The 144,179-nt window shown below is 38.4% G+C and overlaps 1 long non-coding RNA gene across 1 annotated transcript, besides 7 other annotated features; it reads right to left on the reverse strand.

Annotated features, from left to right (window-relative positions):
• Nucleotides 2,012–2,404: a transcriptional cis regulatory region, noted in NCBI's record as "candidate enhancer chr21.79 targeted for multiplex CRISPR interference". NCBI's record gives its function as "positively regulates NRIP1 gene expression in K562 cells {active_cell/tissue: K562}" and the evidence as "EXISTENCE:mutant phenotype evidence [ECO:0000015][PMID:30612741]".
• Nucleotides 13,740–14,329: an enhancer, noted in NCBI's record as "OCT4-NANOG hESC enhancer chr21:16594333-16594922 (GRCh37/hg19 assembly coordinates)". NCBI's record gives its function as "activates a minimal SCP1, AML or CMV promoter by ChIP-STARR-seq in naive H9 embryonic stem cells {active_cell/tissue: H9 hESC(naive)}" and the evidence as "EXISTENCE:reporter gene assay evidence [ECO:0000049][PMID:30033119]".
• Nucleotides 33,521–34,136: an enhancer, noted in NCBI's record as "OCT4-NANOG hESC enhancer chr21:16614113-16614728 (GRCh37/hg19 assembly coordinates)". NCBI's record gives its function as "activates a minimal SCP1, AML or CMV promoter by ChIP-STARR-seq in naive and primed H9 embryonic stem cells {active_cell/tissue: H9 hESC(naive and primed)}" and the evidence as "EXISTENCE:reporter gene assay evidence [ECO:0000049][PMID:30033119]".
• Nucleotides 34,137–34,751: an enhancer, noted in NCBI's record as "OCT4-NANOG hESC enhancer chr21:16614729-16615343 (GRCh37/hg19 assembly coordinates)". NCBI's record gives its function as "activates a minimal SCP1, AML or CMV promoter by ChIP-STARR-seq in naive and primed H9 embryonic stem cells {active_cell/tissue: H9 hESC(naive and primed)}" and the evidence as "EXISTENCE:reporter gene assay evidence [ECO:0000049][PMID:30033119]".
• Nucleotides 55,148–75,454, reverse strand: LOC105369292 (uncharacterized). The gene is made up of 4 exons (XR_937592.2): nucleotides 75,080–75,454; nucleotides 72,222–72,474; nucleotides 67,447–67,606; nucleotides 55,148–55,393 (listed from the first exon to the last, which is right to left on the reverse strand). It is a non-coding gene; the product is annotated as an uncharacterized LOC105369292 (long non-coding RNA).
• Nucleotides 82,185–82,714: an enhancer, noted in NCBI's record as "H3K4me1 hESC enhancer chr21:16662777-16663306 (GRCh37/hg19 assembly coordinates)". NCBI's record gives its function as "activates a minimal SCP1, AML or CMV promoter by ChIP-STARR-seq in primed H9 embryonic stem cells {active_cell/tissue: H9 hESC(primed)}" and the evidence as "EXISTENCE:reporter gene assay evidence [ECO:0000049][PMID:30033119]".
• Nucleotides 84,861–85,483: an enhancer, noted in NCBI's record as "NANOG-H3K27ac hESC enhancer chr21:16665453-16666075 (GRCh37/hg19 assembly coordinates)". NCBI's record gives its function as "activates a minimal SCP1, AML or CMV promoter by ChIP-STARR-seq in primed H9 embryonic stem cells {active_cell/tissue: H9 hESC(primed)}" and the evidence as "EXISTENCE:reporter gene assay evidence [ECO:0000049][PMID:30033119]".
• Nucleotides 118,253–119,063: an enhancer, noted in NCBI's record as "H3K27ac-H3K4me1 hESC enhancer chr21:16698845-16699655 (GRCh37/hg19 assembly coordinates)". NCBI's record gives its function as "activates a minimal SCP1, AML or CMV promoter by ChIP-STARR-seq in naive H9 embryonic stem cells {active_cell/tissue: H9 hESC(naive)}" and the evidence as "EXISTENCE:reporter gene assay evidence [ECO:0000049][PMID:30033119]".

Raw genomic sequence — 144,179 nt, forward strand, 5'->3', positions numbered from 1 at the left:
TCTTCTCTGAGTTCCAAATTCCCCAATAGGTAGTTGCTCCCTTCTTCCTTCCCATGGCACGTTATTGAGACCTGTACTCTGACACCGGGTAGGGCTGCAGTAAAGCACCAAGTTGCCCGGGGCACCACAGTTATAGAAGCACTCGTTCTTAGAGTCAAGGGGCAGAATAATTCATGGCGATATTAACTTGTATTTTCTCCTTGCAAGTATGATCTTCGGTTGGGCTGGGGTAGAGGAAATATAGAAGAGGGAGAGGGAGGTGATTACCTCCAGGCAGAGAAGAGGATGAAGCTGACCGGGAGCTTTGGGCAGCAGGACTCAGGCGGGCCCTACTTCTTGGCAGAGCCCTGCGAGGAAGCAAGGCCATAGAAAGGGAATAGCTGCCTGTGTATCTGGGAAGATGGCCCTGCGCACCAGAATCCCAGATCCTCAAGGATCCAATGGTCCACCTGTGTCATGGAAGTAGTGGGGTTTCCAGACCTCAAGTAACCAGCCAGGCACGGACCACAGGCACCCAGAAATAGCCCGTGGGGAGCCAAAACTGAAGGGGATCTCCTCCATGCTCTGGGTTGTGAAAGACCTTGAGACCTTTGCATGAGAGAGAGACAAAGCCAGGAGAAACCCTCAATACTGACAGATTGCATTTCCCATAAGCCCAGCAGGTTGAGAGCTCAGAGTTGCATTGAATCTCCTTTAAAGATAAAATCAAGACACGTGCCATTTACTGCACACACACCTCCATTTGTGAGCCATGATTCATACCCAAAACATGTGTTTCCATGTCTGTCTCCACTACTGGACCATGCACTTTTTTAGGGCAAAAACTGACATTTTTTGTCTTCACATTCTCAACCTTTGGGAGGCACCTACTGCAAAGCGGGCCCTGAACGAAAGCCTGCTAAATGGATGAAGAGAAAATGAACCAGTCAGCCAGGTAGCTGATCAATCTCTAAGGGTTCTGTAGCTCTTGGAGTCTATGAAAGAAAAATTAAAAGTACTAGACCCTCCAATTCAATCTCTATCTGGGAAGGTAACTAACTAAGGTCAAGTCTTCCTCACCAAAACAGCCAAAAGGAAGAAGAAGGGAAGGGAGTTGCTAACTCACAAAGGCTTCTTTATTCCTTAGCCTTTGATTCAAGAGGATGAGTAAGTGAATTTCTTTTCTTTTTTATTTGTTGTAGTGCTGGCTTCCTTCAGGCAGTATGAAAAATCAAAGAATTAGGCTGGTACCTATATCAGATAACTTGACCAAGGACTGTTGGAAGTCAATGAAAAGTGACCCTTTGGGAAATGCTGTTAGGAAAACAGTGTTTCCCTCTCTACTGTTTTTTATAACTACTGGAAACTTTGTGCTTCACTAGCTGGTTCTTCTAGGTGTTTATATTCTGAAAGGCCATGACCCGGATAATTTGGTTGAGAGAATTTCTGCTCATGATTGTGTAGTTACCTGGCTTCTGGGCATCAAGGATACCAGGACACACAAAAACACTCTATGATAGCCCAGATTCACAAGGTTTCATGCAATTTCTTTTATGTGCAATTGCTGGGTCCCCTCCCCAGAAGAAAATACAATGCTGTAAGGGTCAAATACCTGGAAAATATCCTAGGTGACATTTAGAAAAAAAAATTTTTTTCACGTAAGTTAATAAGTCAGCAGACTGCTCTCCTCTCTATTCTCAATACCTTGAGAGACTGGCCTGTGTCAGTGGGAAAAGACGGCAATTTGATAAAAGCAGGGTCTATATCACAGGAGATCTGGCCTCCAAATATTCCATTGTACAAATAAACAGAAGAATTTCAATCTTCTTTCCATTCTTAGGGCTCCTAAGAGATCCCCTTCCCTCTCCTATTCAGGGTGGTTTAGCTCTAATTAAATTATTTTCTCTTGTACAAACTAACAGGCTCGTCATTAGCTTCCAGTTAGAAAGATCCTATCATCCTCTTAACCATCTCTATAAGAGCTGGAATGCCTTGACTTTCCCAAGAGAGGAGACAGGGAGAACAGGAACCTCCATCACCCTAGGGCTATTTGGCAATCTTCCCTCTTCTTCCTTCAACACCCCTTTTTGAGGTTAGAGTCATCCTATTCCTTCCTTCTAGGTTCCACTGGAGTCAGAGGGATTAGGCAATGGGGCATGGACTGCAATGCTCCAGCCCCACCCAGGGGTCAGGGCTCACAGCCAGGTTACTCAAACAGAGGTCACTGTGGCTCTCTCCTGCTGCTCAACCCAGGCTGGAGCCGCTAGCCACAGATCTTAGACACACACCACGGGCAAGGACACAGGGGTCTGGCTTTATTGGCTGTAGGGCCAGTTTGGCTGGGCGACTAGGTGGACATTCTAATGACTAAGCACCTTTCCTTAGCCACTCCCAGGGTCAGTTAAGAGACATAGATTTTAAAACCAAGAGAAACAAAACCTAGCAAACAAGAGAGATCCAGAGAGAAAAATACTGTAAAATTTACAGATTAGAATAGACAGTTTTACCTGTACAAGAATCTGTTTTTGATTTCTGCTAAAAATATTGCATATTCATTATATTACCAAACCAAATATTAACCTGACCATGGCTTTCAATAATGGTGTTAGGATAAACCTGTAATTCCTATATCAAGGAATAAAGTCAAATGAAATTAAATATAAATGAAACCAGCATCTTGGACCTTAAGGTCTTCCTAGATGTTTAGGGTTCACTTTAGAATTTCAAGAGTAGCCTATCTCCTTATCCTCCTCTCAATAGAGCCTGCTTTATTTCCCTCAAGTGTTAGTAATCATAATGCGATCCTAATGTATTAGATTTGGTTCCCTACTTTATTTCTAGGCTTTTCAGTTTTGTCTAGTTGATCATATTTTTTGTTTTGTTTTGTTTTTGTTTTTTTAGCTAAAAATGGCCTGTGGATCTATCCTGTGTGATATTTGACATACCCTATTTATATTTAAATAGATGCTTTGAGAAATGTAAGGTTTCCTTTACAATATTCTAAGTTTGGGCAAAGTTCACCATTGCATTAGGGTTGAAGTATAACTGATTATCTAACTTCCATCGCTTCTTCACTTCCTTAAAATTCTTTGATTCAGTATGTGGGGGGAGGGCGAGAAGTTGTTTCTGATCAAAACACTTTTTCTGAAGAATATTCTTTGGTACTGATATACTTCGTCAATATGATTTATAGCAAGATGTGCGCTACACCAGTATTGTGTTAAATGTGCTTCCAGATGACCTAGCCTCTGATCATTTTATTCTTTTTTGATTTTTCAATTGCTCATATAATTCATTTCAAACAAAAGGAAGAAAGTGATCATAGAAATAGGCTAGGTAGCGGGAAAGGAAGACAGAAATGCTTAACAAGTTGCAAACAGGAAAAAGAAATTAGGACAAACGGGCTTCAGAAAAGCCGCAAGCACGCTGGTAAACAAACTTAGGCTGCCCTGGAGCAACCCCCTGTTTGTCTTTGCTTTATGGTGCAATGTAGTCTAGTGGTCTGATCAACTGGGAATCTCAGTTTTGCCTCAGACTCCCTGTTCTGTACTGAATGGCCTTGGACAGGGATCTCTGATGTGAGATAGGCAGGTTTTCAAACTGTGAGGGTCAATGTTTATAAGTGGAAATGTTGCAAAGGGGTGAAGGGCATTATTACAACTAAAGGAAGCACTATTATATAGAAACAATCAAATCAAGGATTTTTTTTTCTGCACATTTAGAGCCAAACACTCAATTTTCCTGCCCTGACAATTTGTTTATTTGTTCGTGTTTGGATTTTATTGAGGTCCCTGATAACACAGGCATTTTGGAAATGGGTGGGAGTATGTGTGAATAGCAAAAGAAATCATCTACTGGCAGGTATTGATAGTTTCTTCTGTTTTGTGCATCCTCTCTTCCTATCCCTAGAACTGATCTCTTTTTTTAAATAAGAATATATATTGTAATGTATATTTTAGATTTTATAATAAGCATGCTTAGTTATTTGCATTTTTCTCAAAATAATATTATATGTACATATTAGTAATCAAGATATTCAAACACATCTTTAGATGAAACCATGTTTAAAGAAAGCTCTACTTCTATTAAAATCCTGCGATACTTAGAGCAGTGCAGTTTAGCCGAGTTTGCTGATGAGTGAAATCCATAAATAGTTAAGAGCCTCCAGCCATGGTAAAGAGGAAGTAAAATAGACTGATCTCATGACCTAAAAACAAAAGCTGCAAAATAATTAACATTTTACTTAGTATTTAAACAAAATATTGTAGAGTGAGAATTTGGTTATATCTGAATTGGATTTTCATCTCAATGTTGGAGTCCAACAGACTTGGAACTATTATGCTTTCTTTTATTTCAAAGTTCAGGCTTTAATAAGAAAATTGTTTCTATTGTTCATTAAATTATATAATCACTTAAGAGGAACTGTATCCAAGTTTTTACCTTTAAGCCTTATGTACAAATTACAAAATGTAAAAGTTAATTCTTTAAAATTTATATTCTGTGTTTAGTAGATTATTTTTTAATGTTGAGTACTGTTTTCCATTTAGAATTCATAGATCTAAATAGTAACAGGCCCTGCTTATCTAGGAGTAAAGGAAGAAAGAAACCTATTCTTGCCTCCAGCTTACCCCAAACATAGAGACTGAAGAAATTAAATTTATTCTAGGCTCTGCTGTACAAAGCCTAGAAAAATAATCTAGCCCAATAGTAATTAGTTTCCCTTTTTCATCTCTCTTCTCTTCGCCTGGCTTCCTTTTTGTCTTTTTTTCTCCTTTTTTTTTCCTTTTTGTTCCAATATATTTGGGTACCTACTGTGTACCCAGCACTGTGATGCTGAGTGCCTTGGAATTAAAAATGAAAAAGATCCAGGGTCAGAGAGCAGACCAGAAAGATGGCAAATGAGAAACCATCTACATATTCCACAAGGTACTGAGAGAGAGCATTAGCAAGACACAGAGATGAGGTTGAGGCGAGCGGATCACCTGAGGTTAGGAGTTCAAGACCAGCCTAGCCAATATGGTGAAAGCCTGTCTCTACTAAAAAATACAAAAAATTAGCCAGGTGTGGTGGCAGGCACCTGTAATCCCAGCTACTTGGGAGGCTGAGGCAGGAGAATCGTTTGAACCTGGGAGACAGAGGTTGCAGTGAGCTGAGATCACGCCATTTGCACTCCAGCCTGGGCAACAGTACTGAAACTCCGTCTCGGGAAAAAAAAAAAAAAGAGAAAAGAAAAAAAGACACATAGATGCAACAGGCTGCAGGACTTAAGGTTTTAAGGAGAGCTTCTTGGAGGAATTGAGCTTTGGAACTAGTTGGTACTAAAAGACAGGTAGCAACTGACCGAGTACATGAAAAGAAATAAGGCAGGGGACAGCATACACAAAGCTTAGAAAGAACATGCAAGTCAATGTGTCTATTTCATTTAGGGGCAGGGGGGAGATGAGTGGGAGCAAGAGATGAAGCTGGAGTCTGACATGGGGTAAAAGCCTTCCATGCCATGCTGTGGAATTTGGATTTATTTCCGTGGGGAATAGGAGCCACAGAAGGTGATTAGATAGAAGAATGACATGACCAGATTTGCATTTTAGAAAAATCACCCTGGCATCTTCTATAAGTCTTATGGGGTTGAAATTGAGTGTTTCTGGGAGATACCATGTCATACGAATGTGAATTTCTTTAAACCTGGGCCTATGCATTCATTCACGCAGCAAACCTTTGTTGAGCACCTATTTAACACAAAGCACCATACTCAGCACTGTGGTAAATACAAAATGGGACAAGATACAGCCAACAGCAAGATTTTCAACATCATACCTAACTACTATCTTTTTTTAAGTGTCTAATGAAAACTTATGGTAGCACAGCCATGCTTATTCATTTACATATTATCTATAGCTGCTTTCCTGCTGCAATGGCAGAGCTGAGCAGTTGTAACAGATGTGGTCTGACCTGCGAAGCCAAAAACATTTGCTCTCTGAACTATTAAAGAATTCTCTTTTTAAGACAGGCTTGCTACTGTCCAAACCTCACCAGTGAACCCCCATGCATTGTCTATAATATCCAATTGGTGTAGAGCTTAATTCCACCATTAAAAAATTTTCTTTGGTTTTGAAATGCAAGAACTCCAATAAGATTAGTAGACTCTATTCTTCCATTTCTTGAAATAATATTTTCCGTGTCAATTACATCTCCCTTGCCATTAACAATTAACAAAAACTGAAAAATAGTAGAGAGTAAAACTTCAGCCTTGTAAGTCTGCATAATTCCCTGGTCTAGATAAATGAATTTCTTTCATGTCTAAGAACATTCAAAGTGCTGAGTTTAATTTAAAAGAAAAATAAAGCTGGTTGAACATTCTCACTCTAATTCTACTTGTAGGAAATAAAGAAGGATAGAAATTAGCACCTATCTCAGTGGAGTGTTTTGAGAAATCACTGCGTGAAAAGATGGACTGTGATCTCAATCAGAAGCCACTGCAATGAGATTTTGGAACCAAATATAGCCCCTAGAGACCAACTTGGCTCTTAAGTAGAAACAATCAATCCTACATTTAAATTTCTGGGGTTTTTATTATAGATAAAAGAAAATCCAAATAACCTTCATTCATGTCTTACGCCAATTTCTTTAGACTTTAGGAATTATGGCACTTGTCTATTATGCAACCTCTTCTAAGGGAACTTACACAAAAATTCCATTTTTCAAAACTTAAGAAAACCTTTTATAATAAAATAGTTTGAAGAAAAACGAAAAACTAATTGGAAACTCACTGGAAATAAGACCACTAGCTGAACCAAATGATTCACATAGAAACAACAATAGAAAGCTAAATGCACAACTTGTGGCTTGTATATTAATAATGCAAGAGCCATATACATTTATTCATAATAATGGACTGAAGATAATTTGCTGTAGAAGAATTGAACCATAACTAATTGTTGCTCTACACATTTTATGTTAGTGTTATAATCTGACGTTATGAAGATTTTCATACTAAAATTTAATGTCAAAATTTCATTCAGTATTAGTGTCTGATTTTTATCTATATGTACAATATACATATCATGGATACTATAACAAATATTGAACATAAACTCTTTTTAGGACACCTTTTAACTTCCTTTTTTATCTTTGATTAAAGTACAGACCCACCATTAACCTAACAAATAGTTCAAATCATTCTGGATCTCCAATTATTAGTCGAGGTTTACTCTATGGGAGAAATAGAATTCTGTTAATTTCTTTGAAGAAATCATCAAAAATAATTATGGAGCCTGGAGAATCTATAAAAATAATATGAAGAGGAGGTTTTCATCTCTAGTGAGTGCTTCAAATTGCTTGAACATTATTTACTCTGCCCAACCACAAGGACAGGGAACCTTCATTGCCTTAAAGCTTCTTCTTCTTTTTTTTTTATTATACTTTAAGTTCTAGGGTACATGTTCACAATGTGCAGGTTTGTTACATATGTATACATGTGCCATGTTGCTGTGCTGCACCCATTAACTTGTCATTTACATATGGATGAAGCTGGAAACCATCATTCTGAGCAAACTATCGCAAGGACAGAAACCAACACTGCATGTTCTCACTCATAGGTGGGAACTGAACAAAGCTTCTTCTATACAGGAAAGTTGGTGCTACAAAACAAAGAGAATACAAGAAAATGCCAACAATGAAAACGGAAATCAAGGAAACAGTAAGAAACAAAACCACCGGTGTTTTTCCTGGTATCCAGATTCTTGACCTGAGAACTTGATTATATCAGTTGCTTAACTTGGGCCTCAGTTTCTTCTCCCTTAAATGTAGATAACAATGGTTGCCTGTACACTTCACTGGTCATTGTGAGTAACAATGAGAAACAATAGAATAAAGGCATAAGTGCATCTCAAGTTGTCAGGTGCTAAATCTTTGTAAGGGTGGTGAGTATTATTCTTCCTGGATGGAGTTCTTTCTCCTCCACTGGTTTATTTTCTTAGTTTCTGAGAATGCATATATTTGTTAATAACTCACCCAGAATGTTGAAGTAAATATTTTTTTAGTCCTTTAATCATCAGAGGAGACATGTTAGCCTGATTAAAATATCTATCCTTGATATCAATCTACTTGCGTATTAGTCTGTTCCCACAGTCAAATGAAAGTATGGCCCTTTTCCGAATTCCAGAAGCTCAAAGCCTTTCATTTCAGCAAATCTATAAACTAGAGAATTTCTTGTCTACAAAGTACTAGTTCATGGTTTGTGGTCCTTTTGACACCTGTGACATTGACTCTCTACAAGATCCTTGAGGGCACAGACTTTTTGTTAGGACAAGTTTTCCAATATCCACCCAGTTGCCACTAGAGTTGTGTTAAAACAGAGTACTGTTGAGATGCCACCCTACTTAAAATCTGTCACTCAACTCATCGAAACTGATTGTTTCGATGCAATTCAGGAAACAGATATTTTGGGTTATATCAGGGCTAGGCTCTGTGCTAGGTACAAAGCAATTCAACAAGGACTTAGATATGATAGGAGCCCTCCAGGAGCCCCTCCTGCTTATGTGATGTTACTCAACTCCACGGGATGGCAGCTGGGCTTTAAAAAATCTTTCTCTAACTTAAAACACAAACCATGTTAAAGGCAGTTTTCAGAAAAATGGAAAAATTTAATATGAGCCTCTATTAGATGATATCTGACCATCTAATAAATTATCATTGATTTTATTTGTGATAATGGCATTGTGATATATAAGAAAATATCCACCTTTTTAGAGATACACATCAAAATCAGAAGATGTAAACTAATAGATGTCTGCAGTATACTTTAAAAAAAAATTAAGCGAAAAAAAGAAAAAACAAAACAAAACAAAACAGGTTGATGAACAAATGGGCCAAAATTTTTTTGAGACCGTGTCTTACTGTGTCACCCAGAGGCTGGAATGCGTTGGTGTGATTATGGCTCACGGCAGCCTTGACCCCCCCGGGCTCAGACAATCCTCCTACCTCAGCCTCCAGTGTAGCTGGAACCACAGGTACACACCACCATGCCTGACTTTTTTTTTTTCATGTTTCATAGAGACCAGGTCTCACTGTGCTGCCTAGGCTGGTCTCAGACTCCTGGGCTCAACCAATCCACACACCTCAGCCTTCCAAAGTGGCAGGATTACAGATGTGAGCCACCATACCTGGCGCCAAATTTTGATAATTGTTAAATGTAAGTAATAGGCCTTTGAGGAATCATTTTATTATTCTCTTTCCTTTTGTGAATTCTTGGAATCTTTCATAATAAACACATTTAAAGAATTGGTTTCCCAAACTTCTAGACTTTTATTCACTTAGGATTAGCCTTAGCACCCATAGCAGTGTGTCCGGAATTGGTGGGTTCTTGGTCTCACTGACTTCAAGAACGAAGCCGCGGACCCTCGCGGTGAGTATTACAGCCCTTAAGGTGGCGCGTCTGGAGTTTGTCCCTTCTGATGTTCAGATGTGTTCGGAGTTTCCTTTTTCTGGTGGGTTCGTGGCCTCGCTGGCTCAGGAGTGAAGCTGCAGACCTTCGCAGTGAGTGTTACAGCTCTTAAGGCAGCGCGTCTGGAGTTGTTCGTTCCTCCCGGTGGGCTCGTGGTCTCGCCGGGCTCAGAACTGAAGCTGCAGATCTTCGCGGTGAGTGTTACAGCTCATAAATGCAGCGTGGACCCAAAGAGTGAGCAATAGCAAGATTTATTGCAAAGAGCGAAAGAACAAAGCTTCCACAGTGTGGAAGGGGACCCGAGCGGGTTGCCAATGCTGGCTCGGGCAGCCTGCGTTTATTCTCTTATTTGGCCCCACCCATATCCTGCTGATTGGTAGAGCCGAGTGGCCTGTTTTGTCGGGGCGCTGATTGGTGCGTTTACAATCCCTGAGCTAGATACAAAGGTTCTCCACGTCCCCATCAGATTAGTTAGATACAGAGTTTGGACACACAGGTTCTCCAAGGCCCCACCAGAGCAGCTAGATACAGAGTGTCGATTGGTGCACTCACAAACCTTGAGCTAAACACAGGGTGCTGATTGGTGTGTTTACAAACCCTGAGCCAGACACAGAGTGCCGATTGGTGTATTTACAAACCTTGAGCTAGACATAAAGGTTCTCCACGTCCTCACCAGAGCAGCTAGATACAGAGTGTCGATTGGTGCACTCACAAACCTTGAGCTAAACACAGGGTGCTGATTGGTGTGTTTACAATCCCTGAGCTAGATATAAAGACTCCCCACATCCCCACCAGACTCAGGAGTCCAGCTGGCTTCACCTAGTGGATCCCGCACCGGGACTGCAGGTGGAGCTGCCTGCCAGTCCTGCGCCGTGCGCTCGCATTCCTCAGCCCTTGGGTGGTCGATGGGACTGGGCGCAGTGGAGTAGGGGGTGGTGCTCCTAGGGGAGGCTCGGGCCGCACAGGAGCCCATGGAGTGGGTGGGAGGCTCAGGCATGGCGGGCTGCAGGTCCCGAGCCCTGCCCCGCGGGAAGGCAGCCAAGGCCCAGCGAGAAATCGAGCACAGTGCCGGTGGGCCGGCACTGCTGGGGGACTCAGTACACCCTCCGCAGCCACTGGCCCGGGTGCTAAGTCCCCCATTGCCCGGGGCCAGCAGGGCTTGCTGGCTGCTCCGAGTGCGGGGCCCACCAAGCCCACGCCCACCCGGAACTCCAGCTGGCCCGCAAGCGCCGCACGCAGCCCCGGTTCCCGCTCGTGCCTCTCCCTCCACACCTCCCTGCAAGCTGAGGGAGTGGGCTCCAGCCTTGGCCAGCCCAGAAAGGGGCTCCCACAGTGCATTGGGGGGGTGGGTGGCTGAAGGGCTCCTCAAATGCCACCGAAGTGGGAGCCCAGGCAGGGGAGGTGCCGAGAGCAAGCGAGGGCTCTGAGGACTGCCAGCATGCTGTCACCTCTCAGCAGGAGCTATGCTCAAGAGTTGTGTCCTCCCACAGTTTCCTCTCCTGACTTGCAATGTCTCCAGGATCCTATTTAATGTAGTCTTTGAAGGCCTCAACATCAGCTCTGCTGGGAAGTCCTTGCTTAATCGCTCAAATAAAACAGACTTTGCCCATCTTTAAGTACTCAGAAGTTGGCTAATTCCTCTATTATGACATTAGTATATTTTCTTATATAAAATATTACTTGTCTTCTTCTCCTGCTGCAGTGGAAACTTTTTAAGATTAGGCAATGTGGCCGGTAGTGGTGGCTCACGTCTGTAATCCCAGCACTTTGGGAGGCTGAGGCGGGTGGATCACCTGAGGTCAGGAGTTCAAGACCAGCCTGGCCAAGATGGTGAAACCCCGTCTCTACTAAAAATACAAAAATTAGCCGGGCGTGGTGGCAGGCACCTGTAATCCCAGCTACTCAGGAGGCTGAGGCAGAGAATTGCTTGAACCTGGAAGGCAGAGGTTGCAGTAAGCCGAGATCGTGCCACTGCATTCCAGCCTGGACGACAGAGCGAGACTCCATCTCTAAAAAAAAAAAAAAACACAAAAAACAAAAAAAACAAAAACAAACAAACAAAAAAGACTGGGCAATGTATTATTTTCATTGTCTTTCTTTCCCCTGACTTTTCACAGGGTCTGACACAGAATCATAAAACCCCTGAAAATGTCTGTGAAATCGTAGAGTTATCACAGTATTCACAGCACAGAGCACATAGCAGGAATGTCATTTCGTGACCTCAAGAAGGATAGCGCCACAAGTATATTTGGGCAGCTAAGCTGTGAAAATTTTATTTTGATTGGAGGAATACAGAACTATGCAAAACTTGGGTGTATTTGTTTAACTTAACCTAGTTACTACAGCAGTTTCTCAAACTTCCTCATTCATTTAGGGGTTTAGGTATTTGATTGACTGGCGCCAGCAAGAACTCATTTTGGAGAGCACCACATACATAACTAGGTCTCATTCAGGCACGGTCCACACTATTCCTATCCACAAAGTGCTTTTGATTTACCGGGAAATCTTTTGACAAAGCTCTTCTCCCTTCAGGGAAGTGTGGGTGGTGGTGGTGGTGCAGGACCTAGAAGCAAAAAAGGGACACTTCTAACAAAGCCGTGAAGTTCTTCTGTGCTGTTATAACGCGATCTACCTAGGTAAAGATTTGCTCTCTACATTTGTTTACAGAAATTGATTCCACAAATCTTTGTAAAGAGGAGTGTTTTAGGGGCAAAACAAATGTGACACTTTCTAAGAGCAAACTCTGTATACGAATTTAGACTTAGTTAAAATAACTAGTTATCATGTGATCTGATCTTAACTGGCTTTTTAAAAGCAGCAAAGGAAATATATTTTGTTAGTTTAGCGTGCTTGTCAGAACTGATCCTGAGACATGGTTTCCTTGGGCACGTGGCGTGTGTTTTGAAAAATCAGCCTCCTTTGGGAATTGTACTCTTAAGATATTTGTTCAGAGATGTTCAAGCTCTCAGTTACAAGATGCTTGAGCCAGAAACAGAAAAGTCTGAGTACAGTGCCATTGTTACATTGTCATGTGCGTCTGTGCGTGTGTATGTGTGTGTGTGTGTGTGTGTGTGTGAGAGAGAGAGAGAGAGAGATAGCTATGATAAAATATGAAAGTGTCATCTTCCTCAAGTAATTCTGACCATCTGTCGTCTCAGCTCATCTTAGGGTCATAGCTGTGTTGTTTCTCTTAGGGCTAAGTTGAGAGTATAATATTAAACAATATAGAATTGATAGCAGGCCCTTTCTTTCCCCACCTCCCCATTGTCCAACTGTATGTACCTGTTCAAAGAACAAAAAACACTATAAATGATAGTATTTGACCACAGATTATGATTTCCAACCTTGCTTGTTTCCTTAGGCCACATTGAAACTGCATCTTTTTTTTTGTCCCTTTAACCCAAAAAGTAATGATGGTGGCTGATGGCACTTGGTAAGGAATTCACCTTTTATAGAGCAATTATTTAATAAGGGTTTAAAATTATTATTATTACAATCACTAAGCAAATTACAGTATATAAAATTTTTTCCAGGCAAAATCCATTAGTCATGATCAAAGATTCCTCAGTACTAAAGACTGTGCATGCATAATAAATATACTTGGGGGTAAATTTGCTTTAGGGGAAAAATGAAGCCTGTAGTTGCTGGATGGAATTATGCGTATTTGAGTTAAAGCACTTTAGCGTCACTATGAGTTGAAGCCAACTGAATCTTATTGTTACAGATAAGTCCCATTTCCTTGAAAATATAAACTATGTATTTGTTATGGGACTTACTTATAGGTGTGCAGAGTCTACCATAGGTTAATCTTTATTGTACAAATCACTTTTGCTTTTATGGGAAGTGCTGTTGTGCTGTACTCTACATGGTTATATAAATTATGCAGTTTAAGGCACAATTAGCATGCATTCTCTCAGCTTATGAATAATAACATTCTTTTAATAACAATATATTTAGACACACATAGAATGAAAGGAGCTTAATGTATCGTTCAAGGTTCTTTCATTGCACAGAATAAGGATGAAATGCTGTTTAGGAACTCAATGAAAATGTTACAAAATATCCTCTTAATCTATAATGTACACATTGTGTATATGACATCCTTGGGACTATGCAATGGAAATAGTGACAAGTAAACAATGAAACAAAAGGAAATCAATTTACCAAACCCAGAAAGGTGAAAGCATTTGGTGAAACACAACTCCACAAAGAAATGTGAAGTGCTGACAGAACTGTTACATAACCTTCAATTTATTTTAATAACACTGGAAGGGCAGATGTCATAGTGGTTCCTGGAAATCTTTTTGAGGTTTCCAGGATGTGTTCCCATTAATTTTTTTTAAAGCACCTACTACATTGTGCAACCTATAACCAGCATTGACTAATTTATATCATGTTCCCTCTTGAGGCTGACTCAGGTCTAGTTCTCCTAAAAGAGAACTGAGCAGGATGTAGGAGTCATATGCAAAGAGGCTTCTCCATGCAGGACAGAACACAGCCTCAGGAAGGTCACAGGGGTCAAGCTGATTACCTCCTCCAGCTCTGGCAAGCAGAGGGCTCAGCTGGGTTACCCAAGTTCACAAGAGCTATTGACATTCAGCTGTAGCTCCCACTCATTATGGGATCAGCAGGGGACTGTCTGGGCCTCCTGTTAACTCTTCTGTGCCCTGTTTTAAGATTGCAGTGAGGTCAAAAAGGAAGCCATCAGGTAGCTTTGCCTCAACTTCTTAATAGTTATGATTCAAGAAATGAATCTTTTAAACCAGTGTCTAATAAACCTTTTACAAGTGGATGCCTGCAACCAATCATTTCAAAAGCTCTGGATAAAACGCAAGTAAATATGTTTGTTCATGATGCAGTAAATGTTTATTTCCTAGACTGAAATGGAAATGGGGAGGATATGTTTTCTCTTCCCACCAAGAATAATTCCCACTTTGTCTTTAATAAGGAAGGCCACACATGATTTTTAAAGAGATAATAGCAGCACTATTGTCACTTAAAAGTGCATGTTTTCCCTGAGTTGCTCGTGTAAAACTAACCTCAGAGAGAACTTTAACAACTCATCATCTAAGAAGTGAAGTCACAGTTTTACAGAAGTTCAGAAGCTCTCTATTAGGTTACAGACATGGAGCTCTAAGTGGTAAGCCTGTTCCTTCAGGCTTTGATCTCCTGCTGACACATTATGATCTTCTAGAAGTGACTTAACCTCTTTGCCTCTATGAACTCATTTGTAAATGGAGAATAATAGTTAATTAATCCACGAAGCATGTCTCTGTGGTAGCAATGGGAAGACTGACTCTCTGTTACACCCAAGGGCCTCTAAGTCATCTATCTTTCCTAGTTCTTCCTTTTTTAGCGTTATACTGGCCCTAGAACACACATTATGCTGAATCCTTGGTTCTCCTCTTTTATTCCTAATTGCTCCCGCAAATGGTTGAGTATCTGTACACAGTTGGGGTTAGTTTTCATTCAACTACTATATTTAAAAAGTATTAAGCTTCTTTTAAGGGCCAAGAGCTTGTAAGACAAAAGCTGTACCCTAAAGGAGGTTAGAGTTTAGCCAGAAGACATGGAATTATAAGCAATGTGGTCAATTCCAGGAATCCACCTAAATAATTCAGAGTCCAGGTGGATTTGGGGAGTTAGGAGTTATCTAGTTTGATTTCTGGCTTTGTCAGATGATCTAGCTGACTGCCAAATCTACACTTGACCCAAAGACACAAAAGACTATCTACATAGACTCGTTCAATCTTGACTTTAATCACAAATGCAAACAGAAATTCCTTGATCTACCTCTTTCTGTAACATTTGACACTGTTGGCCATTCTCTCTATTATGAGTGTTCTAGAAGCTGTCTCGGTAAATTGGGCAATGCTAGCTCTGCATGATTCTTAGCTCTCCACCTTTCTCTTGCCATACTCTTTCACTTGATGATTTCTATCGCCCTCGCCCCCAACTCCCACTTTATGGATTTAGCCATTTCCCAAATCTTTAGCACTAACTCCCAGCCCTCTTCGAAGCAAGAGGTCCATTTTTGTACTTGCCTGCTCTGCATTTCCACTGGTTTATCCCACTGGCATTTTTAACTCGAGTCTATAGTGACATCTTTCCCCAGATGAGCTCCGTCCTCCGACTTCCCTTTTGCGTGTGAGGATTCATTATCCACCCAGTTAATCAGGCTCTCAACTCCAGAGTCATCTTTGATTTCCTCCTCTGCTTTGACCCACCTAACTTGTCTCCCATCAATAACCCATCAATTCTATTTTCACCCTTTCCTTTATTTATTTTGTACACAGCCTTCATCTTCTTAAGGCAAAACTGTTAATTTTCTCATTTCTCCGTCATACCCTAATACATCACAGGCTAAGTTCCAAAATATTGGATGTACCGTTTAAACTTCTATAACCTGGCATCAACTTACATTTTGTCAGCCTTCTGATTGATGATATATTGTTTCATATTGCTTTACAGCCACCCCAAAAGTTATACACCCTTCCTGAATATGCTGCATATGATTCTGCCTCCTTGTGTCTGCATTTGCCGTCCCTGCAGTCAATATCCTACAGTTCTTCACAAACTAGTTCAGACATCCATGAATCCCTCACTGATTTATCTTACAGTCAGTCTTCTGATGTGTAGCTTTTAAGTCCTACTTTTCCTAAGGAACTCAACATTGACTATCAGTGTCATGGGCATTTATGGCTTTACCTGACTTCTCAGTGCTCTGAAGATGGAGAGGCTGCGTCATGTGGGTGTGGATCCCTCTGCATCACTAAGCACAATTCTTGGCAGAGAGTAGAGGGTTAGTAATATATATTGCAAAACCGATGTATTAGTCAGGGTTCTCTAGAGGGACAGACCTAATAGGATAGTTGTATATATAAAGGAGACTTTATTAAGGAGTACTGACTCACAAGATCACAAGGTGAAGTCCCACAATAGGCTGTCTGCAAGCTGATGAGCAAGGAAACCAGTCTGAGTCCCAAAACCTCAATAACAGGGAAGCCCACAGTACAGCCTTCAGTCTGTGGTGGAAGGCCTGAGAGCCCCTGGTAAACCATTGGTGTAAGTCCAATAGTCCAAAAGCTGAAGAACTTCGAGTCCCATATTCAAGGGCAGAAAGCAACCAGCACAGGAGAAAGACGTAGGCTGGAAGCCTCAATCAGTCTAGCCCGTCCACGTACCTCTGCCTGCTTTTATCCTAGCTGCCCTGGCAGCTGATTAGATGGTGCCCACCCAGATTGAGGGGTGGGTCTTCTTCTCCCAGTTCACAGACTGAAATGTTATTCTCCTTTGGCAACACCCTCAAAGACACACCCAGAAACAATACTTTGCATCCTTCAATCCAATCAGGTTGACACTCAATATGAATCACAACCAACATAAATGAAATCAAATAAAGGATACCTTTTTTCTGAATAGGCTGAAATATTTAAAATTTTAGAACATCAAAACTTTAATGAAATTCATTTTAGTTTATTATTTCTTCTATTACAATTTCCTCAAAACGAGAGAGAAAATTCAGATTATTTTTTGACATGTAAAGGACAACAGACGGCTACTAAATGAGGATTAAAATTTAAATATGAAGAGTTAACGACATCAAGAGTGAAAATCCCACTGGATTGCAAATAGAATGGAAAAACCAAATAGTGTCATCAAACCATTCCATTAGACTTTCAGTTAATAACTGGCAGTAACAAAGTTCTCCTCAGGAAAATTAACAGTGATATTTAAGCAGGGCCATTTCTGTGATCAGAGCTATGTAAAAAATCAAGAGAAGAAAATGAGATTTAAAAAAAGTAGTTCCTGGAAAACATGGATAATTTATTATCATTTTATTGTGAGACAATTAACAAATTAAATTATAGAAGTCAAATCCTAAAAGAGAAATACGTTTTATAGCATTTTTTTTCTTTGTTTTTTTGAGATGGAGTCTTGCTCTTGTTACCCAGGCTGGAGTGCAATGGCACGGTCTCGGCTCACTGCAACCTCCACCTCCCGGGTTCCAGCAATTCTCCTGCGTCAGCCTCCCGAGTAGCTAGGATTACAGGCACCCGCCACCATACCTGGCTAATTTTTTTTTAATTTTTAGTAGAGATGGGGTTTCACCATGTTGGCCAGGCTGGTCTTGAACTCCTAACCTGAAGTGATTTGCCTGCCTCAGCCTCCCAAAGTGCTGGGATTACAGGTATGAGCCACCATGCCTGGCCCATTTAATATCTTTAAATATAAAAATAAAGACTAGTTTCTGTGACTTGTTATAGAAGATATTGAGAAGAATGTAAAGTTGTTCAAGATGATGCAAAACTACCTTTTAAAAAAGGGAAAAGTGAAAATATGGTAATATTGCTATTGTGAAAACTACTGTAGAAGTAACCACTACATAGATTTGCATTTTTCATATCTAAAAAAAGAAAAGAAGAAAATTGAATTTTGTCTGATTGCTGCCTTTAACATCCAGGGTTGAGTCTGTCACTACTACATGGATAGAAATGCGTCTGTTTTTTTCTCCAATATTCTTGTTAGAAAATCGTGGGATTCCTAATGGGTATTTTCCCTCCTCTGGCAGATCACTTTTTATTATTGCTTCTATTTAGAAATGAAGAACTGGTAGAGATGGGCATACAGGTGTAAGATTGTGGCACAAATCCTGAATGCCATAATTTGTGATTTCCCCACAATCTCACTGATCCACTGCTTGCAGTGTCTGGTTATGGTTTCTCTCCTGGAATCTGACCCATGCTTTTACTCAACAGAGGTCACCTCAAAGGAGGCTGGTCTGTCTGCCCCCTAGTTTTCCAGATGCTAATCATGCTGCCATTAAAATTGTGCTTCAAGGTAACTTTAATTCATTACTTTCCGCATTGCTTTTAGTCATGTCGGTTCAGATAAGCGCACCATTGTGCTATGTCTTGGAAATCTGGCATCACCAATTCTTCCCACATCTTCATCTCAGTGCAGCCGAGGTGCAATAAGCATTTCTTGCTTTAATGCTGGTATGTCAGGTACTTAACATTGAATCACCTGTGAGCAATCTGTGTTTTAAGGAGCTTTCCTGGTGATTTTAGATATGCTAAGGTTTGAGAACCACTGGTTTAGGTAATTAATAAAAACTGATGTAACAGACAAATCTCAATAGCCTAATACGACAAAGTCTTCTTTCTTGCTTGCATCACCATCTAACATGGGTCAGATAGGCTCCCTCTATCTTGTAGTTAAGATAACTTGTTTTCTTTTCCTATGGAGAAAATTACTTTAGTAATTATAAAAGTAGTACATGCTTATTATAAAAAATTTGAAAGACATGAAGTTGTAAATAATAAAATAAAATCACCTATGATTTCAATGTTTAGATTAATAATGTCTATTAATATCTTGGTGCCTTTGCTTTCTTCTCTCGAACACTTGGCTTTCAAGTTGCTAAGGAAGGGAAACAAATCCAAGGGATTGTTTGGGAAGAGGTTATGGGGCAGGCTCGGGAATGGCTTACATCCTTTCTGCTAGAATTCAGTAACATCAGTGACATCACTGCACCATACTGCAAGGAAGGCTGGGAAATGTAGAGCATCACATGGTTATTTTTGAGAGTTAATATCTGCCACAAACAGGATCAGAGAAACATTAGGTTACTTCCACCAGGCAGACAGGTTGTTTTGATTTTTCATTTTATTATTATTATTTATTTATTTATTTTTAACTTTTTTGAGTTTTGCTCTTGTCGCCCAGGCTGGAGTACAGTGGCACAATCTCACTCACTGCGACATCTGCCTCCCAGGTTCACACAATTCTTGTGTCTCAGCCTCCTGAGTAGCTGGGACTACAGACATGCTCCACTACGGCTGGCTAATTTTTGTTTTTTGGGTATTCTTAGTACAGATGGGGTTTCACCATGTTGGCCAGGCTGGTCTCAAACTCCTGACCTCAAGTGATCCCCCCACCTCAGCCTCCCAAAGTGCTGGGATTACAGGCATGAGCCACTGCACCCCGCTTCGATTTATATTTTTATAGCATCCATGGACCCTTGGTGCTGAATCATCTTGAAAGCCTTCTTCCTGCTCATATTTGACTGACTAGCATAGGGTCTCTATTTGTCTTTGAGATTTTTTCTGAATCTATTTGTGTCCAGGCTAGGGCCACACAAGACACAGACATAGACATACATACACAGCTATGCATGTATAAATATAAAAATAAAAGGGCTAGCTCAAGATGTTCTGAAGTGTAGAAATTATACTGAAGGGTAGTATCACTCAAGCTATCCTCTTCCCACTCTTGATTACATTCCCCCAGAGGTACCAACTTTGAACCACATGTAAAGCTGGTATTTAACTCCGTAACTCTCAATGAAGTCATAAATTCCAATCTCGTAGAGGCTGGGCAGGTAATGTAAGCAGAGAAAGCAGAGTAGGAGATACATAGCTATGAGATTGAGGATTTATGGTCAATGGAATAGCATAGTCTCCACCCAAAGGAAACGGTATGCTAGCTCTGGCCAATTGCTCCCATGTATGAAGGCAACCTCAGTGTTGCTAGATTTTTCTTTCAATTATTTTTCTTTAGGAAAACTAGAAATCTAGATGTTTTGGTTAAGTTTCTTAATTTTTTTTTACAACCATTGCCTAAGAAATAAAAGACAAATGAAAAGGATCTCTTTTGCAGAATTGGCCTGTACATGCAAGCCCTGTGCTAAACCACACACTCACACATCTATTATATATGTGTGTGTGTGTGTGTGTGTGTGTGTGTGTGTGTGTGTGTGTTTGAGACAGGGTCTCACTCTGTCATCCAGGCTGAAGTGCAGTGGTACAATCATGGCTCACTGCAGCCTCAATCTGCTGGGTTCATGTGATCTTCACATCTCAGCCTCCTGAGTAGCTGAGACTACAGATGTGTACCACCATGCCCAGTTAATATTTCAAATTTATATTATGTAGAGACAGGGTCTTACTATGTTGCCCTGGCTGGTCTCAAACTCTTGGGATCAAGTGATCCTTCCGTCTCAGCCTCCCAAAGTGCTGGGATTACAGGCATGAGACACTGTGCCAGCCCACACCTCTATTTGGCATTTAACAACTTAAAATTGCTTAACAATTTAAACCCCAGAATTTACAACTTAAAATACCTTATTTTTCCATATAGAAATTGATGAATTTGCTGACCTATACTCTCTCCTTATTTCTACTTTATTTTTCCCACTGAATTTTTTATTAATCATATTATTATTACTATTATTATTATTTTGAGATGGAGTCTCGCTCTGTCGCCCAGGCTGGAGTGCAATGGTGTGATCTCGGCTCACTGCAACCTCTGCCTCCCGGGTTCAAGCAATTCTCCTGCCTCAGCCTGCCAAGCAGCTAGGACTACAGGTGCACGCCACCACACCCAGCTAATTTTTGTATTTTTAGTGGAGACCGGGTTTCGCCATGTTGGCCAGGGTGGTCTCGATCTCCTGACCTCATGATCTGCCCGCCTTGGCCTCCCAAAGTGCTGGGATTACAGGTGTGAGCCACTGAGCCCGGCCATTAATCATATTATTATTATTAAACGTTATTTTTTGTTTATCAAAGTTGACATTAACTCCTTATGTCCATTTTTAGGATAAGAAAATTAGCACTCCTCCACATTTTTCTCCTCCTTCTGCTCCATACCTTTATGGATCTATTAGGTATGGCATTATTTGAACTTGATTAAGTTTACACTCTTTAAATTTCAGACTAACACGGCTAATTAAATATTTAATAATTTACATTCTAAAATTCAGAACCAATAAATATTTTCAATATTACAGTTACAGTAATTTAGAATCATCATGGAGCTGAGTGGAATGATGTAATGCTACTTCACTAACCTTGGTCCACTTGACAAACGATGTTCTAAGAGTGAAGGTCAAGTGGGCCTTTTTCTTTACACTCCACAAGTAGCTCAAAACATTCCACACTGCAGTCTTTGTCAGATTTGGTCCGTGGCTTCCTGATACAGGATTTTGCTCTTCTTTGAGTTTCCAGTTTTCTTTTTTAATTTCCCTATTGACAGAAGAAGCTTAAGCCTTTTATTCAGTGCCACAATAATCCCGTCTTTTAACTCTACTATATGTCAAAGTTAATCCATTTCTTCTAGAGAACATTGTAGTTAGTATCCTCTATACTCATGTTCCAGTTTTGACCATTTTTTTTTTTCTCACATGCCCCAGGTCCTACTTTGGAAAGATTACTTTTTTTTTTTTGAAATGGAGTCTTGCTCTTTTGCCCAGGCTGGAGTGGAGTGGCGCGATCTTGGCTCACTGCAACCTCTGCCTCCCTGGTTCAAGCGATTCTCCTGCCTCAGTCTCCTGAGTAGCAGGGCTTACAGGTGCCTACCAACATACGTGCCTAATTTTTGTATTTTTAGTAGAGACAGGGTTTCACCATGTTGACCAGGCTGGTCTTGAACTCCTGACCTCAGGCAATCTGCCCACCTCGGCCTCCCAAAGTGCTGGGATTACAGGCGTGAGCCACCGCGCCTGGCCTGGGAGGATTTCTTTTCATTGTACTTCTGGGTTGGTGCACTATGTCTTAGATCCCATGGCTTCTCTTTTTTTCTTGAATAATAAACACAATTCCTTTTTTTAAATTTTATTATTTTTTCATTTTATTTTATTTATTTATTTATTTTTCTTAGCAAAGGTAAGTGTGGATAACCCATTGTGTGTTTGAAAATGTCGTTATTTTACATTCACATTTTTCTTTGTCCTCAGGCTGAGAACTCAAAAGGATGTGTCTAGTTCTAGCTCTGTTTTTTATTTATTTATTTATTTTTATTTTTTTGAGATAGGGTCTCACTTTGTCGCCCAGGTTTGAGTGCAGTGGTGCAATCTCAGCTCACTGCAGCCTTGACCTCCTGAGCTCAAGTGATCTTCCCACCTCAGCCTCCCAAGCAACTGGGACTACAGTTGTGCACCACCACGCCTGGCTACTTTTTTGTGTGTTTTTTGTAGAGATGGGTTTTTCCATGTTGCCTAGGCTGGTCTCGAACTCCTTTTCTCAAGCTATCTGCCAGACTCAGCCTCCCAAAGTGCTGGGATTATAGGCATGAGCCACTTTGTCTGGCAGGATGTGTCTAGTTCTTCTTAATGCCTAGACATGGATCTTTCATCCTGTACTCCAGTTAGCATTTGGACATTTCTTTGGCTCTGGAGAATTTGGTCCTCTTTCTTCTCTGCTACCTCCATTTTCTTTAGCTTTATTTTTCTTCCTTCTATTTTGTTCTCTTCTCTTTTTCAGAAATTCCTCTTAGTTAGGGGTATTGGGCCTCCTGATCTGAGTCTCCATGTTTGTTCATTCTTCTTTCACACATATATATGTAATATATTTTAATCTTGGGGGCTTTGACTCTATGTTCTAAATTAAAATTTCTTGACTTATATCAAGTACTTTAGTTAATTTTAAGAAATTTGCCAGTTACATATTTAATTTCCAAAAGCTCTCATTTTTGAATTGCCCTATTTCCATAGTAGTCTCTCCTTGAGTGTGGGTATGTTTTGTGGGCAACATACTCCTGAATCTTTCTGAAGAGACTAATTATAATTCTGGCTAGTGAATTATTTATTTTCTCTGGGATCATTTGTTCTGTTTGTTTATTTTGGTTCTTTTTTGACCCTGACCCTCTGATTTTTCTCAAGTGAGTGTGGTTGGTTGTCCACTTAATATTATGAATGAGACTCAATTAATGAATATAAGTAGCAAGGATAGGTTTTCTGTGCTAGAAAATTATGTGTATAAAGAAGAGCAGATATATTTTATAGTGTGCAAGAGTGGGGTAAACAGGCAGGCCTTCTTCTTCTCTTTTTACCTGTAAAACTCTAGCTCAAGCTTGTCCAACCAGGCCACACGTGGCCCCAGACGGCTTTGAATGCAGCCAAACACAAATTCATAAACTTTCTTAAAAACATTCTGAGATTCTTTCTACAACTTTTTTTAAAGCTCACCAGCTATGGTTAGTGTTAATGTATTTTATGTGTGGCCCAAAACAATTCTTCTTCTTCCAATATGACTCAGGGAGCCAAAAGATTGAACACCCCTGCTCTAGCCTCTGAGTTCTCATTGAGATGGAGTTGAGAATTAACTCCAGTCCTTCTACTTGGCCAGCCCTGTGATTATTTAACTCTTTATTTGCTGAAAACACCTGCTTTCTCAGTACATTAACTTTTCTGGGCAGCAGGCAAGATGAACCCATCAGGCGATTGCACTATAGCTTCAGGACCTGGAAACCCTACCTTGTCCTTTAGTCCCTCTAGTCCCAGGAGTGGTAGAACCTTACTGCTAATGGTAACCTCTGCATTTGAATCACCAACTTCAGCTATTGGCAGTAGCCAGTTGCTTACATCTTTAGGATAATAAACCCTTTGTAGTGATTTATTTCAGTTTGGAATATCTATAAAGACATTTGTTTTCCTGATTAAACCCTGACTGACACAGTTTTATAGCCCATTCCTGTTCTCTAATCTGCTCGTTCTCAGGTTGGAGTTTCTACAGATCTTCACCAGCAGAAGGGGTCCTTTCTGAATTGCTGCATCTTTCAATGAATATTCTGTTAGGGCTATGGCTTCCTCCACCCTGAACATACATTTCATGTCTTCCCATCTTTTTACTTTTTCTTCTTATGCCCCTGCCTATTACCTCCTTTTACAATGCTGTTATAATTTATTCCCTTTTAAACATGCTTACTGTCACTTCAATGGCAGGACAGGAGGAAGAGATGGATGTGTGCACTCAGTTTATTGCCTAGCTCGAAAGTAGTGAGCTACTTTCAAGGGGTAGTTTTTTTTTTTAAGAAAACTGGATATGACAATCTGAGAATAATTTCATTTTTACTAATTTATTTACATTAAAAACAAGATTCAAAAATAATAAAATAAAAAACCCCAACAACAACAAGGTTCAATGTAATGATTATTTCTGTTGTTAAAGGCTGGAGGATTATTTTTGAACTAGGAAAAACTAAGAAAAAATTGGGGTGAATGATTTCTGTCCTACCCCTTCATCCATGGGGTAGGACAGAAGCTATGTCCTTAGATCAGAGGCTCTTCCTATGTGGCATTTCTGTGTATTGGAGCTGCCTCTCTTGAGGTTACGTGGTTTAATCTGTTATTCTGTGAACACACCAAAACTATTCAATTTGCTAATTTGGTCCTGTAGTGATTTGAGTATGTCCCTTTCATTTAGCCACTCTGTTATGACACAAACATGATTATAATATATTAAGAAAAAACATTTCTTCGGCAGATTTTCTTTAGTTCTAGTTACATTGAACTGAGAACGTCAATCTATCTGGGAAAGTGGAGAAAATTACATAATGACCAAATAAGGTGTTGATTCAATCATCCCTAATGATTTTATAGTGGCTGAAAAATAGTGGTCTAAGTTTTCAGGATTGAATCTACTACAGACTCATTCAGAAATTGACTCTGCTCAATATTGCATATTTTAAGTACCTAATAAAATGGTAACTTATAAATTTTTTAAATATGTTTTTTGTATAAGAACAATTTTGGAAAAGAACATGTATGGAATATAAAATTATTTAAGTATCTGCTCAATTGACACTCACCTCCTTTCTATGAGAAATTCACCCCTGAATGTCTCCATTTGTTCCTTTATTTATTTATTTTGTTGCAAGACCTTTGCCACTTTGACTACTATTGATTGGTCCAAGATGGACACTTGACCACTCTGAGTCAGTCAAATTCTCTCTCAAAGAACCGATACTCAGAGTCATCTAGTTTCTAAAAATGGCTGGAGATGAGCAACATGTAAAATGTCTGTGGATGCTGGACAAGCCACCCATCATCCATTATTTGGAAAGAGGCAGAGAAATGACAATGAAGAATGACAGAAACAAGAGAAGAGAAACAAAGAGACAAGAAATCATGGGGGTGGAGGGGAGGGGGAGAGAGAGACTGCAAGCCTGCTCTGGGTTCCTAACAGCTTTTATTACTGATTCCAGTTTCTTTAGAGGCATTGGATTTGTGAGGTTCACCTGAATTCTTATAATGAAATCTTTCTTTTGCTTAAGCTGAGTTGAGCTGTTCTGCTACTTGAAACCAAAAGAGCCTAAAATAAAACAGAGCACACAGCAGAACAGGGAGATTGTTACTCTCCATGTGCATGAATACAGAAATTCAGAGACTGCTGGGTTTACATCTGTGTAAAGAGAACAAATTGACTGCAATTCTAGGTTGGCCTCCAGTTATTTTTTTTCTTTATCGATACATAAGAAATACATCTTCAACAATTTGCATATTAAGTCTTCAGCAAGTATCCAATTCCTGAATATTTAGATGTACTGTATTTGGTTAAAGCCTCATAAATTTATGCTATATTTTATGTAATCTTAGGCAGTTTTGAAAAATCTCTTTCAATAATGCTGAATGAGCTTTGTAGAATGTAGCACAATATCTGGTAAATGTGTAAGTGCTCATTACTGTTGATAGTAGCAAAGACATGGAATCAAGCTACATGCCCATCCATGGTAGACTGGATATAGAAAATGTGGTACATATACACCATGGAATACTATGCAGCCATAAAAAGAATGAGAACATGTTCTTTGCAGCAACATATATGGAGCTAGAGGGCATTATCCTTAGTGAACTAACACAGGAACAGAAAACCGAATACCACATATTCTCACTTACGGGCACCTAGACATTGAGTACATATGGGCACAAAGAAGGGAACGACAGACACCAGGGGTCAACTTGAGGGTGGAACGAGAGAAGAGGGTGAGGACTGACAAACTCCCTGTTGAGTACTATGCTGATTACCTGGGTGGCAAAATATTCTATACACCAAACCCCCATGACACACAATTCACCTACATGACAAACCTGCACGTGTAGCTGTGATCCTAAAAGTTAAAAAATAGTGTAAGTGCTCATTAAATGGTTAGCTCATGTTCTCTTTCCTTCTTAAAGTAGTAGGTTTTTCATTGATTGATTGCTTCATTTGTTCAGAAAATATTTGAATACCAAGACCCATATCTAGTTCTGGGGCTATGGAGGTTTTAGTTAGACCTACAGCTAGAACTACAGAGGAGGTAGATACAGACAAATATATTCAATACTACTTGCTAAAGACTGCAATGGAGAGAAGATCAGAAATTTATAGGAGCACAGAGGAGGAGCAGCTGCTTGGCTGTGAGGGCAATGATGTCAAATTTGCCAGTTCTGCCTTTAAGCAAGTCCTTTAGGTTCTATGGCCCTCAACTTATTATATGTAAAATAAGGCTAATAAGGATTTTATCCTCAGTTTTTGTCACAGTTAAAGGTGGTAATAAAAAGGTATAGACATATATACATATATTTTTATATGGAGGGAAATGATTGGCTCATGGGGGAAGTTTCCCCCATGCTGTTCTCATGATAGCGAGTTATCATGAGATCTAATGGTTTTATAAATGGAAGTTTCCCCTGCCCTCTTCTCTTTTGCCTGCCGCCATGTACGACGTGCTTGCTTCCCCTTCAACTTCTGCCATGATTGTAAGTTTCCTGAGGCCTTCTAGCCATGCTTTCTGTTAATTCACTAATTCACTAATACTGCCTGGAGAAGTCAAAAAACAAACAAACAAAAAAACAAACAAACACACAACTAAGAGGCAGCATTTGAACTGGGTTATGCAGCATTTAGTTAGTGCTATGGGTTTTTGTAGGGAAAAATGTTCTAGAAAGAGCAAACAGCATACACAAGAGCATCTGTTTTATAGTAACATAAATTCATAGGAACACAGAGAAGAAGAAACTACTTGGTTGTGAAGGCAATGGATAAAGTGTCTTCACTTTATCTGCAGTAGGAAGAGCTTTGACAGCCCACTGCAGGCAGTGTTAGAAAGGAGTGGTTGAAGAAGCAGGTTGGGGCTGCAGAGGAGGACGATTCTCCTTAACCCTCACACAGACTCTGGAATTGTGTGAAAATAAACTGACAAAGACAGTGATATGGTTTGGCTCTGTGTCCCCACCCAAATCGCATCTGGAATTGTAATCCCCATGTGTTGAGGGAGGGAAATGACTGGATCATGGGGGCCGTTTCCCCCATGCTGTTCCCATCGTAGTGACTTATCATGAGATCTGATGGTTTTATAAATGACAGTTTCCCCTGCTGTCTTCTCTCTTGCCTGCTGCCGTGTAAGAAATGCTTGCTTCCCCTTCACCTTCCTAAAAGATTGTAAGTTTCCTGAGGCCTCCTAGCCAGGCTTCCTGTTAAGTCTGTGGATGTGTGAGTCAATTAAACCTCTTTCCTCTATAATTACCCAATCTCAGATAATATTCTTTATAGCAGTGTGAAAACAAACTAATATAGACAGATTAACAGAAGAAAAATATTCAAATATTTTTAGTATAAGGTTTCTGTGAAATAGGAGCCTTCATAAGGAAGTGAAGACCCAGAAAAACATTTAGAGTTGTATATTTTGCAAGGTTTGATGAAGAAGTGAATTGTTGTGGAGAAGTATGATGGGACAAATCAGGGTATGATGTGATGGTAATATGCTGGGGAGAACTTAGCAAAGTCTATTTGTTCAGATCCTTCTTTGTGTCCCTGTGTCTTCAGAGATGAGAACATTCCTTTCCTCAGGGAATAGGATGGGCACCTCTCACATGACGGTCTCATGATGGCTTTAGAGGAAGGTCAGAAAATCCTTTCTAGGTTTTGTGGCTTGTTTTAGGGGAGAAGGGTATAAAAACATCACAGAGAAACCTTCCTGCTTCTGCAGTTTTCTCAGATTATTTTGGGTTAAAATACTCAGTATGTCAAGACGACATATTCTGGGGCAGCCTTGATAGGGCTCAGATGGGAAGGGCCATCTCTGGAAATGGGATTTTATTCTACAGGTATTAAGAGGAAAACAGAGGTTTTCTTTTAATTAATTTTTTTATTATACTTTAAGTTCTAGGGTACATGTGCACAACGTGCAGCTTTGTTACATATGTATACATGTCCCATGTTGGTGTGCTGCAACCTTTAACTTTGATTGAGGCACTATTCGCAATAGCAAAGACTTGGAAAACAGAGGTTTTAAACAGAGGCACAACAATCAAATATGCATTTAGGAAGATAACTTGACTACTGGTGGAGAAAACACTGGAAGGAAAAAGGGAAGAAGAGCAGTTTAGAATTCTCTTAAGATAATAAGGCATCTATACCCTCTGTTTGTTTCTTAGGGATCATTAATTCTCTCAAGACTCAAAAGGCTAATAATGATTGCTGTGGAAAAATACTACTTTCCCAAAAGTGCCTATGGATTTACAGATCATCCTGAAGACAGAAGCAGAAATATGTGGGCTACAATATGAAGTAAGGAAATAAATCTTAAGTATTTTTGATTTTTTCAGAAAAATAAAAAGTACTAAAAAGTAATGTGACTTATTGAATGCAGCTATTTACAGCTGGTTGAATGGACTTATTGATCATTGCTTGATGGAGCCCAGGGCTTAAAGTTATGTAGCCAATTTGAGCAACCTATTTTATGACTACAACTGTTTGTATCCCCAAATTTCCTTCTTTTTTTTTTTTTTTGTTTTGTTTTGAGACAGGGTCTCACTCTCTCTCCCAGGCTGTAGTGCAGTGGTGTGACCTCAGCTCACCGCAACCTCCGCCTCCTGGGCTCAAGTGATTCTTCTGCCTCAGCCTCCCAAGTAGCGGAACCACAGGTGCCTGCCACCACACCAGGTTAATTTTTGTATTTTTAATAAATTTTAGTCATGTGCTTTACTTGGGTGATAGTTATAACTTCATGAGCGACGTGTCTAGTCTCAGAATGTACCACAGTTAAAGAAAAACTCAGAAACTAAAAACCTATTTCAAAATAATAAGAATGCTTTACTCTTTCTGTTTTTAGAATACCACAAAGAGAACTCAGACCCACAGCATTCATTACCTTTTAATTCCCTTTCTGCTCTTGTTTTGCACAAAGCAATTGTATCCATGCTTCTTACTTCCAAAACTCCCTTAGAGCTCCTTCCTCTGACCCAGTCTGAACTCTGTTTTTCCCCACTTCCTACCATTTTCCTACTGAACTTGCATGACAGAGGTTCAGAAGAACCTATCGGGTAAAGGAGGATTCCCATCAGATGGTAGGGGATGGGAAGAAACTAGGGTAACACTGGCAGGATCCTCTTTAGCAATAAAAGTGAGGAGGATGACTGGGACCATGAGCCATTGGACCATGGAGCACCAAGTGTGAGAAAGGGTGACCCTAGAGAAGAGGGACAAGGTGAAGTATGGAAAAAGTTGGCATACATAAGTGTGGTCTTTGGTCTGATAAACTATGTCCCACTCTAGTTTTTATATCGAGTTAATGGCAGTAAAGAGAGGGTCTGAGCTATCCATTAGATTGCACTGCATTGGAAAGGCTATGATTTTATTTTTCTTAAGTCCTTAGAAAGTGGAGATACAAAGAAGACCAAATTATAAATGAAGTAATCATAAAATAACAGCTAATATATTTACTGAGTGCTTATTAAGGGCCAGGTATTTTTTAAACATTATCTTATTTAATCCTCACACATAGCTCTGAGGTATATACATCTCCACTTTTTAGATAAGGGAACTGGGCTTTAGAAAGTTTAAATAATGGCCAGGTGCTGTGGCTCATGCCTGTAATCCCAGCACTTTGGGAGGCCAAGTAGGCCAGATCACCTGAGTTCAGGAGTTCGAGACCAGCCTGGCCAACATGGCGAAAACCCATCTCCACTAAAAGTACAAAAATTAGCCAGGCGTGGTGGCGGGCAATTGTAATCCCAGCTACTCAGGAGCCTGAGGCAGGAGAATCGCTTGAACCCAAGAGGCGAAGGTTGCAGTGAGCAGAGAGAGCGCTGAAGTTTAAATAACATGCTCAAATTGGTAGAGCGAGAATCTGAGCCTAGCATTTTTAGTCCAGAGTCCATAACTTAATAATTGGACTGAGAATTTACTGTAAACTTATCCTTCCATATTAAGTCCCAGAAATAATAGATAGAAGAGTGAAAGACTTTACAAAACACATTAATTAAAGTTATTGTGTTACTGCAAGATACTTTCTCTGAATTATTGGCATTTATAAAAATGAGACTAAAATTTTCATGAATGTGAAAATTGGCTAATCTTAGAAGGAAAGCGCTTTACTAATGGCTAACAGAATTAACTAGCAATAATAACGTCTATGGAAGAAAATGACTTTAAATACTGTTTTTCAAATGAGGAAGCATCTGTTGAACATCAACTGTACCCTGCATTTTGGAGGTCATACAAGACGTGTAAGATTTTGAACTTCAATACTAAATGATTGCTTAGGATAGTGTATATAAAGTCTCTAACATATTCCATTGCTTACAACACGTCAGTTAATATTGTTTTTTTTTTTTTTCCTTATTCTCTGTAATGAGCTTAAGATCCGGTTGGGGAAACGTGACTAACACATCTGAAATATACATAAACTAGTGAAATATAATTAGTATATGATGTAGTTTGGATATTTGTCCCTGCCCAAATCTCTTGTTGAAATGCAATCCCCAGTGTTGGAGGTGGGGCCTGGTAGGAGGTGTTTGGATCATGCGGGTGGATCCCTCATTAATGACTTAGGCCACCTCCTTGGTGATACGTGAGCTTGCTGTGTGAGTTCACAGGAGATCTGGCCATTTCAAGGTGGCACCCCTCCCATCTCTTGCTTCTACTTTGGCCGTGTGATGTGCCTACTCCCGCTTTGTCTTTCAGCATGATTATAAGCTTCCTGATGCGTCCCCAGAAGCCGAGCAGATGCTAGCCCCAAGATTCCTGTAAAGCCTGCAGAACCATGAGCCAATTAAACCTCTTTTCTTTATAAATTACCCAGTCTCAAGAATTTATTTATATAAATGCAATGCAATAATGGCCTAATACAGTGCAGTATAAGATACATGCAACATATTTATAATTATGTCCCACTCTAGTTTTCATATTGGGTTAATGGCAGTAAGAGAGGGTCTGAGCTAACTATTACATTGCATTGGAAAAGCTATGATTTTATTTTTCTTAAGTCCTTAGAAAGTGCAGATACAAAGAAGTGGAGATACTATATATATATATATATATATATATATATATATATATATATTTGAGACAGGGTCTCACTCTGTTGCAATCATGGCTCCCTGCAGCTTCAACCTCCTGGGCCCAAACAATCCTCCTGCCTCAGCCTTCCCAAGTAGCTGGAATTATGGGCATGCACCACTGCACTGGGCTAACATATATATATATATACACACATATATGTATATGTATATGGTAGAGTCAAGAGTTCTTGCAAAGTTGCCCAAACTTTAACCCCAGGGCTGAAACAACCCTCCTGCCTCAGCCTCCCAAAGGGCTGGGATTACAGGCGTGAGCCAACGTGCCCAGCCACATGCAATATTTTAAATAGAAGTGAATAGTTAGGTTAGATTTCCAAAAGGAATGGGTATTTTACAGGTTGTTAAGATTTGCTTAGGTGAAGAGTCAGGAATTTATTTTAGGAAGATGAAATAATTTGAATGTATACAAGATTAAATATGAGTTTAGGGGAATATTTAATGTATTGATACAATTGAGTTAGACTCTTTAAAACTGAAAAAAAAATTCATAAACTTCCAGCAAAATGATAAGATTTTAAATCTTTTGACTAATTTGGGTTAAGCAGTATAATCATGATGAATGTCTTGGTAGCATATTATCCCAAGTGAATTAAGCATTATGACTGGTGACATCTGACCCCAGGAGCTTTTGAGACAAAACAAGGGGACATATCAAATGTCTGGTTTTACTCCAAAAAAACTTCAGAGTCTGGCTAAAGGCAAGTATTTTAAACATGTTTCTTAGGATAACAGCCCAGGTTTTAGGACTCTTCCAAGTCATTTGGAGAAGAGACTGTTAAATTAGAAACATCAGCTTTAGGTCTATCTGATCAGGTATTAATTTGTCCTTACAAATGAAGGTTTTTCTCCTTGTGGTGAAAATATCAAGTTAATCATCTCATGCAACTCTCAGTACTCAATATATTACCCTTAAAGTCACATACACATTAGAATGTACAGTGAAGCAGTGATTAATGAAATATCATTTCCTAATAGGGCAAAAATTGTGTCTGGAGATACACATTTTTGCTTTTGTCTTTGTTTTTTACAGTCTTGGCATATCTTGTGTATTTTTAAGGGAATAATTTTATAAAATGAAAGTCTAAATCTTGGGAGTGACTTTTTATTTTAGAGGAGAAAATTGGATCTTGCTCAAGCTGAGATATATTGGCATTAGTCCTGCTGTGGTATATCTTGAAAAGACAACAGAAATACAACTCGACTATTATACTGCCATTCTGTTTATGCAAACTTGCAATATTCTGCATGCTGCCTGGTACATTCCAGAGACAGGAGGAGCCAAACAAAACACTTTAATAACATTAGCTCATATGAATTCATTTTTTATACAGTGCACATGGAATGAAATGTATAATCTTATCAGAATTAATTGAAATCACATGCCAAAAATGGAAATACGGTTCATTGTCTTTAATTTGGCCAAGTGCCATTTAATACCAAAAACATTTCACACAACTTCATTATTTATATAGTGTATCTAGTGGGCATCAAATGGGATAATATATATTAAAAAAGCTAAAAACCATCCTAAAATGTAAGGTTTTCATAATAATAGCTCCCTTTGACTCAGTGTATTTTAAAAGGAAAATGTGGTATTTGTGTAGTACTTTGTATTGTGAACTTCCATTTGGTTATTTCATCAATGAGTGATTCTAAACTGTCTTTGTGAAATCTATTGATATGCTAATGCTACTGCAACTTGCAATATATAAAATGACATAAAATCAAATATGTTTAACATTAGAATATTTTTTCTCCAAATAATTCTGAAAGAAAGGTAGAGGAAACTTAAAACTTAAGACAAAACTGATTTTAAATAAATTTTATGAATGTTTAAAGATAATATTGTAAGGTAATTAATTCCTCATTTTGGTCTCTGCAAATATTTGAAATACAATGCTAGGAAATTGTTGGCACTTGGATCCTAATGTCATCACTTTTCAGATCCAATTTCTAACAAATATAATCATTGCTAAGCACAATATGGGGAAAATGGCACTGGTGGGTTAGGTCATGACTATATGCAACAAACAATACAATTAACATGTTGGTACTTAGATGAAGAAAAGTACACTTTTCTTGCTCTGAAATATATCCAATTCTTACTAAGACAACTGAATTTAAAATTGTGTTTCCAAACACAATTTGGGTTCACCAGATTCCATGGTGCTGTTTCTTTAACCCTGGAAGATAAGCCTATTTATCATCTTGCTATACCTCACCATGGGTTCTTCCAATTCCACACTCTGCCTTGCAGTCTTACTGGCAGTATTCTGACACTTATTATGCAGTTCTGGGCACCCTAACCTTAGTGACCTGACCTCTTGGTGAGGGGACTTTTGACTTTGCATCCCAATCTTTCAGGATAACCATAAGGCACTTCACAATTGAATTCTGATACCTGCCCATTTACAACTACCAGGGAAAAGTCACTTGGGAGTCCAGGTGGGGGAGTAGTTTGATCAATTAATAACACTCCAGCTGCATCATTTTCCAACAGGAAGAGCAACTCTATTGGTCAACATCTGACTATTCAAAATTCTCCACTTACAAGAATATCTCCTGTCCTTAAATTCAAGGACTTAGTTAAAGCAGTAAGCAAACCCAGCAGGAAGTCCTCTTTGAAGTGCAGGAGCTCAGATATGCAAAAGTCTTGATCAGCACATGCTTGAAAAGTGCTTACTCTTCTCCCCTTTGGGATTGGCCATTAACTCAATTCTGGACATTCTCAAATAAAGCTGTTTTTCAGGTTGCTTCAACTTCAGAGTCAATAAGTGAGTGGCTTTCGTCAACAAGGGTTAATAAACACTTTCCTCTGCCTCCCGCCTCCTCACATTCCAAAGTGGACTCATTTAGCATGAATACATTAGCATTTGTAAGGGACAGCCTTACAGTTATCTACATGGAGTTCCTGGGATTACTGCAGTCTTTCTTATTTATTCTCCCTGCCTTCAAATCTCTTCCTGCTTCAAAAGATCCTACATATAACTGCATGAAAAATCTTCAACAGTCACCTCATTCTATGACTTGAGAGCTTCCCCAGGGGTCCATGTCCCATCTTATTGACTCTGCTCAACATCTCCCACCGTTCTCTCTCAACATCCCATTATTTTGACACCTCTTTCAACATGCTTCAGTGTTATTTGTCTACTCCTGGTGTCATTATTTCTGCTGTGTATATTTTTTGCCTCTGCTATAAGTTGCATTTGCATTACAATTTTTAAATTTTAAAATTGCCTTCCTCCAGAAATTCTGCTGTGGTTTACCTACCTCTGACTCATCCCCTTTCTATTCATTATATCCTCCACATAAATATATGAAATTTTACCCTATTATCTTTAAGCTGTTCTTTAACAATAGGACAATATTAATAACTACCATTTTCCAAGTCTTACTGCATTCCTTCACATATTATTTTTTATCATAGCAACAATCTTCTGAGGTAGATATTATATTTATTTTATAGAAGAGAAACTGAAGCTTAAGGAAGTTAAGTAAGTTTATTAAGGTCACCCACATAGGGATTACCAGGGCTGGGATGTGAACCCAGATTTGGAACATCATACATAATTACTCTACTGTGCTTCTGGCTACTCAAGACACTAACCTTTACTAAACACCTAGTAGATATCGGATTCCACAGCTAAGTGATGGAGACAATAAGAGCATAGTCTCTGCCTGTCCCCCGGTTTCTCACAGCCTGGTGGAAGAAAGGATGTGGATGTCATGAGAGCAATGTGATAAATGTTCAAACATGTGGAACTGCACGGGTAAATAAGGGTGACTTATGAGAGGAAGCGACAGCTGAATTTGAAGTGGGAAGAAGGAGCTTGCCAGATAACAAGGAGAGAGGAAGTGGCCTTCTAGGTGCAGGGAAGTACCAAAACAAAGGTGTAGGAGCAGGAAGGGTCTTTAAACGTTAGGTTAGGTAAGGGCTCTTCACCCAGAGTGGCCAGAATGCAGGACTCGGATTTAGAGTGGTTGGAGGAGGATTCAGAGGCCCTGGAGACTTATAGCCCGAAGGGCTCGTATGAAGACTAAGGGGGTAGGACTTTATCTTCTGACATGTAGTTGGCTCTGTAACATATTTCCTCTGAATTACTTTCCCTCCTGATTAAATCATAAAGGCTTTGAGGACATCTAAGCTCTTCTTATTCCCACCTGGATACTCTTCCATATAGAAAGGGAGTCATCTGTTTATTGGAGGCATTGGATGATCTGCTGTTTTTCTTGGTTGAGACTTGGTACCACCAAGAAGCAGTCAGTGCCCTCATTTTGGGAAGTATTAGATGCCTCCTGAAGATGTGGAGTCCTCATCCCAAAAGAAGTTAGATAGCTATTTTTCAAGTAGTGTGATACTTGTGGAATCTGTATTAAAAATCCTGATAAGGAGCAAAAAGAGAAAGAGGCCCAACAGTAGCTTTAAAATAGAGAATGATCCTAGAGAAGATAAAACAGAAAGATCCAGAAGGGGACAGGTGCGTCATAATCAACATGCATCAGTTTTGCGTTGGTGAAGGGCAGTATTTTTATTATCGTTAAAATGAGATCACTTTTTTGCACTAGGCCAGTGTGAAAAGAAAGACTTCAGGAAGGTGATGTAAGTTTAAAAGTGAGGGGAAAATCAGAAAAAAAAAAAAAGAAAAGAAAATCCAGGAGTTATATCAGTAATTCTGTGAAAGACAGCATAACATGGGTGTGTTCCTGCAGCTGTAATAGAGATATTATCCTTCTTGCTAATGAAAAGAATGGGTGGTCTTAAAGATATTTATAACCATGCAGTTTGAAGCTCATGCTGTTTTAAGTGTGAGAAGAGATTTCTTGGGGCTCTGTTTTGTAGGGAATTATTAAAATAACCTGGGAAAATGAAATTGCAGCACTCCAGAATGTACCCTGGCCATCTACCACCTTACATGGAATGAGGGTGTCTTTGGCCTAGAGGGCTCTATTGTAGAAAATGTGACAACTGTCCTCTTCTAGAGTTTCAAAACAGTGCTATTTAGTGATCCAACCTTGGCAGGTCAAAAAGGAGAGAATCAATGTCCTAATTCCAAGTTCATCCATCTAGAATGCGGCTTAAAATAATACAGAGAAATAAAATAGCTGTGTAGAATTCTTTTAACAGCAAAATCCTATGCCAAGGTTTAAAATTCAATAAATGAAGTGATGGAAAGCAAATGTTTAAAAAATGCGATATGGTTGACTATTAAGTTTCCAGGACAGGCTGCTTGAGTTCAGATACCTGTTCTGCAGCTCACTAGCAGTGTGACCTTGGGGACTTGATCAAAATCTGGCCTCTGTTTCTTCATCTGTAAAAGAAGGATAAACATGGCATCTGCCTCACAGCATTGTGAAAATTAAATGTGTTACTGTGCATTAAGCACTTGGGACAGTGTTGGCACACAGCAAGTCCTCACTAAATGTTAACGTTACCTTTTTTTGAGTCCGTAAATCTCTTTCAAGAGTATAAAGATTTGTAAAAGAGATGCATTTGAATTTGTAATATAATTGTTTTTAAAATGATTAAGATGATAGGTTGAACACATGAATGTATTTAATACTTTTAACAACTCTATCTATTGGTACCAGAGATTTGAATTTCTCCCTCTCTCTCTCTTTCTGTCTCTCTCATTCTATGTATTCTTTTTTCCCTTCTTAACCCTAGTTCACACTGTAGCATGTATAGGAGGGTAGGAGGGTAGGAGGGAACTGGCCACTACACTATGAGAATTTAATACACACATGTACACACAACTTAAAACTTTTCTCAATACATATCACCCTCCTCATCACCCATACTTTCTCTGCACATACTGAATCAGAAAAACTGGGGGTACCAAGGTACCTCCACTTATAACCTACTGCCTAGATTTTCATACACATTAAAGTTTATGGATAAATGTCCAAGATTCTTAAGTAAGGTTTAACTAATACTGAGTAACCAAAGTTTTATATGCCTTACTTTATAATACCTATTTGGCACCTAAACATGTTGACTCTGAATTTCAATTCTTTCATTAAATTAATTTTTTCTCTTCATAAATTGGACGCTTTTGGTGGCAGGTAGAACACACATGTCAAAATGAGCCATCACACATATTTATGGGTATCGTCTTTAAGACCCTTCCTCTACCAATCTCATCAGGGTTTAGGCAATAATGTTAATCTAAGGATATGGTCATTTTACTCTTAAAAACCAAAAGAAAATGTTTTCTTTTATACCACGGAAGTGGATCCCTGTGCTGAGTGTAATTTCTATGACTCTGATTTTTGCCTCTGGGTCATCTTTTCTTGAAATGCTCCCAAGATGAATATTTGCCTGCAAGGTCATCCTCCGACATGTCGTCCAGTTTGAATCTCAGCACTCTAAAACAGGGCCCTTTCCACAAAAGCCTTCAACTTCAGAAAGAGCTGCCTTTTATGTGGCTCATGAATATGGTCTAACTGCTTCAAGCTCTCCTCTCTGACCTTTGTCCTATTTAGTGGAGTTCAATTGTCTCCCACATTTATTTAAGCTAATGATAGAAGCATTAAGCAAAAGTTGAAAAAAGGGACAAATGGATTCATCATGAAAATGCACTGCGCCATAAAAAAGCCCATACACCAAGATGCTATTCACAGTGAGTAGTAAATTTATGAAACTCATTGCCTCAAGGTATTATATGGGCTATTATATATAAATAGGTTCAAGAAGGACTATAGCAGGTTATTAAACAAAATTGGGATGCCAGAGGTGGAAGTGGCGAGCTCATCCCTTACCTTTGCGAACATCGTGGAGCTGGGCGACATTGCTTAGTGCCTCAGTCAGAGAGTTGCTTGACTGGAGTGTATTACTTTCCTGTAGCCTGCTGGAACAAATTGCCACAGACTTGGTGGCTTAAAACAACAGAAATTTATTCTCTCACAGTTCTGAAGGCCTGAAGTCTGAAACCAAAATGTTGACAGGGCACATTCCCTCCAGGGGCTCTAAGAAAGAATCCCTTTCTGGACTCTTCCAGCTTCTGGTGCCTACCCCAGTATTCTAATCTCTGCCTCTGTCTTTACATCATCTTCTCTATGTGCCTGTCTTGTGAGGATATGTGATTATATTTAGGGCCCAGTTGAATAATCCAGGGTAAGCTCCTCCTCTAAGTTCTCTAACTTACTCATGTCTTTTGCCATGCAAGGTAGTATTCACTTTCACCATTCACGGTTGTATTCACAGAGTCCAGGGATTAGGACCTGGACATATCTTTTGGGGGGCCACCATTCAACCCACGATAGGGAGGGATCATCCTTCTAAGCATTCTATGGTTTGTTTTGTTCCTCATTCTTCTTTATAATTGGAGGGTTACTTCAGTCTAAACTTTCATTCCAATAACAATACCACAAACTTTAACTTTCTGTTAAAAAAAAAAACCTTTCTGTTTCTCTCCATTTCCTACATTAGTAATGAGCATTAGTTCTGCTGGATGTTAATAGTGGTTAAATGAATACAAGAGAAGCCACATGTTTCAGAATCCTGTTTAAAACAACATTTAATAGAATTTCTCAGAGGCTTGCTATGCCAGTGATCTTTGTGATGTTCTGAGAAGACAATATGGTGTGCTCACCAGACTCTTTCAACCACACACCCTCTAGCTAGTATTCCCTAGCATACATTTTGGGAAACTATGCTCTAAAACATAAGAATGACATAAATCAAACATCTCTACTTTTTTCCTTTTGGGACCAAATCTAAGCCTATGGCCCTCCTTGTTGCATTTGTAGCTAATAATTTCCTCACAATTATTTGAATTAATACAGCAAAAAGGAGGCTAGTTGTTCTTTGACTTAGCACGTTCCCTCTGGAATCAAGCAGATTCTTTTCTGTTGGGTTTTACATGATAGTCAATAGCTTTCCCTAGAGCCATCCAGCTACTATAATTGAAATATATACATAGTCTAAGAAAAACCCTATATGGGAGTCTGTGATTTTGCTGGCTCACTCTGGGTAGAGTGCCAATGAGCACGTGTATGCTCATCTTGACTGTTTCAAGTCAAGCTGCCAAGTTTACATTTTTTAGAGACTGAACAGCTCTTAAAAAGAATGCTATACCTGTTCCCCTAACATCTTTTTTCTCTTGGAGTTAGGTAAGAGAAGAAGAATATTATTTTACCAAATAGGTTCATATATATATATATATATATATATATATATATATTTTTTTTTTTTTTTTTTTTTGAAATGGTGTCTTGCCCTGTCGCCCAGGCTGGAGTGCAGTGACGCAATCTCTGCTCACTGCAAGCTCCGCCTTCCGGGTTCACGCCATTCTCCTTCCTCAGCCTCCCAAGTAGCTGGGACTACAGGTGCCAGCCACCAAGCCCAGCTAATTTTTTGTATTTTTAATAAAGACGAGGTTTCACCATGTTTAGCCAGGATGTTCTCTACCTCCTGACCTTGTGATCCGCCCCTCCTTCGCCTCCCAAAGTGCTGGGATTACAGGTGTAAGCCACCGCGTCTGGCCAGGTTCTTATATTTTTAAGTCTTTGAGTTCTCTTTTATTTTAAAATGTCCCCCTCCCCATCCCCCACCCAGACAGGATGTCACTCTGTTGCCCAGGCTGGAATGCAATGGTGTGATCATAGCTTGAACTCTTGAGCTCAAGCGATCCTCCCACCTCAATCTCTAGGACTGCAGGTTTATATCATCATGCCCTGCTAACTTTTTAATAAAAAAGTTTGTAGAGACAGGGTCTTTCTATAGTGCCTACGCTGGTCTCAAACTTCTGGGCTCAGTGATCCTCCCACCTCAGCCTCCCAAAGTGCTGGGATTACAGGCATGAGCTAATGCATCCAGCCTAAAATGTTCTTTATGAATGCTTTTTTATGTTCTTCATTTGGCCATCCAACAAATGCTCATTGAAATGTTCTAATGCACCAACCTCTGTGGTTGATTTAGGAGGGAAGGGTATGTGGCTCTGGATGAGACTCTGTGTGCCTTAAAGGCACTCTCAGTGGAGGATGCATGGCATGAAAAAAATGTATATACTGTGAAACACACCCCAATAGTGGTCTGAGAAATATGTTACAGCATGAAGGGAAAAGAAATATGAACTCTCTTTGGGAAACTAACATTTACTCTGGGTTGTGAAGAATGAAAAAGGTTCATTCGCTGTGATAAAGTACAATCTAGGATGGAAACCAAGGCATACGTAGGGAAGCAGTTATAGATGGGTATGTTGTATCTGAGGAATAATGAGAAGTTCAGAGTTACTCCCCAGAGGTAAAAGGGATGTGGTGCTGGAAGGAGGGGAGGTTAAGGTAGGCTGATTTCCAATAGGGAAGGATTCTGATTGCCCTGGCAGGAAGCTTAGATGGTATTTTGCAGGAAATTGGGAGCCTTGGGGAGGGTTTTGTATTAATACAAAGCAGTGACAAGATGAGATTTTGATTTTAGAAAGACAATTCTGGAAGTCAGGGCACATGGAAGCCCTCAAATCTACTCTTGTTAACCTAGCTAGAATAGTTTCAGTTTAAAATTATTAAAAAAAAAAAAGAAAAGAATTTGCTAGATTACTAGTAAAGAAACTTAGTAATAATCTATTTAAAAGGCGAACAGACTCTAAACAAAGGCAGTGGTATCTGAGATAGAATTCAGGGAAAGGCGGATGCTGACTCAAAGGCTTCCATGTAGTCAGTTGGGTGGATGGTGAAGATAATAAGGAAGAGAGGCAAGGAGTGGAGCTGCTTTGGGGTGGGTAGAGAAGTACTAGATTGTGAATAGGAAGGAATATAATCTAGTCTTTGGTGACAGAGACTATGGATTTTCCCTCAGCCTCCACTCCACTCCCTTTCAGCGTGCCTGGATGTACGATACCGCACTATGATGCAGTACTGCTAAAATCTGCATTTCCCAGGTTCATTTGCAGCTGCTTGTCAAATGTATGCCTCTCTGAGATTTGGAAGATGGAAGTGCACATCCTGTGGCCAATTCCATGCTTCTGTTGTTTCAGCTGTTTCCCCTGGCAAGCTTGTCTTTAGGGGTGTTTGTTTCTTCTGCAGTAGCTGTAGTAGAGTTTCCAATGTCCAGTGTTTAGCTTTATAGTGTGGAAAGGCAGTGTGGGAAGCATTCATTTTGCTGGCAGAGGTTGTGGACAAACTGGCATAGTGGTTGGGGAGCTAGCAGCCTCTTGCTTCTCCAGCCCCCTTATCGTGGTAAAAGCAGTGTCTTCCACGGAGGCTCACTCTAGACTGTTGTTTTGGAAGTTGTTCCTGGGCACTCTGCTTAGGGCTTATGCCCCCAGAGCTTCCACAAATCTTAAAGCCCCCAGATCTACCCTTGTTAACCTAGCCAGAATGGTTTCCGTGATCTGCAGCTGATCCTTAACTAATTCACCTTCAAATGAAAAAATTTTATAAGAAAATTAAGTATCGATTATGGAGGACATGACCTTGTCTTAAACACCTTCCGGTACCCAGTGCCTAGAACAGTGGTTTGCACTTGGTGTTTAATAAATTTGTTAGGTTTCATTGAATTAATTGAACTCCCTGAACAATTTGTGCTTCTCCAAATAGTGCCATAGAATATATTTGGCAAACTCCCTAACTCTGATAGTTGTTTTACATGATAAATTGCCGATATTGTTAGTATCTAAAATGCTTTGATCTGAAATTTTTTTGGAATTTTCAGATCCATGCCATCTGGCTTCACTGACTCATGGAAATTTAATGTCTTAAGTCGTAGTCACCACCTGTTGTTTCTTTTTCTGTATTTATGCTGGTGAATCATATTTGCTTTCAATGAAAAGTAATTCTTTAGTAAAAATTCCACATTTACTCTGTCAGTAATGATCACTGACTGAGTGATCAGAGGAACAATTCAGCCTTCACTGGTTCTTAAATACTCCTGTTCCCCCCACTAAGTATATGACTGCACTTTGAGTTCTTTATCTACAACCAGACAGGGTCACACTCAACCCTTAGACTATTCTTATAGAAGAATGATTCATAGATTTTACCTGAATTTTGTTTTTATAATCCTTCTTGCATTGTAGTAGCATTCATGTCTGGTGTTCTATGCCAATATTGCTATTTTTTCCATATATTTTATTTCTTATGAACATTTGTAATCTTAATACTTTCCACGGTATAGTGCCCCCAAAAGATTCCCTACACACTCCTGTGCAAGAGGCCAATTAGAGGACACATGAGAAGGAGACATAGATCCTTCTCTAGTACCTATCAAAATATGTTTTGTAGCAAGCAGCGGAAACTCAACTCAAGCTGGATAAAAGATAAGTAGCCTATGTTGGTTGACAGGACTGAGAAGTACTGAGATAGGAAGGCTTCAGGTGTAGTTCAAATAAAGTTCTTGTTCTATTTCTTTGTGATTTTTTGGCTCTGCTTCTTTTGCATATTAGCTTCACCCTAGGCAGGCTTCCCTGTAGTTGCAGGAGAGATATCTACAAAAACGTAACAGCTTGTGATGTCCATTGCACAAAATTTCTAAGCCTTGCTCTGATTAGGCTACCCTCTGATAAGGGGGATGATTACATTGAAACATCCTCTTAAGCTACCCAATGAGGGAGATGTTAATGGATGTGAGGATGGAAACCATGTTATCTCTTCTTCCTGTGATCCAGTTTTGTTGTGGTCAGACCTAGACCCCAGGAAGACAATTGGGCATGTTCTCCACTATCCTTAAGGGCAGACCAACTCTTAATATATATTGTTGTATCATTTTTACTGTATATACATTTTTCTGTTTCCTCTGTTAACAATGACAAGCTTGAAGGAAGGTTTCATCTTGTTTGTACTTTTATTATTGATGCACACCAGCTACTACTGGAGTCCCCTCACTGTACATGTGGAGCCTTTCTCTACATGTCATGATGCTTTAAAAGGTTCTGATTATGTGATGATGCTTTAAAAGGATCATCATAAAATACATTTAGATGTATTTTACATAACCCTGACTTGGCTCTTGAGACATATTGAGCCAGAACTAGGCAATTAGTCAATCAGTAAACACATATGAAGTACTCCTGTGTGTGTCAGGCATTTGGTGCAGGTCAGAGAACATGGCAAGGAGTAGTGTCTCATTAAAATATTTCAAGGCACATATAAATGGATGATGTCATCTCCCAGGTCTGTGTCCCTTCTCCTGTCACTGTTGGAATTCTCCTTCCTCTCCTGGGTTTTCTTCCCAGGTTCTCAGTGCTATCGTGTATATTGCCCCATGTCCGTGATCTTCTACCGCTGTGGCTTGCCAGTGCTAGGAGAGCTCCTTTTTCTGTTCACGCAACCGTGATTGAGTGCCGCTGAGGATCCCACAATGACTGAAGCACACGATTCGCCTTGGGACTTCACAGTCTAGTGAAAGGCTTCCACATAAATAGCAATGTGATGAATGCCAGGATAGAAATAAGAATCAGAGATCCAATTCAAGCACTCAGAACAGGGCAGTTAAGGAAGATTTCTCAGAGACAGCGATGCCTATGAATCTTAAACAAAAACAAAAGCAAAAATGGGAAAATGTCAGCCAGGTGAAATGGCATTGCATGCAGAGGGAGCAGCGTGGCCAGAGGCCATGTGAGAGAAGCTGGCTGCTAGGGAAGAGTAAGTCCCTCTCCACAGCTGGGTCATTTCATGCGTGTGAAAAGTTGCTGGGAACAGCCTCATTTTCCATATTCTGATTCAAGCAATGTGGCTACCGTTTTTGGTGACCCTTAAATCATTAGATGACACCAAGATGAACAGTTTTCTTCATGAACATAAGAGGAAACTGTAACCAGAAAAGGCCTGGGAGTATCTTTCTGCTCAGCAGGAAAAACAATTCTGTCTCAAGAGCCATCCCTGCAGAAGGGGAAGTGGGTTAAGGCAACTCCTTGCAGAGAGTGACTTGAGAGGATGAGTAAAACATCTTCCCAGTGGGGTCTCCCTCCCTTTCTATCTGGCCACAAATTCTCAATAGTTAACTCACTAACTGACGAGGTCAATAAAAGTGGGACATCCTCTTCTATAGAAAGCCTCGGTGATCATGGTGATCACATAGCCCTGTCTGAAGAGTACATTAACTGAGATTAGCTCATTATCTTTGTGATGAACTTCAGAAGAGTTTCCGTTCAGTGGAAAAAAGAGCAGGCAGGGTTGGGAGAGGAGCAGCGAGGCCTCTAGGAGGAGAAACTCATTGAAATGGTGTCAGTGCTGCTGTCTCTGTGGGGTTGGTTGGTGTACTAGTTAGGGTTCTCTAGAGGGACATCCAAAGGGTGGATTTATAAATAAAAGGGAGTTTATTAAGGAGTACTGACTCACATGACCACAAAGTCCCACAATAGGCCATCTGCAAGCTGAGGAGAAAGGAAGCCAGTCCGAGTCCCAAACCTGAGGAACTTGGAGTCCAATGTTCTAGGGCAGGAAGCGTCCGGCACTGGAGAAAGATGTAGGGTGGGAAGCTAAGTCAGTTTCATCTTTTCATGTTCTTCTGCCCACTTTTATTTCAGCCACTCTGGCAGTTAAATAGATTGTCCCCACCCAGATTGACGGTGGGTCTGCTTTTCCCAGTCCACTGACTCAAATGTTAATCTCCTTTGGCAACACCCTCACAGACACATCCAGGAACAATACTTTGCATCCTTCAATCCAATCAAGTTGACACTTAATATTAACCATCACAGTTGGGTTCTGGGGTCCTGACTTGTCTTTCTCCACTTTTAGTTCTTTGCCTTTTGTGTTGGCCAAATGATGCTCCACACTGCCCAGTGATGTTCTAGAACCTGCAAATGTGTTCTTTCACATGGCAAAGGGGACTTTGCAGAGATTTGAAGTTGAGGATCTTCAGATGGGGAGATGATCCTGGATTCTCTGGGTGAGCCCAATGTAATCACAGGAGTTCTTGTAAGTGAAAGAGGAGGTAGGAGAGTCAGAAGAGGAAATGTGATGACAGAAGCAGGGTTGTGATGCAGCCAGGACTCAAGGAATGTGGGCAGCCTCTAGAGGCTGGAAAAACTCCCTTAGAACCTCCAAAGAGGATACAATTCTGCCAACACCTTGACTTTAGCCCCATAAGACCCATTTCAGACTTCTTATCTCCAGAACTGTCATATAATAAGCATATGTACCATAAACCAGTAAGTTTGTGGCAATGTGCTACAGCTGCCATACACCTCTCTTTACCTGATGCCCATGACCCGTGAGGTCACCCTTCCCGCACCTACCACCATCCTCCACACCAAGTCTGTTTGGTGTATCTAATTCTGTTGGCTCATTTTGGAATTGTGTCAAGGTCAAACCCTTAGCAGAGTCACAGTGGAGTTCAAGCCACAGCTCAGGGAAAACAGAGGAAAGGAGGGCCTGCACCGGTCAAGTCTGAGGCCTGAGGTGCAGCTCCACCAGAGTGTCAGAACACAGAGCAGCACCAAGGAGCAGAAGGAACCAGCTACGAGCAGGAATGGAGGAACCAGGAAGCGGCATTAGACAGGCATAGCCAGGAATATTTTCAGGCATGACTGAGAGATGTGTGTTTTCGCTGGGTTCCACAACCTGTGGCATACAGTGACTCAGGTATAAAGATATGACAACCCTGAATACCATCATGTCACAAGAGCTTTAGATAAATGCTTTCAATCAACAGAAAATGCAAAGAATCAAGAAACTTTATGTCCACCAAGGATACTTGGAGAAAGTCCCTAAGGGACAAGCTTCAGTCCAGTGATTTTAGACTCTATTCTCTGAACACAAGAGTATTGGTGAATTATGTTCTCAGCTCTCCTCGCTGTTGTATGTGTGCACTCACTGCAAGTAACTTACATCATTTTATTTGAATGTATTTTAAAGCAGTAGGTAGAATAGCAAAGGAATATGAAAACCATGAAATGAATGGACATTTTATGTATTCAGAGAGAGGAGCACCCACCACTGCCAGAAATACCATGTAAAAATTGGCAATTCGGAGGGTGCAGTATTTAGTATAGTAAATAAATAAATGACCAACATTGTGTAAACATGACCAAAAAGTGTATTGTAATGAATCGAAAATCAACAAAATTTTATTCACTAATGAATATCAACAAAATAAGTTCAACTGATGGGAATAAAAGATGAGAGCTCTCAAGAAATGAGAGCTTAAAGAAACAACAATTATATTTTCATATTTACACTTTTATTTCATTTAAACAGTTGATGAAGGCTCACATTGTACCCAAAAATGTCCATTAAAATTAACCTTACAAACTTTATTTCCCATTTGAAAGTGACACAGAACTAACCTCTATGAAAGATTAGCTAACATGGCTTAAATTATTCCCATAAACACTATAAAGAAGGGGTTTCTTTGGCTTTAAAAAAATTTTTGATTTTTAAAAAATCTTGAAAGGCATACAATTATATTTAGTTTTTAAAGAACATTCATCTTCATAACTCCTCACTACCAATTTAAGAAGTAGCTCAGGGAAAACACTATTACCATGTTTTTCAGATGGGCCTAGAGAAGTTAAGTGACTTGCTTGAAGGCAAAAAATTGTAGGATAAATTTAAATTGTAACAGATATTATTACCTCATTAAATCCTCACAGCATGAGATGAAGCAAATCAACAGTATATATATATACTTGTTCATTTTAATATTCAGGAAATGAAAGCCAAATTGGTAAAGCAACCCGGCTAGCAAAATGCAGCAACATAGAAGATTTTATGACTCATTGCCTTTTTCATTCATAAGTACCTAAGATGTCAAGATTTTTCTTCCCTTTAAAGAAACAGTTTGTGGCTGGGCGCGGTGGCTTTCGCCTGTAATCCCAGCACTTTGGGAGGCCGAGGAGGGCGGATCACAAGGTCAAGAGTTCGAGACCAGCCTGGCCAACATAGGGAAACCCAATCTCTACTAAAAATACGAAAAATTAGCCAGATGTGGTGGCATGCACCTGTAATCCCAGCTGCTTAGGAGGCTGAGGCAGGAGAATTGCTTGAACCTGGGAGGCAGAGGTTGCAGTGAGCCAAGATCCTGCCACTGCACTCCAGCCCAGGTGACAGTGTGAGACTCTATCTCAAAAAAAAAAAAAAAAAAAAGCAGTTTGTAAGACATCTCCTCCCTTTCTATTTTTCTGGGACTGAATCCCAAGTAAAATGGCTGCCAGAAGATCCAGCAGGGGAGTGCTGCTGCAGCCTTTGCTCAGCTGGGAGGCCCTCAATCTCCAGGGAGACAGATTCTGGGATAATGCCTGGAAAAACCTTCTTCTGAATCAACTGCAGTGTCCCTTCTTCAAGCCTGGATTCAAAGTCTCTGCAGATGGCAGCAGTTCTGCTCCTGAATTCCTTCAGAACACAGTCAAGCAAGGAGGCAGGTCAGAGAAAGGCCTGAGGTGACCTGCAGGCCTGGGGCTTTGTGTCAAAAATCAGGAGCTGGAAGCCGAAGATCCCATTCTGTGATAGGGATCATTCCTTGGGTTTACACAGGTCACATTAACAAAAAATAATCCATTCAGGAAACCAAGTGTTCTTCAGGTCAGCCTACTATATATCCATGAGAGAAAATGGATGTGTCCTCTAGGGCTCCACCTCAGCAGTTTCCAAAGTGCATTCCTTGGAACACTAGTCCTCTCAGGTAGCCTATGAAAGAAAATCCTGTGATAAAATGAGTTACAAAATGCTTCCACTATTACCTCACCTTGGAGATTCTAAAATGTACATGAACATGTTAAACGCTTTGTTTACACAAAATCTCTACCAAGGGCGGGTTTCATTATGGAAACTTTCCTCCCCTATAAAACCAAATATAAATGTGGGACACTGCATGTTAATTCATTGTTAGGACAGTTTCCCCCTAAAACTTTGTAGTGGGACTTTAGAAGAAAGATGATAGAGCATAAAGAAGGAAAGGCAAGATTCTTGCCATTCTAACGCTGCCTAAGAGTGGAAATCATAACACATCTTCGGGTATTGCGTTGTCAATCTGTAATAGGTGTAATACCTGCCACAACTCACTGTTTTGAGGATTTGCAGTTATAATTAAGCTTTACTGAAGCGGTAGAAAACAAAACAAAAACAATCAAAACCTCCTGAGCCACTTAGATGGAGAGTGAGACAAGATTATTTTTCAGAAATGACTTTAGCAAATGGTGTCTAATACTTTGCACATTTAAAAGATCACGTTATAGTAGTATTCATGTTTTCTTCAAATCTTAGGTGGAGTTCAAGAGTTTTAATCCCTTATATTAGATTATATGAGATATTATGTTATTATTATTATTATATTAATCCCATACAATATTTAGAGAGACAACAAGCATTTTGTAATAGCTTAAAAAAAAAGACCACTGAAGGTTGAGTGATGTGGAAACCATGAGAATATAGAGAGTTTATTTTCTCACAGCCTACATACATTGAGTTACTTTTCAAAGGCTGGTCTCATGAGAGAGGTAAAAATGTATTTGCCTAACTGCTATATATAGGATAACATGGAAAATATATTTCTGAGGATACTGAGCTGCCTGCCAAAGATTGTCTTCACATGTCTACTGACAATTAATCAAATTAGCTAGCTTAAAAACAAGTAGTTTAGAATAGCAAGCAATTCAGTAAGAGTATACTGACAATTTATATCTTTTGATATTTTCCTTCCATCTCATTTGCTGATGGTTGAGGGAAGCAGGAAATGTGAAGAAAGCTTGTGCATGCTTTATTGTTTCTGAAATAACTACTTTATTCACTAGATATTTTAACATCCATTCTGAATTATCCTCCAAGTTATTATTAATACTTTGTGGAATTAATAGTAAGACCATCAGTATCTTGTATTGTGTTAAAGTACTTAAATCTGTTAAGACAGACCTAGAAAGTTTGAGGGTAGTAGATTTTCAGGCCTAAATAATTAAAAAAATATATAGAACATATGAATTAGAGCTGTTATGGTCAAATTCTAATGCCTCCCAATTGTTTACAGAATGAGATGAGAACTCTTTGCTTTTGTGTTTAAGACTCACCACAATCTGCTTTCTCTCTGATTCCAAGTTTAGTTTCCACGGCTATGCAGCATCTTGTCTTACAGCAGCCAGTATCCCTCAGGCATACTTACGTTCCTCCTGTCACCACTTCCGTGCCATGCCTCGTTTCTCCAAACTCACCTCTAACTCTCTGAAACCTGTGACTATTACTGGGGGGTAAAACATTTGCCCCAGGTCACCTAGCAAGGAATGGGGAAAGCCACAATTCACAACAAGGCACTTGGCTTCTGAAGCCTACAGTTTGAACCACTCCATTGAATTTATAGAACACCGAAAGCATGGTATTGACAGGGCTGGACTTGAATCCTGGCTCTGTGGTTCCCAGCCAGGTGACTATGAGCTATATATTTGACTTCTATAATCCATAAAATGTTTTTTTATCTGTAAAGTTAAAATAATAATAGATTTTCCTTCATAGATTTCTGTAAAGATTAAATAAGGTGATCCCTGTAAAGTACTTGGTTCAGTGCCTGCTCTATAATGAGGACCCAATAAATGTCAGATGCTATTTTCACAACTTTATACTGTAAGATAAATGTGCATGTATATACATGTATATATGTATATGTGTATGTATATTTATATTCCCCCCCCAGACTGAATTGGTTGAATTTTCAAAGTGGGGAAATAGCCTGACTTGTTTTGCTAAATCCTCTTAGAGCATCAAAACCATTTCTTGAAATTGATAGGTGCTAAATATATATTTTGATGATTAATTGGTATTTATCTTTTATTCTTTGCTTTAAAATTGTCCAGTTGCTTATTAAGAGCACGACTATTAATGATTTATGCAATATGATAGGCGCACATTCTGTTAGAATGATCACTTCTCAATAATTTAAACATTTTAAATGATCCTTTGATACTTTGTTAACATTCAGTAAATATTTGTAGATATTTCTTTCTTTGACAAATAGGATAGCTAACAGTATTTATGTTTTCAATCTTCAGTCTCTTTTTTTATGCCATAGGAAATGTTTTGCTAGTGTTTTATCATAGCTGGGTTAGTATGGGGAATGAATTTAGTATTCACATGGATAGATAACACATGTGCTTTTCTAGGTGTTTCACTATCATTTAGCTTTAGCTAATAAGCACTTAAAGTCTTGTTGATTTTTCCCCAAAGACCCTTAGTCATCTATAACATTCTTGAATAATTGAGCTTTAAGTGGATGTTAATAGGGTTGATTATTTCAGAAATATACAGAAATGTCTTTACAAGATTAAATTTGAAATTTGTATTACCCCTAAGATACCAAGTTTTGAAATTCCCTTCTCAAAAACTGAAAGTTAAATAATACATGAAATAGAATGACTTGGGTTTTTGTTATTAGAATTTATATAGATAAGTTCTATTTTGTAAAAATATTCACCCTCATTGTAGAGCCCCTCTTAAAACAACAACAAAGGCAACAGCACCTGGATCCTAAAAATCGCTGCCAGTATAAATAAAATGCATCCGTAAGACTTTTCAAGAAGGCTTATTTTTAGGATATTCTCATTTCAAAGTCAACTGTTACTCTATGCTCTAAAGCTGTTTCCCTTATTTTAGATTAGCATATACCTGTTGACATCAATTAGTCATCTAAGAATTGGCTGACAATCATTTGGAAAATATCATCGTTCACACATTCAACACTTACAGAACCTAAGTCCATATTTTTGGCAGTGGCAACTGGATTTGGATAGAGAGGGATTGGAGTCTTTCCCCACCATTATCCTCGCTGCTTTGGAGGTAGTTTCAATAGAACGTGAGTGAATAGTGGGGGCAAAAGAAGGCAGGATAACATTTACAACTATTTTCTACTCATTCATAAGAAATATCCTTTTCTTTTCTTTGTTTTAGAAGAAATGGCCCACCATGCTCCAAGAGCAAAATATCAATAACCTCATATTTGTCATCTCTTATATCATCTTTTCTAATACCCACAGCAACCCTGTGAATTTAGTAAGTTATTATTATCCTCATTTTACAGATAAGGAAACTACAATTAAAATAAGTTAATTAACTTATGAAGATGACACATGATTAAATGAAAGAACTGAGACTTCTTTAATAGAGGTCTTTGCCTTTAAGAGCGATGCATTTACTACTCTGCATATTGCCTGAGCTATTCCACAGAAAGTGGAAAATAAAATCATTGGCAAGTTAATGGATACATCTTTAATGGTATTCATAATTGTAATTGTGCTACATGATAATAATGGCATAGCAGACAAGCAGTGCACATAAATGGCTGAAATTAGCATGACTTTGAAGCATAGCCATACTTAGTATTTCTGACATCTGGGATGAAGAGGAAAAGAGGACAGGGCAGAGTAGGAAGCTGCTAAGAATTCTTTCTAGATCTGTCACTCACAGTCTGCTTTTGGGTAACTGAAAACTTCATTTTATTTCCCCCCCTTCCTATCAAACTAGTTGAGAATTAGGTCTATGTACTACAGTATAAGATGGGCTGTGGGCTCAGGTCAAATCTACTGTTCTCTTAGAACAGGTTAGTTTCATCAGAGAGCAGTTGCCTCCACCCAACACACAGATATTAGCTAGGGATGTTTCCTTTTTGTACTTTAGTGGTGTTTTTCTCTTAATCCTGAAAGAGAGAGGTGATATGCAGTTTGTAGAGAACAAAGCAACCACAGCAGTTACTAGGTACAATCTAGAAGCAGTTTGCTTTGACAACACTCATCTCAATATCTGTGCTTCCACCTCCCCACCCAAGTTCTTCTTGGTTATCCTTTTCTAGACCTCTTAGTGAGAACTAGAGTCCTCTTCTTGTTCTAAGCCCTAACCTGAAGCATTCCCAAATTCTTCTAATTCTCAAATTATTTTAACCTCAAAGAAAACTTTTAATCCTTTAATATAGACCAAGATTCAGCAAACTCTTTTGGTAAAGAGCCAGATAGTAAATATTTTTGCTCTGAGGGCCAGATGGTCTCATTCCCCACTACTGATCTATGCCATTTGTACTGTGAAAGCAGCCACAGCGATATATAAACAAATGAGCATAGCAGTGTTTCAATAAAACTTTATTTACAAAAATAGATAGAGTTCAGGCTGGATTTGGCCCAAAACTCATAGTTTGATGACCCCCGATGTAGACCATCTCTCTCATTATATACTATGCTCTGGCATTAAATTCGAAAAAGGAGAAAGGTAAAACTGGCATTGGTCCTGATTCGGTCAGTCAGTAGTGAAATATCAAAGCACTTACAATTGGCTAAGGTTTGTACTCCCTGCTGCAGATTTAGGGATTAACTTAGACTGGGATTTTTGATTCCTGCTACTTCCCCTTCTTCTCTCCAGCAGAAAAAGAGCAGGACTATATAGGCACAGGATAATCCAAATTAGTGTTTCACTTATTTTGCAACTGAATCCATACTCTACCAAGAAAGCCCTTAGTAAACTTTCAACCTGGGCAAAGTTTACCTATCTACCTTCTCTTCTGAATCTTGTCTTGTGCCTTATCTCTCATTCTCATGAAAATTGGTGCGCTCATTCTATTTGCTGGGGGTCTTCCTTCATCTCCTCCATATTCCACACTCTTCCTCTTCCACTCCTTATCCTCTTCACAGAATATCTTCTCACTCTATTCAACACCAACACAATACCCTCAGAGGCTTGAAATTTACAAATTACACTTCTTCTTTATTTTATTTTATTACTATTATACTTTAAGTTTTAGGGTACATGTGCACAATGTGCAGGTTAGTTACATATGTATACATGTGCCATGCTGGTGTGCTGTATGCATTAACTCGTCATTTAGCATTACGTATATCTCCTAATGCTATCCCTCCCCACTCCCCCCACCCCACAACAGACCCCAGAGGGTGATGTTCCCTTTCCTGTGTCCATGTGTTCTCATTGTTCAATTCCCACCTATGAGTGAGAATATGCGGTGTTTGGTTTTTTGTCCTTGTGATAGTTTACTGAGAATGATGATTTCCAATTTCATCCATGTCCCTACAAAGGACATGAACTCATCATTTTTTATGGCTGCATAGTATTCCATGGTGTATATGTGCCACCTTTTCTTAATCCAGTCTATCACTGTTGCACATTTGGGTTGGTTCCAAGTCTTTGCTATTGTGAATAATGCCGCAATAAACATACGTGTGCATGCGTCTTTATAGCAGCATGATTTATAGTCCTTTGGGTATATACCCAGTAATGGGATGGCTGGGTCAAATGGTATTTCCAGTTCTAGATCCCTGAGGAATCGCCACACTGACTTCCACAATGGTTGAACTAGTTTACAGTCCGACCAGCAGTGTAAAAGTGTTCCTATTTCTCCACATCCTCTCCAGCACCTGTTGTTTCCTGACTTTTTAATGATTGCCATTCTAACTGGTGTGAGATGGTATCTCATTGTGGTTTTGATTTGCATTTCTCTGATGGCCAGTGATGGTGAGCATTTTTTCATGTGTCTTTTGGCTGCATAAATGTCTTCTTTTGAGAAGTGTCTGTTCATGTCCTTTGCCCACTTTTTGATGGGGTTGTTTGTTTTTTTCTTGTAAATTTGTTGGAGTTCACTGTAGATTCTAGATATTAGCCCTTTGTCAGATGAGTAGGTTGCGAAAATTTTCTCCCATTTTGTAGGTTGCCTGTTCACTCTGATGGTAGTTTCTTTTGCTGGGCAGAAGCTCTTTGGTTTAATTAGATCTCATTTGTCAATTTTGGCTTTTGTTGCCATTGCTTTTGGTGTTTTAGACATGAAGGGCTTACCGATGCCTATGTCCTGAATGGTAATGCCTAGGTTTTCTTCTAGGGTTTTTCTGGTTTTAGGTCTAACGTTTAAGTCTTTAATCCATCTTGAATTGATTTTTGTATAAGGTGTAAGGAAGGGATCCAGTTTCAGCTTTCTACATATGACTAGCCAGTTTTCCCAGCACCATTTATTAAATAGGGAATCCTTTCCCCATTTCCTGTTTTTCTCAGGTTTGTCAAAGATCAGATAGTTGTAGATATGTGGCGTTATTTCTGAGGGCTCTGTTCTGTTCCATTGATCTATATCTCTGTTTTGGTACCAGTACCATGCTGTTTTGGTTACTGTAGCCTTGTAGTATAGTTTGAAGTCAGGTAGCGTGATGCCTCCAGCTTTGTTCTTTTGGCTTAGGATTGACTTGGTGATGCAGGCTTTTTTTTGGTTCCATATGAACTTTAAAGTAGTTTTTTCCAATTCTGTGAAGAAAGTCATTGGTAGCTTGATGGGGATGGCATTGAATCTATAAATTACCTTGGGCAGTATGGCCATTTTCATGATATTGATTCTTCCTACCCATGAGCATGGAATGTTTTTCCATTTCTTTGTATCCTCTTTTATTTCATTGAGCAGTGGTTTGTAGTTCTCCTTGAAGAGGTCCTTCACATCCCTTGTAAGTTGGATTCCTAGGTATTTTATTCTCTTTGAAGCAATTGTGAATGGGAGTTCACTCATGATTTGGCTCTCTGTTTGTCTGTTGTTGGTGTATAAGAATGCTTGTGATTTTTGTACATTGGTTTTGTATCCTGAGACTTTGCTGAAGTTGCTTATCAGCTTAAGGAGATTTTGGGCTGAGACAATGGGGTTTTCTAGATATACAATCATGCCATCTGCAAACAGGGACAATTTGACTTCCTCTTTTCCTAATTGAATACCCTTTATTTCCTTCTCCTGCCTAATTGCCCTGGCCGGAACACAAATTACACTTCTTAACATGATGGTATGAAGGATGCAGATTTTCTTGTGTAGAAGACAAGCTTGTGAACCCAAATGATACTGCAGCTGTGTATAGTCAAGTGTGCATCTCCATGCTTTGTGTAAGCCATCAGGGATCAAGCCCTTTTCCAGGCTCAACAGAAATTAAGCTGAATCCTGAATAAAGAGGGCCTCCCGTAGTTTTCTCAGTTTGCTGTAAGAAGAATGAAAAGAAAGCAGAGGTGTTTATTATGGGAGGTACTGGCAGCTCAAGGCGTACCTTGCTGTACCAGTTAAAACAGAACGTGTGTGACAGATGAATTTAGGCCAGTGCACACCATTCTGAGAAGTATGCCCCAATATTGGAAAGTAGAATTAAATATTTAAATATGTCAAAATGAAAATTTGCATTATCTCCACCCCCTTCTCATTGCTTCTCTCCTGATTTTCCAAGGATGGTTTTTGTTAGAATATCTAGGTAGTGAACTTTGACTCAATTGTAAATCCAAATGCCTACAAGACTAGAGTCTAGGTAGTAGGCAATTGATGACTGGGTATTTTAAATGAGAAATAAAAACTTGCGTGAGTATTTGTGAATAGAGAAGTATACCAAGCAGTTTTTGTTGGCAGAAAATGGGGATAAGATTCTATACTAATCTGAAGAGAGAATTCAATGGTTATGTTGTAAAAGGACAGAGGATAATGATGTATATAAAACAAGGAAGGAAGTCTATAAAATTCAATCAACTTCTATAAGCTAGTTTGGTACAAAAAAAAAAAAAACTGGGGAAGCTTGAACCAGCTCTGCATTCAGCAAACATAATGGATCTTGGCTGTCAGCCTACTCTGGTGCATTTATTTTCTCTAGGGAGTTGTTTTTATAGTGCAAGAAACTGGTCTAAAAGGAGTTGGGGTTACTTGAGAATTGATGATTTACTATTTAGTCCTGGAAAAGCTGTAATGGCTTGGAAGTCTAATCTGCACCTGGTTTCACATCAACGGATTCATCTCTCTTGCTTGATAAACATGTTCATTGGACAACAATGAAACAACTGGGGTAATTATGATGTGAGCTGACACTGCCGGTATAAAGGCAGCTTATGGTTGGACCCAGCCCAGCAAAAGCAAGATGAAGACTGCATTGAAAATTGAAAGTAGAAATTCATCAAAATTTCTCCAGAGATGAATGGGCTCTCATCTCTACTCCTTTCTAATAGCTTCCTCATCTTTCCTCTCTCCATGAACTAAGGGCTACTAACCATTTTTGTGCTATGACTGCCCTTGGCTTTTTGATGAAATCTATGAAACCCTTCTCAGAAAATGCTTTCAACGAACACAATACATTCTGTAGAATTATAAAAGGAAAACAAAATATATCAAAATACAATTATAAAATAAAAATTTTATGATGTGTTCATTTACATGCTCCTTTGCAACATAATAAATAAAAAGATCTCAGCGGTATGTCTAATAACCATTATAATTTCAAAGTGGGGATGGGTTTAAATAGTATTTTGAAGGTTGTTACAGAAAATATCTGTAATTTCTACTGGAAGTAAAATAATTGGTATTGACAGTAGTCCTGTAGTTTTATCTAGATTCATAATGTAGTAGGTGGTTGGCCAAAAGTAATTATTTTTCCCTCCCAAGTTCATGGGCCCTCTGAATTCTGTCCCAGATCAGGAATACCTGGGCTCAGCTTAAGAAGTGCTGCTATTTGCTATCTTCCATTTTTATCCTTGTACAAATTGGGAATCGGAGGTCCAGATTAACAGCTACACAGTCTCAGATCTAGAGCTCCCAGCTACATATCTAATTGTCCCAATGCCAAATCCCCAGGAGAGTCAATCCGATGGGCCAAGGGCCAGATATCCATTCCGATGCCAAAAAGCAATAGAAGGGTAGATAGAAAAGATCCTGTAAGACAAACATGTCTTCAACCCACTATCTTGGGAACATAAAGAGAGATTTTTCAAAGAAAGTGTACGTGTAAGGCAGATACCTCAAAAGGAGCCTTTTATAAGTACAGGTGTGGGACCCCTAACAGCAGCTGGAAAATTCCTTAGCAGAGCCTTACAGATACAATGAGGGAGTTCTTCTCATGGTGAAAAGCTATCACTATTCATTGGGAAGAAAAGTTATCTGTGCACAAATAAAAGTCTAGGCTGTTAGGTGTTTTACAAGTCCAATATGACACTGTCCAGTAGAACATTCTGTGGTGTTGGTAATATTCTATAGCTGCACTGTCTAATGCAGTAGCCACTAGTCACACATAGCTATTGATCACTTGAAATGTGGCTAGTGTGACTCAGAAGCTAAATTTTAAATTTGATTTATTTTTAATTAATTAATATTTAAATTTACATAGCCACATGTGGCTAGTAGCTACCACAGTGAATGACTCAGGTCTAACCTATCCCACACTGCATCTCCATCAGTTTCCTACAACAGCAGCACTCCAGTCAAACTAGTAAAGAAATCTTACCTTTTGGCTTCTGACTTTGTTGAGGTTCTTTGCCTAGCTCAGGCATACACTCATAGTTTTTGTCCATTTCTCTAGGTCATTCTACACTTTATATTCCTAACTCATATCCCACCTTCTGGAAGACTTCTGTTATCAGCCAAGTTCTCTGAAGTCTTAAGACACCTATTGCTATATCACCAATTGGGACAAATCACATGTCACTTGCTTCAGATGTGTGTGTGTGTGTGTTTTTTTCCAAAAGTTTTATAGTTTTTCTTCAAGTAGAGTGCATGCTTCTGAGGAGAAGAAAAATTTCTCATATCTTTTAAAAGACCTTGTTTTTTATATAGGTGTTCAGTACAATTTTGTTGAATTAGTTCACTGAATGCTTTGGAGATGTAGATGATGCAAATAAAGAGTGGAAAAATCCATCAAGGCAAAGATGCCTGAAGGTAGAGTCACTGTGTGCCAAAAGATCACTTAAATATCTTAAAGAGAGGTCAGAAATTAATTTGGTGCTATCTTTTGGCAAATAAAGTGTTCTCCTTTTATGAATGAAACAACCAAAGTCTAATGATAGTGAATGATTTGCCAAGATCATATACCAGTAAAAGATGGAGGAGAAACTGAGACCCAGGCCTTTGGCATTCAGCAGTATTCTATAGAGCAAGATGCTAGATAGATTGGGAACTCTTTAAGAAGCAAGAGAACAAGCCCAACAGAAAGAAGAAGAGGACAACAGAAAGGAAGCTCACAAAAAGAAATAGAAGAGAAGGTTTATGATGGATTTCCTTGATTTATTCAGATTGTGAAAACCTAACAGATAAATTTCCACAAAATTAAAGAAAATTCAAATATTAGATGGGTGAAGAAGTCCCTCCAATTTTAAATACCAGTAACTCATCATTTACCTGAGACTAGAAAATAACTAGATATGCTTAAGATGCTTCTCCATTCTTGTTGGTCTCCGGTCTACATTCTTTCTGATAGGTACCTAGTGTGTATATTACACTTCACATGTGCATGGCATACTGCAGTGAATCAAGCAATCTGGGAGGGAAACCTTGCCAGAGGAGAAATCACTGAGAACATTTCCTCTAAGACTCCATGTAAAAATTGAAGAAAGTGTTAGAAAAAAAAAAAAGATAGCCGTCTCTACTAAAAAAATACAAAAAACAGGCCCGGCGCGGTGGCTCATGCCTGTAATCCCAGCACTTTGGGAGGCCGAGGTGGGCGGATCACGAGGTCAGGAGATTGAGACCATCCTGGCTAACACGGTGAAACCCCACTTCTACTAAAAATACAAAAAATTAGCCGGGCGTGGTGGCGGGCGCCTGTAGTTCCAGCTACTCGGGAGGCGGAGGCAGGAGAATGGCGTGAACCCGGGAGGCGGAGCTTGCAGTGAGCCGAGATCGCGCCACTGCACTCCAGCCTGGGTGATAGAGCAAGACTCCATCTCAAAAAAAAGAAAAAAAAAAAGATGGCCATGAACGTTGGATGTGAAGAAGTGTCTGAAGGAAAAAATCGCCCATCTTTTTATTTTCTATCCAGTGGCAGCATCATAGAGGGATGATAAAATTCAACATTGCATAAGCGTCATATACCCCATATACCCACTGGACTCTTATACTGGTACCTCAAAGCTGTCCTATCAGATCTGGCCTATTTTTCTTCATAGGCTAGAGTTAGGTAGGAAACAGAAGAAAGAAACTCTAGGATAAATAGTTAGATCTTTGTTTAGAGAAAGGAGATCCAAAAGTCAAAGAATTAGACATCCAGGTTGTGACTTGCTAAGCATACCCACTGGCTAAACAAAGCACTGGCAAGAACATTTCGACTACGCTATTGTTACTATACTAAAATCATTCTCACCTTTAAATTGGGAGAAACATGCTCGATAATCTTTCAAAGTGTCCAGTGTTCTAACGTTCTTACTGAATGTGTACAGCATTGCACAAAGACCCTCAAATTAGTAAGACTACTTTACACAATGCCAAAGCCAGTGTGGTTTTCATGGGTTACAACCAACTTTTGCTCCTTAGTCATAAACTGGAACCTTTTCAAGTCATTCCATAAGTTCTTGGAAAAATGTCCGATCACCTTAATATGAATTTGTCTGAAAAACCAGATATCAAAACCAAAAGAGTGTCGAGACAAAATATATTTATATAGATAAGGAACACCTTCATCTTCAAGAGGAGCCACCGTTTAAGAGAACCAGCCTATCAGTGGAGTCAATGGAGAGTGACTTCCAATGGAGAGTGAACATGTCAGCTACGGAAAATATAAAAACAAAAATCTGACCCATTGAGTGACCATGCCTGTCTACTACAAATATGGTGCTGTGCTTTAAGGATAAATATAAGTATCTTTTTGATAATAATATTATTAATAATGTGCATCATGTGCTTATGATATTCCAAGATACTTTGTTAAATCCTTTTAAGGATTATTTTATTTAATCCTTACAATAATCTTAATGTACGTTATTTCTATTATTCTTATTTGATTGATGAGGGAACTGAGGAAAGACAATTAAGTTAATTGCCCACAACACATGGGAAGGGTCAGAGCTAGGATTCAAAAGTAGGTAGGCAGACTCAAAGTACTGATACTCTTAACTACTATGCTATAGTTCACACCTTGAAGTCCTCAACATAATTATCCAGTTTTCTCCAGCTTTTAAATAATAAACAATGGTATTAAGAGGAAAAAATTGTGTGAGAATCTCCATTTTGAAAAACTATGACTTCTTAAAGTGAATTCATAAATGAATGTTTATGCCCCCTGCAAAATTCCTATGTTGAAGCCTTAACCAAGCCTTAATCCACAGTGTGGCTGTATTTGGAGATGGGAGCCTCTAAGGAAGTAATTAAAGTGAAAAAGAGTGGGTCCCTGATCTAATAGAATTACTGTCCTTATAAGAAGAGATGCTAGAGGCTGGGCATGGTGGCTCACGCCTATAATTCCAGCACTTTGGGAGGCCAAGGTGGGCGGATCACCTGAGATCGGGATTTTGAGACCAGCATGACCAACATGGCGAAACCCCGTCTGTACCAAAAATACAAAAATTAGCTGGGCATGGTGGTGGGCACCTGTAATCGCAGCTACTCAGGAGACTGAGGCAGGAGAATCACTTGGACCCTGGAGGCAGAGGTTGCAGTGAGCTGAGATTGTGCCATGGCACTACAGCCTGGGCGACAAAGCGAGATTCCATCTCAAAAAAAAGAAAAAAAAAGAAAAGATGATAGCTCTCTTTCTCTCTGCCCTATGCACTCACTGAGGATAGGCCTTTTGATAACTCAATGAGAAGGCAGCTATCTGCAAGCTAGGAAAGGAGCCCTCATCAGAAATTGAATTGGCCAGAACTTTGATCTTGACTTCTAGCCTCGAGAACTATGAGAAAATAAATTTTGGTTGTTGAAGCCATCCGATCTATGGTGTTTTCTTAAGGCAGCCTGAGCTGACTGAGACAGAAGCTTTAAACTGTAAATTCTCTTGTCAAACAAGGTGTTGTATATTTATAACATGAAAAATGATTTTTAAAGATAGTCATTGAAGTGGAAATCTTAAACTAAAAACTTGTCACAGAACTCATATCTCTCCCCTCCTTAAAAAATATATTATGAATCCCCAGTGTTTGTGACTCTTCTGTAGGAGAAAACTTGAGTTAACTGTTACTAGAACTCTCATCAGTAAAAATGTCACATTATTATGCCTATATTCAAAGATGAACTTAGCCAAATTATTTGTAAGTGGTGAAGTAAAGAAGTGGACACCTAGACCACTCCCATTGTTTCCAAATGTTTGCAGCAGGGACCCTTTCCTCTCTTCAAACAAACAAAAATATTATAGTATGAAGTTCTTTCAAAGAATGGAGTGTCACATTTAGTTAAAATAGAGATGAATTCAGCATAACTCTTAAAATAATTTTTACAGTGTAAATTTTCCTTTCAGTTTCCATAGGCAGATTAATGTATAATTACTCTATAGACCACTAGAATATTCCATTTCTTCTTCTTCTCCTCCTTCTCCTCCTCCTCCTCCTTCTTCTCCTTCTTCTTCTTCTTTTATTTTTTTCTGAGACACGGTCTTACTCTGTTGCCCAGGCTGAAGTGCAGTGGTGTGATCACAGCTCACAGCAGCCTTGAACTCTCAGGCTCAAGCAATCCTTCCACCTCAGCCTCCTACATAGCTGGAACTACAGGCATATGCCACCATGCCTTGCTTATTTTTTAATCTTTTTTTAGAGACTGGGTCTCACTATGTTGCCTTCATAGTGTGCCATTTCACTACGTGGCTGGCAATTTTGTCTTTAAATGGAGATGATAGTGTTGTTTATGTTATAAGTGGTCGTTATGAACATCAAAGGAAGTCATCCTCCTGAAGCCTTGAAAACTGTCAAGTTCTACTGAAATGTCATAGATCATTATTACTGAGTTGTTTACTTTAAATGACCAATACCACATTTTGAATTTAAATCATGTGGTACTGTATTTTAAGGAGGTAGTAACCATGTAAGTTTAGAAGAAAAATTCAACATGCCCTGAATGTGTTTTTAAAAATAGATTACATTTTAAGTATATTTGGTGACAAAATATCTGTAATAAGTACAAGTTTTGTTAAGGCTATAATAAAATCATAAACCCTGCCTAATAAAGAACTTGTTCTGGCTGGGCACTGTGGCTCATGCCTGTAATCCCAGCATTTTGGGAAGCCAGTGCACGCCAGATCACCTGCAGTCAGGAGTTTGAGACCAGCCTGGCTAAGATGGTGAAACCCCGTCTCTACTAAAAAACACACACACACAAATTGTCCGGACATGATAGCGGGCACCTATAGTCCCAGCTACTCAGGAGGCTGAGGCAGAGAATCGCTTGAACCCAGGAGACAGAGGTTGCGGTGAGCTGAGATTGCACCACTGCACTCCGTCCTGGGTGACAGAGCAAGACTCCCTCTCAAACAAACAAACAAAAAAAGAACTTGTTCTATGGGTAAAGTGATGAAAATTAATATGGCAGATTTCTGCAGAAAAGGGATATTTAATTTCAATTCAACCTGCATATGGTGAGTACTTGTCACCTGTAAGGTGCTGTGTCAGCTTCTGGGACATAAACAGAAAATTATTGTGTATCTACTATTGGATTGTTTTATATGATATTTGGTGGTGATAGGGAAGGTAAGTGTTTTTAGGGACATTCAGGTAAATGGTGTTTGATATGCTTTGGCTGTGTCCCCACCCAAATCTCAGCCTGAATTGTATCTCCCACAATTCCAAGGTGTTGTGGGAGAGACCCAGGGAAATGTAATTAAATCACGGGGGCCGGTCTTTCCTGTGCTATTCTCATGATAGTGAGTAAGTCTCATGAGATCTGACAGGCTTATCAGGGGGTTCCCCTTTTGCTTCTCCATCATTTTTTTCTCTTGCCCCTGCCATGTAAGATGTGCCTTTCACCTCCCGCCATGATTCTGAGGCCTTCCCAGCCATGTGGAACTGTAGGTCCAATTAAACCTCTTTTCATTCCCAGTTTTGGGTGTGTTTTTATCAGGAGTGTGAAAATGGATTAATACAGTGTCCATTGATTGATCTGCAGCATAATATGAAAGGAATGAATTGGTAGAATAAGACAGCCTTATCAAAAAAACAGTGGAGTATTATCCTTATATACCTATTTCAAGGGCAATATTTGATTGCCAGGCACAGGCCTACTTTTCAAATATATGGTTCATGCAGCAAACAATAATTTTTGCTTTTTGGTTCTTGATACACAAAGCACCCAGTATCAATAATGATACACTAATAACCTAACAGAAAAGCCCTATACATAACTTTTTTTCCTTTTCTTCCATGATGTTGAATCAGAGGTGCATTAAATCTGGCTCTTGTGACACTATTCCAGTTTTTATGTAAAAAAGCAACAAAATTCTGCTCAACAGGCAGAGGAATGAAAAAAGAAAATACTAAAAATGATTTTTGCTTAGGTACATATAACTTCTATGTTGTCATCTTTATTTTCCATCTGTATCTCATTCTTTGTTTTCAGGCTGTAATTGTCAGCAACTGTTCTTCAGGTCTATAAAGCCTTCAAAGCTCTGACCACTGGTTGTTATTATTATTATTATTATTATTATTATTATTATTATTATTATTTGAGATGGAGTCTTACTCTGTCGCCCAGGCTGGAATGCAGTGGCACAATCTTGGCTCACTGCAACCTCTGCCTCCTGGGTTCAAGTGATTCTCATGCCTCAGCCTCCCGAGTAGCTGAGATTACATGCACCTACCACCATGTCTGGCTACTTTCTGTATTTTTAGTAGAGACAGGGTTTCACTGTGTTGGCCAGGCTCGTCTCAAACTCCTGACCTCAGGTGATCCACCAACCTCAGCATTCCAAAGTGCTGGGATTACAGGCGTGAGCCACCCAGCCTGGCCGGTTTTTGTGCATTTTTGACTTCCAGCTTAGGGAGAGAGCATGCCTGGGTGGGTCATTCCCTCCACTATTTCTATAGTTTTAAATGTGTTTGTTTTTTAATCAAAGTGCATTATTCTGCATTAGTCAGACCTAAGTGGGCAAATACATTCTCCAAATTCTGGAGGAAAAACCAACAAAACTCATAAGATGTGTTGATTTCAAAATATCAAGTGCCCTAAATTCATAGTTGCAGTGAAAACTATCACATTTGTTAAATGAAGGAGTTAATTATGTAAGATTCTTATGCCAGGAAGGGGAAAAAGAAAAATAAGTTTATTTTTTTTCCATATCTGTCAATTGAAAATATAAAGTGTTACAGCTGAAACATGAATATTTTAAAGTAAGAGCAAATGCTTGTAATTCTTCTTGGGCAGTGGTTTCAGGCATGTCCTTTACTGGCAATGAACCACATGCGGGGAGAATCTATCTCACTGTGCCAAGGAGTTATTTATGCTTGCCTTAGACGCCCAGGACTTGAGTTTATTACACATTTTTCTCCTCTTTTGCATAAAGTAGTCCAAATCTCTTTCCATTTACCTATCATATTTTTTCATTTTAATCAGGTGCAATTTTGATTTTTCTCTTTGGGTTCATGAGTAATGTTTGCAAAATCAAATCAATGAAAAAAGACACTGTAATTTATATTTTCATATTTTTTCCTGGGGTTCTTACAGAGAACACAGCCCCAAACCCAGGGGAAACTATTCCCAGAAGTGCAATGGAGTTGAGTATCATGATCTTCAAACTATCTTTAGTTTATACGGTTTATACATTGAAGAAAATAAATGCAATTGTGAATGCCTAATGGAACTCTCTGGCACATACTACTGGGTACTTATATATAGTCTGATAAAAAATTAAAACCAATTTATCAAAATGACAACACACTTGTTAATTTGGAACATTCTTAATGTCCATTTAAAGTGCAATACTCAGTAATTTATTCCATTTTGGAGATTTCAAGTTATCAGCATTTAGTACAATTTATAGCTCATGCTTAATTTTGCTATTATTTACTTTAGCAAATAAAAGGCATCTTACTCTGCAAAAAAAGTGCTGATTCTTATTTTATGGAGTACCTCAGTGTAATAGATTTAGTGTGGAAAACAAATTGAAAGCCTTCTACCACCAAATTAGAGTTTTAAACTTACGTTAGCTCTTAGGTGCGTGGCTCTCACACTTTAGTACCTTGAAGAAACAACCAGGAAGTTTGTTAAAAATGCAAATCCCTGACTTCTAGTCCCCAGGGACTCTTATCAGAAGGTGTGAAATGGAACCAAGTAATCTGCATTGATTTTTAATTATCACCCCTGAATAATTCTGTTTCTATGAAGCATTTTGAGATACTCATTTTGAGATAAAAGAATTTGTGTTTTTTGTACACAATGTCTTTTTTATATAAATTATTGATTAATAGCTTTAGTAATCCTAAAATTAATCAAGTGGATGATTATTTTTGAGAATTTATGTGATCTTTTAAAAATTTAATTTTTAGAAATTGTTCCATTTTGTATTAACATTACAAATTGTGTCATTAAGACTAAACAAAAATCACCAAATCAATAATTCACTTAATAGACTGTGATCTACATGGAAAGCTATACATATTTAAATTTGTCAGGTGTATCCTTTTCTTAAACAACATTATTCACAGGGAAATTCAGATAATGAAACATATCATCAGAAAAATAAATACAACAAGCAGCTAATATTTATATACACTGAAAAGAATAGGCTGATTTAGTAGAGTAATATTCTGTGGTGTTACAAAGACTTCCCAAAGAATATGGATTTTAGAAGTATGTTCAATGCTGAGATCTCATTCTGGCCATGTACTGCGATAATGTTCATTACTACGGAACCAAAATCCACCTTGCTGTGAATATTCAGGCTTCAGAAACAAGCATATTCTAAGTGACATCATTCTAACTGATAACCTCATTTTTTTCTGACAAGGAGCTAACAATGGTGTCATTATAAAAGAATGGTTTAAGAATTGAAGGAGATAATATATGCTGCTATTATGGGTAAGAGTGGAAGACCAGTGAGTCCCCTACAGAAAGTCACTCAATCCTGAAATATTTCCTCAAACAGAAAAGTCGGTTATAGAGGAATACTAGATGTCAACTGGTAGATAACACCTTAGACTTGAAATTACCATCTAAGAAGAAATAACAAAAAGACTTTTTCATGGTTCTTTATATCCCAGAGGCCATAGGAGAGAATCAACCTTATTAAAAACAAAAATGGAGATGCCACACATATCGTCAAGGATATGAATATGGAAATAGGCAAGTTATAGGTATACAAATAAATTCTAGGCTCTAGGAAAGGAAAGGCAGAAGGGAAGAGAGACTCAAGCACCATCAAAGTATAGAGCTTCAGAGCAACATTCCTTCTCTGGCTCTTGGGAGATCTTGACAGAAGAGGGCAGTTCTTAGGTGTTGAGTGACTAGTCGGAGAAAAGGAGAACGTTACAAGCAATTTCTAAGGAATTGGGAGCCCAGGGCATTCCTGCTCTTGAAGATACTATGGCAGGAACCTTAAAAGTTTCATTTTTTTCTGACATGCCATCTGAATTTGAAGAGCCTAAAGCAGAAGAACCAGAAAATTCAGTTACCTAGGTCTACATCCATTATCCAGGCAAAAGGCCATAGAATCAACTCTATTGGTACTGTTTATGTTTGCCAAATGAGCAATTTCAAATATTAAAACGACATCAATACAGGTTTCTGGAGAAGCTCACTGACATTAACAGCATTGCCAAAAATGTAACGCAAACTTCTTAACATTTGTCATATTTAGGGAGTTCTATTTTTCAGTTCATTTTCATAGAGCTGGAAAAAGGAAACATAAATTGCTGTGGCAGTAGGGGAAGGAAACCAAAGTTTAGCGAAGGCTTATCATGGGTCTCACATTGTGTTATGCAGTTTATATATGGTCACATTTGGTAAGTTTAGGATATATGTGAAGTGTACTAAAGAAGCAAGAGATAACATGTGGTTTACAGACATTTCAAGGTTTAATAATGAACCTGCTATCTCAAACTACTTTACCAGTTTAACTTATTAATTGTTGAAATTTTCAAACCAACCAACCCTGAGAAGAGTCTGCGAATCTATACATTTTCACATACACATCCATTTACATTCATTGGAACACCTTTTTGAAGGCTTCTACAACTATAGTTATCAGTCTTGGAAAAATAAAAATGATGTATTGAAATTTTCCTATAACTGTCATTGTGACGGTTGTGAGGAAGGTCAGGGCAAATTATACAACAACACGGAGCATGGGTTTTATTTGGGAAACTTACAAAATAAAATTACCTTGCAAAGGTTGGCAAGAAGCAATGCATATCTCCCTTTTCTCAGCATTCCATAGAGAAGTATGCCAGCTATGAGCAGTGCAGCTTGTGCCCTGGTAATTCCACTTCTTACAGTGTAAGCAGAGAATGGCCCAACGGTGACTGTGTTAGCCTTAGTTTTCCTGAAAGCAGAGATGTTTGAGCAGTGTATTTGGGAGTGTGATTTCACGGGGGCAAGAACAAGAGATGGGCAAAGAAATACACAGAAAGAGAGCAAATGACCCAGTATAAGTTATCCATTTAGTCACTGACAAGTTGGCTGACAAGTTGCTCAACACTGTGGAACAGCCTGAGTGGTATGACACATGTCTTGGGATCATCAGCTCAAAGGGAAAAAAAGGGGAAATATTCACCCATTGGCATCTGTCTCTCAATGGCCAAAAATTGTCCCAGGGGGCATTAATTTACTCTGCAATTTCTATCAGTCTTCTCTTTGTGTGAGAGGCGTCCTAGCACAGGATCGAGGGGTTCTTATCCAATGCCTGAGGGGAGGTATTGTCAGATTGCCTTTATAGAAAACTGATCAGAGTTCATGGCTGGAATAACAAACGATGTTTGAGTAAGTGTATGATATGCAAATTTCCCTTCAGGTGGAGGGCTTGATGTTTTGGACTCAGTTACTAATAGGTTAGGTGCCAGCTGTCACAGCTCAGCTCCTGGAGACCTAGTGAGCCCATGGGAGATTGCAACATCTTCTCCTGGGAGCCACCCATCCTGTGGGAATTTGGTTTTGAAATGCAGCTGGAGTAAATGCGGGATTCCAAGATAGCTTGTCCATCACCAGGCAATGAAGGAAGGGCACTGAGGCTCACCTTTGGACTTCCTGGTTGACATCCCATGGTCAGGTCTGGATATTCAGTGTGTAAATTCATTCTAATGATATTAATTTTAAGAATGTTTTACAATTTTTTTCTAATTAAGTATTTTATGCACATATTAGGAAAAAAAATTGATTTGGTAAACCTAATAAATTTGCATCGAACCTAATATTTTATGTTCATGAATTGTAAAGGAAAGCTTAGAGGGAAGATTCTCTGTGTCTTGCTTTTCAGAGAGAGACACAGGTATGGGTCAAAGGGCGCTTAGAACCTTCCCATCCTTAATACATTATGGAAAATATTGACTGCTCTTCATCTTTGATATCATAAATTAGAGTATTATGTTCATAATGACTATTTTCTATTTAAGGAGGTTTTTTGTGAAAAACATTATCTTTTTCTGAATAATAACTCCTTCAATGCTATCTATCTTCTCCCTCAACTGTGCCTTTGCAGCTGAATAACTGATTCACCATACTACTGAACAACTTTTTGATGACTTGAATTTATTTATTTATTTTTTAAAAGCCAATACATTCATTTGCCATTCTTGTACTTCCTGTCCTGCTTAAAGCACTTTTTGCTATTTTTTTGTGATGTAAAATCAGTCCAGTTTATCTCCATTCAAGACATCTTTATTGAAAATGACTTGTCTCCAGGCTTATTTTGGTTTCCCTTTCCAATCCTTATGGACAACTGGTTAGCTAATTGAGTCACTCCCAAGCCCCACTTCTGTTAATCAGTATATGTAATAAGTTGATGGAGTGTAAACATTTATTTAATAAAGAGAATGTCACATCGGTTGAATGTCACTTACAGAAGTTACAAAAAGGAGCCATCCATTTATTCTTTCAACAGATATTTGTTGAAGCATAAGATGCATAGCATGCTATTCTCTGTGTTATGGGATATTTTAGGATGTAAAAGACCTGGCTCACAAAAACATGCAAGCTAATGTTACTAACTTCATTTTGTCAAGCAATTTGGTATGGGAAATAACCAGTGGGAAAGCAAGTGGGGAAAGAAAAATAAGTAGAAAGACTCTGAACATATGTTCAACACAGCAGGAGACAGTGTTATAGACCTGGGATCCAACTTGTAAAAAGAAAGTGTGTAGTGGCTTGCATTTTGAAAAGAACCCCATATGGGGAAATATACTTTGTGGCAAAGACACAACAGGGAGACCTAGATGAGATCATGAGTATTTTCTCTGTGGAACCACAGAGAAGAATTTAGGGTTAGGAAGCCCATTAGCAGATGACATGCCCAGGAGCAACACTTAGCCACTGCCTGGGCATTCGTAGTGGCTTGTGTGTGTAGGAAGCTTATAAAGCTCTGAAGATTCCACTCATTTGCCTTTGCATTTAGCATCTTCTGTGCAGAAAATTAGTTATGCTGCAGCCTTAAAATGTTAGTTATCTAACATTTTAGAAAACTAGCTACCTATTAGGTTATAGTAATTGTATAAAAACATAAAATTAACCACTAGCTAGAATCATTTTTAGGATTTCTTCACTTTTAATTAAATCTAACATCAATGTTATAAAACCCAAAAGAATACAAAAAGATTTATTTTGCTAGTAAAATGAATTTTCAAATGCTTTCAAGTCCCTTGGGGACTAAAGTTCAATAATAATTAAAGTCTTTTCATACCGCATGTGGGAAAGGGCCAAACACCATGTTGAGATTTCGTGAGTCTTCTGTACCAGCAAAGAGAGGCAGTAGAAGAAAGAAACACTTCCCTGCTCTGCATTAAGAGAACTATTAGGCTGCCATTCATAGTGCAATTTTTTGCAGTCCTACAGAAACACATTTCTAGGTCTTTAGACAGTTGAGTTCCAAAAGGGTTTTGCAAGAATCAAATCACATGTGAGCTGAGTCAAAAATCAGGAGGTCGCTTTGTAGGTGAAGAATGTGGCAAACATAAGATCGGAATGAAAGCAAAATTGAGAGTCGGCAGTGCAGGCTTTTGGAGGCGAAAGCCCAAAAGACAGGCCAAGAAATGCTTTCGATGTTGGACCTTGGGGATAAAATGATGATTTGTCAAATTACTAACTAGGTGAAAAAAACAAAAGGACATTCTCCAGCCAGGATCATGGGACCAGAGGTGTTGCCAGGTCAAATGACATTACCGGGTGACTTATTGCTCTTGGTTTTTTCTTGATGCACTTCATTTAAGTTAACATTTTCATTCTCTGTGTTGTATTTTACGTATAGTGGTTTTCTCTACCTGAAGATTTTTGGAGTATTTACTCAATGACTTGTTTATAATTTGTTTCCTCCTCTTTCAAGGTGAGTTGGCTAAGAACAAGGACGTTTTCCTAGTCACCCACTGTCTCCAAGCTTGTGAACAGTTACTGATAGCACTCAACTGTTTTTTTATTTAAAAAAAAAATAAGGATGAGGTCTCAGTATGTTGCCTCAGGCTGGTCTTGAAATCCTGAGCTCAAGTGATCCTTCCTCCTCGGCCTCCCAAAGTGCTAAGATTACAGACATGAGCCACCATGCCTGGCGGCACTCAACTGTTAAATGAATGAATAAGTGAAATGAACATTTTTCAATAACAACCTCAGCACACCATCACTGCTGCGTAGTGTGCACCAATGAGTGGTAATGTAAGATTTTATTGTTGGTTAAAGCTCAGATGTTTTCAGCAGACAGAGAGCTTGGAAGCAGAGCAAGCTCTGATAATAGCTCTTGCTCTTTGTGGGTGTGTACAGTGAATTTTAATTCACCTTGTTTATATAAGAAGGGTATAATATTAAATATAATTTTGGCATAGGCTTTAAAAAACAACAGCCTTAATATATTGATAAATTAGTACTTTGGGCTGTTGTCTCTTTTCTCCCAAAAGAAAATTCAATTAGAGTTAGGGTCATGTTGTCCCATAATGTTCGACAGAAGAGTGTTTGAATTCCATAGCCGATTTTTAGAAACAGTAGCTTGAGTTATTTTCTTCCCTAGTGCAGTTACCATGGAATTGATATAAAAACTTGGATATTTCTATATTACTCATTTCAGAAATGTGTTCAACTTTAAGGAATTATTTGGGTCTTAAAAAGTATTTTGCAACCAACTCATCTATACCATCAACTCCTGACTCACCTTCAAGCAATGTTCTCTCTCTCTCTCTCTGCTTTTACCCCCTTAAATTGGAACTGATGTTTTATATCTAATCTGTTATAGACAAGATACAAATTGCATGAGGGCAAGGACATTTTCTGGTTCATTCCCTGCCTAGCCCTCAATGACATGGTGAATGCCTAACAACAACAACAATTCTAATAAATGAAGGAGAAGTTAGTGGGCTGTTTCAAGCAGTATTTCCTGTAACAGCTGTGTTTTGGTGGGGTTCGGAGTCTAGTTATTGACTGCATGTTTGGAAATTAGTTTTTATTAGATTTTGAAAACCAAGATCATAAACTTTTTAAAAAATTTAATGTTTTTATCATATTTGTTCAAAAGTAAACCACTGCTAAAAGGCTTATAACAGTGTTCCCCTTCCCCCTTACCTTCCAGCCCACAACTATCCTCCTCACCAATATGATCTTTCTTTGGAGATGAGAAATGTCATCTTTCTTAGCTTTTCTGGTACTTGCCTCCTTATTTTCAAGTCCTATATAGCATTGCTTTATTTTGGTTATTAATTTTAAACATTATCCAACCCTATCACAGTGTGGTGAAAAATCCATAGTCAGTATTATAATTATTATGACTAATGTAAATGCTATTCAAAGTGAACCCAGGTGGCACACTATATTTATAGTATATTATTATAGTATCTTTTCCTGGGTTAAGAACTGAAACTTTTTCTTCTAGTTTTCTTGGTTTGCTTTGAAATTATGGTTAAGTCATCATACACCTTCCAACAGCTGTATAAAATCTTGTTTCATTCAAATTCCGATACAGTGAAATCTACCTGGTAATCTCTCCATTTCTTCTTCATCTGTCTTTCCCCTGGAAGCATCCTTCCGGTGGTGGGGGCAGGGGGTGCTTTTGTCCAATCTGAAATGGCTCTCCTCTGTTTGAAAGCTTCTTCTCAACTATAATCTTGGACCCTCTGTACCTCCTGGTCATTTCTTTTGTCTCTCTCGATTTGGATTACCTGCTTTCTGATCTTTAGTCTTGCTCCTTCTTGGTTTATTCCATTATGGGTAGAGCATCCACTAGTTCTTGGAGAAATAGAGATCAAAGGTAATTTTTTTAAGACAACATTTCATAAAATATCCTTATTTCATTTTCATGTAAGGCTGATTGTGTCATTGGACGTGAACTACTAGAATGGATATCATTTACATCAAGAATCTGAAATGGATTGTGCTACTGTTGTAGGACTTCCTCCTTAGTTCAGCTAAAAGCTGGGATCTTGTCACATGACCATGAAAGATTAGGCTGGCAGATACTTTGAAGGGTGAGAAGAGCAGGTTTCATTGGGTGAAAGGTAAAAAAGGGAAATAGGGACCCTCAGCAAAGCAAGAGTCCTGAGTGTGGGTTTCTTGCCTCACAGATTGAAACCCTAGTTATCACCCTGGGACAGGAGAAGCCAGGCTCCTCCCCACTGGAAAGGGCACAAACTTCCCATGGCTCCACAGCATTCTCCCAGCGCACTGGCCAGTCGGAGGTTTTCCGGGGAGCCCTTTATACTTGGCTGTCTCACTACCGTCCTCTAGCTTTCTATGTTGCTATTAAAAAGCAAAAGCAATTTTTAGTCCTTATCTTTTAATGTATCCCCTTTTTCTCCCTGGAAGGTTTCCTCTTTATTCCTGCTTTTTCTTTTCTTTTTTTCCATTTATAGCTTTAGGCACTTGGTAGTAAGTCTTTACCATCTGGAGACTTACATCCTTCAGAGTGAGGAATTATCTGATTTTCTCTATGGAACTCCTGTTAGTCAGATGTTGGGCCTTTTTGCTTAATATTTTCTTTACTCTTTTCCCTCCTATTGGTTATCGCTTTATGTTTTTGATCTTCCGATTCTTTTGTTAAATTTTTATTTTCTAAATATCTATTTCTTGTTTCATGAGTGTTCCTTTTTATGCATTTTCATGTTGTTCTGTGGGTTCAATACCTCTCTTACCTCTCCAGGGATACAAATTACAGTGTTTTTTTGTTTTGTTTTTTGTTTGTTTGCTCCCTGAATTCACTATAGTTCTTTTCTCATTTTAATTTTAGATGTTTTCTATGATGTTTTTGTTCTTTACTAATTAATATCAATGCGTTCAGAAGTAAATGGAAAGTTCTATGGGTGTAGGCTGCAGTTTTGCACTGCTAAACCTCCTGAGGTTCCCACAACTGGCCAGTTAGCTTCTATGTTGTGAAATCTCCAAATGCCTGTATTCCCACAGGAGTTTTCTCGGAGGCAGTACATTCTCTCTTACACACACCTGGGGGTTATTAGCTTGGCTACCAGCATTCTAGAATTTGGTGGAAAAGAAAGGCTCAGGGTCCACAGTTCAGTTAGATTAATTCCTTTTTTTTTTTCAATATGCTACTTTGCTGTCTTTGATGCCTCATGCTCGCAGGTGTAGTAAAAGTGGGGCAGTCATCTGAAGGTGCTCAGAGTGGACAGGAACCAGGAATCTGAAGCTAACTGCTCCCTAGTGGGGCAGTCATCTGAAGGTGCTCAGAGTGGGTGGGAACCAGAAATTTGAGGCTAATTGCTCCCTAGCAGTTTCTCAAGTCCTCTCCCTAATTCCTTCAAATTATTCTGCGTAATTCCAATTCCTGAGTCTTTTATAACTTTTAGGGGCCAACTATGTATATCCATCTGCAAGAGCTTATTCTCCTCCACTCTTCTAAACTATTTATTATTCTTACATTGACTTTAGTCTTCAAATTCTGTGGCCTGGGACTATAGATATCTATTAATTTTTAATGAATATATTCAATTTTTTTGTTTATTTGTTTTTATTCTATTTTCCTGAATTTTAGGGGGTTGGATTTTGAGAGGAGAGGAGTGGAAATATCTTGATTCCATCAATTTAGAAATCACAGATCTCGTGATCAGATTTTGAGGGATAGATTCTCATTGTAACAACACCTGTCAGAAATTTATTTTTAAAAGAGAATTACAATGTATTAATTAATACTTGGAAATATTATCACTAAGTAAATTAGAATATTTCTTTTGATTGCCAAAGGCAGTTTTGTTCTTCTGAAAGAATCAGCTTCAGAAGCCAAATAAAGATCTAAACATTCATGACGGGTGTTGAGTTATAGCAGAGAAAGTTAAATGTTCTTTATGGTTAATGTTGCATTACCTAGCCTGTTGCCACAACCCTCATGTAAGTAGGTGCCTGCCAAAATAAATAGAATGATTAAATTGGGCAGCCAGGAATTACCACTGGACAGTTCTGATAATCCACAGGCAACTTTCCATTCTTCTTTCTTTATTCTTCACAAATCCTACTAATATTTGTTATAAAAATAGATTGTACAATTATTTGAGTGATAAAGAAATATTTATGAAGTGTCCACTCTGTACCATATACATGGTAATATGTATTATTTCATTATTCTTTGTCAGATATTAGTTACATTTTAAATTTATGTCTTTTTAATGAGATTCCAGGGAAGTACCTGGTTTCCTGATGAAATTTAAGGAATTCCCATTATTTGCTTTAATCATTTCCTGGGAAGGCTTTCACATGTGACCAAATACATTCATTTTATAGCTTTTATTTTAATTGTTGATTTTTTATGACTTTGTTCATAATTCTGTGCATACATTTTTTGTTTACCCATATTATACATTGACTACATACTCAATATTATACAAACCTTCATTGTTTATTTTTCCATAATAAACAAGGAACATGAAGTCTTTGCATTTGGAAGAGTCTTCAAAGGCAGATCAGAGTCCAAAACCTAGCACAAGCCCTCACTCCAGTTTGGTGAAAAGCAAATTAAAAAAAGAAAAAAGGAAAAAAAAGAGAGTAAACAAAACACATATGCAGAAATACACCAACAAAAATACACGTCGTCCATCACTGCACATTCTTCTCTTTCCTGGAAAGAATGGCAGCGACTATGAAGAGTTTTTCAGAGGCTAGATGCTCCCGTGAAATTTGCACCTGGTCCTGAGGTGAGCCAGATTGGCAGGAAGAGAAGGCAGAGCTGACTCCATACTGTTATTCCTTAGCCAATCACCAGAGTGACAAACCTTGAGTGAGCTTGAACCACAGATGCCCACTAGATGTTCATCCCTGTGTTAAAAAAAGATTTGGTGAAAATAGTGGCTGGTCCTGAGCCCAGCAAGGATGGAGATGAAGAATGATAAGTTATTCATTTCTAAAAATTTTATAAATATAGGACTTGCTTAACACTGACTGCTGACCTTGAATTCCCTTCTTCTGAGTATGTCTGCAATTCTAAAAGCAGCCCCAGAAGGCTGGAAAACGACTCACAAAGTGGCTATTAATAAACAGTGGTACATATAAAAGTGACAGAAGTCCAAAGTGTGTAGACAGGTGTTTTACTTCAATAGAGTAATGAAATGCTGAAGCAATGCAGGTGTTCAGCAGCCACAGCTTTGTCTGAACACTGCAGGGTATGTGTGTGTATGTGCCTGTGAGTACACACACACCCGTGTATGCATGCAACTTAAGCACACACACTTTGGGGAAGCACTTACTATGTGCACTCTGCAGTAACAAATCATGATTTGCTTCCAATCATTGCTATATTGATTTAAGAGAGAATGTGCTCTTAATAAGCATTATCCACCGCAGAATGCACATAGTAAGTGCTTTCCATTCCAATGTTCCTTGGTTTCAGCAATGTCAATGACTGTACTGTATTAGTCTGTTCTCACACTGCTAATAAAGACATACCAAAGAGTGGGTAATTTGTAAAGGAAAGAGGTTTAATTGATTCACAGTTCCATATGGTTGGGGAGGCCTCACAATCATGGTGGAAGGCGAATGAAAAGCAAAGTCATGTCTTACATGGTAGCAGGCAAGAGAAAGCTTGTGCAGAGGAGCTCTCCTTTATAAAACCATCAGATATCATGAGACTTATTTACTACCACAAGAAGAGTATGGAAGAAACTGCCCCCATGATTCAATTATCTCTACCTGGCCCCACCCTTGACATGTGGGGATTATTAAGTTCAAGGTGAGATTTGGGTGGGGACACAGCAAAACTGTATCACTTAACAAGAAACTTAACAAAGTAATGTTGGACCTAAATATTTTAGTTTTTTCCAGTATGATTTTATTTATTTATTTATTTATTTATTTATTTATTTATTTATTTTGAGACAGAGTCTTGCTCTGTCATCCAGGCTGGAGTGCAGTGGCAGTATCTCAGCTCACTGCAACCTCTGCCTCCCTGTTTCAAGCAATTCTCATGCCTCAGCCTCTAGAGTAGCTGGGATTACAGGCATTACCTTGGGATTACCACCACACCTTGCTAATTTTTGTATTTTTAGTAGTTTAGGGTTTCGTCATGTTGGCCAGGCTGGTCTCAAACTCCTGGCCCCAAGTGATCCCCCCGCCTCAGCCTCCCAAAGTGCTGGGATTACAGGTGTGAGCCACCATACCTAGCTACCAGTATGATTTTAATGAGATTAAGGCTGGTTGGTCTCATGGGAGAAGAAAACATTCAGGTCTCCTATTTAGATTGAGTGCATCTCAAAATACAGGAAAAATAATACAAACTCAGTCTATTTCCTAAGTCAAGTTGGTCAATAACATGTTCATACATAGAAAGTGATTTTTCAATATTTAAAAACCAGTTACCTGGATTTCACATGACCAGAAGTGAATAGAATTAGAACATCAAATACTTTGACATAATGCAAACACTACTAGTCGGGATGAACTCATGAGTTCTCTTTTTTTATCCCAGCTTCATTTCTGGATTTACCATCTTGCCTTCCATTTTATTTTTCATTTCTTTTATCTCCATCTTTATCCTCCCTTCTCCTGGCCACCACCTCCTCTCTTATTTTATGGAATAAATTGTAATGTGAAGAGCATCTTCAAGAAATTATATCTTATGGCCTTTCTTAAGGTAATTCAAACTTGTGCTTGGCCGAAAAAGAACTGTATGCTAAATTTATGTATGTTCGCAGAGACAGAGAGAAACTATTTTTTCTCTGTCCCCTTCATGAGACATTTAAACAAGTGAGTAACAGGTGCTGCATGCCTGGAACACACTGTACTCTGAATATTCTTGTAAGGAGTTGTGCACTCTGGGGAGAGCATTTCATATCCAAGTCCTCATGAACAACACCTGTGCTTGGTCAGTCACCGGAAGGATACACCCTTGGTGATAAAAAGGGATTTTATTGGGCTATGGATAGAATTGTTTCGTTAAATACTTGGGAAGGAAGCTGATAAATTAAGTCTACCAAGTTGGATAATAACTGCATGCCCTTTGGGATAAGCTATTTTATCTGTGCTTTGAATGGAAGAAATAATGCAAGATTGAACCACCAAACTAGTGTATTATTTTAATTTGAAAAAAAAAATTTACTTTTTCTAATAAGAAATATAAAACTTTATTGTGCCAAAGTGGCAATACTCAAGTAGGAAAAGAAAAAAAAGAGATATAAAGAAGGAACGATTGGTTAGTTGGATTGAGAGGCTAATCTCCATGTCTTTTGCATTAACCTCAGAATTAGCAGGTATAGCTCATGGACTCAGCTTAATAAAGACGATTTATACAGTGCTATGGATAAGAGAAGAGCTCTAGAAACAATATTTGTAAGCCATAAATTACTAATACATATGTACTTATGATGAATAATTATTTTTCAATATGATGAGCATGATCTGCCTTTGAAGAGAAAAATAAAGTCTAGGTTTCTGAAGGAGAATTAACTCCATTAGGCCCTTAGGGTATACGTACTTTAAGTCACTTCACTGCCTAGAGTTTTAAGTATCCTAATGGCTAGAAATTATGCATTTGTCCATACAGAGTATCCTGATAACTCCCCCAGGCAGACCTGAACTATAATTTAAGCCAATTCTTGATAACTTTTATAAGCATGGCAAGATGCTCTTCTTTTCTCCACTCCCATCCACTCCCACCTCAGTGTGTGTGAATCAATCACTATCCAGCTCCAACATCACCATACTGCTGCTTATCAATTACAAGTCAAGTTATTTTACAAAAGTGATAAGTATCCTGAATTCCATCTGTGATTTAGTGTTCTAGTTGAAATATTTTATGTTTGCCTTCCAGATGTTTTTTTTTCTTGAGACAGGGTCTCAATGACTCTTGTTTCCCAGGCTGGAGTGCAGTGGCACAATCATAGCTCACTGCAGCCTCAACCTCCTGTACTCAAATGATCCTCCTGCCCCAGGCTCCCAAGTAGCAAATGTCACCATGCCTAGCTAATTTTTAAATATTTTGTAGAAACAGGATCACACTGTGCTATATATCTTGGTCTAAAACTCCTAGCCTTAAGCAATCCTCCTGTCTCGGCCTCCCAAAGCATTAGGGTTACAGGCATGAGCCACTGCATTTGGCTTCTGCTAGGTTTTAATTATTCTGAATGTCCATAGTATACATTTTAAGTTGTTAATCATTGGAGAAAACAAGATGGTGTGGGGGAAGTTTGTCCTAGTGACAACAGGTCAATATACAAGGCCAGAAGTTGTTGAGATCTAAAAACAGAACACTCTAGGCCTGACCCCAAGAATATTTCAGTTCATATTTTCAGTGTATTTCCAGAAGTCTAGAGGAAATTTTCACTTGCCTGTTTCCTCACATCTTACACTAACTTACACTAACTTCATCTCCCTCTCAACTTGGAGCTGTTTCCCTGTTTATGACGTTCTGTTAGGGATATTCTTATCCTTCTAGTTTTCAGGGCAAGAAATTAGGAATATGGGTATCATCTTTGTCTTCACTTCTTACTGTCATTCTCTATGTCTCAGCTTCCATTAAGGTTTGCATTCTTTCCTTTCAAAGATCATCTGGGATTTGCCCCTTCTCTGTGTGTGTGGAGTTAGCTTACCAGCTCCACTGGGCTTTCAATGTCCACCAGCTGTCCACCTCCATCCCACAGCACATACTCTCTTCCTGTGTTGGGCCTCCCCTTACTATCATTACACTTTGTGAAGTCTTGTCCTGACTCTGAAGATTGCTTTATCCTCTCCTCCTTGCCTGATATGTCCTACCGGTTTGCCAGATTGGACAATTTCCTTTTGAAATCGATCTCTTTCCTACTCAACCTAGACATCGTGGTTCAATTACATGAATGCACTTCCATCAGCACCCTCAACTTCTCCTCTATTTCATCTTTCTTTAGCCATTATCTACTCCCAGCCATGACAATGGTAATATCCAATCAAAAACAAATACACCCATTCTTTTTATTTGTAACCATCCTTTTTCTTTACTATTTGTCCTTGGTGCAGAACGTTAGAATTCTGTAAAGGTGCTGAATGGTACCACCACAAGTCTATCCCAAACCAACTGGTCCCTCAATACCACTAGATAATTCTTTCTCCTGTGTATAATTTTGGCCCTTTTATATTTCCTGTGTTTACTGTTCAGATTTTTTTTTATTCTGCTCATTTTGCCTTCCTAACTCCATCTCTCTAAGCCCGACCAGTCAACTCTGCCTGATTCCTCAAACAAGGGAAGGACCACTGGGACCCTCTCTCCCTGGCATGCTGGCCTCTGCTTACGGAATCCATTCTTACCCATCTTCTCTCCTGTTTTAGAGCAAGGTATCCCTGGGGCTTCTCTCTAAGATGTCTGTGATGGTTAGTTTTGTGCATCAACTTGACTAGGTCAAGGGGTGCTCAAACGTTATTTCTGGGTGTGTCTGAAAGGGAATTTCCAGGTGATATTGGCATTTGAATCAGTGGCTTCAGTAAATATCACCCTTCCCAATATATGTGGGCATCATCCAATCCATTGAGGGCCTGAATAGCATAAAAGGGGAAAGAAGGGGCAATTTGTCGCTTTTTGCTTCTGGCCTGCCTGCTTGAGCTGGGACACCATGGACTGAGATTTACACCACCGGCTCCCCTGAATCTCAGGCCTTCAGACTCAGACGGAAATTAGCCACTGGCTTTCCCGGGGATTCAGCTTGCAGTTGGCAGATCATGGGACTTCTCAGCCTTCATAATTGAGTGAGCCAATTCCTCATAACAGATCTCTTCCTATACACATCCTTTTGGTTCTGCTTCTCTGAGGAACCCTGACTGATATAACATCCTTCCCCCATACTCTAGGACCTTGATCACCACTTAGGTCCCCTTTTTGTAAATATTCCACATTTCGTTTTTCTTCTGAAACCCTCCTCCAGAGTTATACTGATATGCCCGAGTCTTCCTCACCCTCAAAAATATGTTATTTTATCCCTACATCCTATTTAAGCAACTTATTAATTCCTCTGTCAGGGGGTGAGGGGAGGTTAAAAAAAAAGAAAAAAAGAACACACTTACTGGCTGTATATTCTCGAGTTTCAAACAGTCCTTCACTTATTACAATCTAGTGTTCTTTCTCTTCACCCTAAGAAGACTGTTCTCCCTTTAGCCACAAATGACATTCTCATCACCAAATCTTTTGCTTTTGGTCACATTGCTTAATTTCCCTACAGTATTTGATGCTTGATATTATTTCTTGTAGGAATTCTGTGGTACTAATGTCACGAGATTCTTGGGCATCACTTCACCAGCCGGGAACTTCTGTGGCCAGTGGCACCTTTGCCCAAGTTTTGCTTGGGCCTGCTGGGCTTGCTCCACCCACTTGGCCTGGCAGGCTGCACTCAGCTCACACTACCAGCCTGGATCCCATGCCTGCCAAGGATGAGCCAGGCACAGAGCGGTGAGGGGTGCATGAGCAAGCGTGGGGTCCGGGCACTGCGCACAAGTCAGGAATGCTGGCTGTGGCTGGGCACGCAGCTCCCGGTGCCAGCACGGGTGCCGGCTCCCTGCAAGGTTGCGGCTTGACCAGGTGTATTGCAAGCAGCTTCCATAGCTGGCACCGGGGACAGTGGTGGTACCCAGAAGCTTGGAGATGGCAGGAACCGCGGAGCCCCAAAGAGGGTGTCACAGCCCTGGCCTGGGGACGTCCTAGGTCTGGGCTCCCTGAAGGACTGCAAGTCTTCTCTCCTTCTCTCTTCTCTTCTTCTTGTCACCTGCTACATGATGAGCAAGGGACATGTTTCAGTCCTGTTTGTGTTACAGCTCTTTTAGCCCCTCTGTTCGGTGGTTCCTGAGTTCTCGTCCTGTGTCCAGGAAGAATGAGGTATGTAGACAAATGAAGGGTGAGCAAGGCAAAGAAGAGTTTTATTGAGCAACAGAATAGCTCAGAGGAGACCCACAGTGGGCAGCTCCTGTGGTGTTTAGCTCCTCTCCGCAGACAGGGTGTCCTGACAAGTGTCGAGCTCTCAGTAGATAGGAGACCTTAGGGTGGGTAATTCCTCTCTGCAGTTGGTGGTCCCATCAACTCTCCGAGTCTGGCTGAGTGGGTGGGTCGGGGTGGAGGCGGTTACGGGCTTCAGAGGGAGGAAGTGCATGCTGATCAGTCCATGGGCAGCCGTAGATGGGCCCAGACAAAGCACCATAGGTTACCACTTCCTCTGTGGGACAGGCAGTCCTGCCCCCAGGCTTCAGGCCTTCCTTGCTTGAAGGTGGGGTTTCACGGGGGACCTGCCCCTTTCTGCCCAGGAGCCTGTCTGCCTCCGGCTGCTGTTCATGGTGCCCAGGCTGTTCGTGCTGAGGGGAGCCTGCAGGCCAGTGACGAGCTACCCTCAGCATCACCTCAGCCTCCCTCCTGTGCTCATCGGGGCCCGAAGTCTGGGGGGGCCTGAGGCAGCAGGGGGCTGGCGTGTCAGCATTGCCTCTAAAGAGCACACACCCAGCCGGGTTGTGACAGTGCCCAGGGTTGGCCTCAACTTTGCTCTGAGATCGGAGTCGGCGCTGGGAGCAAGGAAAGGCCAGGCAGCGGGAGCACACACTTCCGAGCCTGCAGGAGCAGGGGACCTTCCCGGGCCTGAGAGTGCAGAGATGCCAAGGTCCACAGCCACAGCTTGGGCAGCTTCAGCTGCACCCTGTAGGGTGGGGCTCCTGCCTGCTCCCGGCCCCTAAGAGTACAGGGAGGCCTGGGTCTGCAGCTGCGCCCAAGGAGTGCGAAGCTTCCACCCTGTCAACTGAGAAGGGGGTGGGGCTTCTGTCCCGGCTCCCACCGGCTACACGCAGCACAGAGCCCTAGCCACGCCTCCCCGAGTGCAGCTGGAGTCATGGCAGCAGCTGCTCTAGACGGGCCACCGCTGCCATCACTAATCTCTTCTAGTTTCTATTTGCTTTTCCGCCTTTCAATGGGCTCACCTATTGCATTGTGTGGGTGTTCCCTCAGTATATAAAGGTACGATCCTTGATCTTCATTTCTTTTCTTTTACAGCAGCCGTACATGATCCCATTTTTATCAACAGCTTTATCTTATATTATGAGCTATATTTCCACGTGCAGATGACTTCTCAATCTGTATGTCCAGTCATCTCCCGTTGTCATTTCCTTCAGTCCATTCTGACCTTTATCTTTTATTAATAAAAAGAATGCACTGCTTCCTATCTCTACCTCATTTAAACACCCCTGATGTTTGTAGGATACAGGTCAAACTGTTTAGTGTGGTGTAAAGTCCACCAGCATCTGGATTCTCATCTTCTACTATTCATAGCTGCATGTACTCTCCTCCAATCATATTGGAATTCTTATGATAATCTTTTCTTCTGCAATATTTGTGTACCGTTAGCCTCTCCCCTCCACCCCAGCTCAAACTCTGAAAAAAGTTTCATGACCATGGATTGTATAATACAGATATTGAAAATACTAATATCAGTCTATTTTGTAATCACCTTGTTGGTGCCTTGAGGCAAAGCCACACTTTTCTCCCTGAAAAAGAAAAAAATGTGATCATTGTCAAACATCTTGGGAATTTTTTCAATATGGGACAAGCAATAAGGTATGTGTTTGATCTGGGGATTGGAGAAACATCTTACTTCCTCACGACCAGGGACTTCCAGGCATGGTATTAATCTAGAATTCTAGGTTGAGTGTCCACAATACAAATTCTGATGTGAGAGGATTTGCATGTAAGTGGTTTATGGAGAGGAAATAGGAAAGGGTACAGGAGAAGCAGGTTACATGAGGGGAAAAAAGCCAAGAAAGGGTGTAATTTCAGGTAAAGTCCCAGCCTGGCTCTACCCTCTGGGGAAGTCTAGAGTGTATATTCCACCTCAGACATTGCCCTGCCTTGAGGCAAATGGGCTTGAATTGCATCTGCTTGCAGCAGCAGTTAGTCATTGGCTACAGGCTGGGAAAGGTGGATAGGAATGAGGATTTGTAAACTCCAGATACTTCCAGCTTTGCTTCTGGCACTCAAGAGCAGGCCACTGAAAAACTGCAGGTGCAAGCAGTTAGTAGATCACAGAGCTGGGAATGGCATAAAAAACTGGCAACAGAGATGTGAAGGAACACCAATGGTATCCAATACACCTGGTTACGGAGAAGCGGGCTAGGAGGCAGTATAATCACAGACCTTGACCTTTTTACTGCCAGCTGCAGTCATAGCAAGAACAGTAGAACACAGAAGAGACAGCTTTTTGAGCAATCATCTCGGGGCAGTAATGGAGTCCTTTGTCCTCAAGTGGCCATGCCTAGCCCCGCTACCAAGTGATGAGACATACCAGGACTTGGACTTCTGGGCCCCAACTAGAGGAATCACCAGTGGTTATGGGCAGCCCACTGTGCTCAACAGAGAAGAGACTTTCTGAGGGTTATTAGTAGTAGAGCAAAAGCCTGGGGACAAAATAAGCAGGCCGGAGAGGGATGCCCAGACAGAGTAATTTCAAAATGCATGCAGAATTATATTGCAGAAAACTTAGAAGTAACTAGGAAGTGGAAGAGACTCTTACAGGGAGAGAAGTCAGTAGAATCTCTGAAATCAGTTAAAGTTTGGGCTACACTCCTTTTAAGTACTGGTGAGAGACTTGAATTATCAGTCTCTAAACCCCCAATGGCTGTGTATTATCCAAGCATGATCCAAGGAATGCAACAACAACACCTATCTTCTCCTTGGGCTTTCGGACCCACGAACAATGTCCCAACTTGAATGAACACTTTTCTAATTTTTCCTAGACTCAGTTTCTCCCTCCTCTGTCCTTAAAAAGCACTCAGCAACTTTTATTACAGAATTTGCTACATTGTACTACGGTGGTCAATTTAGATGTTTGTCTATCCCAAAAAACTCCTTCAGGAAAGAAGCTACTACTCACCTCTCTTTCTCAGTATTAAACATACTATTTGGATTATAATACAGTCTTCATAAACACTAGTTGAGTGAAGAAAGCACATGGAACCATGATTTTCATCCTTTTGGGAAGGAAAAGATATCTCAGAATGTGATGTGAACTATGAAACTTCTTCCAGAAAAATGCACAAACAGAATCTTATATACATTAATATGGAAGAATTTCTCAAAACAGTGAAAAAAGAAAGTGATCCAGGTGGCTACTAGCATAAAGCAAGTCTTTCAAACTCAAGACTAATGGTAGAGATCTTCCAAAATATTTGAAATCCTGGTATGTTCTAACTCTTACAGTATACTAATGAGAAACATTTTAGGAGCTCGCTTCCAGATTACATGCACCAGCTACTTTGGAGGAAGTTCATAAGAATTGCAATTAGTGAGAAGCGAAGCACTGATGGGAACCAAGCAAGAAAACAGAAGAGTAATGAAATGAAGAGAGCTTTAATGAACAAGAAAAACAGGCAGGAGCAGGCAAGTCAGGCCCTGAAAATGAATGGTGGGAGAGGCACTGTTTTCCCTCAGATTAATGTCACACTCAAGGCTGCCTTATTTGACTACTGAATGAGTCATGTCTAAGGTATTTCAGCCAGATAGAAGCAAAACCTCCTCCTTCATAGATTCTATCTTTTCCAAGAGTCCCAGGGAGCCTCACATTCCCATTCCATTCCTCTAGTCTTAAAACATTTTTACTTTCCAGCTGTTGGCTACTCAGCCAGTGATAATGACATCATTTATTTAAGTAAAGGAAACAACTTCCAGTGTTCATATTCAATGTGATAATATTACCATTTTAGAGATTTTAGTGTTTGGTTGTGTTTCCACCTTTGATGAAAGTGTAATGAAATACTTTGTATATGTTAAGTTTCAATGAGTAATTATTGATGAGCAGACTGTTGATTGAGACAGATTTAATGAAAGGGGAGTCAATTTATAAACTGTACTTATAATTTTGAAATATTTTCAAACTTATTATCTCTTTTACTTTTCTGAGCAAGGTACATACACAAAATATTTCACTATGCAATTTAAGATAGACCCTAAGCTAAACATGTGAGGAAGAATTAGGTAACATTCAGGTAGATTCAAATTTCTAGAAGCAATTATTTAAAAGTAAAATGAAAATAAATATAATCTACCTAATAATAATCACACTTCTCCTGGCTACAGAAACTCATTCCTTCTTTTGCACCATGGCCATACAATTTTTAAATGCGTAGAAAGAGCTGGAGGTAAATAAATTCAGGTGTAAAATCATATATATTTGAAAGTTTCCTTAAACTTATCTATAGAGATAAATTGCATTGAAGCTGATGTATTACTTTCAAGGTTCTCTTTTCATATACATATTTGTTTAAAGTATATTAAAATTTTAAACTTCTGATTATGGTTAAGTTTCCTTGATTCAAAGGCTCAAATGTTTCTGACATTGGGTTGCATCTTACAATCTAGGTGGACACTTAATGTAACAAGTTCTTAAACTGATGGTTCACTGTGTAACTGATGTACTTTTAGAATAAAGAAAATGTGCTAACATAAAATTCTATTTACTCTTCCAAAAACATTACTCAGAGATGAGGACTTTCCATTGTTATTCTACAGCTTCTAAGTTCTCTATCCATTTTCTTCATTTTTATCCTTCAGAAGTTAATTTATTTAGGGAACAATGAGGCAAAGTTTTTGAGAATGGTGAAAGAATAAGATAAATTTGGTTTTCCAATCCTGCTGGGGAGATCCATGTACTCTCAGTGAATTAATGACAGGAGATGTTTCCTTGTTACTAATTTAGAAGTCAGCCTTAGTAAACCTTCATACCTTGCAATGGTCATCCACAAAGTCTGGTTGAAGCATTCAAACATGGATGATATCAAGACAAGAGAGCTTCATTTTAGCACCTGGCTGCCCCTTTTCCCCAAATATAAATCTATTTGTGTTAGAATTGGCCAAAGGCTTTGTCTCATTAAATTGTATTCAACCAAAAGTATTTTATTAGTGATAAAAAATAAATGTTATGTCAAAGTTACTTAGAAGGTGATGGGGGAATGAAAGTCATTTCACAAAACAATATGAAAAATGAAAAAGCTCTCTTTGATCATAGTTCATAATTGAAGGTTATTTCCATTTCCTAGGTAGTTATTTTGGCAATTAAATCTACTCAAAAGTTTTATCTCTAAAAAATTAATTGTATGTTGAAAATGTGAATTGGGATAATGTACTTTACAAAGGTTAAAAGAGGTTATTCCAAACGTTATTTCAGTAACATTAGATTTGCTATCAGATGCTGAAAAGTTTAAGATATTAAAAAGTATAAGATGCTAAAACTGTTCTCTGTATGGAAAAAGTATGATTTAATTTTATTAGTCAGAATTGTTTAGCATGCATGTTACCTTAGTGTTTGTAAGGTGGTAACAGTCTATACTACCATGTAGCGTGTTGTTTATAAATCTTCCTTGATTTAATGACTAGACTATAAATTTCTTCAGCATACTATCAAATTTCTTATTTTTAAACAGCTTTATTGAAGTATAACTGACATACAATTGACTGAATATTTTTAAAATATACAATTTGCTTAAGTTACTCCCAAACTCACTGATGATCTGTTCATTTTTTCTTTTTTTCTGTATGTTTGTGTGTTGCATTTTGAATAGTTTCTATTGTGATATCTCCAAGTTTACTAGCCTTTTCTTCTGCAGGATCTGATCTACTATAAATCCTATCCAGTGTATTTTCATCTTACACATTGTAGTTTTCCAGTGTAGAGACGTGATTTTCAAATCGTAGAGGTGCAGGAACATCTCCAGACCAGCGGTCTCCAACCTTTTAAGCACCAGGCACTGGTTTTGTGGAAGACAATTTTTCCTCGGACGGGGGGTGGGGGAGATGGTTTCAGGATGGTTGAAGTGCATTATATTTATGGTGCTATTTATTTCTGTTATTATTACATTGTAATATATAACAAAATAATTATACAACTCATCATAATGTAGAATAAGCTCAGTGGGAGCCCTGAGCTTACTGTCCTGCAACTAGACAGTCCCATCTAGGGTTGGTGGGAGACAGTGATAGATCATCAGACATTAGAGTCTCAAAAGGAGCACGCAACCTAGATCCCTTGCATGTGCAGTTCACAATAGGGTTTGTGCTCCAGTGAGAATCTAATGGTACCGCTGGTGTGACAGGAAGTGGAGCTCAGGTGGTAATGTGAGCAGTGGGGAGTGGATGAAAATACAGATGAAGCTTCACTGGCTTGCCTACAGCTCACATCCTGCTGTGTGGCCTGGTTCCTAACAGGCCACTGTACCAAGTCTATGGCCCAGGAGTTGGGGACTCCTGCTCTAGACATTCAACTTAGATATTTTTAAATATCTTCTATGTCTCCACTTAGTATTTTGCACATATGGAACACAGTCACATATGTTTTAATACCCTTTTCTGCTAATTCTAATACCTGTATCAGTTCTGGGTCAGTTTCAATTGAGTGACTGAACTTCACTATTGGTTGTATTTTCCCATTTCTTGCATGTTGGTAATCTTTGGTTGTATGTCAGATACTGTGAATTTTACCTTGTTCCATGCTTGTTATGTGTAAGCATATATATATATATATATATATATATATATATATATATACACACACACACACATATATACATAATTTACATATTATGTATATATTTATCTTTTTTTGGAAAGACACTCCTGGACAGCATTTAGTGAGAGGCTACCATGTACAAATACTTTACATATATTGAGATTAACTTTATGTTTACAACAACCTCATCAAATAGGTATCATTATACTTACTTCAAGGATAAAGAAACAGAGCATCAAAGAGGCTAAGTAACTTGCCTGAGGTCACACAGCAGGTAAGTGGCAAAGATGGGATTTGAACCCAGGTGATTTGCACTCCTACAAATATTCTTGAATTTTGATCTGGGGGCATAGAAAATTTCTTGGAAGCAGTTTGTCATTTTCAGGTCTTGCTTTTAAGAATTGTTAGGAGGCACCAGAATAGTGCTTACTAGGACTGATCAAGATCCTTTTGAGTTTTCTACCTTGTTATGGTAGAATTATGCGATTTTCCCAGTTTGACAAGAAGAAGCACCATTCCAGGCCCTGTGTGAATTCCAGACACTGTTCCCTTAATCTTCTTAGATGGTTCTTTCTTACCCTTCAGTCATTTCCTTACATGTATGTGCTGATCAGTACTATGTTGAATGCTACTTGAGAGGAACTCTTGGCAGATTTTTGTTTTTTTAACTCTGGGCATCCCCCTCCTCTCCAATACTCTTTGTCTAGTGATCTCTGATTGCTTTGGTCTCCCCAGACTCTCAACTCTGTCTCTGCAACTCAGGGAGTTTGCTGGGCTCTTCTTGGGTACCCCCTGTCTATCCTACAGCCTGGAAACTCTTAATCACTTTAAAATCACTTCCTTCATTGCCCGATGTCCAGTTTCTTGAAAGCCATTGTTTAAATTGTTTTGTTTTGTTGTTTTAGGCAGGAGGGTGATTTCAGTCCTTGTGATTCCATCTTAGCCAGAAATGGAAATCTACACTTCAATATCATTCAAATGTTTGTGTATATGTATATGTGTGTGTCTGTGTGTATATATGTATATAAACCCTGTGTGTGTGTGTGTGTGTGTGTGTGTGTGTGTGTGTGTGTGTGTGTGGGGTGTTCTCACTGCTCACTCTCTGTACTAAGCCCCTATCCCAGCATGGTCCGTGAAAAAAAAAAATTGATGTATTGTTTTGATAAGAACAATTTTAGTAATTATGAAATTTATTCAGTTTCTTTCCTGTCTTCTTGATTCTCTTTTTGCTCAATTCTCTCTTACTTGAAGGTGCTGAGTCTCCTTTATAATAAACAGCAGAAGAATTTATTGAACCTTGCCCACTGTAGGACATGATTTTATGGGTTATCAATAGACGTTTTCTAAGAACATGAGGACTGCTACTAGAAGGAAAAAAAACATTATTGGAAATACATTGGGAAACATTTCAGTCATTTTAAAAACTGAGTCTTTATGCAAATCATTTCTCTGTGCCACATACAAAAGATACCCTTAATTTGGTGCTTGTTCTTGGAAATCACTGTTAAAGGATACAAAAAGTATTTTTTCTCAAGAGTGGTTAGGTGTGGCTTCTAGGGTTTGATAATGAAAGCAGAACTATTCATGCATAATAGAATCAGTGCATAAGAGAATCATGACTTTTTTTTTTAAGCCTGTCTTACTTTGCTATTCTGGACAGGTGTTTCCATAGTGCAATTTTAGCTACAAAAATGGTTCATAATTGCCAACACCTAATTTAACATTCTGAAGCTAATCATAAAACAACCTCCCCTTTCACAGGAGAGACAAAGTCTCAGCTGGGCTTTAAATCCTGATTATATGACAAGGTTCCAATTGAAATTTTAGCCATCAACCAAGTGACCTTCAATGACCACAAGCTGGGAAGCTTGGTAGCTAATCTAAACAGATCTCTAGGCAAAACCCCCAACCCAGTGTGGATTTCCAGACCCTTGCATTATTCACCTCATGAAAAAAGACAAGCAGAATATGAAAAGCAAATGATTGTAGCAACCTTCCACCCTCAATTCCTGAAAGGCCAACGGCAAGCTGTGAAAATATTCCCATGACCCTACTTCCTGTGTGAGGGCTTAGGACACTGATAAAATGTTTATATTGTCAGCCCGCATATAACAGTAATGCTGTCTGCCTTTAAGAAAGTGTTATTTTGAAGGAATGTTGCTCACACTAAAATAAAAGAAGTTGGCTGGGCGTGGTGGCTCACACCTGTTATCCCAGCGCATTGGGAGGCCAAGGAGGGTGGATCACCTGAGGTTGGAAGTTCAAGACCAGCCTGACCAACATGGAGAAACCCCATCTCTACTAAAAAAATACAAAATTAGCCGGGCGTGGTGGCATATGCTTGTAATCCCAGCTACTCGTGAGGCTGAGGCAGGAGAATCGCTTGAACCCGGAAGGCAGAGGTTCTGGTGAGCTGAGATCTCGCCATTGCACTCCAGCCTGGGCAACAAGAGTGAAACTCTGTCTCAAAAAAATGAAAAAATAAATAAATAAATAAATAAATAAATAAATAAATAAATAAATAAATTAAATAAATTCTACACGTCTAACTACTTGCAGATCGCAATAATATCATGCTTAGTATTTTTACTTCTCATAATTGTTTTTAGCAGATAACTCAATTTGAAGGAAGTTTAACTATTAATGTTTTTGTGTAAACTTTTTCTTTTCTTTGTAACAAAATTCTTCCAAACAAGATTTTCTTTTATCTTTACAAGACATTTTTTACAACTTCAATTTTTTAAAAAATATCCTGGCATAGTGGCTTAGGATGTTGGCAGACAGGAAATACTTCATTCCTGCTTTAAGCGAGATTGGTAAACACCTTGGCTCTTAATTGCTAAACCATAGATTCATCTTGGGTGATCCATTTTTAATCCATGTTTTTATTCTTCACAGTGATCAGCATACTGCTTTACACAAAGCTGGCACTATGAAACATTTGTTGAATGCTGGACTTTACTAAAATGATGAATGAAGGAATTGATTTTCACTATGGCTATTGTGGTTCTGCCTTAAGGATTTTTTTCCTTGATTTATAACTTTATGTCTAGAAAATTTTGCCAAAGACATATGATTACATCACATTGAATTATACATTTAACAAGATGTTTATCCTATATTAAATTCAATAATATTTTATGAAACAAAACTGAAAATATAATTTAAAAATCTATATTAAGTAGAGCAATATATTTTTATATTTGACTTGGGTGTACTCATCCTCTTTCCAATACAGATTTTAGCTGGCTTGCAGAAAAAGATCTACACACTAACAGTATCAGAATAAGTTAGAGGAAAGAAAGTGGAGAAGAAAGAAGAAGAATTAAGCATGCCAACTGCAGAGGCCAGTCCAGTGTGTATGATTGCACATTAAAACTGGCTGTATGTTTTGGCATTCAAAGTTAAGCGCGCGCACACACACACACACACACACACACACACACATACACAATGGGTTACATAACTAATAGAAAAGAAGAAAATGTACTGCTTTCTCAAGGCACATTATTTTCCTAGTAATAAACTCAGACCAAGTTCTCTTGTGGGTCTTAGGCGGGGAACATTGAGTAATGTAATGGGCAATGTCCTTATGCCCATTTCAGAGCAAATGAAGAAATGGGCCTCATGTGGCTCTTTCTTGTAAAGGCCTTCAATAAAAGTCAAAACCATAATATTAAAATATTAGGGAGAAAAACAGTTCTGGGAGGAGCCCAGAGAATTTGATGCCAGCATGTGTTCAATTCTGATCCAAGGGTAAACTTAGAATGCCTGGAGGTATGAAATGCTGAGACTGGTTCTTGGTTTATACTTCCTACTTGTTAGGAGCAGGATTACAGCAAATTGCTCAAGGCAACCCTCAGGTGACAACCTTGGCTGAGGTTTTATGTTTATGATGAAGACAGATTAGTAAGATTTAGAATCCACATGAATTGGTAAAAGGCCAATCTATAATTAGAAAATTCAGAACACTAACCAGTGTTGTGAGCTGAATTTTCTCATGCCACAGATGGTGGAATGAGAGGTTGCTATCTAATACGGCTAAGCTCCTCAAATATTTTCATCGAGTTTCTCCTAATGGCAAAGTCAAGTTAAACTTTTACTATCAGGATTTGGGGTCAATTCCCAAAGATCTGTTCCATAGATTGACAATTTCTTTAAATCTCCACTTGCGATTCCAAAATGTACACATCTCAATAAAATATATTTGTTTTAATATAGAGATAGTATTTTTAATAAACTCTAAGAAGATGAACCTTGTTTATTGATTAGCTTTGAATGCTGCTTAGCCCACTTCTCCCAAAGGTATGTCTAATCTATTTTAAGTAGAACAGTTATAAAACTGCCAGGGGTGATTTTAACCTGAAAAGTTGTCAACATTGTTACCACTACAGCTCTAAGCAAACCCAATTAATGTTCTCATGGAAAGCTGAATTCTGAGTCGTATGGTTGCCCAGTGTTTCCTAGGAATTATCAGTAAAGTGTCATTTAATTGATGTGCTATAGAAAGGTTAGGTTTTAACTGAGGTCCAAGGGGAGTTGGTGGGTTCGTGGGTAGCTGGAAAAACACTTGAGGAATCACAGACAGTTTCAACATGGCTTTACTCTTTCTCTGGGCCTGAGTGAGTCTGGGCATGAGCAAGTGTGAGCCTGGGCATGAGCAAGCTGTATGTATGGCATTAGCAGGTTATACCTTTTATAGACAATAATGGCTCCGAGTCAAGCACCAGCTCATGTGGGTGATCACCTAATGAGCCTCACATGACATGGTAACCTAATGTGCAGGGTTGTGCGCCTGTGCTCCAAACTTGCTGAGTCATGTTGGACTGGATGTCTGCCTCAGCCTATTCTTAACCACAGCACATCTATTTTCCTTTACACAAAACTTACGTGATGTTCACAGCTGAATAGCCATCAAGGGAAATAGCTTCACTATTTTCAGGCACAATACTGAATTCCTCTTCCTAATAATAGGTAAAATACTCAGACTTTGGTCTTTTGAGGTCAAAATAATATAAAACTCGCACCGTGAATTTTGACACTCAAAACTAATAAAACAATAATTAGCATTTACATAGCTTTGGGTAGATGTAGGTTTTACACATATCAACTGATTAATCCTCACATCCACCTATGAGGTGGTTACTATCTTTATACTCATTTTATAAAGGGGTAGAATTTGAGGCACAGAGAACATAAGTAACTTGCCCTTGGCACAGGCTAGAAAGTGAATGAGCGGGAATTTGAACCAGGCAGGTTGACTCCAGAATCTTTAACAACAGTGCTAAGCTTACTTGAGATTGTTCTCTTCAGAATCTTATGGTTCTGTATACTTGAGTTACTTCAAGTCTACATGTGGCCTAGATCTATCACTGGAAATGGATCCAGGCCAAAGAAGTCCCAGGTGTAGGCTATAGAGACGCAGCACCCTCATGCTCCCTCAGCATTCTGCTTTGCTCTCTATTTCATTGTCTTTCTCTGCTTATTTGCAGTTCCCATGACAACTTTACCTCAGACATTTCCCATTATGCCCTCTGATTCATCTCCTGTGTGTCCATTACACCCTTTGTGCTTTAACTCCCACTTTAACGGACTCAATCCATCACTGATTCTTAGTGCATATTCTGAGAAGAAATCTCTTGGTCCATCTTCTTTTTGTTTAACCTCAGGCCATACCATAACTTTCTAGCCAGCTTTGCGTTTGGTGCCCTGATCTGGTCTGATCAGCAGTGGCTGTGAGAACTAGTATCTAGTATGTGGAAAATAGGAGGTGGGTGAGGTGTTTTCCCTCAGAAAAGAATGTACATGTGTGAAAGGCTGTCTCAGACTTGGCCGTCTCAGACTTGGCCTGTCCAGTGCAGAGTTCAAGATGATGTTCTATTGTTCTTTTGCACTTCCTTGAAGAAATTTGCTTGTTCAATTACCATTTGTCTTTCCTTCATCAACTATATCTTGGCAAGCCGCTATTAATTTATTTGTATTATAAAGATTGATTAAATGGTTTCCATTGGGCATCCATGGCTTGTCCAGGACCCCAATGTTCGTAATCAGTATAAAAATGACCTCTGGATTGCAGTAAATGAACACTTCAATGTATTTTTAAATGTTTGGAATGCTAGCATTAGTCTGTGTGAGTTTTCATGATGGCACAGTTCCTGCATACTCAGTGTCTCCAATTTACAAAAAACAAAACAAAACAAAAACACAAACAAAACAAAACAAAAAACCTCAAACTCCCTTTCTTTGTTGTGCAAACTTTCCCCACTTCCCAGAAAGCTACAGTTTTGCATTCTTCCTCTCTGGTTACATTCTGAGTTCACAAGGAGCATCCCTATACTATTATTGTAGACTGTCTTTTATTTATGTTCTGTGTCACCCCATCACCCCATCACCAGCACATGGCTTCTCTGCCCACCTCCACTATTATTGTTCATTTCAAATGCCTGATGTCCTCTTAGAGTTTTGCTATCTGTTTCCTGTCCACTTTGGTATGTGCTAATTTGGTATAGAAATTACTTTATATTTGTAGATGGAGAAATTAGTTATAAGGATGAGATGAGTGATTTTGTGTAATATCTATCAGAAAAATCTTCTTTGCTTTGGAAGCAATGTATTTTTTACAGTTACTTTGCTTTCATTTTTGATGAAATTTTTGTTATAAACAATGAAAAAACAAGACTAAAGGTGCATGCTTAAATCTGAAACTGTTTTTCAGAGGATAATGTTCAATTCTACTTTTTATAAAATCAAAACCTCATGATAAGAGGATTATCTTTTATTTAAAAAATTCTTTTTGACTACTTAATTGAGAGGCAAATGCTGCTTCTTTTCTAAACTGATGGCAGATTTTCAGCAAGAGAAGTGTTTATCTAGCTAATATATAGAGAGTAAAATAATGTGTGGAAATATTGTATTTTTTTAGAAAAAGCTACTCATTTTCCTTGCAAAATTTCTTCAAGAGTGATCTTTGTCTTGTCATTTTAGACAACTTTTGATAATGTTAATAATTTTAAGTTATGCAATTTTGAATAAATAGCAAACTGTAAAAACAATAACTATAATGATACATTGGGGGTATTTTCTTTATTAATCACCTTATATTGCTGTCTTGCTGGAACATTTATAAACCATTTTTATATTCTCAAGATTTCAACAGCCTTAGTATTTTGTAAAGCATCACAGTTGTGCCTTTACATATATATAAAACTAGTTCCTTATATGACTACATATAATTATACAGCTACATATAATTTTTTATAACTAATTATGTTATAACTAATATCCACATCTTCCCTTTATTTGGTGCTAAAAGTTTTTTTGTTGTTTTATTTGCATGTTTTTAGTTTAGTATTTATGAGCTTATGTAACTTATCCACTATTTGCTAAAATTTTGCAACTTTGAAGGCCTGACTGATACTTTATGTAGGCATGGAAATATCTCATATTTAAAATCAAAACCATATTGGAAATTCTGGCATGTATAATAATTTTAACAGTGTATTAAAAATTAAGAGTTAAAAAATACATTTATTACCTTTGAAGTGAGATGCTATAAGTGAAACCACACACATCACAGCATTAGTTTATCCTAGGGTGACCTTATTTTAATTATTTTCGGAATATGAATTAAGTCATTATAGGTAATCTTTTAAAGAGTGAGGCTAGGAAAGATGGAAAACACTTTTATTGTCTTAGAGTAAAGGGCTGTGGTCATTTGGAAACACATCATTAAAGACTTAATCCCAGCACATATGGGAAAGGCAATTCCACAGACCTTTCCAGAAGAAATACAGAAGACATAAGGTTAGGAATGAGGAGAGAAAGAGGTTTAAAGCAAGGAACATCTGGGATTGCTAAGAACAATCAGAAGCCATAACATAAAGAAGACAAAAGGTGAATGCGCTTCCCTCCTCCTCATAGCCAACTGGCTCAACAGACTTTAAATATTGAGCACACATTGTTTCAAAGGCTGCTTTTTTCTCTCTCTGACCTCAGCCACTAGGAAGCTACAGTTTAACCTTTTTGGGAAATCCCTAATACTTCAGGGGTGGGATATATTTGAGAAATGTACAACGTAGGAGTCTTAACCTTTTACTTACTGGAATCTCAATATCTCAATGCCCAAGACAACTTATAGTTCACTAGAATTACACATATACTATCATACTATTTTTTTATTTAACTACAAAAATTTAGTGATTTCGCATTAAACAAAAGCATTAGTCACTTTGAACTACTGAATTAATGGTAAAAACAAACGCATACCTAAATGTTTTTCAATATTAAGAGTGAAAACTTTTTTTTTTTAACCTATAAAGAGAAAATACTTGTTTTCTTTGAGGGAAAAACCCCCATTCTTATTTTAACAAAAAGTCATGGGAACTAAACATATGAGAATAGCTTTTAAAATAATTCATAGGCTTATTTTTAATACGGTTTTAGATTTTCAAAATAATTGAGCAGATAGTACATAGGATTCCATATACTCTTCCCATCCACAAGAGTTTCCCCTATTATTAACATCTTGCATTAGTCTAGTACATTTGTTACAATTAATAAATGAATAGTGATACATTATTAACTGTAGTTCACAGTTTATATAAAGGTTCACACTTTTTATTGTACAGTTCTACGATTTTAATAAATGTATAATGATATGTATTAACCATTATCATTTTATATTGAATAATTTCACCACCTTAAAAATCCTCTGTGATCCACCTGTTCATCCCTTCCTTCCCTCCCTCCCCTTGAGCCCCTAACAACCACTAATCTTTCACTGTCTCTACAGTTTTGCCTTTTCCAGAATGTCATATCCTTGGAATCATATAGTACGTGGCCTTTTCGACTGGCTTCTTTCACTTAATGCCATGCATGTAACAGTACCCTATACCTTTTTGTGACTTAATTGTTCATTTGTTTTTGTCACTGGATGATTTTTTAAATAGAGAAAATTTTCATAACCTAATATAGCATTGAAAAATAAGGATATTTAAAAGCATATCTTTAAACAGAATAACAGACATCGGAGACTACAAAAGGTAGGAGGGTGGGAAAGAAGTGAAGTTTGAAAAATTACTTATTGGGTACAGTGTTCACTTCTTGGGTGAGGGATGCACTAAAAGCTCACACTTCACCACTATGCAATATACACATGTAAGAAATCTGCACTTTAGCCCCTAAATATATTTCCAAAAAAGTGTAAAAAAGTTGCTTATTTCAGATGGACAAATAGTTTTTGAAGATCACGAGGCTCAGCAAAATTCATTTTAGTCTACAAAATGTACTAGACTCATTTACATTTTCGCAGTACCCCTAACACCCCTCTAAGTCATACTCAATTCTTTTCATTACCCATCTGTAATATTTGGTCCATCTGCTAGTAGTATTCAATAGACTAGTGTACTACCATTAACCCGAGTTGACCGAAAATCAATATGCCATGTATCCCAAAGGTCATATGAGTAGATCCTCCTCTTTCCTGTCCCTCCAAGTTTCTCTCTCGTCTTCCCTGCACACCCCTGACCTAAATATGAATGATTTATTTGAGAAAATTTTTTTGGGGGGATAGATAACCCATGAAATTGTGGGATGTTTATACTGGCTATTTTCTCAGCATTTCATCTTACCTGAAGTTGATAATTCATTGTTTCTAGAGTTCTCCACAAATACAACTTTCCATTGACATGAAAAACACATGAAACCAACCAAAAGGAACTATAAAATGTGAATTTTTACTTTGGAAGTGATGTCTCCTGTTTATATCCTTTCCAGTATGTACTCAGACATGGTTACTCAAATGAGCATTGTTTTTTAAGATAAATGTACTTACAAAAAATGACTCTGACCTATAATAAAAATGTTTAAAAAATAATCTGTTTTCCATGTGCTTAGGATCGAAGCCACCTACAGTAATAGCTTTTGTTTTCATTAACAGGGGCGAGTTAGTTTTGCAAGTATTTCTTGAGCATGTGTTAGAGAACTCATTGGAATGACCTAAGCAAGACTGCCTTATAACTATAAAAAACTGAAATATATTTAGTATAGTAGAAAATAATTGAATAGCATAACTAAAAGGTCATCTTTCTTCTATATAATTTGCTTGAACAGAAAGACATCTTGTAAAATGGCTTACATCCAGTATTTTTGGTCTGCTTCCTTTTTCTAGGAACCATATTGATTGCAGTTTTAGAAATAAAGCTATTTAAACAAAATCAATTAAAATGATATTGGGAAGGTCATACACATATTTATAAATATCAAATGATCTGTTAATTAAAAATCACAAGACATTAGTAGCATTGAAGCTGAAATTTCCATGGCAATAGTAAAAACATTTAACAGTACACATTTCATTTACTTTGCAAAAGAGATGGATCCAGTGAAATAGACTGATGACCTAATATGAGGTGAATTTAAGTCATATGTTTGAGCCAACAAATCCAGAAGAGGTGTCAGTAAGATTGGCAGGGAAAATACAGACTTGAAATCACAGAATAATAGATATTACTGAGGAAAAATACAGGTAACACTAAATAATCTACTTCTATGCACTTTTTATAAGTTTGCAAATTTCCACCATGCTGCATAAGCAAGCATCTATTACTTTTACAAATATAAAATTGCTTCCATAGTATCACATTTTTACCATTTCTTTGGGTTGATTGCTAGGAATGTGGCATTGTCTTTCTCATCTTTGCCATTATTTTAGCAAGAAAATTCCCCTGGGCACCCCAAGGCATTTTAAAGTCTTTCTCACCCCCTTCCCTTTGTAATTCTTTCATATGCATTATAAGAAGTAAAATAATAGTTTTTGTCTGATTTATTCTTTTATGCTCACTTTTGATTATGCTGGACCTTAAAATTTTTATCTTTCCACTCCATACAATTGCCAACTCTGCTTGTATTCGGGTTTCATCTGACTGTAATTCATTGACAGCCATGTATACACATAATTCAATGTATGCGTGTCTATAACACATTTTCTGAATATTGTTTGTTATAATAGTAATAATAATGAATATCAACAAATTGCTGATGTTTTTGTTGTGGAAAAATTATAAATGCGAAGATACATAAGTTGTTTGGTACCATAGGCCCTTAGGAGTCATATGAGTTATTAATGGAGATGATATGACAATAAATAAAATTATAACAAACAACATGAGGCTATGAGTAATCAGTGCTTAGAAAGTGGTGCAGACCCGGGTGCAGTGGTTCACGCCTGTATTCCCAGCACTTTGGGAGGCCAAGGTGGGTGGATCACCTGGATTCAGGAGTTCGAGACCAGCCTGGCCAACATGGTGAAAACCTGTCTCTACTAAAAATAACAAAAATTTTCCGGGCGTGATGGCACATGCCTGTAGTCCCAGCTGTTTGGGAGGTTGAGGCAGGAGAATTGCTTTAACTTGGGAGGTGGAGATTGCACTGAGCTGAGATCACGCCACTGCACTCCAGACTGGGCAACAGAGTGAGACTTCGTCTCCAAAAAAGAAAGAGAGAAAGAAAGAAAGAAAGAGAGAGAGAGAAAGAAAGAAAGAAAGAGAGAGAGAGAAAGAAAGAAAGAAAGAAGGAAGGAAGGAAGGAAGGAAGGAAGGAAGGAAGGAAAGAAAGAAAGAAAGAAAGAAAGAAAGAAAGAAAGAAAGAAAGAAAGAAAGAAAGAAAGAGAAAAGCAAAGCAAAGCAAAGAAAAGAAAAGAAAAGAAAAGAGAAGAGGTGCAGGCCACAAAATTTGAGGAAGGCAGAGAAGGGGGTGGTCATTTTGTACTGGATGATCAGAATAAGTCCTGACAAAGGAGATGGGGTTTGTCTAGGCCCTGAAAAATAGGGAGAGATGAGATTTAAATATCAGGAAAGAATGAAGAAAGGGAGTTCCCAGCAATGAGAGCAGGATGAACTAAGGTAGAGAGAGGGTTTGAAAGTTCAAAATGTATTGGAAACTCTGAGGAGACAGAAGTAGAGAGTCCCTAAAACAGCAAGGAAAGGTAAGTTTGCAAGGACAGGATGAGACCAGATTTTGGCAGGTTCTGTATTTCAGGCTGAATAGTCCTAGTTATGAGCGCAAGATGATCATTTTGTGGGTTTTTAGCAGGCTAATGGTTGTTCTTTGGACAGATGAATCTGGCAGCAGTATGCTGGCTGCTTTTCCAGGGAAAGAATGAAGGCAGAGAGGCAACTTAGTGGAGCTAGGGAAGTTGGGGAGAAAATTGTTTGGATAGGAGATGAGACAGTGATGTCTAAAAATGATACATTTTAGTAACGTTGAATACCAAAGCAGTCGGTTGAAGGAGAAATATCCATTTGAAAATTGTTTGAGGGAGAATTTAGATGTAGAGATTATTCTAACAGTAAAGTTTGACTAAATTTCTAATGCTTTCTTAGAAGGCTTAAAATTAAGCCATTGAAGGTAATGGCCATTCAGATAACAGCTCTGAGAGGATAAAGTATGAGGGACACAAAGTGGAGAGACCACTGAAGATTGAATGTTGGAGAACGCTATCTCCTTTTGGGGAAGAGGAATCATAGAAGGAAATTAAGAAGCTGTTAGAGAAGCAGGACAACCCGAAGAGTGTAGCCTTGTTGAAGTCAAGAGAGAGTGAAGTTGATCAACCCAGTTGATACAAATGTCCACCTCTCAGTGACCAAGGTAGCACATTTGTTTAGTCATGATTTTCCACGACATATTTCACACATCACTAGGAAATGCTTCCTGTAACTGAATATTCTCCTTCTCTGCCAACAAGTATCAACATACTCCGTGAACTGTTGCAGAGTGATTTATAATGTGAATAAGACCTCGGAAACTTGTCAAGACATTCAAAACCATATCCACAATGGCATGAAAAACTCTAGAGCCACGTTTTCTTCTCTTTCCTTTGTGGTTAATTCCAGAAATTAGCTATTAGTCACAGAGAACACAATAAAACATGATCAGATCTTCTTAATCCCTAAATCCAAAATGACTAAAAATTTGCTGAGGCAACTTTCTTTTGGTCTGTGCCCAGGTGTAGAAGTTGCTCTTGCTAAGAGGGTAAGAAATCCATTCAGCACACACAAAGAGATTGCTTTTGGCACACTAGATTGGTGCACTTGTGCACACTAGCACAGAGGGAAAAGGTAGGAAAAGAAAGTAGATTTGGATTCTGCTGCATGGGAAACTACCATATGATTACTGGGTTCGAGCCCATTCATTGGGCCCAAATTAGCAACCACTTGTAATCAACCATCAGCCTTTAGAGTGTAATGTACAATACTAGCCATGGGGCAATTGCTTCTTGGAATAATGTATTCATCTCTTGAGTTAAAGGTAAGAAGGAAAAAATTGCTGAGGTTAAATTATTGCCACCTTGCCTTGGTGACTTAGAATACTAGATGAGGGTTGTTACTGGGCATCCCTCCTGCTAACATTGCTGAATCCAGATGAGAACTTGGGAGACTTGTTACATAATTGAAGCTGGCAGTGCAGTGATGCTGGGAGGATCTTGGGCCTGGTCCAGTCCTCCTTCTGCCTCTGGCTTAGCTGTGCGATCCTGAGCAAGTCACTGAACCTATTTTGTCTTTGGCTTTCTTCGAAAACGAAGAGATAATATCCCCTTTGTCTATTCTAAAATAAAACATAGGAAAGTTCTTTTAAAAAGTAGAAAGAACTGTGGGGATGGACAGTTTTAAAAAGAGTTCCTGAATTTAGGAAATACATATTACTTTCTTCTAGGTTTATTTCAGATTGGTAATTAAGAATATTTTAAAAAATTTTTGTAAGACCTCTTCAAGCAGAAATTTGCCATTTCTGGAAAATGAAAGTGCTTCCAAACTTGGAATCACATTTTTAGACACTGCAAGCTGGTTTTGCACCAAATTCCCTTAGCTTTCTACAGGGCCTTTCATACTCTTCATTTTTTTGTTGTCTTTTCTCCTTCTTTTTGCATTTTTTCCTCTCTCTTTATCTGCTGTAGAATAGTTTCTATTTTCAAACGGAAGAGCTTCTTTGTTTTTGTCAAATGATATAAAAAATAATCTTTGGGATAAATTCTGAAAAGAGAGGTCACTGTAATTTTATGAAAGGCAGGTCCAACAGAGACCAGTTGGGGTCCAGTGAATATCATACTGGAATTGCCTGAGATTTAGTTTGGGGTCTGAGAATAGGTAGAAGAGGAATAGCAATATCCAATGAGAAAGGATTTTTTTCATTAGGTGATAGTTACTCATAATGCTGCTAAGAGATGCTGGAAATGTTAGCTTGGAATTTAGTAAATAAAAGATATTATGAAAACTTCAAAAAATGTGTATAAACCTGCTAACTACAGAAGGCTCATCAGAACAGAAATTTGAGAACTTTGAAAAAAAGTATAGTTATTCCTAAGTAGTAGGAGCTACATTCATGCAGAAAAATATTGGTCAGAGAGAATTAAAATTCTGTAATGTATTGAATACTAAGCAAAAGCGAACTTGAGTATAAAATGATCCCCCATTTTCCCAAGAGAGGATTCTAAAAGGAGATTTTTTTATGTGTGTTTGTTTTGTTTTGTTGGCTAACTTGAATATACATAATTTTAGAGATGTGGCTTAAAGATCTTTTTATGAAATTTAATTACAGGCAGTCTGACTTATGATGATTCCACCTATGACATTCTGACTTCATGATGATGTGAAAGCTATAGGCATTCAAAAGAAATTTTACTTCAAATTTTGAAATTTCATCCGCCTCTACCTTGGCAAAGTACTGTGTACAAGAGAGATTCAACTGTTTATAATAAAATAGGCTTTGTGTCAGATGATTTCGCCCAATTGTAGGCTAATATAAGTGTTCTGAGCACATTTAATATAGGTTAGGCAAAGCTATGATGTTGAGTGGGTTAGGTGTGTTAAATTCATTTTTGACTTAATACTTTCAACTTACAATGGGTTTATCAGGATATAGCTCCATCATAGGGCAAGGAACATCTGTTTTGGCTGCACACAATTTAAAAATCACATATTATTTTAAATGATACATTAATGAACATTTGTTGCTATTTTTTTGCTTCCATTCTGGGAAGCAACTATATGAAACCTCATCACTTGCATAAATACTTTATAATGCCTGCATATAATAAAAGGTATTTTTTTAAGTATCCTTTAGACCTCAGCATCTTTGCTGTAACTGGAAGACTTTTTGAGTCTTCTAAACCAAAGAGCTTATGACCTTACCTTCCATATAAGTTGTTGGAGATACAGCTTTTTTACAATTTGCTGGAAAGGTGATCACTTTGAGTTTCACCCCAAGCCACAAATATTCACTGGGTAGTTATTATTTGGACAACTTAGTCATCACTACTTTACTTTTTAAAGTGATACATAAAAGGTATGTTTATATCCAAAACTTGTGATTATCATGGCATATTCCAGGAATAATTATTAAGTATAAATAAGTTTATTTACTTGCCTCTTTTAAAAAATTTAATCACATAAGTGTTTGAGGTTAATGGATCTTTCCCAAATATAAATTTATTGTTAAAATTCTAGGGTACTACTTAACATCAAAATTCTTTCAGATGACTTTCTTATTTCTAAGCCATAATTTAAAAAAATTAATCTTATATTTAAACATATATGGTATTTGTGTTTTCTTAATTTTTGGGCCTATGGAAAGTGATATGGTTTGGCTCTGTGTCCTCATCCAAATCTCATCTCGAGTTGTAATCCCCACGTATTAAGGGAAGAACCTGGTAAGAGGTGATTGGATCATGAGGGCAGTACCTCCCTGCTGTTCTCACGATAGTGAGGGACTGCTCATGAGATATTATGGTTTTAAAAGTGTCAGTTTCCCCTCCACGCTCTCTCTCTCCTGCTGCCTTGTAAAGAGGGTGCTTGCTTCTCCTTCACCTTCCACAATGATTGTAACTTTCCTGAGGCCTCCCCAGCCATGTGGAACTGTGAGTCAATTAAACCTCTTTTATTTATGAATTACCCAGTCTCAGGTAGTATCTTTATAGCAATGTGAATGGCCTAATACAGATAGTAACATAATAAGGATAACATTTTTGAAATACCTTCTGAAGTAATATTCTCCTCCTGGTAGCCACATTTATGCCCTGTGGCCCTTCAGCTATACTGCAATAGAGAAGGGAAGGATGAATACCCAGAAATGAAGAAGAATGAGCATGGAGAAACTCCTACCAGCTGGGAGAGGCAGTGGAAAGATCCCCTGGCTCCAGAAGATAAAGGGGAGGGTGAGAGCCAGAGAAAGGTAACTGCAGGAGTAAGACATGTGGGCTTTCTTGCTTCCTCCCTTTGGTTCAAATCCAAAGACCTGAGGGCATAGAAATACTCATATAGGCTTTGGGGAATCCTAGACATGTCGTGGAAAAAATGGCAATTCTCTTAGAGAAGCTGTCTTTTGAGGGCTACTTTCAACAAGACACCAAGCAGTAGGTTAGAAAAAGCCAAGAAAGATGACCTTCAAAAAAGCTTCCCTGAGCTCTGTGCACTTCAGGTGAGAGTGAGATAAAGCAACTGAGAATTCCACATGGAAGTAAGGAAGAGCTGAGTGAATCAGAGAACCTGGAGTCAGGACAAGAATACTGTGGCATATAGTGACCTTCACATAGTTCAACAGCAAGTGCCAGTATCATGCCCCAAGATCTAATGAACACAGCCATCTAGTCTCATTGTTGCCAGCTGCCCAGGGAAAAGAATACACAACACATGGCAACCATCTGAAGCAAAAACACTTGGGGAAGAGGACATATACCTACAGTCCCACCCCTCCCCTATAAACCTTAGGAATCCCCGTTCACTTAGATGCCAGCTTGGCAAGGAAGGGAAGTACACATCTGTTGACAGTAATGAAATATCCTTGATAAGGATTTAAATTTTGGATGTGCTGAATATTTCTTTACCCAACAAAAACACTTTTAATTTCTTTATTGAAAACAATAACAGAAAAAAGTTACTCATTATTGGCAAGTTTTAATATTTTCCCCCTATCTGTGGGAATGGGATCTTCTGATCAGCATGTCATTTTTTTAGAAATAGAAAAAGCATGTTTGTATTTTACATATCCAACTTACAGGATTTTAAAACTTCATCACAATTTATGTAATGAAGTATTAGTCAGGATAGTTTGGTTATGTTGCAGTAACAAATGCCCCCAAACCTTGTTCCCTTAAAACAACAAAAGTTAATTAATTTCTCACTCATGCTATGTGCATGAGAGTTGAGGGGCTACAATTCATCATAGTGACTTAGACAGAGATCTTGGTTGATGGAGTCTCACAAAGTTGCTGATAAATAACCATGACAGGAGAAAAAGAGAACATAGCAAGACTCACACTGGCTCTTAAACTTTTGCTTTGATGTGAGATGTATTCTTTCTGCTCAAATGTTACTTGCTAAAGCAAGTCACATGGTCATATCTAATATCAACCGGGTGTAGAAGTACAATATTGCCATAAGCCCATGAGTAGGAACAGAAATCACTGGTGAACAGTGCTAATGGCTACCATCACTTGTAAACCCTTTGTCACTTTATGGATTATTGTTTCAATGTGAAAATTTTATGACATAACTAGATATGAGAAATAGAAAAGATATCAGCGACTTCGATTTCAATGTAATTAATGTGTTGTTTATAATTTGTGCCTTTGTGTTCTTACATGCCTTAATACAGTGGCATCTATAGTAATCAGCGTTCAGTTGAATCGAGAGTGTTCATTCTATATCAAGAGCTGACAAACTTTTTGTGTAAAAGGTCAGATAATAAATATTTTAGGCTTTGTGGGCATATAGTCTCTGTTGTAGCTTGTCAATTCTGTTGTTTTAGTGCGAAAGCATGGATAGCTAATGTGCAAATGTATCAAAGTGATGTCTTCCAATACAACTTTATTTATGGACACTGAAATGTGAATCTCATGTAATTTTTACATGTCACAGAATATTCTTCTTCTTTCCTTTTTTTTTTTTTTTTTTTTTTGAGACAGAGTCTCACTCTGTCGCCCAGGCTAGAGTGTCGTGGCACAATCTCGGCTCACTGCAACCTCTGCCTCCCGGGTTCATGCCATTCCACTGCCTCAGCCTCCAGAGTAGCTGGGATTACAGGTGCCTGCCACCACGCCTGGCTAATTTTTTTGTATTTTTAGTAGAGACAGGGTTTCTCAGTGTTAGCTAGGATGGTCTTGATCTCTTGACCTCATGATCTGCCCGTCTCGGCCTCCCAAAGTGCTGGGATTACAGGCGTGAGCCACCACGCCCGGCCCTTTTCATTCTTTTCTAATCAGTTAAAAATGTAGTTGGTCACAGTGGCTTACACCTGTAATCCCAGCACTTTGGGAGGCTGAGGTGGGTGGATCATGAAGTCAGGAGTTCGAGACCAGCCTGGCCAACATGGTGAAATCCTGTCTCTACTAAAAATATAAAAATTAGCTGGGTGTGGTGATGCACAACTGTAATCCCAGCTACTCAGGAGGCTGAGGCAGGAGAATTGCTTTAACCCGGGAGAAGGAGGTTGCAGTGAGCTGAGATCACGCCACTGCACTCCATCCTGGGTGACAGAGCAAGACTCCGTCTCAAAAAAAAAAAAAAATGTAAAAACCATTTTGTAAGCTATACAAAAACAGGCAGTGAGCTAGCTTTGGCCTATGGGCCATAGTTTTAGATTATTTAAATAACAAGAAATTTTAAGTATTCAAAACCAACAAATTTATTGGAAGAAATGGAAGAACAGTTCTATTCTTAATACTCAGGAACAAATAGTAGCTCCCAGAAACACTCTGCCTTTGCCTTCAGCAGGTAAACAACCACCACAGATGCAGGAATCTGACAGATTATGAATCTGCTGCTAATACTGCTGACTTCAGTCCCAGGCTACTCTGCCATGATCCAGAAATATGCCAAGTCTGCTCCAGGAAGCTGCTGAATCAGGAATCCACCTACCACATTGGGCAGTCACTGCTAGCTGCCACCTCGGCCTTGATCCTCGCCAGCAAAATATATGCCTCAAACTTGGCTTTTTTCGTCTGTTTGATTCAGATTCTAAACATTCTTGCAGGAGTATGAAGGAACGTAAATCATGTTCTAGCCTCCAATGTGTCTGAGAAATGTAGTTTAACTTTCCAGCTGCTTCATGTTACCGGTAGGTTAGAATGGATGTTGTATAAAGCAATTTAGGGTATTGGACACAGCATAATAACGAAAAGACAGGTTCCATTAAGACAAATTCTTTGGTGTTTCCAAACCTTCCGTGAGCTATCAGGAAGAGAAAGTCCTCGTATAAGTGCCACAAAATGATATACAAATAAAAATAATTGTATGCATGCTTCCTTTCCATCCATGCCACTACCCCAAAACAATTTTTTATTTTAACCCTCTGCCCTGTGAGCTTCCTACAGTGGCATAAAGATTTGCATAATCATGTTTATAACAGCACTGTTAGAAATAGCAACAAAAAGTGCTTGAGAAAGGGTAAAAATGTTAGTATATCCTGCTATGTAGCAATTAAAAGATATGGATGTAGATACTGACATGGAAAGAGATCTAAGACACATTTTAAACACAAGTTAAAGAGTAGCTTATGAAGTCTGATCTCACTTTTTAAAAGAAAGGTAATTTTGGCTGGGCGCCGTGGCTCACGCCTGTAATCCCAAAACTCTGGGAGGCCGAGGTGGGCGGATCACGAGGTCAGGAGATCGAGACCATTCTGGCCAACATGGTGAAATCTGGTCTCTACTAAAATACAAAAAAATTAGCCGGGCATGGTGGCACGCGCCTGTAGTCCCAGCTACTCAGGAGGCTGAGACAGGGGAATCGCTTGAACCCAGGAGGCGGAGGTTGCAGTGAGCCAAGATCACGCCACTGCACTCCAGCCTGGGCAACAAGAGTGAAACGTTGTCTCAAAAAAAAAAAAGGTAATTTTTTAAATGCGTTATCTTGACGGCTTCTTTCAGATTTTAAATGTAGTCCAAAGAGATAAATAATCTATTTTATAGATGCATACAAAATACAAAGTTCTCTATAATCCTAATCTCCCACAATAACTGCAGTTAATATTTTTCTGTATGTATGCATACTTTTTTCTGTAGATATAAAATCTTTAGGTCACACTTTTAAATGAATTTAGCTTTGTTTAAAAGTCACATTTTTATTTTTAGGAATAAGATCTTGTTATATCAGTGCCGTAGTACTCAAGGGTGTGTCGCACTCTGAATTTGTTTATTTTTCCTCTGAAAAAATCACTGGGGGCCACTGATTTCTTCACAGGTATGGTTTCTTTTCTTTCCTTTCGTTTTTTTTTTTTTTTTTTTAATTATACTTTAAGTTCTAGGCTACATGTGCACAACGTATAGGTTTGTTACATAGGTATACATGTGCCATGGTGGTTTGCTGCACCCATTAACTCATCATTTACATTATGTATTACTCCTAATGCTGTCCCTCCCCCAGGCCCCCAGCCCCCGACAGGCCCTGGTGTGTGATGTTCCCTGCCCTGTTTCCATGTGTTCTCATTGTTCAATTCCCACCTATGAGGGAGAACATGCAGTGTTTGGTTTTCTGTCCTTGTGATGGTTTGCTGAGAATGATGGTTTCCAGCTTTATCCATGTCCCTGCAAAGGACACAGGTATGGTTTCTATATATGATATGGTTTGGCTCTGTGTCCCCACCCAAATCTCATCTTGTAGCTCCCATAATTCCCATGTGTTATGGGAGGGACCCATAGGAGATGATTGAATCATGGTGGCAGGTCTTTCCCATGCTGTTCTCGTGATAGTGAACAGGTTTCACGAGATCTGATGGTTTTTAAGTTTCTCTACACAAGCTCTCACTTTGCCTGCTGCCATCCATGTAAGATGTGACTTGCTCCTCCTTTGCCTTCTGCCATAATTGTGAGGCCTCCCTAGCCATGTGGAACTGTAAATCCAATAAGCCTCTTTCTTTTGTCAATTGCCCAATCTCGGGTATGTCTTTATCAGCAGCATGAAAACGAACTAATACAACATGCTAACATATACAACTAATTTGTTTAATAAATATGGGTTCAGTTTTATACATCTTTAACTAGCATCTCATTTCAAAGTCTGTTGTTTTTCCATAAGTGCTATTTGCAGTGCAAATATGTCATTTAGTCAACCCAGGACAGGCAAGGTACTTGCAAGCATTAAACAAAAAACTGATATCATATCTCTGAGACATATTACATTGCATCATGCTCTCTTTCTGGAACATTTTTCTAAAATCACAAATTTTTAGGCATCTAGACCAAATACTTCATTTTTATATTGCTATACAAAGAGAATATAGGAGCTATTTCATCATATTTAATATTTTAATAAGAGCATCTCCAACATGGTTTCACACCATGCATGCATATAGGTCCACCATTGTTCTCCATGAAATATGCTATAAAACTTAAAATAAATTTATCAGTTATGCTACTACAACACATTCATTTTCTACTTGAGCAAAATATACATAGATGAATAAGCTGTTTCTAGAACTGACTGCGAAAACAAAAGATTCAATAGCAATGAAGTCTAGAGGTAATAAGGCATGTATAGTAATTAGTTGTAGTTAGACCTCACTGATTCTGAATAAGTAGAAGAAAAAAGAAATGGAAAATGGAAAAAGGGTAACCCAGAGAATGAATTAAAGCATGGTTTTCAAACCACGGTCTTGGGACTCCTTTATACAATTACAAATTATTGAGAACTCCCAAGTAGGCTTGCTAGATAAAATATTGGATGACTAGGTAAATTTGAATTTCAAATAAACAGTGAATTAAAAACACAAGTATGTCCCAAGTATTACATGGGACTCATGTATACTAATAAGTATTCATATTTATTTGAAATGTAAGTTTATTCTGTGTCTTGTATTTTTATTTGGTAAATCTGACAAATCTTATTTCATTTTTTATGCTAGATATATCTGTTAGTATTTTACATATTATAAATTAAAACAAAAAAAAATTTGTATTCATTGAGTTAAGATAACAATAGACCTATTACATAAGTAACAACTTCATGAAAAATATTCATTTTTCCTAAAACAACAAACAAATTGGCATTGTACATTTTTGCCAATCTCTTTAATGTCTAGCTTAATAACAGACAGGTAGATTCTCCTACCTGCGTTTGCCCTGCGAGTACTGCATTATGTTGCTTTGGTAAAAGTACATGAAAAAAATATGGCCTCACAGATAAATACTTTAGAAAAGGGAAGAGTATCTTAATGCTTTTTCAGAAGATTGTGGATATTATTCTTTGATGCTACACTCAAAATTAACAACTGATAGTTTGTTTTCTTTTCTTTTCTTTTCTTTTTTTTTCTTTTTTTTTTTTTTTTTGAGACAGTCTCACTGTGTTGCCCAGGCTAGAGTGCAGTGGCATGATCTCAGCTCACTGCAACCACCGCCTCCAGGGTTCAAGCGATTCTCCTGCCTCAGCCTCCTGAGTCACTGGGACTACAGGCACACACCACCACACCCAGCTAATTTTTTTTTTTTGTATTTTTACTGGAAGTGGGCTTTTGCCATGTTGGACTGGCTAGTCTCAAACTCCTGAACTCAAGTGATCTGCCTGCCTCAGCCTCCCAAAGTGCTGGGATACAGGCATGAGCCACCACACCCAGCCAATAACTAATAGTTCCTTAAAGGTTAGTTGCAATAAAACGTATGAAATCATGGCAGTGAATTTTTCATACTTGGTCATACTAAAATCTGTTTGTCTGTCTTATGCTTTGAATGATCTTTTATTCCTGCCTTATTTTTAAAACATCTGAAATCATGGCAGTGAGTTTTTCATACTTGCTAGTACTAAAATCTCTCTGTCTTATGCTTTCAATGGATCTTTTATTCCTGCCTTAATTTTATAACATCATGGACATTGGCCATTTGAAAAACAACTGGTTTATTGATTTATGTAGTTCTTTCAATGATCTTTACACAGTATTGAAAAAATCACATTTGTTAATATCACCACTAATTTCATAAGAGGAGTCTGTTTAAGTATTAAGAAGATGTCAAGCTCGAGGAGGTGGATAGAAGTTTCCCAAAATACTAATTTCTGCTTGAAAGTTAAAATTTTATCATTGGCAATAAATCCTAACAATTGTTTTGCTTGAAGTAAATAACCGGCTCATTTTGATTATTTTTAAATAACATTTCTGCTAAATATGCAAGTCTCAATAACCATAGACATTTTCACAAGTAGAGATGGTGTTCCATAGCAAAAAAAAGTGGCTCATTCAGCTTGTAACACAAATGACATTTTCCTCATGAGAACTGTCATACACTGGCAAACATACTTTACATGTATTTCCCATGTAAGTACATTTTCATCACACAAAATTTTTAAAGTGTATTCACAGGTAAAGGTTTAATGAAAATAATGCTTAATTAAAGAGATTCTTATGTGAAGTCAGCTTTTTAATTTTCTTTTCCCTATGAGGCTGCGGCAGTGAAGACTACAATGACTGCTGTTACAGTCCGGTGCCGCTACCTCCATTCATACGAAGGTAACAGCGTGATTGCTTTTCCACCGTCAGTTCCAATGTCAACACAGTAGAAAGACAAATGGCTTCATAATATTATTATGAAAACAGTGTTTAGTTTGTGGATCCTTGGGAAAGTCTTGGAAATCCCTCCAAGTCTGCAACTCCAGCGTGGAGAACTGCTACTTTAAAAATACAAAACAATTTTGTTGTTTTCAAAAACACTTTAAAGAGCAGGTAGATAAAATAAAAAATATCAATATTTCTATGTATGTAATAACTAATGGACTAGATCTAAAAATGTTCTTAAATGTTTATCACCCAGCTGTTTTCTCCTTTTCACAAGATTCCCTTATTTAGCACCTCTTTGGGTTGTGGTGTCACCTTCTCATTTGCTCTTCTCTTGCACATCAGTAACTCTGTCCATTGTCATCTATGTACAAAATGAAATCAACATACATGAGTGCAAGGAGAGCTCACAACTGCTTGGGTAGATCTTGGTTTGTTTAGGGTCTTGGTTTGTTTAAGGTTATACACAATTTAATGCTATTCGTGCCCCAATGCCATAGTGATACTGCTCTAGCCAACATTCCAGATTCATAAGGCTTATCATTACGATGTTTAAAGCTTAGGATGTAGTCTCATTGTCCGGATAAGGCTCAAATTCCTTAACAAAGTGTGCAGAGTGCCTCACACCTTGGTCCCAATCCAACCTTTCCTTTATTTTTCTTGTCAACAGTACAAGGGCACGCACGCACACACACACAATTCAGCTCCACAACTTGCTATTCCCTAAACATACATTATGCTGCAAGTCCTCTGTCCCAAATGTGTTTCCTCCAAATTCTCATTTACTTGGCAAATTTCTCCCCAAACAGATCTTTCCTCATAACTCATCTTCTCAAGGAAATCTTCCATGAACATCTTACAAAAAATGTCACTCATTTCAACATTTCATTCTCTTCACCTCTGCTTTATTTTATTCCTTTTATTTTTAGTTGATACATAATAATTATACATGTTTTGGGGGAATACAGAGTGATATCTTGATATGTGTGTACAGTATGCAATGATCAAATCAGGGTAATAAGCATATCCATCAATTCAAATATTTACCATTTCTTTGCATTGTGAACATTCAAAATCCTCTCTTCTAGATTTTCGAGAATATACAATAAATTATGGTTAACCATATTCACCCTACAAGGCTGCGGAACACCAGAACTCATTACTCACATCTAGATGTAATTTTGTACCCATTAATTGTTTTCTCCTCGCCCTACCCTCTCCCCTCTTCTTTTCAGCCTCTAATACTCGCAATTCTATTTTCCACTTCTGTGGGCTCAAATTGTCTTTCATAGCTTCCACATATGAGTGAGAACATGTGGTATTTATCTTTCTGTGCCTATCTTATTTTGTTTAGATTAGTGCCCTCCAGACTCACCCACATTGGCACTAATGATAGAATTGCATTCTTTTTTGTGGTTGAATAATATTCTATTGTGTATATATACCACAATTTCTTTATTCATTCATCTGTTGGTGGACATTTAATTCCATATTTTCCATATTTTAGCTATTGTGAATAGTGCTGCAATAAACATGTGGGTGCACGCATCCCTTTGATATACTTATTTCCTTTTCTTGGATAAGTAACCAGTAATGGGATTGCTGGATCATAAGGTAGGTCTGTTTTCGGCTTTTTGAGAAATCTCCACACTGTTTTCTATCATGGCTGTACAAAGTTAGATTCCCACTAATAATATATGAGTCCCAGCATTTGTTATTTCTTGTTTTTGTGATAATATCCACTCTGACTTGGGTGAAATGATATCTCATTTTGGTTTTGATTTGCTTTTCCCCAATGATTAGTGATGTTGAACTTTTTTTTTCATATATTTGTTGGCTAAGTGTATATCTTCTTTTGAGAAATGTCTATTGAGATTCTTTCCCCCCTTTAATCAGATTATGTATTTATTTTGCTGTTGAGATGTTTGAGTTTCTTGTATAATCTGGGTATTAGTTCTTTGTTGGATAAATAGTTTGCAAATATTTTCTACAGGTTGTCTCTTCACTCTGTCGATTGTTTCCTTTACTATGCAGAAGCTTTTCAGTTTAGTATAGCCCCATTTGTCTATTGTTACTTGTGTTGCCTGTGCTTTTGATATCTTTGCCATAAAATATTTGCCTAGACCTGTGTTCTGAAGCATTTCTCTCGTGTTTTTGTCTAGTGGTTTTATAGTTCGAGGTCTTTAAGTTTTTAATTCATTTTTGTTTACAGTGATCTCTATTTTATCTTTTATTCTCACTTCTTATATATCATATATTATTTATCTTGATTAATTTCTTGCCCACTAGAGGATATGTATTATGGGGGCAGAGATTTTTGCTTGCATTTTGCCCACAATGGTACCTTCTGTACTTACTGGTGTTTTCTTGGTATTTGTAGGTACTCGGTAAATATTTGCTGAGTGGGCCAAGTGTGGTGGCACACACCTGTAATCTCAGCACTTAGAGAGGCTGAGGCAGGAAGATTGAGAGCCCAAGAGCTCTAGACCAGCATGGGCAACATAGTAAGACCTCGTCTCTACAAAAAATAATTTTTAAAAAATTATATGCTTGTGGTGGCACATATCTGTAGTCCCAGCTATTCAGGAGGCTGAGGTGGGAGGGTCCTTGAACCCAGGAGGTCAAAACTACAGTGAGTTGAGATTGTGCTACTGCACTCCAGCCCGGATGACAGAGCAAGACCTTGCCTCCAATATATTCATTTGTTGAATGAATAAAGGATGTCATATAGCACCTCTATTAGCTTCCTTCACCTCAGAAAGTCAAATTTAGGCACATTTTTCTTTCTTCTCTATTCCACACTACATACAGCAGTATACCATTTGCCACTTTTTTTTTAAATTTTAACTCTTAAAAAGTAGAATTTCTAGCAGACTCCACACACTTTAACATATGTGATTTGTTTTATTCCTCCTCAGCTGTTGTTGCAGTGGCTGACACTAGGTAGGTATTTTATAAACATCTGTCGAAAACTGAGTGAAATACTGTGAGGCAGTTAAAACCAAAAGTGTAGAATAATTTGGAGCTTGCACAAAATAAGATGCCTTATACAACTGGTTAAGTAAAATAATAATATTGAATGGCCTTCTCAACATGGTGCAGAACTATTGTTCCCAGAAATAAATAGAATATGTAATGCCCCTTTCTAAGTTCCAACATGATTAATATTAAACTAGGCTGCCATGAACCAAAATTTTTCCAGAGTTGCTCTCTTCCAACGTCTCCTGTAGTTTAGCCATCCTCCGTCTTACTACCTCCCTTACTACGCCCATGAGAGAAGATCGGATCTCAATCAGTTGTCCTTTTGCTTTATAGTGCTATTTTTATTCTTTAAACTTTAACTCATTTATAGAGTAGCTTTTTCTCCTTAAAGTAATTTCAGACACCAGCCACCAAGGGGGTATTTGTCAGATCTTCCCTTAACCAATGAAGTCATGCTATATGAATGCTGTTCTTGAGGGTGAGTCTGATTTATTCAATTCATTAGTCATGAGAAAATGCTTATATCTTCTAATATCATGATCCACATTCTATTTAATAAATAGAATTGATAATTTTACCTAAAGGAGTTACAAAAAAAAAAAAAAAACATTAAATGTCCAGATATCTAGTTACTACAAGCCCTCCAGAATGTAGAGAAACTATTCTAGGAGTGAGAGGGAGCAGGAAAGGTCAGGGGACAGAAGGAGCAGCTGCATGAGCTGTTTGAGGACCCAGTGGGTTCTTGGAGTCTGAGAAAGGACTGGAGAGGTGAAAGGGTACTGGCAAGAGTCAGAGACCATCAGCCTGGGGCCAGAGAGGTCAGATCTCTGAACAACATGTGTCTGTGAGAGAGTGTCTACCTACAGTGACGACTGAACTAAATGGTTTCCTCTCCACCTTGATCCTGATTACAGAAGTAGAAGAACTAACTGTGGAAAGGAGGAAAGTGAAAATTTAAGGTTTGACTGTATGAAATTAATAGTCATTTATGTAAATGCTGTGTAGTTTGTTGTTTTTTCATTTGACAATAACAATGTGCATATGATTAAATGTGCTTTGTTGACTATTGTAAGTTTTAATTTGATAAAAATTGCTCATGCTTGCAGAGTCTGCTCTTAACAAACATCATGTTGTCTCTATAATTTTAAAGAATAGATGAATTGTCACAAAAATATTTCATACTTAGTCATTTACTCCCAGATGAAAGTTGGATGCTTTATGGAAAATGTTACAGTAAAAGAGGGTATTTATGTTTCAGATAGTCTTTTTGTATTTTGTTTGCATTTAATGATGCCTGTTAAAGTATTCCTGGGTGACCTTTATGATCTTGCTGTTCAGTTTTAGGTTTCAGTGATTGAAGTCCTTGAAAATATGTACCTAAGTCTATGCAATTTTCAACACATCTTCTGTAGAGTCAAAATATGGCCTATAATATGACTTTTGTTATCCACTGCATAAATCTGAAATTGAAGGTAGGAGGTTTCAACTTTCAAAAATTTTTCATCTACCCTGGCTTCTGTAACTTTCATCATTGGAAATGTGTGGTATAAACTGTCAATTCCGCAGTCACTACTAAACTGGCATGGTTTGTAATAATACTATTTAAGGTGCTCATCAAGGGAGTAAATGTAGCCTGTTTTGAATTAGGAAATGTTAGAAAAGAAGGTGTTAACATTTTCAGAGATCAGCCTTCAACTTTGAAAATACTCTTGGCAAAATACTGACTGAGTTCATTGGTCCATTAAGCTGTATCTTTCTGTCTGAATCAGCTTTCCATTTGAATATTGACAAAAAGGATGACCTTGTGTTCTGACCTTTTAACCCCACGAAGCTAATCCTGCTTTTATTCCAAAAGGGAGGATGGGACAGTGGATGTCCTAATGCTCCCATTGTATTCCAAATTTATAAACAGGTCCTTTGCCGTTTTAATAAAAATTATTAACACAATAACAACTTAGAATTCCACATGTCCTAATTTGCAGTTCCACCATATTTAGCATGAAATGTTGTGCTGCACAATATGTTATTAAAATCAATTGTCATAGAAGTAAAAGATGCACATGAACATCATTGCCCATCAAATCAATAAGCAATAAAATGAAACGGGTATATAGGGCATTGCCCTTTACTGAATCAAACAAGCTGGATTTTCCCCCAACAGCCCTGTGAGACTATTGAACTCAGTCATAAACTAATCAGGGATTTTACCAGTGGTTTCAGAATAAAAAGGAAAAATACTCTCCTTCATCCCTGACAACCTAACCTTTGGTGCTGATCAGTTGAAATAAGACATAATGCTCAAGAAAAGATGTATCTGGAGGGTCATCTCATGTGGAGGCTGAAGGTCATTTCCAACAAAGCAATCAAATATCTAATAAAACCTCAAGATCACATCTTTGGCATATAGGCAAGCAGAATAAACTAGATAAGAGTGAAAAAACTTAGAATCCTGTATCTGTGGTAAGAGATGGTTCTCTAAGCATCAATGTGGAGATTGGCAAATATTCATTAAACCTGACATTGCTTAATATAACTAATAAAAAATTAATACATTGAGATCACATCAATTTATGAAATGAGGAAAAACAGTTGTTTTTTTAACTCATCATTGAAAAAGTACACTTTTATAAAAATACTATGAACTTCTTTTAATATTTTGATTAATTTGAATTTCTGATTGGCCCCACAAAGATTAACTCTACTGTAATTTTAGAATAAACCAGTCTCTTTTTATTGGACAAGTCATCACCATTTATCGGAGAACATGAAAATAGGTAAAATGAATTTTAATTTATTCAAGTCAGCATGAAAAATAAAATTAAAAATAAAAATAAATTTGCTTTCAAAAACGTCTTACATTGTTTTTAGGTTTGGGTATTGGTAAGTGCAAATCTATTGTTCACATGTGTTGGCAATTTAAAGATCTGATTTAAAATAGTTTAGAAAAAATCAAAGAAAAACCCTGAATAAAAGATGGTTTAAAATATTTGTTTTATATATATACTCATATAAATAAACTCATTTTTTTCTTCATCAGTCACTGAATTTGTGAATCATATTACATAGACTGGCCTTAAAGTTGCAGACAAACATACTGATGGCAGCAGCAGGCTGTCTGGAGCAGCCGCTACCACCATGCCTGCTGCAGTGAAGAGGTGCAAGCATAGGGGGTGGGATCGGCTGTGGGGGGACCACTGTGCCCTGCGTCCCCTGTGCCCTGCATCCCCAAGGCAGCCAACTGGGCTGCCCCCACCTTCGTGTGGCCAGGCGGGACCCACCTCCAGGCCCAGAGCCTCAGTTCCTCCAGACCCTGGCCCAGCATTGCCAATCTCACCTGCTGCCACTGCAGGGAGGGTGTCGGAAGAGGTGGACAGTTCCTGGAACCCACTGCCCTGGGGGCCATCACAATGGGGCTGGGTCGAGTTGCCCACCAGCTGTGAAGCAGCAGGTTGGACAGAGAGGGGCCCTGAGGTGAAGCTGGGCACAGGACAGTGCCCTGCTTGCACAAAGAGTGTGGGTTCTCTGGGCTGTATATGCCCTGCTTGGGGGACCTGGCCAGTGGTGCAGTCACTGTGCCCATTCCAAGGGTTCTGGGTTTCTCCATCTCAGGAGCAGGCTCTGTGCAGGGCCACCTGGGGCCATGTCCCCAGGGTCCACCTGGCATTGGGGTGATCTTCAGGCCTGATACTCCTGATGTCCAGGCCTGAGGCCTGCAATCCACTCTTGGAGGTGCCCCATGGCAGGGCTGCGAGCCAGGCAGGACCAGAGCCTCACTGCAGTCTGAACTCCTGGGGGCCTGGGAAGGTCCCCTGCTACCCCCACAGGCTTGGGTGTTTCTGCTCCCTCTGCCTGGCTCTCCCCATTCCTGGCACCTGCACCAAACTTGGATTAAAGTTGGGGCCAAGGCCGGGTGTTGTCACAGCCTGGCCAGGTGTGCACACACTCAGGGCAGCACTGACATGCCAGGTCCCTGCCATCTTAGACTCCCTCCATATTTTGAGCACTGATGAGTGCAGGGGAGGCAGGGCAAGCCAATGGGGAACTAAGGGCAGCTCAGCACTGGCCTTCAGGCACCCCAGGGTGTGAGCAGTGTGGGTGCCATGGATGGGGGCAGGAGCTAGACAGGCTCCTGGGCAGAAGAGGGTAGGTCCCTAGTGAAGCCCCACCTTCAGGCCAGGTAGGGCTTGAAGTCTGGGGCCTGGGCTGTTAGCCCTGTGGAACAAAGTGGGAACTCACGGTGCCTTTACTAGGCCTGCGTCTGGCCTCCCATGGACCAGTTGGCATGCACTTCCTCCCCTCTGAGGCCCATAAAAGCCCCAGGCTCAGCCAGAGCTGAGTGGAGGGTGGAGAGAGGACAGGACAACAAGCTGCAGAGAGGAGCTACCCTCTCTGCTGAGAGCTGCAGAGATGACTGGACGACTTGCCTGCAGAGGTGAGCCACCCACTCTAGGGCCTCCTCTCTGCAAAGAACTGCAGATGATGGGATGATCAGCTGCAGAGAGGAGCTATCCTCTCTGCTGAGAACTGAGCACTTGTTTGGGTGATCTGCCTGCAGAGAGGAGCTACCCTGTCTGCTATGAGCTGAACACTTGTTGGGGACACCCTGGCTATAAAAAGGAGCTGCCCATTGCAGGTCTCCTCTGAGCTGTTCTGTTGCTCAGTAAAGCTCCTCTTTGTCTTGCTCACCCTCCACTTGTCTGTGTACCTCATTCTTCCTGGTTACAGGACAAGAACTCAGGAACTTCCAAATGGAAGACTAACAGAGCTGTAACACAAACAGAGCTAAACATGCCCCTTGCTCACCATGCTGCAGAAGAAGAGAAGGAGAGAAGAGCTGCAGTCCTTCAGGGAGCCCAGACCTGGGAGATCCCTGAGCCAAGGCTGTGACTCCCTCTTTGGGGCTTTGTAGTTCCGGGTGCCTCCAAGCTTCTGGGTGCCACTGCATTCCCTGGGGCCAGATTGGGAAGCTGCTTGTGGTGCACCTGGTCCAGCCACAGCCTCATAGAGAGCTGGCTTCTATGCTGAGACCTGGATCTGCCAACCCCACAGCAGCAGCATGTCTGCTGCACAGTGGCCAGACCCCATGTTCACACACACACCCAGTGCTGCTCCATGCCTGACTCCAGTCTCCCTTGGAGGTGTGGGATCCAAACTGATAGCATGAACTGAGTGCAGCCTGCTAGGGTGAGTGGATGGAACTAGTCCAGCCAGCCTGAGCAAAACTGGGGCAAAGGTGCCATCGGCCACAGGTTTCTGGCTAGAAAAGAGACACCCCAAAGATTCCATAACAATGTCACTATAAAACAAACAACTCAACCTTACATTAAATTCTTCCTTAACTCCTCCATAACATCCACTTTTCCTCTGTCAAATTAAAGTTCTGGAAACTTTTTTATGGCAAACCATGATTGATGAAGCTCCTGTCTCCCAAATTTTCATGGTGATAATTTATATTTATTAATATATGTTATTTGTAGACTCTCCCTGAGATTTATGTCTTCACCTTCTTCTACATTTCACTGAGACATCTGCTTAAATAAGTCTTTGGAGCCCTTTGTTTATTGTTAGATATTTTTAGAGACCACATTAACGTATTAAGACTAATAAAATTATTTTTACTAAACACTGCCTAAAAGCCCCAAACCATGTAATTCCATCTGAAAGAGAATAAAAATCACTTTTGCATTACACAAGTCACAACTTACTTGATTGCCTATTGCCACTTTAAAGCTGATTAACTTGTTCATTTTTATTCTGGAATTTTCTAGATGGTAGATAAATGGCATGGATTTTTAAGTGTCCTTCACTCTATTTCAGAGTCACTATTTGGTACAATCCTTGAAAGAGAGCATTTTTATATTGGCAATTATCCCCATATATCATTGAACTTAATCTTTGGGAATTGAAACTCAATCATTTTTTCATATGACTATTAATTGTATTTGTTCAAGATACTGTAATTTAAGAAGAGTGAAATTTTGTGAAACATGATAATTTCTACTTAAAATACATTCATTATTCAGCTAATAATGAAAAAACAGGAGTGTTTGCTCTTCTTGCTAACATTTTGAGAATTCTATTCACATATCCCACTAGTAATGTACCTTTGTTATTATAAACTATGATTACTGAAGGACTTGAGTTTGAAGCAGCACACTGACAAAGGGAATGGCAATTGTTTTTGCATGTGCTCTGTGTTTGATTTGGATCCCAATCACTTGAAGCATGGGCTTGTGTTATGAACACAAGCAGATTCAGTATTCAACATCCTAATGCAGTAAAAACAAAATCACATTCATGTAAAGTGGAGATGTTTCAAGAAGTATGTGATCTCTTATGTGGCAGTTTGAAATCTTGGCCATGATATTCAGGGCTCCCTTTAGAACAGAGTAGTAGACAGATCATCTCTCTGTAGAATTCATTATTACGAAATGGAACATTATTTGTTGGGGAGTGATACTAAGTCCTGATCTTGAATAAAAACTGAAGCAATTTCGTTGGCACAATATGGATTTTCCATGAGTCTGTTTTTTAGATAATGCATTCTGCAGGATCAAGATGAGACTGCATTAGGTACTTCATGTAAAGCAAGAAAAATTTGTGTTTTACTATATTTCCAAACATACTAATATTTGGAATAGGAATATAGCTCTTGGGAAAAATAGTTCTGGTTATTTAATATACGAAGTTTGAAAATCAATAGAAAGTAAACCAAGTCATGTGTTGTAAAATGTATTAAAATTATTTTTTCTATATTTTAATCCAAAAGCAATGGTTTTCTTTGTTAAACAAAAATATGGACAACACAGAAAAGGACCAGGTATAAAGTAAAATTTAAACATACTCTGACACAGAAAGAGCACTACTATAAAGTTATGATATTGTTTTATAGTATTTTTTCTTCTGTCTATAGTACACACATATATACATTAATAATTTATGGATTTGGGGGGACACTGTAAATAATGGATATTTTGAATTATTTGGATTCATTTGCCATTTATTCCCTTCCTAATGAGTCTGAATTTCCTATTTCAATATCACCTTATCATTGTGTATTGTCTTGGTGGAATCCTAAATTAAGAAGCCTTTTCCATCCCCAACCAAGGAACTGACAACTGACCCAAGACAGAGCAATTAAGTCTCTCCCAAGATTGTGGATCTTGAGTGAAGTGACAGAAAGATGGGTGGGATGGAGGTGGAGGATACAAAACATGGGGGGCTCATTTGTCTCCACAGATAAGATGGAAAACATGGTTGAGTAGTTTTCTGCTCTATTTCCTGATTTATGTCTTACCCTGCTTCTTGGATTTCTTTGTCTATATTCTCTTGCCTACTTGAGCCAAAGCTGGGTTTTGTGCTTACAACCAAAAAACTCTACCTTATACATTCAGCACACATTTTTTTAAACTTGCTTATTTCACATCTATATGTTTTGACTCTAGCATATACATATATTTTTGCCACAATAAATTGTACTACAGTGCACATCTTTAGATATAAATATTCACATACAACACTGATGATTTCTATAGGTTAAATTTCTAGAAATAGAATTACTAATCATAGTATGCTCATTTTTTAAGTCTTTTTATTTATATTGACCAGTTGTACCAAAAAATTGTTATGCCAATCATGAGAACGTCAACCTCTCTATATTCTTTCCAAAATTTTTACCTTATTGCCAATTTGATAAGAAAAATACTTTATATCTTAAATTTTCATTCTTAATTGTTAGTAAGTTGAAAACATTCTTTTTTCAGTCATAAAGTGTCTTCTATGAATTATTTTCTGTAAATATTTTTACCTATTTTTTTACTGCTCAATGTGTTTCCATTTTATTTATTTGTAAGAGCTCTTTATATGTTAAAGACATTAAATTTTAGATAAAATATATTTCAAATATTTTTATAATTTGTCATTCAACTTAATATGTTAAGTATTTTTGGCATATAAGAACTTAATTTAATAATCAAACTTTTTAATCACTTCCTTTTATGTTTCTTATCATAACTGATGGTCATTGAAAAGCCTCCCTACCAAAACTGCATAGATATTCATATTTATGAAATTGAAACAATGTTTGCTCATTTTAAAATTAATTTTACCTTACTTGACAATTATTTTAAAATATCACATGAGGTGGCAATTTCATGTTATTCTTTATAACTGCTTAATTAGATATCCCAATATGTATCTATTGATTACATGTAAATAATAAGTTTTGAATAATTATTCCTTTCTAATTTATTTAAAATGTCCTCTTTATCATATAGTGCTTTACTATACAAAATATGTCCCAGAGAGCAAGACCATTAGAATCACTTAGGAGTTTATTAGAAGTGTAGAGTGTTAGACTTCATCCAGCTCTACTGAATCTGGATTTAAACTATATATGAATAATTGCAGGTACATTGTTTAAGAGCAGTGGTTTAATTCTCATGTATTCCTAAGTTATTTACAAGCCAATTAATTTTCTTTTAGTGTTCCTCATTATTTTTAATTTGTAAGAAGTGGCTGTTTTTCTTGTTTATTCTTTGTGATATATTCCTAACACACTGAAAACATTTTGTTTCAATTAGAAATAGATCTCAATTTACAGGGTCATTTCAAGGTCTATTGAGATGATTATATCATTTTTATTTGATGCATAGACATGACATAGAGCACTAATACATTTTTATAAATTAAACCAATGGTGCCTTTAAAGGATAAAATCTATTCGGTCATAATTTTTGTTTTATAAAATCTTCTAGAGTTTCTAGTGTTTTCTTTAAGTTTAAAAACCCTTTCTTCACACAAGTAGGACTGGTCTGTAGATCTTTCGTTGCATTATGTGCACATTTGTGTGTGTTTGTGTGCATGTACGTGTGCGTGTCATTGCCAGATTTCATTGTCAGGGTTACACAGGCTTGATAATAGGAATTGTGACATTTTTCATCTTTCACTATGTTTTCTCCAGCATTTTATTGAAAAAAATTTAACCATGTACAAAAGTAGAAGGAATTGTATAGGAATACTCATATACCCACTACCTAGATTCTACAATTAACATTTCTTCTAGTTGTGTTATCAGTTGTTTGTGCATATATCTATCCTTTTATGCATACTGTGTGTATCTTATGCATTTCAAAATAAGTTGCACATATTCAGTACACTTTCCCACTAACCAGGTCAGCACATATTTTACTAAATAAAGTTTAATATTTGTCTACTGCTTTTCCTACTGAGCAACATTTATATACGATGTAATGCATATCTCTCAATTGTTCCATTCAATGAGTTTTGACAAATTCATAAGCCTGTGTAACTCAATCTTTTGTCATAATCACAACTCTCGTACATTGTTCATAAGAGAATAAAATATTACAACTACTCTAAAAAAAAAAACTCTCTGCAGTTGCTCATGAAACTAAACCTTATCACCTAGTAGTTCAACTCTTAGTTACTTCCCAAGATAAATGAAACATCAGGTCCACAAAAAGACTTTACAGGAGAGTTCATGCCAGTTTTATTTATATTAGCTGAAAACCAGAAATGGCCCATATGTCCATCAACAGAATAGACAAACTGTAGAACGAAATGTTACTAGAAATTTTAAAAATATGAACTACTGATATATACAACAAGAATTAATCTCGAAACTTTTTTGCTAAGCATGAGACTTATGAAAGAGTACATGTTGTGTAATTCCACTTATATGAAAACAAGCAAAATAAATCTGTGGTGGAAAAAAATTTAAAATATTAGTTGCCTCTTGTGGGCAGGAAGAGAATGACTAAAAAGAGACACTAGTGACTAGTATTGATATGTGTGGATTTGATCCTGTCATTATGCTGTCTGCTGGTTATGATGTTGGTTTGTTTGTGTGGCAGCTTTATAGTGACACTGGTCTGTGTGTTTAAGTGTGTTTTTGTATTAGCTGGTAGCAACCTTTTTTCTATATTTAGTGCTCCTTTCAAGATCTCTTGTAAAACAGATCTGTTGGTAATAGATTCTCTTAACATTTGCTTATCTGAAAAGGATCTTTCTCCTTCACTTAGGAAGTTTAGTTTGGCTAAAGTGAAATTATTGGTTGAAGATTTTTTTCTTTAAGAATGTTAAATATAGGTCCCCAATATCTTCTGGTTTGTAGGGTTTCAGCTGAGATATCTGCTGTTAGCCTGATGAAGTTCCCTTTGTAGGTGATGTCTCCTTTCTCTCTAGCTGCCTTTAACATTCTTTTTTTTTTCACTTTGACCTTGGAAAATATGATGATTATGTTTCTTGAGAATGATCTTCTTGTATAGAATCGTGCAGGAGTTCTCTGTATTTCCTGAATTAGACTGTTGGCCTCTCTAGCAAGGTTGGGGACATTATCATGGGTGTTACCCTAAATTATGTCTTCCAAGTTTTTTGCTTTCTCTCCCTCCCTTTCAGTGATGCCAATGATTCATAGATTTGGCTTCTTTAAATAATTCCATACTTCTCAGAAGTTTTGTTTCTTCCTTTTTATTTTTTTTTATCTTTGTCTGACTGTCTTATTTCAGTGAACCAGTCTTCAGGTTCTGAGATTATTTCCTCAGCTTGGTTTATTCTGCTGTTAATGCTTGTGATCACATTGTGAAACTCTTGTATTGTGTTATTCAGCTGTGTGAAATCCATTAGATTCTTTTTTCTACTAACTTATCCCTCACCTCATGTGTTGCTTTATTATGATTCTTATTTTCCTTGGACTGAGCTTTGTCATCCTCCTGAATCTCAATAATCTTTCTTCCTACCTATTTCTGTCATTTCGGCCAGTTTAGCCTAATTAAGAACTCTTATTGGAGAACTGGTGCAGTTGTTTGGAGGACATATGACACTCTAGCCCTTTGAGCTGTTGGAGTTCTTATGTTGGTTCTTTCTCATCTCTGCATGTGGGTGTTCCTTTAACTTCAGTGTAGATTAAGTATAGTAAATAGACTTATTTTCTGGATGTTTTCACTGAGCTGAGGCTTTGTGCAGGGTTTTTATTTGAAGCTGACTTCTGTCTCTTGTTTCAGAATGGAGTATGTTAGTGAGGTATTTTTGGTGTTGAAGCTGCGGAATCCAGCAGGTGGTATTTAGGCTTATTGTTCAGTTGGTAGACTCTTGCTTGATTCTGTGGTTCTCCTATGTTTCTTCACAGTTGCAGCTGTGCTCCCTCTCAGTGCTCTGAAAGTGTGGGTTCTTCTTTCCCTTGCGTGCTGGCTGTAGATCCCAGCTTAGCACTCCTAGGTTGACCAGTGCAGCTCTGAGGCAATCACAGTGGTTATATTCTTTCCCCAATTTGGAGGCAACAGAGGAAGGAACCTTAGTAGTGGTTGTGGCCAAGGGTCATTTGCTTATCTCCTGAGGGCTCCACCCCAGAGAGATTCAGGCCATTAATTACTCAGTGTAATCAGCCCAGGATGGAGGGTCTGTGCTGTGGTCCCAAGCCAGGGGTCTGCTGATAGGCAGTAGGATGTGTGTGACCCATGAGAGATGGACTGGCCTCCTTTCCTTGGGTCAACTGCAACTTATTGGAGATGTGGATAAACCACTTAGGTTTTCTGCCTCTTCATTAGTGCAAGGGTGGCAAGGGCAGTAGCAGAGAGGCTTTCAGTTGCCCCTGAAGGCTCTGTCCAGGGAGTTGGTGAGTTTGCTGCTGGCTCAATAGCTCTGGCAGGGGGCGGCTGGAGGCCTAGGCCTGGAGGACCTGCGTGGTGAGGAGATATAAGAACAACCACCCACCTAACAATCTGGCTAATTTTCCACAGGGTTGCTGCAGTATGTTGGGGGCCCATTCCAGTCTCTAGTCACCTCAAATTTTTCAGTACCTGGCAATATCAACAGTGAGGCCTACAAAACAGCAAAGATGGCAGCCTGCCCCTCCTTCTGGGAGCTTCATCCCAGGGACATTCATCCCTGTTGCTGGCTTAAACACACCTGTAGGAGGGGGCTGGAGACGCCAGTTAGGAGATCTCTCCTAGTAAGGAGGAACGGGATTGGGGACCTGCTTCAAAAAACAGTCTGGCCATGTTTTAGTGGAGCATCTGTGCTGTGCTGGGGGTCCACTTCAACCCCCAGTCACCTTGCACACTCCAAAGCCTGAAGACTGGAACGGCTAAGTCGCCCAAACAGCAACAATGATGGCCTGCCCCTCCCTCTGGGAGCTCTATCCCAGGGAGGTTACAAATCTCTGTCAGCTGGAGAACACCAGCGGGGTGGTTGGAGGCCCTGGTTGGGAGGTCCTGCCCAGTGAGGAGAAATAGGATTTGGGACCCACTTAAAGGAGCAATCTGGCTATGTTTTCATAGAGCAGCAGTGCTGTACTGGGGTATTTCTGCCCCCAGTCAGCTCAGACTCTCCAAACCCTGAAGGCTGGAGTGGCTAAGTTGCCCAAACAGCAAAGATGGCAACCTGGCCCACCCTCTGGGGAGCTCCCTCTCAGGGAGGTGCAAAGCTGCTACCAGTGGCTGGCTAGAATTGCACGCCAGTGGGTCTTATCCTGTGAGGTACTGTCAAAGTGGGGCCTGCCAGGTGTTCCTACTCAGGCCCCTGGATTCAGTCTCTTTCCTAGGGGTATGTACAGAGGCCTCACCTCCCACTTTGCTGGAGCTGCAGCTACTTTTGCCAGTAAAAATGCTGAAAAGCAAGTGATTCAATAAAAGGACAATTCATTTAAAGCTAATGTCATAGAACAATTTGAATGTGAAATTGAATTGGCAAAGAAATAAATAAGACCAAGAGGCAAAACGTGAGTTACTTTCCTGCTTCTACTGATTCAGGGCTTCACTATGGATTTTAAAAATATTTTACTTAAGTATTGCAAATTCCCAAGAAATGTACACCAGTGCTCAAAAGCAAGTACAAGAATAAAATCTACTCTAAAATATTATTTATTAAACTGAAAATATTCTTTCCAAAATCAGGATTAAGACATGAATGTCTGCTCCTGTCATTCTATTAAACGTTATATTTGAGGTTCCAGTTAGGTCAATTCAACAAGACAAAGAAATACAAATGAAGTTAGGCAGATTGAAAAGAAAAAAGTAAAAGTACCTGTATTTGCAGATGACATGATCTTAGATAGATAAACTCCTAGAAGTCCACAGAAGAAAAATATTAGAGCTAATAAATGAATTCAGCAAAGTTGTAGGATACAAGAACAATATATAAACATGAGTTGGATATTTAAACACTAGAAATTAACAACCTGTAAGTAAAATTTGTACAAGTCCATTTATAATAGCATCATAAAGAATAAAACACATGAGAATTTTTCTGTCTTTTTTATAAAAAAATTATAAATTCAAGGGAGTACATATGCAGTTTTGTTACATAGGTATATTGTCTAATGTTGAGGTTTGGGCTTCTAGTAAGCTTGTCTCCCAAATAGTAAACAGAGTACCTAATAGGTAGCTTTACAACTCTCAACCCATTCCTACTTTCCCATCTTTTGGAGTCTCCGTCTTTATGAACATGTGTAGTCATTATTTAGCTCTCACTTATAAGAGGGAAGATGAGGTATTTGATTTTATGTTTCAGAGTTATTTCACTTAGGATAATGTCTTCCCATCCCATTCATGTTACTGGGAAAGACATAATTTCATTAGTTTTTATGGCTACATAGTATTCTATGGTGTATGCATATTTTCTTTATCCACCATAAGGATAAATTTAACCAAAGAAGTGAAAGATTTGTACACTGAAAATTATAAAACATTGTTGAAATAAATTAAATGTCTACATAAATAAAAAGACATCCTGGGTCATGGGCTTGAAGACCTAATATTGTTAAGGCAATCACAATTCCAAATTTTTTCTGAAGATTCAACATAATCTCATCAATATTTCAACTGCTTCTTTTCTCTTTTCAAAAATGGACGAGATTATTCTAAAATTTATATGGAAATTCGAGGGACCCTGAATAGTCAAAACAATTTTGAAAACAAAAAAGAAAGTTGGGAGAATCCCACATCTCACTTTCAAATCTTACTACAAGGCTACATTCATTAAGACAGTGAGGTAGTGGCATAATGACACACTCACAGACCCATGGGATAGAACTGAGAGTCCAAAACTAAATCCGTATGTCCATAGTCAACTGATTCCCACAGAGTACCAAGGCCATGCAATGGAAAAACAAATAATATTTTCAACAAATAGTGCTGGAACAAATGAATAGCCACCTGCAGAAAAAAGAAATTGGACCCCTGCTTCCTACCATACAAAAGAATTAACTCAAAATGGATCAAAGAGCTAAATATATAGTGTTCCATAACACTATCAGAAGAAAACATAGGTGTAAATCTGCAAAGTCTTGGACTAGAGAATAGTTTCTTAGATATGGCCACTAAAAGCATAAGTAATAATAACAAACAGTGCATAAATTTGACTATAATAAGTTTAAAACTTTTGTGCTTTAAATGACACTATCAAGAAAGCAAAAAGACAACCCACAGATTGGGAGGAAATATTTGCAAATTTTACAACTGTTAAGAGGTCTCGTATACAGAATACATAAAGAACACTTACAACCCAAAAATAAAAAGACAAGTAACCTAATCAAAAAATAAAGGATCAAAAGAGACATTTTTAGGGAAAAAAAAGATACAAAAACATCCATGATTAATTATTATGGAAACACAAATTAAACCTTTAATGAGAACCACACCACAATTATGAAGATGGCAATAATAATAATTTTTTTAAGGGCGAGAACAGGTGTTAGTGAGAATGTGGAGAAAGTGGAATGCTAATACACTGCTAGAAAGAACATAAAATATTGCAGTTACTATGGAAGACAGTTTTGTTCATCAAAAAGTTAAACATAGAATTACCATATACTCCAGCAATTCCACTCCTAGTTATATACCGAAAAGAAATACAAACATGGTCGGGCCGGGCGTGGTGGCTCACGCCTGTAATCGCAGCACTTTGGGAGGCCGAGGCAGGCGGATCACAAGGTCAGGAGATCGAGACCATCCTGGCTAACACAGTGAAACCCCGTTTCTACTAAAAATACAAAAAATTAGCCAGGCATGGTGGCGGGTGCCTGTAGTCCCAGCTACTCGGGAGGCTGAGGCAGGAGAATGGTGTGAACCCGGGAGGCAGAGCTTGCAGTGAGCCAAGATCACGCCACTGCACTCCAGCCTGGGTGACAGAGCAGGACTCCGTCTCAAAAAAAAAAAAGAAAAAAGAAAAATAAAAAGCACTGGCAAGGATGTGGAGAAAGGGAAACCTTGCACACTATTGGTGGAAATAAAAATTAATACAGTCATAATGAAAACAATGGCGATATCTCAAAAAATTAAAAATAGAACTACTGTATGATGAAGCAATCCCACTAGTGCATGTATATCCAAAGGAAACGAAATCAGTATGCTAGATATCTGCACACCCATTTTCATTGCAACGTTATTTAGAATAGCCAAGATATGGAATCAACCTAAGTGTCCATCAACAGAGGAATGGATAAAGAACATGTAGAACGTATGGAACACCATTCAGCCTTTAAAAAGAAGCAAATCCCGTCATTTGAAACAACATGAGTGAATCTGGAGAACACTATGTTAAGTGAAATAAACCAGGCTCAGAAAGACAAATACCTCATGATCTCACTTACATGTGGAATCTAAAACAGTTGAACTCACAGAAGCAGCGAATACAATGATGGTTACCAGGGACTGGAAAGAAGGCAGTTGGGAAGGTGTTGGTCAAAGGATATAAAATGTCAATTAGATAGAAAGAGTAAGTTCAAGATATTTATTGTATAACATGATGACAATAGTTAACAACAATGTAATATTTTCTTGAAAATTGCTAAGAGAGTAGATTTTAAGTGCTTTTATCATGAAAAATAAATATGTGAGGTAATGCGTACGTTAATTAGCTTGATCTAGCCATTACACAATGTATAAATATTTAAAACCATCATGTTGTACAAGAGGTATATACAATTTTTCTTTCTCAGTTAAACATTATTTTTAAAATGGTGTGTTTTATGTTATACAAATTATAGCTGAGTTAAAAAAAGAACTTTAAAAATCATTTATTTTGAGTTATACACTAATTCCAGTAATCTTTTCTGCCACTCTGTATATGAATATTTTAAACTAATTGAGAGCTAAAGCACCTTTTTATTTCGAAGAATGGTCCTTCCTCAAAACACACTATTTAAAACCAATTCCCCATGGAGTGTCATTCTTCACTTGCAGAGAATATCTTTCTTAGTCTAAACTATGTGAATACAGACTCAGGTTCTCTTAACCTGTCCAAAACATTTGTAAGCTACTAACTAAAAATTCAGCGATACATAGAATTAATTTTCTGGATGATTTCTGGTAGGTACCTATAATAATCAGCAGTAAACTGTTTCTCATCCATGTCTGTTACCTAAAGCCCTAATAAAATAAGTGTGCTATAGAGTGATAGAATTAGGGGAACCATCTCTTTTTTTACATTAAATATTATGAAAAATATTTTATCTAAGAAAGAGTGTTTTAAATGATTAAGATGAAAAAGATAAATACTCCATTAGTAATAATGGCTCAACTTTGCTCATTTTAACTAACAGCAGACAGAGTTCCCTCCTTAGAGATATCAATATTTGAATGCTTTGGGGCAAAGGGAATAAGATAATAAAATTTAGATCCAAGTCTTACCCAAAGGCATCTACCTGTCCAAAAAAAAAAAAAAAAAAAAACCTCTTGAGTCCCCCTTTTCCTCAGAAAAAAATTCCTAAACCTAAATGAAACCGATCACTTTTTCAGGGTTCCCACCTAAGGACGTAGCATGCCATAGTCATCTCTCCTGTCTTGTTCTCCACTATCAGCCATATCCAATCCAACACTGTCTAGTGCATTCATTGCAATTTTATTGTTAGGTATAGTATGAATAAACTAACAGTTAGTGTATTCCCTGATTGGTTGGGTCACTGTGGGAGACAGAGCCCATTATCGAAGGATAGAAACTGAGCAGGAGCAAATATTTTCTTTCCTTTCTTCCAGAGCCATCAAGTCACTGGCTCACAAATTAGGCTATGGAACATGGATTCCCCAGCTAGGTCTTTGACTCTTGAGATGTAAAGATGCAAAGATGCAAAAACAGTTTGTGATTGTCCACAGTTGACATGGTGAGATTGAGAGTCCAGTGTGCTGTTCTTACCAGCCTATTCCTCTGGAATGACTTTGGCTGTTTTCTTGGCTACCTACTGTTCTTTTGTTCTCATGTGTTTTCCAACATCAATTTTCCCATTTCGCATCAATTCTGTTAGTGTCCTGATATCTTTCCAATAAATTCCTTATCTGCTGGGGTTGGCTTCTGTTATTCTCAACCAAGAATCTTGATCAGCACAATTGCTAAAGACTTTCAGTTTTCTTTCCTAATTATCTTGGAGACTCTCCATGTGTCTCAATCTTCATTACTACTACCATGAAAGTGCAAGCTAAAGCACCTATTTTCATTCTAAGGCAATGGCTTCTGACCTCTTCTACCCATATCCATGCATATCCTTTCAGAATTCATCTTCTACACTGCAGCTAGAGGGAATTCTTAAAAACAGAAACTGATAATTTCACTTGGCTTAAATCCTTTAATGGCTTCTTCTTTGATATTGTTTTGCTCTGTGTCCCCACCCAAATCTTATCTTGAATTATAATTCCCACCTGTGGAGGGAGGGCTCTGTAATCCCCATGTGTCGAGGGAAGGAGGTGATTGGATCATGGAGGTGGTTTCCTCCATGCTGTTCTCATGATAGTAAGTGAGGTCTCATGAGACCTGATGGTTTTATGTGTTTGACAGTTCCTCCTTCACAGGATCTCTCTCCTGCCACCTTGTGAAGCAGGTGCACACTTCCACTTCCGCCATGATTGTAAATTTCCTGAGGCTTCCTCAGCCATGGAACTGTAAGTCAATTAAACCTCTTTCCTTTATAAATTACCCAGTCTTGGACATTTCTTTATAGTGGTGTGAAAACGGACTAGTACATTCTTTTTCCTCAAAGACCAAGTCCCTATATGTATTGGTCTCTGCCTACATTTTCTTTTTTTTTTTTTTTTTTGACCAATTTAACTCTGCTCTCTGTGCTCTAACCTCACTGACTTTTGTTAAATTTTTCAGGTGAATTATGCTACTATGCTACCTATTGCCACAGGACAACTATCTGGGATTTATTTTTATTCATTCAACAAATATAACTTGAGAGTTCCCCTTTCCCCTAGTTAATTTCAACTCAAACTTAAAACCAAAGCTCAGACATTCTTGGAATCCTCAGTGAAAGCTGGATTTCTTTGTGAGAATCCTTTCTCTTTCTTTTGACAGCCTATGGGCATCAGTTGTAATCATATACTTGCTGGTGTGATTTTACGAGTCTCTGTCACCCTCAGTAGCCTGTAAGCTTTGGGTGATCAGGAATCAAATCTATCTCTTAACTTCCTGCTCTATGCTGTTTCCCAGCACAGTGCCTGGAAATTAATGAATAGTCTATTAATAGCTCTTAAATAAAACATTCATCAAATAATTCACAGAATATGACTTAGATTTAGAGGGCTATTATACATATATTTCTAAAGTTAAATATTTACTGTATGATTTCTCTTTGTTTTTCCACATTGTTCAACTTTGTGGTTTATCAATAGATTTCTGGAGGTAAAAGTTTCGCTCTCATTTGTGTTCTCATTCATATTTCCTTTGCCACAATATTTCTTGCACTATACTTCTTAGAAAAGCAATACTTGAGATCACGTATCTGTATTTTATTGAAGTTACTCAGTTTAAAGCCAGTCATCCTAAATCATTCTAAAGACTTCTAAACTGACCTCTACTAAGGAAAAGAAAATGCTTATTTTTTGAAAAATGGCAGCCTTCCTATTCCAGATTTTTTTCCAAGCTTAACATATAGAAACATTTTCTCTCCCCCTGAATTTTACTTAGTCATAAGTTTTTAGCTCAAGTTTCAATTGTAATAGCTGGAAAACATTTAATGCTAAAAAAATGAATGGCTGCTTCCAAATAACACACTGTTCTTTGAGAAAGATCACTTAAAATATCAGATTCATCTCATCTCCATTATCAGTTGTTCTGAAAGTCTCCTTTGAGTCATTTATCTTTGTAATCATTGTTTTCATCCATATATTGGCATTTAGACAGGTATTACAGATAGTATGTAAAAAAAATACACATGTATAAAAATGCGGCCATTATACCCCTACTAAAATATTGATCATAAAGGAACCAAATTCAATGTGTTCATTTTTATAATAACTTTAAAGAATTCATGCTTAATTAAAAGTGATATATAAATCATGGTGTTTGCTAGCACTATGGACTGTGCTGTTCCCATTCTGCCAAACTTAATATAAAATTAATTGTTAATTTTCAGACCCGTAGTCTTCTCTTCACCAAAAAATATGCTGATTGTTTAGACATGAGTCAGTGAATTATTAAACTTTATAACTGAGGGCTCTCTTTTGTGATGTCTTAAAGTAATTCTCAAGATTTGACACTACTCTCAATGTCTACATTTGCTCCTTCTATACACTGAAAAAAAATGTTTTGTGACACAACTTTCTAGATAAGTCTATGCATCAAGTGTATTTCACAGTCAGTTGAATGGTTACTATTTCAGTAAAGTGCACTTAGCATTAAGAGTAGCATGACCTTGTAGGGTGGCAAAGAAGGGTTTATCTTTTGCACAATCAAACACGACAGTGGACTAATCTAAATTTTTTTCCACTTTATAATACTCGAAGACCTCTAGGTTAGTCTGACCTTACATAAACAAATATAGCAATTCAACAGTCTTTCACATGCTTGTTCTAAACAAAACTTAAAGCCAAAATAGCCACCAATTCCAGAGTAACTGATGATTAACTTAGGGAGTACTTGGCTCTATCTTCAAGAAGGTTAACATGACCTGAAATGACAAAATGATTTTACTTACTTACATTGTATGCATTTCATGTGTTGTTAGGATAATGGTTATTTCACTTTTTGAAGGTCAGTCTGAAAAACTTGACCAGTAAATGTTTCTGTGGCATTGCCCTCTTTCAACCAGAATCTACAATTGTATTGAATGGCTTTTTATTTCTACCATGTTTTTTGGCCTTGGTAATAAACCACACTGACTCTCTCATTAAGTAGAAATCCAATTCCTTTTTTTCCAGGTGAAGGGAGAACATATTTCCCAATATTTAACCTCATGTATGACTGTAATGAGACCTTATTTTTTTCATATCTCTACAGCATCTCTGCAGAGCATTCCATCCTGCTGAACAAGGCTAGTGTATGTCCTTGCTTGTGCCAAGCTCTTTCCAGACTCTGTGTTCCTAACATTCCCATGACCTGGAATATCTTCTTTCCGTCTGACATTTTTCTTTCTCTCCCTTGTCTATAGTGACTCAGCACTTTTAATGATTTTCTATGTACCTCATTATTATGATGGATGAAGCCCATGCCTGGGAAACACCACCATAACTGCATGTAACCAGCACCTCTTATGCTTCTTAGAAATTCAGCTCTAAATCTCCCCATTCATCTTTCATTCAGGAAATAAAGTTGGAATGTAAGTGAGAATTACATACCGTGAATCAAATCTATTGTTTTAAATGAAATAATTGGCAAGGCTTTGCAAATTATTCTAGCAGCGAATTATCTATAGCCCATGCCACAAGTGTATCATGGCATTGATTGAAATGCACGGATCAAGTCAAATTGAATCCTGTTTATTTATTAAGACTCAAATCAAATCAACTATAATTCAGACTATATTCATTCATTCACTCAACAGTTATTCATTGCCTGGAACAGAAATTGCACAAGGTGTCAGGGCTATAAAAACAGATAAAGTAGTTATTCTCAAAATGAGCATGGGGCACTCCTCAGTTTTTTGTGACACATATTTTTGCACTTTTGAGTTGAGCGGATACAAAATCCTTCTGAATACAGCTCTCAAAGCAAAAACTCTATTTATTAGAAATAGCACAGAGATAGATATCTCCACTACAGTTAAACAGATAGACATGTAAATTAATAGTCAATCAGTAAACTATAATTTGCAGAGTTAGGTAAACAAGAGCAAAACTTTAATGCCTATTCATTAATTTAAAATGTATAATTTCTGTAGAACACCATTGGATCCTATGTGAGAGTAAAAAAAATAATCTCTGAATAGAAAGAACAAAGAATTTAGAAGGGGAGATAAAATGTACACCCAAATAACAAAAATATTAAGCCAATGTCTTTGTAGATATAATGTCCATGCATTAATTCCATGTTATTTTCTCTAAGTCATTATTTTACCTACTGCACTATGACTTCTGATCTATGCCTTAATCTTGGATCTTACTGGCACCAGCAATCATTCCTTAGTTTCAAGAAAAAGTAACTTTTAAAATTCTGCATCTTACTTGATCATTTCATAGAATTTAAAATTGAGAATCAAGGCTTCTCTGTTTCCAAGCACAATACTTCCGATTTACATCTTACCTTTCTGACAATTCTCATTCATATATTTTGATCCTTTTTTGTCGTCTACCCCTGACATTTGGTGTTCCTCATTGTCCTTCAGTCTCATGTCTCTTCTCTTGAGATATTCTATCTGATTTATTTTTTCTAATCTCAGGATGCTTAGGATTGAACAAGTCCACTAACACCATTCACTTCATAGTGTAAATGAATTGTCTTCCTAAAGTTGTACAGGGCAAAATCTACATGGCCAAACCCATACATAATTGTTCTCCATCTATTTCTAGTCTAGAAACTCAGTTCTTTTTCCTTGACTTCTTCCCCATGGTTTATTTAATCTGTTCCATGAATTAGCCTCATGTATAAATTTACCTGTACAAGCAAAGTTACAGAGATTCCTCTCCACATTGTGTTCCAAACTGCCGCCATCATCCAATTCTTGAAGCCTGATATCCTTACTTTGTTCAATATTTGGGTTATTATTCACACATTTATTTTCCCAAACTAGAAGTTTAGGAGCCAACTTTGACTTCTTCCATTTTCTCCACACAAATTCAATCAGTCAGTGTGTCTTGTTAAATCTAACTCTGAAATGTTTTTCGAGTCTGTCACATCTTATTCATTCTTTACAGTTTTATATATAGAAAACAAGTGGTTCTCTTAACTTTTCATCCTGTCCTTAATGTGTCTCAATGTCATGAATTCTTCTCTGCCTATTCACTTTTTGGTCTTTTCTCACTGTTTCCTGAAAACCTATCTTTGCCCCTGATGTTTTCTTTATGTGAGTGATGTTTCTTACCAAACTATTATAAAAAAATAATTTCCAGGATTCAATTCCAATGTGATTCCTTTTAAAACTTTTATTCTTTTAGTTTAATCATCCTCCATGAGATATTACCCTTTCCCTTCTTCTGTTTCCTACAGTATTTTATGTGTGCGCTAGCAAAACACCTTTGATAATGATCACTTCTTGTAAAATGCTTGTTTCCTTTAATAGACTGTAAATTTCTTCGGGGAAAGAACCAGGAGTTTTCTTTATTTATGTCTCTTTAGAATATGAATACATGATTAATATATAGAAGATACTTGAAACATTTGGGGGGAATTAAACTGCACTTCTAACGTTCATGTTAAACAACTAAACAGATGTTTTAAATATACAACACTAGGTGATTCTCACCCAAAAGGCATGCATATTTTAATGCATGATTTTCAGTGACTCTACTTATAAAACTAATGGGAAATTGACCAAAAGATGAAATATGTTTACCAGTTCCTGAAACTCACAGTTATTATTAAGCTACACAGTGATTTTAGGTGGTATTACTCACTTTGTTCGCACATTTTTTTTTTTTTGAGATGGAGTTTTGCTCCTGTCACTCAGGCGGGAGTGCAATGGCATGATCTTGGCTCGCTACAACCTTCGCCTCCTGGGTTCAAGTGATTCTCCTGCCTCAGCCTCCCGAGTACCTGGGATTACAGGCGCCCACCACCGCGCCTGGCTGATTTTTTGTATTTTTAGTAGAGATGTGATTTCCCCATGTTTGTCAGGTTGGTCTTGAACTCCTGACCTCAGGTGATCCACCTGCCTCGGCCTCCCAAAGTGCTGGGATTACAGGCGTGAGCCACCACACCCAGCCTGTTTGCAACTTCTAATGATTAAAATGAGAGAAATGTAGCTTTACTTCCTGAAAATTTACTTGCTTCTGTGGTCCACTCTCTTCCACTTTTATTCCATAATCTTGAAAATAAACTGTTCAATAAACACTACTGATGCCTTAAAGATAACTTATAATAAGTAGGTAACATATATCAAGTCACAATTACTTTGACTACCAACCCACCCTTCCATTTTGTTCCTGAAAATAAATCAGGAACAATAGATGAACTGTCAATCCCAGGTGTCTCTAAGGCAGAATATTTTTCTCTTGCCAGATCTAGAGTCATCCTTGTTCCCCTCATTCATATTGTGCTTAAACTTCGCAGGTTTCAACTCTATTTCTGCTCATCACAGTCTTCAAATTGGTTCTCTTTTTATTCTATCTTCAAACTACATTTATATCTTCCACAGTTGTTTCCCTTCATTTGATTTATGCAAGAAGAATTCAAAGAGCAGTGGAAGAAAGTTTGAGTAGAGAGTGCAGGATTAGAAACAATACAGAGGTCATGTGGGAGAAACACCAGACACTTGATACAATGTCCTTTTCCAGATGCAATGCCAACACATCATTATGGAGTCTTCCCAGGGCTCTCATTAACTACAACCTCTGCCCATGTTACTCAAAATGTGATTCAATTCAGTTATTCATTCAACATACGATAACTGTGTGCCTTGTATATGGACAGTCATGTTCTAAGCTTGAGGGATACTACAGAGCACAACATAGTTCCTTTTCAAACAAAGCCTTTCTTGTATTCCTATGGGAGAAGACAGGCAATAAACAAATAGATACATAGCACATCAGTGGGAGAAATATGGTTTTAGGAAAAAAAAAAAACCTAACATGGCAATAGGATGGGGAGATGGAGGAGATTGTGTTATTTTACATAGAATAGTCAAGTAAAGCCTCCCTTTGTGGGTGATATTTGAACAGAATATGAAGGAGGAAATGAGCCATAGGACTATCAGTGCAATGAATGAACCCAGCATGGGAAAGAATGAGTGCAAACACAGAACATACTCCAAGATCAACCACATGCTCAGACATAAAGGAAGAATGAATACGCTTTTGAAAATTGAAACAATGTCAAACATACATTTGGACCACAGTGGAATAAAAATAGAAATGAATACCAAAATAATCCTCAAAACCACATAATTGATGCATAAATTAAACAACTTGCTCTTGAATGACTTTTAGGTAAACAACAAAATTAAGGCAGAAATGGGAAAATGTATAAAATAAATGAAAACAGACACATGATATACCAAAATCTCTGGGATAGAGCAAAAGCAGTGTTAAGAGGAAAGTTTATAGCACTAAATACCTATCTCAGAAAGTTAAAAAGATTTCAAACTAATGATCTAACATCACACCTGAGGAACTAGAAAAACAAAAACAAACTAACTCCAAAACTAGCAGGAGAAAGGAAATAACTAAAATCAGAACAAAACTGAATGAAATTGAGACCTTGAAATCCATGCAAATAATCAACAGAATCAAAAGTTGGTTTTCTGAATAAACAAGATTGATTGACATCTAGCTAGATCAATGAAGAAGATGGTTTTCTGAAAGGATAAACAAGATTGATTGACATCTAGCTAGATTAATGAAGAAGAGAGATTTAAATAAGCACAATCAGAAAAAACAAATCAGATAAATTTCTGGAAACACACAAACTTTCTTTCACTGCTCTTTGAATTCTTCTTGCATGAAATCAAACATCACAACCAATCTCACAGAAGTACTATAGCATTATAGCATCTGCAAGACTACTGTGAACACCTCTGTGAACCAGGAAATCTAGAGGAAATTGATAAATTTCTGGAAACACACAGTCTCCCATGATGGAATCAGGAAGAAATTGAAACCCTGAACAGACCAATACCAAGTTTCAAAATTGAATCAATAGTAAAAACCTACCAACCAAAAAAATGTCCTGGACCAGATGGATTCACAGCTGAATTCTGCCACACAGACAAAGAAGAGGGAGTATCAGTCTTACCAAAACTATTCCAAAAATTGAGGCAGAGGGACTCCTCTCTAACTCAATCTACAAAGTCAGCATCACCCTGACACCAAAACCTGGAAAAGACACAACAAACAAAGAAAACTACAGGCCAATATCCCTGATGAACATAGATGCAAAAATCCTCAGCAAAATACTAGCAAACCCAATCATCAAAAAGTTAATTCACTATGATCAAGTAGCCTTCACTCCTGGGATGCAATATTGGTTCAACATATGCAAATAAATAAATGTGATTCACGACAGAAAAAAAATTATAAACAAAAACTATATGATTATTTCCATAGATGTGGAAAAAAACTTTAGATAAATTTAACATACTTTCATGATTAAAAAAAAAACCCTCAACAAACTAGGCATTAAAGGAATAGACCTCAAAATAATAAGAACCATGTATGACAAACCCACAGTTAACATCATACTGAAGGGGCAAAACTGAAAGCATTCCTCTTGAGAACAAGATAAGGACACCTACCCTCACTACTCTTTTTCAACATAGCATTAGAAATCCTATCCAATGCAATCAGACAAAAGAAATAAAAGGCATCCAAATTTGAAAGGAAGAAAAACTATCTCTGTTCACTGACTATATGATACAAAGCCCTGAAGACTCCACCTTCTATGTGTAGAAAACCCTAAAGACTCCACTGAAAGGCTCCTGGAACTGATAAAGGACTTTAGTAAAGTTTCAGGATACAAAATAAATGTACAAAAATTAGTAGCATTTCTATACACCAATAACATTCAATCTGAGAACAAAATCAAGACTGTAATCCCATTTACAATAGCTGCAAAAAAGAAAAAAGAAAATAAAATACGTAGGAATACATCTAACCAAGGAGCTGAAAGATCTCTACAAGAAAAACTACAAAACAATGCTGAAATAAATTATAGATAACACAAAGAAATGGGAAAACAGTCCATGCTCATGGACTGGAAGAATCAATATCATTAAAGTGGCCATACTACCCAAAGCAATCTACAGATTCAATGCTATTCCTATCAAACTACTAATGTCATTTTTCACAGAGCTAGAAAAAATTATACTAAAATTCATATGGAATAATGGAAGAGCTTGAATAGCTAATGCAATCCTAAGCAAAAAGGACAAAGCTGGAGGCATCACATTACCCAACTTCAAACTATACTATAAGGCTACAGTAACCAAAAGAGCTTAGTAGTTGTACAAAAACAGACACATAGACAAAGGAAACAGTCTAGAGAACCCAGGCATAAAGCCACATACCTACAGTCATCTGATTTTTGACAAACTAAGTTGACAAAAATAAGCAATGTGGAAAATACTCCTTATTCAATAAATGGTACAAGGGTAGCTGTCTAGATGTATGCAAAAGAATGAAACTACACCCTATCTTTCACAATATATAAAAATTCACTCAAGATGGATTAAATATTTAAATGTTAGACCTCAAACTATAAAAATCCCACAAGAAATTTGGAAAAGAATGTATGACTAAGTCCTAGAAAGCAATCACAACAACAAACTGAAAAGTGGTAGCTAATTAAACTAAAGTGCTTCTGCACAGCAAAAGAAATTATCAACAGAGTAACAGGCAGCCTAAAGAATGGGAGAGAATATTTGCAAACCATGAATCTGAAAAAGGTCTAATATCCAGAATCTACAAAGAACTTTAAAAATTCAACAAGCAAGAAACAAATAATCCCATTAAAAAATGGACAAAAGACATGAACAAACACTTCTCAAAAGAAGTCGTACAGGTGACCAACAAACATACAAACGCTCAACATCACCAATCATCAGAGAAATGTGAATCACAGTTATGATGGGATAGCATCTCACATCAGTCAGAGAGGCTCTTATTAAAAAGTCAAAAAACAGCAGGGCATGGTGGCTGACGCCTGTAATCCCAACACTTTGGGAGGCTGAGGCAGGCAGATCACGAGGTCAGGAGTTCAAGACCAGCCTGGCCATCATAGTGAAACCCTGTCTCTACTAAAAATACAAAAAATTAGCTAGGCGTGGTGGCAGACACCTGTAATCCCAGTTACTTGGGAGGCTGAGGCAGGAGAATCACTTGAACCCGAGAGGCGGAGGTTGCAGTAAGTGGAGATTGTGCCGCTGCACTCCAGCCTGGGTGACAGTGCAAGACTCCGTCTCAAAAAAAAAAAAAAAAAGAAAAAAAACTCAAAAAACAACGATGCTGGCAGGGCTGCCGAGAAAAGGAAACGCTTATACACTATTAGTGGGAATGCCACCAATGGTGGGAATTGGTTCAGCCACTGTGGAAAGCTGTTTGGAGAGTTCTCAAAGAACTTAAAACAGGCTGGGTATGGTTGCTCACACCTGTAATCCCAGCACTTTGGGAGGCTGAGGTGGGTGGATCACTTGAGGTCAGGAATTCGAGACCAGCCTGGCCAACATGGCAAAACCCCCTCTCTACTAAAAATACAAAAAAGTAGCCAGGCATCATGGCGCATGCCTGTAATACCAACTACTCAGGAGGCTGAGGCAGGAGAATCGCTTGAGTCTCGGAGGCAGAGGTTGCAGTGAGCCAAGATGATGTCACTGCACTCCAGACTGGGCAACAGAGCAAGACTCTGTGAAAAAAAAAAAAAGAACTTAGAACTACCATTTGACACAGTAATCCCATTACTGGGTATATATCCAAAAGCAAATAAATTATTCTACCAACAGATACCTGCACTGTCTGTTTATGACAGCACTATTCACAATAGCAAAGTCATGGAATCAACATAGGTGCCCATCAATGGTGGATTGGATTTAAAAATGTTATATATTTTATATATATATATTTTAGTTTACTATTACGTAGCCATAAAAACAGAATACTATGTAGCCATAAAAATAAATGAAATCATGTTCTCTGCAGCAACGTGAATGCAGTTGGAGGCCGTTATCATAAGTGAATAAATGCAGGAACAGAACAAATACACATGTTCTCACTTATAACTGGGAGATAAACTCTGACTACACAGGAATATAAAGGTGGGAGCAATGGGCCGGGTGTGGTGGCTCACACCTGTAACCTCAGCACTTTGGGAGGCAGAGGCAGGTGAATCACTTAAGATCAGGAGTTGGAGACCAGCCTGCCCAATATGGTGAAACCCCATCTCTACTAAAAGTACAAAAATTAGCTGGGCATGGTGGCGTACGCCTTTAGTCCCAGCTACTCAGGAGGCTGAGACAGGAGAATCACTTGAACCTGGGAGGCAGACGTTGCAGTGAGCCAAGATTGTGCCACTGCAACCCAGCCTGGGTGACAGAGTGAGACTCTGTCTCAAAAAAAAAAAAAATAAATAAATAAATAAGAGAACAGTGGACACTGAGAACTACCAGAGGTGGGAGAGTAGGAAGGAAGAAAGAGTTGGAAAACTAACTGTTAGGTACTATGCTCAGTACCTGGGTGATGGGATCAGTCATACCCTAAACCTCAGCGTTTTGCAATATGCCCATGTAACAATTCTTCACATGTATGCACTGAATCTACGTAAAATAAAGTTGAAATTATTTAAAAAAAGAAAAGAATGACTGCAAATACCTGAGGTCTTAAAGCAGGAGTGTGCTTGGCATTTATATCAGTCTGGCTCCCAGCAAAATAATTTGCGTAGAGTCTAATCAATACTCTATATAAAGAACAAAGAGAATATAAGAAAGTCATTGGGAAAAATACAGTACCTAGGGCTAATAACAGTAGGTCTCCATTACTGGTTAGGCCCAAAAGGGCGAGGGGTGAGATTAATTGTAGGAACCGGAGACAGAGAGAAATGTGTAAAGAGGGCTACTTTGTAGGAGTAAACCCCTTAAACAAAGGATGCCTGTGTCCTGCCAGCAAAGAACCTGTAGAGAGGGAGACAGTGAATATACACTCTAATCTTACTCTTGTCCTCCCTCTGATTTCTTGACAGTGCCCGCTATTGGCTGAAAACGGAAGGCTAAGGCACCTGTTGATAAAGTCCACGCCGTTCTCCCTCTCAGGGCACAGAAAAGAGAAGCACGGAGAGTGGATCTTCAGGGGAAAATGGAAGGTCTTTATCACAGCAAGTCTGAAGGACCCATGAGGCCAGAGTGCCCGGAGCCTAGTAGGCAAACGAGTGAACAGCAGGAGATGAGAGCAGTGAGGTAGAGGCTGGATCATGTGGGGCCTTGTTTCCATAATGTGGACTTTGTAATTTATTCTGAGTGACATAGGAAGTCACAGGGCATTTTTGAACCAAGGGGAAGGCAAGGATAGAAGCAAGAAGATCATTTAGGAACTATTGCAGTAATCCTGGTGAGAGATGATGGTGACACGGGCTAGAAAAATAGTGAGCCTGGCAGTGAGAAAAGCAATCATGTTCTGGATGCATTTGGAAAGA

Source organism: Homo sapiens, chromosome 21 (genome assembly GCF_000001405.40).
Source record: "Homo sapiens chromosome 21, GRCh38.p14 Primary Assembly".
Lineage (NCBI taxonomy): Eukaryota > Metazoa > Chordata > Mammalia > Primates > Hominidae > Homo > Homo sapiens.